We start from the raw sequence: 144,179 nt of genomic DNA on the forward strand, positions 1-144,179 counted from the left end.
TACATAAACAAAACAAGTTGCCTTGGCCATCTAACCATCTACGAGAGAAAAATGGAGAGATGTCTTCAGGAATTTGTTTCAATTGGGCAAGTTTGAATTGTTCTTTCATGTCAGCTAGTATTGGTCATGTTTCATGCTGTCCGGAGAAGAAGACAAGCATCCGCGTGTTATGGGAATACCCGAGAAGATTCCGACAGCAGAAACAGCTGATCAGTCATGCAAGTTAAATGTTCGCTACGTCAGAATTTATTCGACAGAGGCAAATACAAAAATGTGAATGGAAACACAGCTAATAAACCCCCAAGATAAAATGTGAACATAGCTTGATCTCTTTGATCTCTTTTGATTTTTGATCTAATAATCCGATTGAACATTTGCTGAGCGCACTCTTGTTCTCAAGGGGATAAACTACCTTCTCTTTATTCTCCTTCTCAAGCGTTACATTTTGAAGTATTGTACTGAACACTACTGTTCAGGCTCTATCTCAAACTCACCGGTATCATTTATATTTCATTGGAGATTTTCACATTAATCACTTATTAAAATTGTAATGAACAAATGAGGAGAAACATTCCCTGAAGTTTCCTTTAGTTTTCAGCTATGAGAGGAATCTTGAGGCATCACAGTAAAATGCAAGTGACTCACTACTGAGCCTGAATCATCACTGTCATTTCTGATTTTGCACACATGCACACACACACACACACACACACACACACACACACACACACACACACACACACACACACACACTCACACACTGAGTGTAAGCATCAAAGTTTTGGCTAGCTGTATGAGATCACGCTGTCAATCCAAGTCCTCCCTTTTCCAACTCTCCTCACATTCCTACATTCCACCATCACTGAGAGAGGAGGAGGAGGATTTGAAGATGGGAAAGGGGCAAGGACATGGAAGTGGAGGGAGAGAAAAGAAGGAGGGGAAGAGTGTTAAAGCAAGGAGAGAAGAGGGGGAGAAGAGAAGAGGTGAGAATATCTGAATAACAGAAGATGTAGAAGACCTGAAAGTTTATGATAAAAAACACATTTTATTTTTCGTCTCTCTCTCTCTCTCTCTCTCTCTCTCTCTCTCTCCTCTTTGGAATGCGTCCTTATCTGGAAAGCATGTTGTTGGTAATTACAGCCTCTTACATAATCATGTAGGGGTCCTGCCATGGTACACACACACACACACACACACACACACACACACACACACACACTGGCCCCAGTACGGGCTGGTACTGAAAATGATTAGGACGGGTTAGCACAGAGTATAAATCTGGAGGAGGAGGAGGGGAGGAGGAAAACCTGAGCAGGAGGAAGAAAAGAGAGAGGTCAAATAAAACAAACACAACTGAAACCGGTTCAGTCTTAAAACCATTTCCACACATCATCTTCACAACGGTTTCTAAAAGTGTGACCGCAGGTAATAGCAGTCTGACGTGTTTTGCTATCTGATGAAGATATTGCTTTATCAGTGTGATGGATTGAGATACAGGGACTGATTACATGTTTACCATGTCTGTAAACTATCTGTCAGATATAGAGAGAACAGTGGTGCATTGTTCGTCATTTCATATTTGGACTCGCAGAATAAAGCAGTGTTTGTCCCGAATGACAGTTTCGCATCTCTGTTATCACACTGATGAGATCTGAGGACAACATGAGCCAAAGGACACGGGCAATGACATGTAACACAACCAGTGGCGGCTGGTGACTCAAAAAAGTTATTTCTCTTATTTTTCACTTGCACCTCCATTTCATGTATGGACTCAGTGATGCTTGATGTATCTGCTCGCATGTTCCTCATTTGTATATGTCATATAGGGGGGCTTACATGGGATTCAGATTTTTTTTATTTTTACTCTGGAAATCTTTTAATCTGGAAAGAACACTTAAGTTTGACAAGTGCTATAAAAGTATCATTATTATTAGTATTACACTAGTTGCCTTGGTTACTTATGTCTACTTTAATATGTAAAACAAAAAAACTAAGCAGTAGAACAATGGCTTATGAGATTTCTTAAAAGCAATCACTGCAGCCTCAGGAGTGTTTTTTAATGTGTCACTAGCCTGTCTGTAACTGTGCGTACAGCAGTCCCTTGCCCACACCGGGTTCCTGTCCCGAGTGAGCGCACTGCACGTCTCCGTAGCTCCGCTTTGGATCCAGCCCGGACAGCTGACGGTGAGGCCCCGAGCTGCAAGCAGCGGATCTCTCTCCATTCACTCCCCAGCGGGGTCCGACTCCAACCGGATTCCTTGGTTTACTTCTGTGAACTGTAAAGGCTGCTGTGGGAATGATGTTTATTTCTGTTGGTAGTTGTCAAAAACAGCACCCAGGAAGTGAGGCAGATGTTTTGTTGCAGTCATATCTGGAGACAATCCTTGGGATTTGGTCAATAAATTTGCACAAAACACAGACATAGAGGCTAAATTCCTTGCCGAGCTGATCTTAGGTCTGCTGTCCGTCTGCTGTCTATGAGAGCCGGCTGTCAATCACTCGCGAACTCCGACCAAACGGTCAAACTAGGCAGCACTGATCAAATATGAATCAATATTCTGTTACGTTAATGTCTATTTCTCTCCTCGAATGTTTTCAGAATCATCTTGTAGTGCATGGTTTAGCTGTAAAATGAGAACGTTTGCGATGCGGCCGCCATTGTGAAATCTGGTAAAGTAACGCCAAGTTCCGGTCACATGACCGGAGCACAGCCAATAGGAACGCTCTCTCTGAAATGACCTGTGATTGGTCAAAGTCTCCTGGCTTTTTTAAAGCCTGTAAACAGAGCCATGAGGAGGTGCAGAAGTCTAGTTTTCTCTCAGAACACTTGAATTACAATATGCTGAAAGGTTATTATGGAATTCTTGCCCAATGATGCCAAAGATATACTGCCAACTGCCACTTTAAGTGCACTGGGCTGCTCTACTACCACAATGCACTGCAGTACAAGACAAGTTTATTTGCATAGTCAAATATTAAATATTGTCCCAACTGTGAAAGATCTTTCAACCCAGCAATAGCTCTCTGAGAAGACCAAAAAAAACCAAGCGTCATTAAGTTGAGGTTGTCAGGTAGCTGGGGAAGGGTCAGGGGAAAGGTCAAAGAGCAAGCAGCTCAGAAGCCAGAGGAGTCAGCAGCATCACAGGAGGTGGAGCACTGCACAAAGAAAATGGTGTCAGGAGGATCCATGTACATAATGGCTATAGTAGAGAACCATAATGCTAATAGTGCATGTGCACTTGAACTGCTTCACTATTCTTGTCCTGCTCAAGTGACCACCAGCACCTGAAACCAACTGCTGAAGTGCTGTAAGATGCAGGCTACAAAAAGGCTCATAGTGTGTTTGACAACTGTGGTTTCCATTCTCTAAATACAGTATCTGAACTGTGTTACAGGATTAAGTACCACAATGAGGGGCAGTGGAAGTGACACACACACACACACACCAGACAGGTACACAGTGCGAGTCAGACATGCGGAACAGGTGAATTTATGGATTTTGATGTGAGCTAATGAAATGAAGTCTTTGAGTAAGTTGCATATTTGTTAAAGTTATTTCAAGAAGTTGTTGCTACTTCATACTGTAAACAGCAGCGGTAGAAGCCACAAACTACATTTACTCTTGTTATTGTAACAAAGATGGGTTTTTTTGTGTGTTGTCAGTAATTTCACTTTTACTTTAAGCAGCAGTGGGTAGAAATGGAGCAAATATTATTAAAAAAAGTTATTTTTATAAAACGGTCACTATATCCTGAAAATAATAATATAATATAATCTGAAAAAAGACACGTTCCTCTGTGTCCTCCGGTGCTCCTAATGGCATCTGTAAGATTTCACAGACTGGGGAAAACAACCAATCAGAGCTGATCTGAGGTCTGCTGTCTCTGAGCCGGCTGTCAATCACTCACAAACTCCGACCAAGCGGTCAAACTAGGCAGCGATGATCAAATTTGAATCAATATTATGTTACTGTATTGCCTATTTCCCTCCTGTCTTCTCTCTCAAATGTTTTCAGAAACATCTTGTAGTGTACTGTTTAACTGTAAAATGAGAAGGTTTGTGACCCGGCAGCATGAATGTATTAAGAGAACTGGATACAGCATTGGAGGCGGGCCCCCGTTCATTCCTATGAGAGTTGCTCAGTGGCGCATGAAGCCAAAATGGCTTGACTTCCAACTGGAAAAGTACCTGGATCTTCTGTCGGTCTTCCGCATCAATTGGGCCCATAGAACATTCGCAGTAGCGTCCGCTCGGTCACGGGATCACAACCGCGACCCTGTCGTCACGGCTTGCTGACTCCGCCCCCTAGCCCTCGCTCCAGCCTCGGTCTGGGTCTCATTCACATGAACGGAGGAAGGGAGATAACTCTGGATTCAGCTATTAGTGCATTTTACAACTTTTAGGAACTAATGATTTAAATAAGGGCTATTAGAGTGTTCGCACTGGGAAGTTGATTCACCTCAAAAAAAATTTATCCGCTGAGTTACAGACGTCTCTTTCCCAATGTAAGTCTATGGGAAAAAGTATTTTTGGGCCCAATGGTATCACGTGACGGACACAGAAGTTGTAGTACCACCGTTTGGCCACTACAGAAATTGGGATCAACGACCGGCGCTCTTCCTGGGGACTTGCCCGGCAGCCATGTTGAGACCTGTTGAGGAAATGCCAAGCACCGCCCACCAACCGGAGCATAGCCAATAGGAACGCTCAATAGGAACGCTCTCTCTGAAATGACCTGTGATTGGTCAAAGTCTGGTCAAATGCACATTCTCAAAATTGTTGTGGTGCCGGGAGTAGATCCCCTTCAATATATACTTTTTCAAATAAAAAATGACTTGCTCCCATACAAACTTTTCTCTGCTGAAATGAATGAATCTGAAAAAGTTTGATTTTCTGCCTGTAAACAGAGCCATGAGGAGGTGCAGAAGTCTAGTTTTCTCTCAGAACAATTGAATTACAATATGCTGAAAAGTTATTATGGAATGTTTGCCCAATGATGCCAAAAATATACTGCCTACTGCCACTTTAAAGGTCCCATATCGTGCTCATTTTCAGGTTCTTACTTGTATTTTGTGTTTCTATTAGAACATGTTTACATGCTGTAATGTTCAAAAACACTTTATTTTCCTCATACTGTCTGCCTGAATATGCCTGTATTTACCCTCTGTCTAAAACGCTCTGTTTTAGCGCTTTTTGACGGAATTGTAACAGAATTGTGTTGCTAGGCAACAGCTTGGGTCCATGTGTACTTCCTGTCAGCTGATGACATTCACATACACTGCAACCAGGAATAAACTGGGCCACATTTAGAATGTTTACATTTAAAATTGTGTCATGGTTATAAATATTGTATATTCGTGACATCACAATTGGACAGAAATCCTGACAGCTTGTTTCAAATGCAGAGTTTCTGAATATGGGCTGTGTGTATTTCCCTGTGGATTGAGTGTTTCGATACTTTCACAGTATTTATATAGAACTTAAGCCTGCTTTTTAATAAAAAACATGAAAATCTCACTTTTTTATAATATGGGTCCTTTAAGTATTTTTTCAAGTATTGTACTTCACTACATTTCAATATGTCCTACCCTATATATCCATGTGAACAGGAAATATGAGAACAGAAATGGTGTGCTGTTTTGTTCAGTAATGTGGTTGGTTGCTTGTGACGGCTCAGGATGACCCTGCTAGAAGCAACATTAGCAATAGCAACACAACTATAAACAGTAGCAGGACGGAGGGGTAGCATGGTAGCATGTTGGCAGCAGCCTAGTAGTGGCACCGTCACTATAACGAGCATAGTATTAAGTAGCCTCCAGCGGTAGCAGCATCGGTGGTGGTGTCATGTCCCGCCCCTCTGCTGTGTCCTCCGGTGTGGTGTCGTCAGGTTAGAGGAGGAGGACGGGTTACTCTGGTTGGTACCTCACATCATCTCATACTGGATTTACCGGACTCCACCTGTCGCGAGCGCTGTGTTGTTGTTGTTTTTTTTATCTGTCCGTGTCGTAAGCAGGTGATAACAGCGCGCGCTCTGACACAGGACGGCACGAGACAGCAACACAGAGAGCGAGCCCGGCTGCTCTTTAAACCGAATAGAGGAAAACAAGAGCACTATCTATAGCAGACAGACAGACAGACAGGTGACATGACCGCCTCAGACCTCTCTCCTCTCTGCGCCTGCTGCATGTCGTGAATGATTGTTTTCGTTCAGCCGAGGACGGAGGAGGAAAACAACGAGCATAATTCCGGTGGATGTTTTTATCCGCAGTGCCTCAGCCAAGCAGCCAACCGGGGAGCAGGATGTCAAGACAGCAGCAGCAGCAGCAGCAGCACCGGACGCCGTTAAAACTCACCGACAGCGTGGTGGAGGTCAAGAGCAAAGTGAGTGGTGATGGGGCTAATAATGGGGGATGTGGGACTGGTCATGAGAGGGGTAATGAGAGAAAGACCCGGGTCTGCTTTCTGCTACTGTGCTCTGCTCCGGTGCACTGACAACACCGACCGACGTATACAACCTCCTGCTGTCGGTGTGATTAGACCGGCTACGTGATGTCTCTCCCGTTCGCTCTCCAACACACACACACACACCGACACACAGACGTTTCAACGTTCGACATCGTTAATTTAGGATTAAATGTTATATGTATAACGTTTAATTAAAGGGGTTCAGCTGTCAGCCGGCCTCGGTGCGTCTAATGTCGGCTACAGTGTCAGCAGGCTGCCCGCCGACCCGCCGCTCCGTTTAATTCCGCATTTCCTCTGTCTTTAAGCTCCGAGTCAAAACACCGACTCTGCCGTCACAGGCCAGCCTACCGCGACTCACCGTTCACCTCCGTCTGTCGCTTCAGGTCCATTCACCTACCGGTCCCGTTAGTGTTATATGTCTACTTTACTGTATAGTATTTACCAGCTGGCCACAGTGTGAAGTTTAGGATACCCTACTTTACTTTGTAACTACACAGTACTCAGTTACAGTTCTAGTTTTGAATTAACCTACTTTATTAGAATATTGAGACTCATTTTTTCCACTAATTGAGGAAGTCGGCGTGCCTGACTGACAGCTGTGACTGTGCTTAATGAGGTCGCCTACATTCATCACATTCTGAACATAGTTATAGCCAAGTTGTTCGAGTGTGACAGATACCTGTGTTGACATCAATAGAGTTTTAATTTTCATATAACATCAAGTTTTTTTTATATAGGCTACCTGCAACCTAAATGTTCAATATTATTTTTATTTTTTTGTATTTAAACACCCAGTGGTACAACAGTGGTACAAACAGAACAGAAGAATAAGAGAGAAAAATGAATAAATAGATAATACAGAAAAAAACATACAAACACATACACATAATCCATATGTATGTATGTATGTATGTATGTATATATATATATATATATATGCATTGGGCAAGTGCAATTGAGGACATTCTCCCCTCACACTTAAGTCACTTTTTTAAAAACTATTTTTGACTATTTATAACGTTTTTTTTATTTGTTATAGTTGATTTCTATTGCTTTTTAAATATGATTGTATATTAGTACTGTATTTCGTTCCCTGTCTGAAATGACAATAAAAACTTCCTTGATCCTTGATATATACATATGGACTATGTGTATGTACATACATACACATAGTCCGTATACACACAGTGTATATACACACATCAACACTCATCCATCCATACAAATACATTCCCACACAAAACAATTGAAAAAAGAATATCAAGTTATTGTACACTTAAATCACTATAGGCAAATATCATATGCAGTCAGTATTGAGAATCTTTATGTGAATCTAGTCTCTGTTAGTAATTGTATTTTCATTGATTGATTGCTGTTTCTTGGAGTCCCATAAAGTCTCAATCAGAGACAGCATAGGCATCCCCCCCCCTTGTAAAGACTTATATGCCAGCAAGAGTACTTGGAGCAGCTACAGCATTAACATACTTATCACATTAATAATGCAGCGCTGTGGGAAGAAGCATTCTCCACAACGAGCAGGCCTACTTTAACTTTTGAGTTGGACATTTCAATAACTTTTCCACTACTGTTGATGATCGAGAATAAGTATGGTCAGCAAGTATGCAGGATGTGTAGTTAGGGGAGCTAAAACTTGGTATTATATTTTTAGGATGAACCTTTACAGGCATTTAGAACATTTGAATCTGAATGTTACGTGTTGCTTAATAATTGTCATTTCTGTGGTGACAAATAAAGGATGAAAGAGGCTCCTCATTTAAGCCCATAGTAATGATCAAACAAACATCTCATGTTCTGTTTAGCTTTAGGGCACTTACGCAGCACTGCAATTGTATTGTTAACAATATCTTACACAGAGGAGCATGTAAATCTATATTTACCTGTAAGCTCTGTGTATAATAAGCAAGAACAGTCAACATCAAATACGGCTGTCAAGAGGCAACCTGCATGACTGTAGTTCTGCGTGAGAATGCTTTGTAGAGCGGTGCTGTGCTGAACTTCTTGTAAGAAGAGTGGATAATTTCTCTGTCATTGACATTAACTCAGTGTATTGTTCTTGACGTGCCGTATACATACTGAAACTGGAAGTGGTGGTAGGGCTGTGAAGGCCTCCTGAGCCCTGCTCGCTCTCTTCCAAAAGGATCACTGTTTAGTTTCAGCCAATGAAGTAATGAAGGTCTGCATTCACTTTGTCATACAGCTGTTATACTTATCTAAATCAATATGTACATTTTCAGAAATCATGCTGAAGACCATGATTATGAAATATATATATATATATTGTTACAGACTTAACTGTCCAACAACTGTCATCATAATCTTTGCTCGCCAGTAAATTATTGTATACCTGTATTTGTAGTTATATAAGGTTGAACACAGTGTCATATTTTTTCTCAAGTGGAGTTGAGAGGTGGCTGAATTAAATATTTTGAAATCAGGCACATTTGCGCAGCATCGTTTTCTTAGTACATCTCGCTGTGGCAGCAGTTTATAGCGCAGTTTTTCTAGCGTTTGATCAGTGGAATCCATCCACCATTTTCAAGTCAAGTCTCATACTGAAGTCAAGTCTGATTTGTGATGAAATGATGTGATTGAAGGCAGAGCCGGTCCTGCCTTCCTCCAGCACACAGTCGTAGTTACGCTGTTAAATAGTCTCATTATTTGGACAAAAACAAATAATAATATTGTATTATAAAGTGATTACAAAACTGAAGACATGTGCAGGGACACATTAAAAAAAAAAAAAGATATGATACAGAGAAAAACAAATAAAGAACAAAAACAAAACAAGGGGACAAAAGCAGGGTGAAGAATGTGTGTGTGTGTGTGTTTTTACAGCTTGAGGTTGCTGTGCAACATTGTTAATAAAAATCATCTATCCCGATATAGGTTAGGATAGGATTTTATATCTTGATAACAATATATATCACAATATAGCATGTTTTCTTGTAATTCAATAAAAATCCTATATGAAATAACCACATGGTAAAACCTACTTTTGTAGACTCCTGTGTGAATTGAATACTTGACAAATGAAAAGTACAAAGTATTTTCTCATTTTACTAAGAACTTTAGTGCAAAACGAACAGATCATTTTTATTATATAGAAATAAATAGATAAATACAGTCCTAGCCTATATCTTATCTAAACAAAGGAGACAGCAAATGTCATATGAATCAAAAACAGCTGATAAATGCATAGGACAGACTTTAAGGCCACCTGTCATTAATGATTTAATAATTAACAGTGTATAAATACACATCTTGATCTGAATCAACTGCATGTAAAGCCTCAATAGCCTCACAGATTATTATATCATTGGTGATAATAGCCGAGGTTAGCTGTAGACAATGGTTTTTCGTGCTCTTTTTTGACCTACTTTGTTTACATTTGGTGTCATTGCAATGTTCAAATAACGGACATGCAGTGTGTTATACATTTAATTATTACTTGTGTTATCTGGGGGTGTGCACAGCTTCTCTCCATAGATTACTTTATTTATCCGTTAACCGCTGACCGATGTCGTACAATGGAGATACTGTTCCTACATAAGTGACCACAAACAAAACACTGTTAACACATTCCTGTGTACCGTAGTCTGTAGTCCATTTAAAGGTGAAGAAGAAGAAAAAAGGCACATCCTGCTGGTTGAGGATAACGGATAGGCTGCTCTCCAAATATACCTGTAGTCGGGATCGGCGTGTGGCAAACTTTGCAGAAGATGGTTTTCTGGTCCTTGTCTGACTTTCTTAGAAGCTCTTCTTGTTTTGGTTGGGCTGAGAACGGTTCTGCATGTCGTGCTATCTCCGTGGAAGCAAAACAGCTGTTTGCTCCAGCTCCGCTCCCACATGCAAGGAACATAAAGCGTCGTTCATATGACCTAAACATTGCTGTAACACAGTTCGTCCGCTGGTTTTTCGACATCACGATGCAAAACGATATAGAAAACATATAAACAATAGACATTTTTTACATCGTTTGACGATATATATCGTCATATCGCCCAGCCTGATCAGCAGCGTATCGCACTAGTGATTCACACGTTTTCATCATAATCTGAATTACACAGGTTGCTACTGTTCTACAGTAGCATTAATAATGGCTCCATTTACTTGTGTAATGCGCACCAACACAGTGAGTTTAACCAATAGTCCTGTTAATCCATTTACATAATTAAATGAACCTGCCTTTCCCTATAATAATCCATTTGAGGAGACTAAAATATTTCCAGTGGTTTAATTAGTGTTATGCAGCTCCCCACCCAAAACAACATGTTTCTTGTGTGGTACAATCACACCTTGTCAAAACTATTATAAGCATGTCTCTGCACTAACATCACCAAACGCCTCTCTCTACTACAATTACTAAATGCAATGCCTGACTCTCCACTTTAAGGAAAAGTAACTAAACAATTACTGCGACTGATGCATCCCACCATCCAGGCATCTCTGGATGAGGACTGATGCCCAGAGAGAGTTCAGTGATTGAGGCCGAAGAAGTTGAATAAAGCTGTGTGAGTTACATGCCCAGAATATATACCTTAAAGAAGGCTATGTACCTATTTTTAAAGAGCATGGTGCACAAGAATGTGATGAGGCATGTGGAATTTCGAAACACTTTGAGAGTGCACACAGTGTCCTGTAAATTATAGGCTGTATGTGGAACGCACAGGCACTACCTGTCCTGCCAGCTCCAGAGAACAATAGATACATTTTATCACCTGAAGGGACGAACCAGCGTGTGTCCTGCTAACAGCTGTTGATGAAAGATGCTTTTTAGATTCACCAAGATGAGCAGGAGAACAGGTTCAGCTTGACCACAGTTCAAAAGGTCCGACTAATGCCAGGTTACACAATATTTGTTGTATATTAAAATGGTCACTGTGTCAGATTAGGTGATTATAGAGTCCTAAATTCTAGCCATGACTTGGCCGAAAGACATGACTATACACGTCGGTCCAATCCACCAATCGTTGCTTGTTGTCTTTCACAACCTGCGTGATGTTTTCTAGGAACAAGAATGTAAACAAACCAAGCTATCCGAAGCAGTGTGTATGATACTGGCTGTCTTGTGTTCGGAAAAGCCTAAAAGAAAGGAAAAAACAACCCTGACCTTTCCTCTGTTTCACAGTTTCACCTGCAGCACCAAAACAGCATTCCTCTTTCTTTCACTTTGCCATGTTTGGCGTCGTAAGACGGCCCAGATGCGCCGTTGGTTGCCATCTACTCTGATACACTACACTCGTCCCAGACACCCTTACGTCCGTCGGGCTATTATCCTGCTGATATCGTGTGGTCTGAAACTGGCATAAGGTGGATACCTGTACTGACTATTAACATACAATATGCAAACATTTGTGATGTGCGCATGAACATGAATTTAAGCTTTGGTGAAAGTGTGGCATAAGTATTGTTAAGCTACATAATCAGATATCCTAACAATTCTAATGGAATTAACAGCAGAATAAAGCATCGCTGAGGCCGACTACACTTAGATGTTTAAACAATATAAACCCCAAAGCTGCTGCTGCGGCCCACAAACATTAAAGAAAGCTGACTAGTGCCCATACAGAAAGCTATCCACTCGAGCACAGCCAGTGGTCCAGGATTAAGAGTAAAGATGCACCGATCGGTTGGCATAAAATGAGTATTGGGTGAAGGTAAATTATAACGCTATCATGATGCGTTCAAAGGTAATATTGTAAAATGTAGTATTTGATGAGGAACTTGAATAAATCCAGTTGTGTGAAGGAGATGTTTTCACAGCAATATAAAATAGATATTAGAGAGAGAAATATGACCTGTTTAACTTCCTAACACTAGCTTTAAGCAGCTTATAATACATAATTAAAACTACTAATACCAAGATTTATTTTAATCAAAGCAAATATTTGAATAAAAATACAACCATTTATTTCCTAATCATTTGAATTGTGTGTTTTTATGCAAATAACCACTATAGATGACAATAGCAAAGTAAAAGGATATTTTTTTTATTTAATTTTTTTATTTAAAAAAAAAAAGGTTAGTCTGGAACCTTACTGTCAATTATAGTTCTTATAAAGGAAAATGAATTGGCAGGTCAGACTTAAACAAATCGGAATCGGCCAAGAAAATTGCATTGCATTGCATTACTAATTATATTTTCAAACAAAGAAAATACCTGAGTTTTGCTAGCTTTATATAATTTACTACATCTGATAGTCTACTGCTGGCTGCACAGCTGGCATGCAGCTGGAAAGCTGGTCTTTTTAAACATAGCATTGCATTAGCTCACGCAGAGCATGGAAGTCATTCTTGCTTTAGCTGGTTAGCATCAGCTGTTTCAGTTACAGTAATGCTTCACCATCAGTGGCTCATTCATCAGCTGACTACTAACATCCAATCATATTTATACAGGTGTAGAGCATATAGCCATTTGAACTTGACACTTCTCACTATTACTCTGCTGACACCTTGTTGCCAAAACTGCTGCTACAGCTGCCTCCACCCACCCCTTACTGTAGGTGCCCAGCAAGGGTATTTTTGATTTAACTAAGCAGAACGTTCTCCTCCAAATGTAACTGTGTAAGTCAGTTCCTTGATTTACTGCAAGTGCCTTTGACTGAACCTGATGACAAGCACAGTGGCTTGGCCTCAGGATACACATCTATGATATATTCGAGTCTGGCCTAACTTTAAAATAACATGTTTTTTTTAACATTACAGCATGTAAACATGTTCTATTAGAAACATTAAATACAAGTATGAACCTGAAAATGAGCATAATATCACCCCTTTAACAAAAGTATGTCTTATATAAAGAACATAAACACTTCTTCAATGACAAATCTTTGGTCTTCTACAGTAATTAGTGCAAACAAAAAATGCAGCTTTGTTATTTTCGTATAAATATGATGTAATTATAGACTAAGGCCATCAACATAAATTGAAGCATAAGCTCAACCAGAACAAAACAAAAAAAGAACAGTATAACATGTCTCCATTCCCTGATTATCAGCTCTTAATTGAAAGATTAGTTTTTCCACTCAAAAAGTGCAGTATTTGGAAAGGAATACGGTTGGATTTCTGTGTCACTGTGTCTGTTCGGGAATTACTGTGTTGCCTAAGTGTATAGCGCGGCTCAAGTAACGTTGCGTTAATCATATGCTGAAATCCAGCGTCCTCCACGACTGTATAAGGCTGCATATATTTCACTATAAACCTCCCCAATGCTTTAGTTGTGATTTTTGCTCTGTCTGAATCTGCATGCTGTTCAATTGCTGCAGGTGGAGAAGGAGCTGCTCTTTTCTACCTGACTCTCTCCTCCTTGCGCCATCGACGGCCACACCGGGGTGATGTCTTTGTAAATGGTTCATCATATTTGTAGTATTGCCGCTAGCATAAGCCAGATGTGTTCCACAGTGCTCACACACAGTCGCTGTTTTATCCACCACTTTCGTTCCGTCATTGTCATAAGTAACACCAAATCCGTAATGCTCCCATACAGCAGAGCGTAACGATGCTGGTGGATCCTCTAACTGTACTTTATCGTGTCCACTCGTGTTTTTTCCTCCTCGATAACTTTATTTGAAGTTTTTTATTTATTCTGCGCATGCCCATTTGACTGAAAACTTTGAGGCTGTTCCCCATTTGTAGTGTGACAATAAATGGGAGCCAAACTCTACATGAAACAAAGCACAGATTGTGCCTCATAACCTACTTCAAATGAACCGAACAATTCATACACGGCCCCGGAACGTGACTAGAAGCGAACCGAACGGGTCGGATGTTTTACCTGAACTGTTCCATCCCTAGACCAGATACTTGCGTTTTCTTTGATCTGGTAGTTTCTGATTTAAATCTAAATTTTGACAAATTTGGGCTGGACAGCATTTAACATCATGTTTCTCAAAGTAATGAAAAGGCATTGAAAAAAAGTATTCAGGTAGGTTATCGTCAATACCATTGAAAATACCCTGCCCTACTCACCTGTAAAGTAACTGTCTATGAGACAGACTTTGATCATTTGGATCTAAACTATGTATTTGATTGTGGAAAGTTGTATTTTACTGTATTGGAAATTTGTTGTTTGGTATTTTATTGACTTTAATTGTAAAGTTATTTTAGGACCACTTTGTGCGTGATTTATCATCAGTGTTCTCTCAGAATGTTGTTGTAAAGAATTGTGCAACCACGTGCCCCTGGAGGCCTGGAAGTCAGCAGGGTTTCAATCCAGCCCAGTAACGCACCAGGTGGTTTCATGGAGTAGCACATGTTCAACCAGAGAGGGGAGACTAACCAGAGAGTTCACCTGGTGGAGTCTATGTAGACCCTCACAGTTGACTGTCCATCACTGTTTCCTAACAGTCCCTTGCACACAAGCATTCACAGTCAAACTGTTATAACTTTCTAAATAGAGCTGCACCGAAAAAAGAAAACAATAATCGTCAACTATTTTGATAATCGATTAATAAAAATGCCAAACAATCAATGGTTCAAGCTTTGCTAATGTCAGGATTTGATGCATCTCTTTGTCGTATATACAGTATGATAGTAAACTGAATACATTTGGGTTTTGGACTGTTGGCCAGATAAAACAAGCTATCTGAAAACATGACCTGGGCTGTGGGCAATTTTATCAGGCTTTTTTCACTATTTTCTGACATTTTATAGATAAAATGATTAATATAACCTGCAGATGAATCGATAATGTTGCAGCCCTGTTTTCCAATATGAGATGTTTTTTTTGTTTTTGACCTTATGAGTTAACATTTTGGCTGGAGTACCAAGGGATGGGATCTGATAACTTTAGCTTGATAGTAAAGATACCAAGGCTCTGAAGGGGACTCCAGATAAATACTGAATATTGGTGAAAGCTATTTCATTATTACAACATGTATATTTGGCAGACACTTTTGTCTAAAGCAACTTCTTTTTCCCTACGCATACATGCTGTGGTTTGAGGTTCAGTGCCTTGCTTGAGGACACTTGTGGACCAGAGATCACTGGGATTGGACCAGTTTATTATTCCAGGTTTTAGATATCCTTTATATCCCTCTCTGAGATTTCTTCAGACAGTTTTCATAGGGATTATTTCTTCAGTAGAAAATAGTCCCCATAAAAATAGACAGTGCAGCCTGCGGATTATCCATTTGCCTTGTATTGTATTTGGCACTGACTCTAGAAAGAGATGTTGCTGTTGAATTTTTAAAATGCTTTTTCAATACTGTGAGCAGTACAAATTGAATACTTCTATTCACCTCTATTATGTTGGGGAGGAGGAAGAAATCAGAAGACAGATAGACAAATTAAATCATAATAATGAAATCTGCAGGATGGATACCATCACAGATGAAATAAACTGACCCTTTAAACCTAAAGCTACATACCTCATCAAGGAGTGGCTTTGTGGCTTCCTCTTATTTGGCGTGAGGTGTGTTTGGGTAGCGTGAGACGGAGCCTGAAAGCAGGTGTATCACAGTAAACATGTGAGCGTTGTCTTTCTGCTCACAGAATGCTGCTCTGAGCCAGGATACATGATAAAACTGACACATGATATTACTGCAGCGTTCTATGATCGTATGTCTTTGATGTTAGTAGTGGCAGCCGCCAGACGCACATTTCGAATATTATGTTTAAATGATAAACTGTAAACAGTGATAGTAATCTAGTTTGTCTCAGCTGTCAGTGTATTCAATTACAAGTTGATCCCGTGCCGTCCTAAACTGAGAAACATCTGAGGGGAAGCACCACTTGACGTCTGTGTTTCATTGTCTTCTTCAGTTTGAGGCAGAATACCGACGCTTCGCTCTAAAGAGGAACGGACCGGGTGGCTTCCAGGAGTTCTACCGCCTCCTCCAAACCATCCATCGCATCCCTGGCGTGGACGTGCTGCTGGGATACGCCGACGTCCACGGAGACCTCCTTCCGATCAACAACGATGACAACTTCCACAAAGCTGTGTCATCAGCCAATCCGCTGCTCCGCATTATCATAAGCAAGAAAGGTAAGACGATTGGGAACGGACCGAGGGATGCAATGAGGAGAACAATGTACCATAACCCCCGCACCTCTTCCTCTTAACTACTCAATGGAACTAGAACAGCTTGGGATGAAAATAGACTTTCTCGATGCTACGCTGCTCTACCTGTTGGCTGTCCCTCTTTGCTTTCAAGCATTGTCTGCTGGTGTGTGTGTGTGTGTGTGTGTGTGTGTGTGTGTGTGTGTGTGTGTGTGTGTGTGTGTGTGTGTGTGTGTGTGTGTGTGTGTGTGTGTGTGAGAGAGAGCCAGGGGCTGTGCACAGCTGCAGGGTACATCCTTGTTCTCCACATCAAACATGTTTTATTCTTTATACACAACGCCACCTGATGATTGTCTGCTTGCCTGTTTTTTTTCTTGTTTTCATGCAGTTTTCCCTCTGGGTACGCTGTGTTGTGTGATTTTTTTTCTTTCTGGGACATCCCATGTCTACTTCATTAGACGCTGCTGTCTAGGAAGACAAAGAGAGATGGAATAGAGACCATATCTAGTATTGGAGAACACAGTCGGAGGGGTAAATCCTTATTCTGTCAGGCTTTATAAAATTAATTCTTAACCTTGGAAACAGCAGTTCAGAATCAGAATCATAAACACTTTATTGATCCCCGGGGGGAAATAGGGACATTACAGTTGCTCTTATATATAAGCTTAAATGAATATAAGAAAAATAGAAATAAAGAAGTATGTCAAATATAAATTATTTACATAATACTATAATATATAACACATTGTATGTAGAGAAATGTAAATACATTAAGAAATGAGATCTATAAGAAATATATACAAATATGTGCATGAAACAAATACAATATATGAACACAGTGTAAATAAGTAAATAGAAAATTAAAAGAAATGCTGAGAAGTGGGATCTATTAAGTGTGTTAAATATAAATGAAAGAATAGTATAAATAAGAATTAGATACGAATATTTCATGAAATGTACAGTATAAGTGCAGTATTTATGCTAGAGTATTGCACAGTTGAATTATTGCAAAAAATATTGTACACTTAAGTCAGTATTGTAAGTACAAATAATAAGAAATGACGAAGTTGTAGCTGCTGACGGATGAAATAAGTCGAGGTCCGGTCTATTGTCTCAGTGTGTGACACTCTGAGGGAGGAGTTGAAATGGTTGATGGCCACGGTCAGGAATTACTTCCTGTGGCGCTCTGCAGTGCATCTCGGTGGAATGAGTCTGGTACTGAATGTACTCCCGTGCCTTATCAGCACATCATGGAGTGGGTGGGAGACATTGTCCGAGATGACACGTAGCTTGGACGGCGTCCTCCTCTCCGACACCGCCGTCAGAGAGTCCAGCTCCACCAGGACAACGTCACCGGCCTCGCGGATCGGTTTGTTGAGTCTGTCAAATATCAACAAAAGGTCCACTCACTGGCTTATTACACAGCCTTCATCAGCAGATGGAGTTTGCTCAGTTGACACAGAACTGTAGATGTTGAAACTTTCTATTACTCTGAGAACATTTAGGACTTGTTGGCTTAAAACACGGTGCCTTAAGAATTGAGCTTGGCAGCTCATTCTTGACAGCCATCTGTCATGTCTTTGTTTTGTGTTGTTAAAGGGGACATATGATGCTCATTTTCAGGTTCATATTTGTATTTTTGGTTTCTACTAGAACATGTTTACATACTTTAATGTTTGAAAAACCTTTTATTTTGCCCATATTGTCTGCTTGAATATACTGCATTTACCCTCTGTCTGAAACGTTCCGTTTTAGTACATTTCAATGGAATTGCAACAGAATTGCGTTGCTAGGCAACAGCTTGGGTCCATGTTTACTTCCTGTCAGCTGATGTCATTCACATACACTGCAACAGGAAATAAACTGGGACCCATTTCGAATTTTTACGTTTAAAACTTTGAAATGGTCTAAATATTGTAGATTTGTGACATCACAAATCGACAGAAATCCTGACGGCTTGTTTCAAAAGCTCAGTTTCTGAATACGGACTGTGTGTATTTCTCTGTGGATTAAGCGTTGCGATACTTTCACAGTATTTATATAGAACTTAAACCTCCTTTATAATATAAAAGCCATGAAAATGTCACTTTTCACAATATGGGACCTTTAACTGATTTCTAATAATAAATATATACATACATTTGCATAAAGCAGCATATTTGCCCACTCCCATGTTGATAGTAGTATTAAATACTTGACGAATTTCCCTTTAAGGTTCTTTTTGAACTGATAAAAATTGTGCGATACATTTTTTGATTGATTGCGTTCAACTATGAATGATGATGCGATTAACCACGATTGGATATTTTATTCGATTGACAGCCTTAAAATGAATTATTTAAATTTGACCATATGGCCTTAGTGTGGTACATTCCAAAAAATATCACACTTGATACCATGCCCAACCCATCTTTTTAAAGAAGAATTTTGAAAGGACATAAAACCAATGATCTGTTGACCTGTACGAATCAAGACTCCCTAGTCTAACAATGGCATAGCTGTCAGGGCTAAATTATGGATTTGGAGAATCCTGACACTTCTAGTCTGGGCAAATAATTATGTTAGCTGGCCCTATGACTTACCACTCAGAAATACTGTGAGTTGAAAAATAATTCATATCTAGCAGAATCACCAATGAAGACGTTTCTTTTGGCCCGGATAAAACAAATAAACTTCTCTCCCTATCTTCTACTCATGGTTCCTTCCATCACATATTATTTGACTGATTATTGTATGATATACTGATATGATATACCGACACATTGTCGTCTCCCAGCTTCTCTTGCTGTGTGTCTGTAGCTTGCATAATTCATGATGTAATGATGCTAATCTGCTGCTTAGCAGGCTGCTATTGTTGCTACAGAATCGCAGACAGCTGCTAGTTTAATCAGATTAACTCAGTGGTCTGGGAGAGAGGAGAGGAGGAGAGCTAGGGGAAGCAAGATGTTTCAGACAAAGAGACCGAGGACAGAGAGAACAAGAGGAAATCAACGTATACACTTCTCTTTTAACATCCTGTTCAGAAGGGCCATTCGTTTTAATGCAACGAGCTCCACAGCCAAAACATAGAGAAATGTTTCACAAGTGCATCAAATCCAAAACAGTCAAATCTTACACGCACACACTCACACAAGTTGCATTAGGAATAATGGTGAAATTCAATCCCCATTGTGCTTGAAGCGAGCCTGCACCTCATTAGTAAGGATTAGCTCATGAGTTAGTCAACTAAAAATCTACTCACCCAATCACTTGTATCTTTCATCCCTGAAGTGTAATCCTGTTTGTTCACCACATCCACGTGAACGGAGAGACTCATACAGCTGAAGCCGCTAATAGAATTCATGCAGCCGGGTGTTCTCTCTAGGTCTTTCAGGGTCAGACTACATGGGGGGGGGATCGGGTCGAGGGGGCAGCATGGGGCAACATTTTCCAGCTCTTCCTGGGGAAGGCCAGAGGAGATATATAATCTCTCCAGCGTGTTCTGGGTCTACCCCGGGGGCTCTTACCAGTTGGACATGCCCGGAAAACCTCCAAAAGGAGGCGTCCAGGAGGATCCTGATCAGATGCTCGAACCACCTCAGCTGGCCCCTTTCGACACGAAGGAGCAGCGGCTCTACTCGGTCACTACCCAAAGCTCACGAACATAAGTTAGGGTCGGAACGTAGATGGACGGGTAAATCGAGAGCTTTCCCTCCTGTCTCGGCTCCCCCTGAACCGCAACGGTCCGCTACAGCGCCCACATAACTGTTGATACCGCACTGAACTGCCTATCCATCTACCCTCGCTTGTGAACAAGACCCAGAGATACTTGAACTACTAGGCTCGGGGCAGCGAATCACTCCCAACTGACTCTCATCCCGACCGCCTCACACGCGGCTGCAAACCGCCCCGGTGCGCGCCGGAGGTCACGGTCTGATGGAGCCAACAGAACCACATCATCTGCAAAGAGCAGAGACGCAATTCTGATGTCCCCAAACCGGACACTCCCCCCAGCTGTGACTCGATATCCTGTACATGAAAATCACAAACAGAGTCTGTGACAAGGGACAACGCTGGCAGACGCCAACACCCACCGGAAACATGTTTGACTTTTGCCAAGTATACGGACACAGCTCTCACTTTGGTTGTACAAGGACCGGACGGCTCGTAGCAATGACCGACTTCTCTCTACCACCTTAAATTATTCATAGAAGTCTTTGCAAAATATAGTGTCTGTGTTATATTATTATTAGGACTTCATACTGTAAAGTGTATGTGTAGCTCTATGAGCTTGTAAAAGCTTCCTGACTGCTTCAGAACATCATTATCTGTGCGTCTTTGTCAAGCTAGTTCAGTGGGTTCATTTTGAGCACAAATAGCATATTGCCCCTCTTTCTACGTGTGCCCCTTTCCCTCTGTCCGTCCTTGAATTCACATTACTTTCCTTCATTCTCTGCGACCTTTACGGTGGTTGTCTTTGATTGCACTCGTGTGTGTGTGTGTGTGTGTGTGTGTGTGTGTGTGTGTGTGTGTGTGTGTGTGTGTGTGTGTGTGAGAGAGAGAGATTGAGATAGAGTGAGAGAGAGTGGTAGCAACCCATCTGGTGTTGTAAGCCATTAGCCACTGAGTGGGATTATCTTACCCTAAAAGACTTCATCAATCATATCAGCTCCACTCACTGCCACACATTGTGTGTGTGTGTGTGTGTGTGTGTGTGTGTGTGTGTGTGTGTGTGTGTGTGTGTGTGTGTGTGTGTGTGTGTGGGTTCGATGTGCATAATGTAAAAAGGTCTGAAAGGATTACATGGAGGAGGTTGAGGTCTAATACAGTATGTGAATTACGTCCATCTGCATCAGTACTGCAGTGGTAGTCCGGGGTAACAGTCTCATCCTGCATTAGTATTACAGTGGTAGCCATGGTAACAGTTCAGCAGGAGTACTACAGTGGTAGTTTTGCATGGCACAAATGTTGTGCTAACGGTCCCATATAAATATTACAGCTGTAGTAGGCCTACTCTTGCAGAACTGGTATCATGGCTACCGCTGTAGAAGTACTACATTGGAAGTAACTGGTAACAATTCTGTTTTATCATCACAGCTGTAACCATGGTAACAGTCCAGCAGGAGTACTACAGTGGTGGTTTTGCAGGTAGAAATGCATGGCACAAATATCCAGAACCACAGCCATATATATATATATATATATATATATTTATATTTATATTTATATTTATATATATATATATTTATATTTATATTATATTATATTATATTGATGCAACTTTTAGGGATGCACCAATCTGACTTTTTCAGTCCAGATACTGATACCAGGGTTTTTGGTTATTGGCTGATACTGAGTACCGATTCGATACCAGTGTTTGATGTATATTCATCAGAATTAACAGGTATTACAATTCAAGCGTAAACCTTTCTAATGCTGCAACTAATTGGTGAAAAATTGAACAGGAATTAAAATTCCAATATAAAACAATACAACTTCATAAAATGACAACAAAATGTAAACATGAAATCACAATTAAGTCACAAACTCAGTAGTAAGTAGCAGGTGTGAAATACATGTTTGTTGTTAGCTCCCTCAGCTATGCGGTCTACCGGCGTGCTGCTGCTGACACATGACGTAGTATGTGCAATCAGACGTAACCATAGAATTGAATTGCTATAGCTATATATCAGCTGAATGAGTCAGTACTGGCTCAATAGGGCGTCAGTAGCTCAGTCCGATGGGACTTGGCTTGGGAATCGGCTCAAGTCTTCGGGTCAGTTCAACTCCCATACGGACTAGGTACGGAGTGTGGACTGGTAGCTGGAGAGATGCCAGTTCACCTCCTGGGCACTGCCGAGGTGCCATTGAGCAAAGCATCAAACCCCTATAGTAACTGCTAGGGGCGGACCCATCATTCTGACATCTCTCATACGCTTGTGTGTGTGTGTGTGTGTGTGTGTGTGTGTGTGTGTGTGTGTGTGTGTGTGTGTGTGTGTGTCAATCAAGAAAAAGTAACAACAGAATAAAAACCCAAGGAATTCCCCCAAAGGGGACAAATAAAGTACATTTTTATTATTATTATTAATATTATTATTATTATTATTATTATCCAATATCAGTATTAGATCGGTGCATAGAAAATTTCCTACTGATTGACTGAAAAAAATGGCTTGATGAATGAAAGCTAAATCTGCATATGCCTAACTAATGCAGTACTGTTTGCTGAAATAATCCATGACATAATGATTAATCTGCTGAAGTATTTTTAGTCAGTACATTTCTCAGCAGGTGAGCCAATGGCAGATTAATGTTGCATCCTGTTGGGGAAAGATACCGACTATGAGCTTTGTGATGCTGATAAAAGAGAAGCTGCAATACCTGTACCCCGAAGCTTGGTGTGTGTGTGTGTGTGTGTGTGTGTGTGTGTGTGTGTGTGTGTGTGTGTGTGTGTGTGTGTGTGTGTGTGTTAGTGTTTGTGTGTGAAGGAAATGAAAGATTGAGAAAGAGAAATTGGAGCGAGAAAAAGAGCAGGTGGAGGGAGAGAAGGAAAAAAAAGAGAAAGGGATGAAGGTGGGGGGGGGGGTGTTGTCTTCTTCCTGCCAGAGGGTGCCACAGAAATGACTTTCCAGAAATAACACCACACGCAGACATACGCAAATAAACACAGAGACTGAGCCGACACGCTTGTGTCTATAAATGTGTAGGAATGTATTTCTATAATGTTCCAGCTGTGAGTCGTGTGACTTAAATCTCTAAGTTGTAGATGGAGAGCCCGGCTGTAGACGGCTGAAAATATCTGTGTACGACATGATGAGAGGAGGAGGAGGAAATCAAATATTTATGCCGAAGCAGCGAGATGCAGGGATGGAGGGAAGGAGAGAGAGAAAGACGGAGAGAATCAGAGAGAGGTTTTCTGTCTGCAGCTGATTTTTCTCTGCCTTCTCTCTTGGTACTCTGCCATCACAGTAATTCATCTAATGAGATGAAACGAGTCCAATTGGAATGAATTGATACAGTAGGACTTGTGACATAAGGAAGACAGTAAATGTTGTTTGTGGTGCTTTGGCACTGCTGGCACAGATTATGCACATTGCTCTGAATGGAAAAGCAGGGAAGAAGAGGAGATGTAGTGGAGGAACTGATACAAAGATAAGAGAAATTCTACTTTAGTTAGTTACTAAACTTCACTGTTCGTGAAATGTGGGGGGAATAATCATGGTTGTAAGTACAATACATCCAACTAAAGCAGGGATGCACCGATTTATCGGCCAAACATCCGTATTGGCCGATATTCACCTTGTTCACTGCCATCAGCCTATCGGCACATGTCATGGCAGGGGCCGATGTTCATCTGTATCTGATGTGTATCTCTTGTGCTTGTTGATGATGCCTGTCAGTCCAACGAGGGGTGACATGGCAGCACCCAGAAAGCCTACATTACAGTGGGAACATCCTCCATGCCGTGCAGCCCGTGCAGCAGTCCGTCCCCCATCCAGTCCTGGGTGAGCAGAGTGCAGCAGCACGTCGGGCTGCCGCATCGTAGTTCCGCGGCTCCGCCGTTGCTCCGTCCAGCCCGGACAGCAGAGACAGTGAAGCCCGAGGCTGCACCAGCAGAGCAGAGCTCTCCATTCGCTACCCGGCAGCATTCTGCCGCTACTAGTCAACTAGTTAAAGTGCTAAAAAGGTCGACAAACATACTAGGGTGGCCGTTAATACTGTATATGGGAGGACGGCCGAGCAAAGTCAATGTGTGACGTCATTTTAACAGCAGAGTAACTGGATCCAACTGGTGCTCAGTAATGTAACGTTAGTTCTTCATGGTTTTCTACTGAAACTTGATTTGATGCTGTCGGATTGGTTCAAACCAAGTGGATCTGGGGAGTCGTGTGTAAGATAATCAAATGCAAATCCCCAAAACATTCACCAGAAATAAAGAATCCAGAGTTCAATAAAAAAAAACACCACTTTTCAGAGATTTTAGCAATAAGTAACAAAAGATAGAAATTCAGTTTGCTCAGTTCAGTTTTTTACCCCATGAGTGAATCCTCTTCTCGAACATAAAGGATCTCTGCATCTCTGGAGCTGTTGCTGCATGGCGCTGTTGTGTGTGTGTGTAAACTCCGACACAGAGAGCAGAGGACAGAAGCAGCCACAGTTGGCGATTGGCAGCTGTTAATTTCGGACCCTGCAGGCATCGTATGGTACCTTCAGTACTGTAGAAAACGAGTACCGTCACGTTTTTAGAATTTTGGCATCGACTTGGTACCGAAGTATCGGTTCTCGTGACATCCCTACATTGCACCTATACTTTATGAAGGTAATGAAATAATAACACGGAGGCTCCGTAGTCTGCACCAAGACAGCAACAACTTTATTGCTCCAAACTTGTCAACAACTGCGCATCACCGCTTCACCGCTTCACCGCTTCCGTTCCACCCTTCACAATAAACTCCCCGGACACGTACACTGGATCACTGCTTACTAGAGGGAACTAAAGTCATTCAGAAATCAATAAAATAACTTACACTTGTTTACAATTTGCTATACGCCGAGCTAGCGTGCTGTGCTTGTGTAAACATAGCGGCGGTGGTTGACAGACTGCGGACAGAGCAGACTGAAATATTGCTTTTCTACATGTTTAACAGTTACATCATGTTTATGCTTGTTGAACTGAAGTAACAAGTTGTCGTCAACTCGACTTCACCGTGGCCTCTCTGATCAGCTGTTTTCCGACTTTGCTGTGTGTGTGTGTGTGTGTGTGTGTGTGTGTGTGTGTAGAGCTCCAAAGCCCAGTCACAGAGCTGGGAGGGGCTTCAGCGTGATAATAAATACTACTACTACTTTAATAACTGGTTTCGGTAACCATCCCTAAATATAAAGATCTTTCTTATTTATTGCATTTCACGTATAGTCTTTTGTGACGTGTTTATCGTGCATGTTCATATCGCGATGATGATGAAAATGTGATTAATCAGACAGCACTAATGTAGATATAGTAGAAAATGCTTCTATAGGTAAAAGTACCATACCAAATCACAATCAATGTTAAAGATGGATTTTGAATTGATTAATGCGGTATTGTCTGTAGCCGTGACAGCAGCATTTTCATGTTCAGTGGACTCACTTGCCTAACGCCCATAACACACACACACACACACACACACACACACACTTGTCAGGTGCCATGCTCGAATCCAACCTGCCAAACTTTCAGTGCCATAGCAGCAGAAGAATTGTAATTCAGTTTACAGTAACAAGATAATGTTGTTTAAGGACCCGAATCATTGAAATAATTTTGTCTTTGACACCACTTTGTTCTTAATTAACTTCACAGTCAAGCTACAAATGAGAACTCTTATGTGGCTTGTTTATTGATGAAACACTCAAGAGTACAGTACAACAAGTTGAGTACAGTAAGGTACCACAGGCTTCATCAGTATGTTTAAGCTTGTGATTTGTGTAGAAGAACGGTGGGTTAATGATTAAATGGCACACAGTACTGTACATCCTTTACCCTTTCTATAGTCATGGTTTGGGATGGCTTGGTTTAAAATCACAATCAAATGGCATTTTAAGATCTACATTTGCTTAAAGGAACAGTGTGTAGCATTTCGGGGGATCTATTAGCAGAAATTGAATATAATATTGATATTTACGTTTTCTTTAGTGTATAATAATAATAGTAATATAATAATAATATAGTCTTGCAAAGGGAGGAGTGAGCAGAGGGGTTGCCACCAAATCCTACACACGGCACCTTTAATGTGTTACCTGTTTAACTGTTAAACTGTACTGTAGCACAATGAAACACAGTGAAGGGCCTTTATAGAAGTACGTGAACCAACGTGGAGAAAAATACAATTTGATCTGTTGAACGGAAGCGTTCTATTGTATTTTGCAGTTGTTGTGAGTCGGTGGTACAGTAGGGGTTAATACTCCACCCTCTCAGCGTGAAGTGTGTTCTTTGTCTCATGTCGTGCCCTCTCTGTCTCTTTCCATTGTACACCCGCCCATTGTAGACCTGTACTGGATTCAGCCATATGGCAGCCTATTGGGCTCCAGATGGTGGGTACTACAGAGTGAGGGCACTGTTACACACCAACACACACACACACACACACACACACACACACACACACAAACACACGCACATGCACAAGCTTATGACAGTTGCAGATCACAGACACATGATGCTTTTGGGACAGATATGGGACAGACAAACACAGAGGCAGATGATTACATGATAATATCCCAATCATATTTTGTGAATGATCATCTATTAGTTTGTCATCCATTGTTTCAGTCACTAAAGCACACATTTCAGATAGAGGTCAGACAGTCGGTGCTCAAACTCGTCAGTAAAGTGGTTAGGCAGTGCATAATCCAGCCGGTAGTTTCTACTTGACAGTTATTTATTGTTCTCAGTGTATGCAGGGAAGAATGGCCTTCAGATCAATAAACTGAGACCCAGCAGTTAAAACATAGAAGCATTTCATTATGTTTACTTTAATATTCTTTGAGCTTATGAAATACAGATCTTTATTGACATTATGAATATATATTATCAAAGCTTTTCGGGTCCTCAGTGCATAAATATACAACTGAATGTGGCTTTACACACACGCAAAAACATGCACCTTCTAACAGAATTACGCAGACACACACATGCCTACATGTATAAAATGGGATCTAATCGTATTTTACTATTTAAACATACAGTATCAAGTTTCACATAAAACACACCATGAACCAGCTTGTGTTGGCAGACTATAGGACCCATGGAAAGATGCATACAATAGATATGCTCTACCTTATAGGTCCATGGACTGAATGATGCTCATTTTATAGTCTGTACTAGGGATGCACCGATACCACTTTTTTCAGACCGAGTACAAGAACAAGTACTTACATTTGGGTACTCGCCGATACCGAGTACCGACACGAGTACTTCTCTGTGTCAAAACACCCTCGTTAACAGCCAGCTGGAGGGTGTGAGCGACACACGGCAGGCTGGGAAGTACCACATACAAGGCGGTGCGCCGCCACCGGCTCTAGTTCGGCTTGGAAAGGCTCGGGGCGAAGGTGCTTCCCGGGGCTGTAGCCAAAGTGCTCGCTGCGCCCTCTCTCCCCGCCGGGTAGATACGGGGCCCCCTGCTCCCGGTGCGACTGTCAACCGGGGTGGACTGTCCTTAGTGTTACCCCAACCGCGTCGTGCCCCCAGGGCGAGGCTCGGCCCACGTAAAAGGCGCCAGGGGTCTGCGGCGATGTCTGCAACCCACCCGACCCCTCTTGAAACACGGATCAAGGAGTCTAACGCACGCGCGAGTCAGAGGGTGCAAGCAAAACCCCGTGACGCAATGAAAGTGAGAGCCGGCCGGCGCGCGCCGGCTGAGGTGCAATCCCGGCACCGCGGGGTCGGGTGCACCACCGGCCCGTCTCGGGGAGGTTGAGCGTGCACCGTCGGGGAGGTGGAGCGTGAGCGCGTGCGATAGGACCTGAAATTGGTGACAAGAGGTTAACGTCATGCTGCCGTAAAGTGGTATCGGTGCCGTTGTATCGGAGCCGTTTTGCGAGTACAAGTGCGAATATATGAGCACAGTATCGGATACGATACCCAATACTGGTATCGGTATCGGTTCATCCCTAGTCTATACTCTCCATAACATAGTATAGCAATCATTGTATTCAATCAACCATTACTTGCAACATTTAAAGTAACAATCCATCCATTAGCTATATACCCGCTTATCCTTTTAGAGGGTCGCGGGTGGCTGGATCCGATCCTATTTGACAAGATAGACCTGAACAGGTCGCCAGTCAATCACAGGACTGACTCTCCACATGCGTCTGTCTCGAGTGACCACTTGTGATTGGATCTCACTTCCCCGCTCTATATGCAAATAAGTGGGTAGTATTACACACGGCTAATACAGCAGACGTTGCGACGTAATATTACATGAATGTCAGTAGTAATATCCTACATATTTGTGAATTCTGGTACCTTTGATTAACCTAAAAATGTAAGGTTACTGTGTAACGGCGGTCCCCGTGATCTCAGTACCCTCCGACACCACTGCACGGAGCACAAAACAGGGGGTTGAGGGCGGGCAGGCGGACGGGGCAGGTGTCAGATCTGTGCAGAGCACCAGAACAAAAACATGACACATCACCGACAGTATTATTATTAATATCCAAAACACACTCTCAGGGGTTTCTGTGACTTGAGAAATGCAGCAGCAGCAGCAGGCAGCAATGCACATCCCGTGCCTATAGTCTGATATAGATAAGATATATTTTAATATGTTGCTATTTCCTATATTGAAAATACATTTGTACGGCCAGGATACTGTAGTGCACAGAAGCTGCTGTGCATCATACGCGGACAGTTTACAGAATATTTTTGGTTTGGATGTCGCCTTCGTTTTGTATGATTCTGACTAGACCAGAAATTTAGGAACATAACAGTCAAACAATACGGTAGGATTTACATGAGATTATAATGTTAATCAGATTTTGTGTGTATCCACTGCATTAAAGGACAGGGTCTGTCTCACATTTTGGGGAGGGAGAAAGCCTGCAATATCGTTCTATCCATCTACAGTGTGTGTGTGTGTGTGTGTGGGTGTGTGTGTGTGTGTGTGCGTGAGTTTAGAGGGGCTTAGCTGTGTCTGTGCCTTCAGGCTTTAGTCTGGCCCTTTCTGCTGAGGTTCTGTCTCTGTTCTGTCTGCCTCGTCAGGAAACTCTCTCCATTTAGAGTGTGTGTGTGTGTGCATGTATGTGATGTGTGTGTATTAGTGTGTGTATTAGTGTGTTTACTCTTACATTCATGTTGCTCTCTGGTGGTCGATACTGCTTCTCAGAGAGTGACCTAATGAACACACATGCAGTGAGAGAAACGGTGTGTGTGACAGACGGAAAAGAAAGAATGTAGTATGAGGAATGCAGCAGGTCAGGTATTTGTCTCCAGCAGAGAGGCTGCCCTCACTTTGTTTTGCTCTCCTGCTTTTTCCAACTAAATAAAAAAGCCCAGTGTGTGAGTTGGCAATTCATTTGTGTGTGTGAATGCTTTTTCATGCTCTTTCTCATTTATCGTGTTCAACAAACTGTGGAGAGATGAGAAACAACCAGTTTGATTGGTGTGTCTGTATTTTGAGTGAGCATTACTGCCATGTCTGAGTGACAGTGAGGTGTTATTACCTGAACTACTGACACTGTTTGCTGTTACCTTTGTGTGCTAAGCTCTCTTATGACCTACAGTTAATTCAGCTGTGTGACTCCACTTCTAGACTACAACTCTGTGTATAAAAAAAGACACAGTTGGATATGTGCTCCTTTGATAATAATAATAATAATAATAAATTCAACTTATATAGCGCTTTTCAGGAACTCAAAGACGCTTAACAATATAAACGGGAAGAAGTATGAGACAAACGACACACACGGGGGCACACTCATACACATAGACAGACAAATGGGTAAGGGTGGGGGGGCTAGGAGTAGGCAGAGGAGAAGAGATGGGTCTTGAGGCAGGACTGAAATAGAGGGAATCAGAGTCTCTGATGTCTTGTGGGAGGGAGTTCCAAAGCCTGGGAGCTGCCCTGGAGGATGCTCTGTCCCCAAAGCTACAAAGGTTGGACTTGGGGGTGGAGAGGAGACCAGCTGAGGTGGATCTGAGGGACCGTGAGGGTTGGTCGGGGGAGAGGAGGTCAGAGACACCCCTAGATGCCCAGGATATATGTTGAAAACGGTACATAATTTAGAGGCGAGCTCGGAGGAATCCTGGATGTTCCCTGTCTCACAGCTTTCTGTTTAATTTAAAGGCTAAATGAACACTGACTCACAAGAGGCAACAGCTCCTTCAGTGCCCTTCGTGTGCTGAAACTAAGCATTCCTGCACTTTTGGTCACACCCCGATCAGTGACATCACGGCAGGTATCCTCCCTCAGCTGGCACAGGCAGATTTTATTCAAATAGTTTGCTAACAAGCTGACAAGGAGGCTGCCAGGTTGCTTTGTTGGGCTCAGGATTCATAGCAACTTAGGAAAACAACAGACAGATGTCTGAGAGGTAGAGGGCGCAGTTAACATTTCATTAGTACAATGATGATAGACACAAATAATTGAAAAATAGTTGAAGCCAATAAAATGTTGGCTTCAATCCGACACTATTTCAGTCAGAATCTTTCTGTATTTCATGTTGCAAGAGTTTTAAGGTATATGCTCCTTCCTGGCTGTCAAAGAAACAATCCCTATGTGTGGTTTGTCCACTCTTTGTAGGTTTCAACCAGTCTCCAGATGTGTCCCAAGCTTAAGTATGAACTTTGATGATGTGCTAACAAGTGGTGAGATGGTATGCACCGTGTCTGTTTGAATGGTCCGTGGCCTCCGATGTGTATACCTCCTTGATCTTTCTCGATTGATTTAGGAACATGTGGTGGTTGTGATCTTGCTGGCACTGCTTATAGGAAAAGATTAGAAGGATTGACCTTCGCAGAAACCAGTTCCAAAGCATGTGCAAAGATTGTTTTTCACAACAGCAACATAAAGTAAGGTGTGGTTAAGCCACGAGCCTCAGTTATAAAACATCAGCTATCTGGCACGGAGCTTCAGGAAGTTGCTAATCATACCAAGAGTATGATTGAAGACCTGTCACCCAGTCATGTGATGGGCATGGCTCATTGCCTACAGAGAAAGGGAAACATTTGTGATTTATAGCCATTTAATGGGTTTGTCCATTCTGCATATTTTCAGCAATTAGTGGGTATGGTCTTGATAGTCCCGTGTCCCCATAAAAATCAGCTTTTTAACCCGGTGTGAGTCAAATGTTATTACTTTTACTCAGGGTTTTTGTTGGTGGCCGTGGTGTCTGTCCATGTTTCCTGGAAGATTTGTACAGCTGGGTTTCCACCAAGAACTTCCTGATAATTTTAGTCCCGGAACTACTTTTCAATGAACTAAAAGGTTCCTTCAGCCTCTTGTTGTCTGCGTTTCTATGCGGTTCGTTTGGGCAGTTGTGAACACAGTAACTGTACTGGTGTGGACCAAAACAACCGGTCCAAGACTGCATGCAAGAGGTGGTCTCGGACCATTTCCAAGCACACCAAAACGCAGGCTTCCTGTGCCGGCATTTGTTGAGATGGACACAGGTAAAAGACCGATGTGTGCTTGATGTCTGGGCCAAGAGAACATAGAGAATATGCAAAATAAAGTCCACAAAAGTAGTGGCATTTATAAAGTCATTGGAGATAAACTGGAGGAGAAGGGATTCATGCACACAGTAGTTCAGTTCTGAGTCAAAGTGAAAAAACTTCAAAGTGTAACAATATATAAAAATCTGCGAGTCCCTGTTTAGAAGTGACAGCTCAAGACAAAAAAAAGATAAATTTGCTCCTTCCCTTGCTCCTGCAGACAGAGTGTTGTAACGCCTGGCAGACACACAGCTGACAACCTGCTAAACTAAACTAAATGTGCGGTGGAGACTTTTACTGGGAAAGTGGCTGCATGTCCGCGACACTACACGCAGCAGCGTGGATGCTAAGTTAACGCTACGGGACGGGTGAACTGAGTACTCCGTTGTCTGTTGTGCTCATACACTGCAGCTGGCGCGAGGCACAAATCTTGTCGGTTAATGACTAATAATCGGTTAACGAGGGTCAGTTATCGGTTAATAAAATTTTTCGAAATTAGCATCCCTATTATGAAGATATTGTGCCAGTAGAGATGGTTCCTGAGCCTCTGAGCAGGACTCAGTCCACAGTATAAATACAGACTGCAGCTGTTATTCATGTGCAGGTGTTTGTTAAACAGGTAACAGGCTACAGAGAGAAAACACTGCTGCTCCACCTGTGAGAAGAACTGTGTTCCTTTATTAGTCTCTACAGCTGTTAGAGCCGACTGACAGCTGATCCAGCTGTGATCAGCTGCCGCCGTCATCAGAAACGGACGTCGCTTCACGTGATGCTTCAGATTGAAAGGACGTCTCATTTCTCTAAAAACATATTTCCTCGTTTCCTCTGTCCTCGCATGATTTCCTTCACAAAGACGCAAGTGAGGGAAACGTGGATGCAATTAAGGGACTTGGGATGTACCCATCACATACCCAACCGTTGTTTTGCTTTTTTTTTTACGGAAATACAACCCATTTAGACGACGGATGTTACAAACTGAAAGAGAAAGAGTCTGCTCCGTACGGAGTCTCAGCTCAGAGAAGCAGGAGTCAGATTCCACACACGGGATGAGAGAGAGTTGACAGACAAGACAATGGCGAAGGATTTGGTTCCGAAGCAAAAATCAAAAGCGTCTATTCGGCAATAGTTTGGATTTAAACCCAAATCTATAAGAGAACCATAATGTTAATGAGGCACTCGCCGTGAGGAGGACGGAGCGTTCACAGCCGGAGTGTGCTGCGGAGCCGTGCCGGGTGGAAACCCTCGGCCCCACATTTACTATATACATGTACAGCCAGATATCAATGGATTATTGGATCACATCTGAGTCACATCTGGAATGGAATAAACCCTTTAAACCTTTCAATCTGACCCCTATCATCCCTTTCAGTTCATCACACAGCAGTGCTTAAAGATGCTCCCGGGGTACAGTAAAGGCTATCACTCATATGGTTCCCTGTTGGTAATAATCCACAGTGTGTCCGTGTCACACACTGATAGAGGCAGCTGATGCCTCATAGAAGGAGACCAAAAAGATTGAGATTAAATCTGCTAGTATTTAATCTTCTTCAGAGTCTAAACCCCTCCACAGCTTGCTCAGACACAAAGGTTTCTAGAAATCGTGTACAATCCTTTGGTATTAATCTTGAATCAATCAGGCAAGTTAGTGGGGCTGCAGTCTTAGTTAAAGTCTCAGCATGGGGAGGGCCGGCACATTCAGTAGGATACACACACTCAGACCGGACAATACAAAAATCATATTCTAATGTTGTTGTGAAAATATGATTAAATGGTTTTACGTGCATCAATTACTAACATACAAGAGTTTAATATGTTTTCCCCTGTCATATTATACATTGAATCCTTTGCCTGAACAAGGCCTTCATTTACCCCTCTAGAGAGGCTTTTATTTGAACCAGGCATCTCTAAGAGGCAAAGTTAACGCGATAATAACACGTTAACGCAAATATATTTCAACACCACTAATTTCTTTAACGCAACTTGCAACTTTTAGGTTGTAGCAGGCTCAGTTTTAAAGCTAGAAAACCTAAGGAATCCATCGGTACCAACCATGTCATACTAGCTTGTCGCGAAGGAGGCTAAATAATGCTCCAAACTTACGCTAAATTTTGGCGAGGAAAAACTGTCATGGCCATTTTTTCTAAGGGGTCCCTCGACCTCTGGCTTCCAGATATATGAATGTAAAATGGGTTCTATGGGTACCCACGAGTCTCCCCTTTACAGACACGCCCACTTTATGCTAATCACATGCAGTTTGGGGCAAGTCATAGTTAAGTCAGCACACTGACACACTGACAGCTGTTGTTGCCTGTTGGGCTGCAGTTTGCCATGTTATGATTTGAGCATATTGTTTTATGCTAAATGCAGTACCTGAGAGGGTTTCTGGACAATATCTGTCATTGTTTTGTGTTGTTAATTGATTTCCAATAATAAATATATATGTACATTTGGATAAAGCAGCATATACTTTAGGTCCACTCCCATGTTGTTAAGAGTATAAAATACTTCACAAATTATGATTAATTACGATTAACTATGGACAATCATGTAATTAATTGTGATTTAATATTTGAATCAATTGACCGCCCTACTAATTTCCCCTGTTTTATAAGCATATTTGATCACATTTTAGTAAGACCTGTTTTCTGATCTGCTCCTGTTTTGATTTGCTGTTGATGCAATCTCAATACTTCCATGATTACCTGTTGCCTTGATACAGTACAATGTACATTTCCACAGTACTAATTGCATCATAAATCAGTCTGCTATTTCGGAATTTCTCTTAACAGAAATACTTTCATACCAGGGCTGCACAGTGATGCAGTGGTTAGCACTATTGCCTCACAGCAGTCCCACAGTCCAAAGACATGCAGGTTAGGTTCATTGTTGACTCTAAATGTCCCGTAGATGTGTTATTGTCTGTCTCCATGTGTCAGTCCTGTGATAGTCTGATGACCTGTCCAGGGTGTACCCCGCCTTCATCCAATGTCAGCTGGGATCAGCTCCCTCAATAGGATAAGCGGTTACAGATAATGGATGGACTTTCGTACTACTACTTTAGTATATACTCACTATGAGTTTAGACTACTGTAACTCACTGTATTCTTGTCTCATCCAACACTACCTCTCCAAACTTCAACTAGTTCAAAATGCTGCAGCAAGATACTACCTGCTGGAGGAGATCAGGCAGGCTAGGCTAATAATAAGCCAACCACCTTACGGTACTGCCAGCTGTGAGCTGTGATCTGTTTTTAAAGTCACGCACCTTGGCGTGTATTATGTATTTGTAAAGCACTCTGTAACTTGTTTTTGAAAAGTGCTATATAAATAAAGGTATTATTATTATTATGATTATTATAAGTATGAGTTCTGGTAATTTTTGATGGGAATTTGTCCTGATTATGCTTATATCAGGACTGTAATAAGCCTTTGGCCTAGATGAAGTTGATCGGATGAGCGGTTCTCCAGATATACCAATAGCACACAGAGGGAGGGAGAGACAGAAATTCCTGGCTTCATAGTGAGATGTAGAATCACTTTTAATTATTGTTGTAGTTCAAGAAGTGTTAGCAGTTGAAGTTTTAGCAGTAATTGTACTTACTAGTGGTGATAAGTGTAGTTGTACTGATGATGAAGTTGTTGAGATTTTAGCAGTAGCCAGTAAAGTGCTTTTAGGAGTTGAAGTAGTGGAATGGAATTAGTAGGAAGAAGTCAGGAACATTCATTCATTCAATAATAATCCATCTTTCTGGTCATGTAATATGTTTTTGGAGAAGTCGTGCTGTCAGCTCATCTTTGATGAAAAATAAATAAAGAAAGAGGAAAGAAGTGTGAAGTGTGAAATTAGAGAATTATGTGGATATATAAATATCCCTTTGCACATACGCCCAGAGTCACGGATCCAGATATGAAATTCGACACAGAGAATAATGTTTTTGGACTGAATTGTGTTAATGTTTCTCCAAACAAAAATGAAGAAAAACAGTGAAATGTTCTGTTCCACTTGATTAGATTATATAGACAAACCTGTGATGGAGCTCTGAAGTATGTGAATAAGCCAGTGGTCCTTTACTCCTCCTCCTCCTCTTCCTCTGTTCTCTCCCACACCGCTCTGTGACTGACTGCCAGGGGTCACCCTGGCAGTGCTGTAGCTTCCCACAACCTCCTGATTCTGATCAGTTCTGTCAAATCTGGATTTCAGTGAAGGTTTTGAAAGTCCACTGCCAGTGTTTCTTTATTTGAATTATTACTGCAACATCTGCATGTTTCAACTACTAAATACTACTTAATTGATTTCCAATAATAAATATATACGTACATTTGCATAAAGCAGCATATTTGCCCACAAATCTCCCTTTAAGGTACATTTTGAACGGATAAAAAATTTGCAATTAATTTGCCATTGATCGCGATTAACTATGGACAATCATGCGATTAATCACGATTAAATATTTTAATCGATTGACATCCCTAATATTTATTATTGGAAATCAATTAACAACACAAAACAATGAGAAATATTGTCCAGAAACCCTCACAGGTACTGCATTTAGCATAAAACAATATGCTCAAATCATAACATGGCAAACTGCAGCCCAACAGACAACAACAGCTGTCAGTGTGTCAGTGTGCTGACTTGACTATGACTTGCCCCAAAACTGCATGTGATTATCATAAAGTGGGCGTGTCTGTAAAGGGGAGACTCGTAGGTACCCATAGAACCCATTTACATTCATATATCTTGGGGTCAGGGGTCAAGGGACCCCTTTGAAAGTGGCCATGCCAGTTTTTAACATTATTTAACTCCCTTTGCGGCAAGCTAGTATGACATAGTTGGTACCAATGGATTCATTAGTTTTTTCTAGTTTCATATGATATCAATATCTTCTTTTAGTTTGGATACTGAGCCTGCTACAACCTCTGAAATATTGATTGGGTTAATGCGTTAAAGAAATTAGTGGCATTAAAGCGATTTAGCGTTAACGTGTTATTATCACGTTAACATTGACAGCCCTAGTAATAATGTATTACATTCTGCACAAAATTGTTATTATGTTAAGCGCTGATTATTACATTTTGAGCTTTTATTACATTTAAATATTACATTATGCACAGTTATTACATTATGACTTGCTACACGTGATCTACCAGGTACACAAGGATGATTTGTATGCCCAAGTTTCTATCACTTGACAGCTAAGTCAGTCATCAGGCCAGATTCCCAGACTGTTATAAACAAACATTCCTTTAAATTGAAAGTAAAATTGGAAATGTTGATTTATTTATTTTTTTAAAGGGTCACAATTTAAATAATGAACTGTTCTCTCCATCCTTATGTGTTTCTTCTTTCAGAGGATGAACCTGTAGTTTTCGCCACCAACTCCCTCCAGAGGCGTAAAAAGGGGCTGGGCTTGACCGGACTGCGCACCACCGGCTCAGGCTCCACCCACTCAAAGAGCAAACCGGGCCTTATGATTGGCCTGCCACAGAACTTCAGACAGATTTCATCCATCATCGATGTGGACATCTTACCTGAGACACACCGGCGTGTACGACTCCACAAGCACGGTACCCACAAACCGCTGGGCTTCTACATCCGTGACGGGGTGAGCGTGCGGGTGACACCGCAGGGCGTAGAGAAGGTGAGAGAAATTATATTATTTCATTCATCTTTGGAAATATTACGTGACATTTAAATGAGGAGGATTAAACATTTGGGGGCACTTTATTTTATGGATCTAATTGGAGAAAAAGTTCTACACATTTTTGGGTTGTCCGTCCCCGTCCCTAATGTCAGAACTGAATTACTGAACTTATTAAAAACTAATGTATAAAAGATCACACCAAAGGGCAGGCACTTAACTATATATACTATAATACTTGGCAGGTGATTGGATGAACCATCTGTCAATCAAACTAACGAACAGTTGCTTCTCTGTGTCGTCTCACACACCTACTGTAAGTCACGCCTGTAGCTGCCAGTAGCTCCTCACAGGACGCTGATTGGTCCGTGTTCTGTCTTGCTGGACACAAACGTGTTACTTGAAGCCTGACAAGATGGATTTTTAGGTGATATGTGATCCCGCGATTCTCGCGTGTCATCAAGGTAATCTCTGAGCAGTGGAAGGGTATAAACTCTCACAGTCGGCACCGTCATTGTGAAATGGAAGCTCAAAAAAGATTCGACGTAGAGCAGGCCATCCAGACAAAAATAATAACTGGGTAAGAAGGTCAGGGTGACCAAGAAATGATCCATCTCTCAAACAGAGTTCCACTGCCTTTGCTGCCTTTACTGGGTACAATCTCAATCAATAATCAATAATGATCAGTAAGGCCAGCCAGGCCAAGTTATTGCTGCACCTCTCAGTAAGCAGAATTCTCTGTAGAGGTTCCCACCATACCTGACCAAGTATCATAGTGAGGGTGGCCCAGTGTCATTACTGTTACCGTTAACTCTAACAGTAACGCTAATGGCCCAGTGTCATTACTGTTACCGTTAACTCTAACAGTAACGCTAATGGCCCAGTGTCATTACTGTTACCGTTAACGCTAACAGTAATGGTAATGATTGTGAGGGTGGCCCAGTGTCATTACTGTTACCGTTAACGCTAAGAGTAACGCTAATGGCCCAGTGTCATTACTGTTATCAGTAACGCTAACAGTAAAGCTAATGATTATGAGGGTGGCCCAGTGTCATTACTGCTCATTTAATTTAGAGGAATAATGTGTTTATTCTTCTCCACACAGTGTATGTTCATATAATATATTAATTTCTAAGTAATGAGTCCGTAACAATACTTTTGATAGAATTTTAGTGGCATGATAATTGATTATTTAATTTTGACTTGAAGTCTTTAAAAGAGACTCGACTGATGTGAAAATGCTAAATCCACTAGCCTGTTTGGTTTATTGGACAGTGCATACAGTATTAGTTATTTATTAAATATCAACAAAGAATACAGTATTTAAATGAATATGTAATACAAGTTATCAGAATTTGGTGTAGATGTATAGATGTAATATTAATTTTTCCTTCTCCGTCCTCCACTCTGTAGGTCCCCGGGGTTTTCATATCTCGTCTGGTACGTGGTGGGCTAGCAGAAAGCACGGGGCTGCTGGGAGTTAATGACGAGATCCTCGAGGTCAACGGCATCGATGTAGCAGGAAAATCTTTGGATCAGGTAAATTCAGTGTCCAAAGTTAACCCTCTTGGAGACCTGCCCAGGATTTAAGAGGATTCTTTTTTCTTTTTTTTTCGCAGGGTTACAAAAAGCTGATCTTTTATTGTGAAACCAGCCCAGCATTATATACAGTAATACGGTGTTTTTAATTCTGGGCTTTTTCTCACTGTTATTAATTACTTTAAACTCAAACTAAAACACGTTTTGTTCCATCTCAATTCAACAGATCAATCTGCAGCATTGATCCAAAACTGATTTGATGATGACCCCAATAAAGGGATACAGACGTAGGCAAAGTTGTTGGTAACGTTCCGTTAAAGAGAGAAAAACCCACAATGGTCACTGAAATAACTTGAAACTGACAAAAGTAATAATAAATAAAAATGTACTGAAAATGAACTAATGAAAATCAGCTGTTGCTTTTGAATTGTGGTTCAACAGAATCATTTTAAAAAACAAACTGATGAAACTGGCCTAGACAAAAATGATGGTACCCCTAGAAAAGATGTAAAATAATGTGACCATAGGGACATGTTAAACTAAGGTGTGTCCTGTAATTAGCATCACAGGTGTCTTCAAACTTGTAATCAGTCAGTCTGCCTATTTAAAGGGTGAAAAGTAGTCACTGTGCTGTTTGGTATCATGGTGTGTACCACACTGAACATGGACCACAGAAAGCTAAGGAGAGAGTTGTCTCAGGAGATCAGAAAGAACATTATAGACCTTCATGTTAAAGGTAAAGGCTATAAGACCATCTCCAAGCAGCTTGACGTTCCTGTGACTACAGCTGCACATATTATTCAGAAGTTTAAGGTCCATGGGACTGTAGCCAACCTCCCTGGACGTGGCCGCAAGAGGAAAATTGATGACATATTGAAGAGACGGATAATACGAATGGTAACCAAAGAGCCCAGAACAACTTCCAAAGAGATTAGAGGTGAACTCCAAGGTCAAGGTACATCAGTGTCAGATCGCACCATCCGTCACTGTTTGAGCCAAAGTGGACTTAATGGAAGATGACCGAGGAGGACACCAAATCATAAAAAAGCGAGACTGGAATTTTCCAAAATGCATATTGACAAGCCACAAAGCTTCTGGGAGAATGTCCTTTGGACAGATGAGACAAAACTGGAGCTTTTTGGCAAGTCACATCAGCTCTAGGTTCACAGACGCAAAAATGAAGCATCCAAAGAAAAGAACACTGTACCTAATGTGAAACATGGAGGAGGCTCGGTTATGTTATGGGGCTGCTTTGTTGCATCTGGCACAGGGTGTCTTGAATCTGTGCAGGTGCAATGAAATCTCAAGACTATCAAGGCATTCTGGAGCGAAATGTGCTGCCCAGTGTCAGAAAGCTTGGTCTCAGTTGCAGGTCATGGGTCCTCAAACAGGATAATGACCCAAAACACAGCTAAAAACACCCAAGAATGGCTAAGAACAAAACATTGGACTATTCTGAAGTGGCCTTCTATGAGCCCGGATCTAAATCCTATTGAACATCTGTGGAAGGAGCTGAAACATGCAGTCTGGAGAAGGCACCCTTCAAACCTGAGACAGCTGGAGCAGTTTGCTCACGAGGAGTGGGCCAACATACCTGTCGACAGGTGCAGAAGTCTCATTGAGAGTTACAGAAATCACTCGATTGCAGTGATTGCCTCAAAAGGTTGTGCAACAAAATATTAAGTTAATGTTACCATCATTTTTGTCTAGGCCAGTTTCATTAGTTTGTTTTTTTAAATGATTCTGCTGAACCATAATTCAAAAACAATATCTGATTTTCATTAGTTAATTTTCAGTGAATTTTTATTTATTATTACTTTTGTCAGTTTCAAGTTATTTCAGTGACCATTGTGGGTTTTTCTCTCTTTAACGGAACGTTACCAACAACTTTGCCTATGTCTGTATATATTGTATAACACAGCTAAGACCACATGTATTTTACCTGTAATTTACAAAATGTAATTTTACTGGATTGATGTGCAAATCTTAGATTTTTTACATAAAATGATTGAAGGTGCAGTAATGTTTACCTTGAGACAGACAAACTAATATAAATACCTTTTGTAGGGCCTTTTGCCTCGGAGCTTTGGAGCCATGTCTGATTTTTCATATCAGTTACAGCAGTCTGATGAAATAAATGAAACGGGTGGAAACTAGTGAAGATCCAACACGGCATAAAATTATGCAGTTACAAGCACACTTTGATCGCAATGATATCTGAATATTAGTGTGCTGTGATCTCGATGGAGTATCAAACGAGGAGAAAAGAGCAGCAGGAAGTAAAAGATGTCGTTCTAATTTCAGATTTAAAAGAGAAGGAACTGTGAGTCATGTGACTTTGTTGGGGCAATAAACAAATCCTTGAAGTGTTTTTTTGTTTTACTCATCCTTCAGAGCTAAGACCGTCTATCTGTCATTTCAGGTTACAGACATGATGGTGGCCAACAGCCACAACCTCATAGTGACCGTCAAACCGGCTAACCAGAGGAACAACGTGGTGCATCGTGGGAGTAAAATGTCAATGGGCAACTCTGGCTCTGTGGGCTCAGCCGGATCTACCGGCTCCGCTCTGTCACATGACTCCCCAAGCCCCGCCTCTCAGAGCAACCCCATTACTGCGAGGTAAGACATGGACAGGACCCCTGAAGCTACTGAGTAAAAAAGTACTCTAAGCTGTATGTCTAACATTTTAATGAACGTTCCGTGGGCGGGGTTTAGACGGAGCTCCTGAGGCGATGCTACTTTCAAATTATGCTAGCTTTCTAACATCGGCGACCCTATCTTTAAGAGACACATACTGTATTTCCCAAGTAGAGCAAAGACTGAGTGAATATTAGACTTATATACAACAGGTGTTCAAGTAATAAACAAACTGTTCTATAATCATTACATGCCCTGTCTGTTTGTCGTTACCACAGCAACAGCATTGCCGAAGGCGACAGCGATGACGACGACGACGACGGCGACCTCATTCTGGAGAACGACTGCCTGACGCCCTACGAATCCCACCGGGTAACCAACAGTAACGACACTAACCTCAACAGAGACTCACCTAGCAACAGGCCGCACAACTCCACTGTGGTTAGGCCCCTCCCGCAGAGCGTCTCGTTGCCCAATAGCGTCGGAGCGTCCCTGAGCGACAGCTCCATGATGATGATGTCCAATCACAACGGAAACCCCGCCCACACATCAAGTAGCAGTCAAGAGAGCATGAGAGAGGACGGAAACATAATATCACTGTAACCACGACAACACTGTAATAGTCAGGACTATGGGAGGTTACAACCACAGAGTGCTGTAACCACGACAACTACAGATGGCTGTGCTCTCCGTCAGCCAGACAACAGACTCAGCAGCACCCTTTCTTTGAAAGGTTGATCCACTGCTCGTTTCTCTGACAGCACCGCAGAGATGCAGCTTCTTGCCCCCTGGCCAGCCCAGACGGATCATGGGTTTTCACAATCTATAGGCAGAACAACACTGACTTTTTATATGTCTGCCACATGTGGCTGAGGTAATGTATAGAGCTGTCAGGTTCAAAACAACAATTTAAAGTCGCCCACGGGAAATGATTTAAATGCCATAATGTATTAACGGATCGATGTAGACTTATAGAGAGCAGCAAGATTGAGAGATGCTTGTGAATGCCTCTGTAAAAGCCATAAGTCAGTTTGATGTCAACATGTTAAAGACATCATCTCTTTTTCCAAAATTTGCTTGTGAGGTACTACAAAACCTTCAGTTGCATCAATCAGAAGCATCACTACTAACTGCAGGATGACTGACTTTGCTCACTACAACAAGACGGTGAAAGAACAATATGAAGTAAAACATTAAGGGCTCTATTTTCTTGGCAGCACAACGACCAGCGCAAGCAGCAGTCTTGACAGTTTGCCGTTTTCCTGACTTTGCCCCGCGTCTGTTTCTAAAGCAAACTCACTCCGCTGCCAATCTGGGGATTTCCATCAATGAGAGCAAAGTAAATACTTGAAGCAAATGCACAGCATTAATGGAATCTTTTAAAATATGTAACTAACTACTACTTGCTTTTCAACCAGTAGATGCCGATAAATTCAATTGTAAAAATTAAAGCTGCAAGCAGCGATGAACGCAAATCTTCACGCACGCCGGTCCACGTGGCCAGGCACAATGAAACAGGAACGCTGCTCGGTGCAGTGATGCCTCCCACAAGTGTCTGTGACAAACGGTTCATGGGTTTTTTTCACGATTTATGGTAAATTTTCACACCTTTTTTTTCCCTTTTCGTTATATCAGCCTGTTTCTGTACAATAGAGCTACCCCGACTGTCGCTTCCCGGCGGAAGAGAGCGGTCTGTGCTCGCGACACAGCGCAGTTTGAGCTCGTGTTTAAGCTGCGCTCGCCACAGCGTGCGGCGCCCAAAGTTGGGCTTTGCTCGATGCAGCGAAAAGCCGTCGTGGCGTAGCGCTAGCCGTTAGAAATAACGTGTTTCAGAGCGCAGTGGTGGCGTTGTGTCTGAAAGGACCTTGGGTGAGTGAGAGAAGGAGAGAGAAATGGAGAGAACTAAGAGAAAGAAATACTCAAGCAGGAGCAAAAATAAATAAAAACAGTCAAATCTTTAAAAGTTTAACATGAAAGTGCTGTTGCAGTGTACTAATTATTTTATTTTCACTCTTTTAAAGTCACCAGAATGCAGGAAACAAAGTCTCTGAAACTCTAATTTTCGCTTTGGTTTAGAAATCCTCCCTTTTTTTAAGGTCTCAAGGTTGGCAAGTATGAGTGTAGGGGCGGGGCTATGAATCTATATTAGCTTGTAAATGTCCCTCTAAAGCCCTGCAGACAAGGCATTAGGACACACGTTGATAAATCTGCACTTTGAGAAGCGTCACAGCTGTTTCAGAGCTACGAGAGCAGTGACGTGATTGGCCGAGAGCGTATTTATTCATCGCCACACCCTCTAGTCTATATTCCACTTCAGCCAGCCCGTTAACTCTTTGCGTCGCCGCACACACGTGAACCAAAACAAGCAGGTGAAGACGCCAACGCAGTCTGCGTGCCCAAGACCTACTACAGCTTTGCTCTGGTTGTTGCACTAGCGACATGAAAATAGTGCCCTTATTGTATTATAAATCACACAACCACCAGAATCTATTCAAGACAGATTAAACTGACAGAAGTGAGACGAAAGGGATTCAGTGATATTTGCAATACTTTTTAAAAATTTTCTGTTTCAATTTAGATTTTTTTTTTTTTTTCACTAAATCAGTTATCATACAATAATCATGATTCATCTCATTGGTTTGATTCATTTTTATATAGGTATTTTTTAAAGTGTATAAATAAAAGAAATGGGACGTAACACATTACTTTAAAAAGGGTGGTCAGTTCTACAATATTGTTAGGCTAAGATATATATATTTTCCTGTCTGGCATTACAAATATGGAAACACAATTACTGTGAATCACATATATCATTATTCTGATTTTTGTTTAATTATTTTATCAATTTAGAAAATAGGATGGGGAGGAGATGGAAAGGTGTGTTGAATGGGTGACATAGTGACTTATTTTTCATGATTTTCACACTAAATTTGAAGAATTAAAGAAGCAGAGACGTCAGCCAAACAAACTCGAATCACACACACATGCACACAAAAACACTATCAACCGTCAGGGAGCAGGGGTCAAAAAAAGGAAGTTCCTGTCATGTTTGAACAGACTGTGCAGCACGAGTGTTATTATACTCTTATCTGGGTCATATGAACGTGTGTGTGTGTGTGTGTGTGTGTGTGTGTGTGTGAGGCCATGTCTATGTAGTAGGAGCTCTGGGGGTATTGCCTTACAGTCAGAAATGCTGGCCGACTCAGTCACACACTGCACTCTTTCTTTACTGTCCTCCCTGTCTCACGTTCTGCTTCCAATTACTCCAGAATATTTTCCCTCCGACTGTCAAACTGAATCAATGTCACAATTTAATGTTTACAAAATAATATCAGCTATATGATGTACAAATGATCATAAATCTTCTCTGTCAACAACTTGGCCGTGGGTTATGTCAGCTTGCTTACAACTACAGTTGTATGCTTTTGGTATATTCATTCAGAAATCAGAAATAAAAGGCATAATAATACCCTGATAGAAATATTACACAGAGCTCCGTAGTCTGCTTGTGTTTAGTGGAGATGCTCTTTCAGTGCCATGTTGGTCTCACCCTGCTCAGAGCAGTACCTGCAGTGCCCTGGGGGAAGGTAGAAGACTGTTTTGTTTCTGTCTTGAGAGTGAGTCAAGCCGTGTTTCCATTCACATATCTTATATATTTAAGTATCACATTTGAGAAGCTGTATGGTAACGGCAAAATTCAATAAAAATGTCCTCAATTGCGCAAAAAAAGTTTTTACCGTCGCCTGAGGTGTCTTTGTCAAAAAAGAGTTGATGCACTAAATGGGATACGGGAACACCTCTGTTGAATAATTTCTGACGTAGCGAACATTTGACTCACGTGACTGATCAGCTGTTTCTGCTGTCGGCGTCTTCTCGGGTATTCCCATAACACGCGGATGCTTGTCTTCGTCTCCAGACAGCATGAAACATGACCAATACTAGCTGACATGAAAGAACAATTCAAACTTGTCCAATTGAAACAAATTCCTGAAACCCTCTCCATTTTTTTTTTTGGTTAGATGGCCAAATCGACTTTTTGTTTCCGGTTTGCAACCTCTACTTCTTTTTCTACTCGGTTTACTGGCGGATTACAGCCATGCATAGCCTGTAGCGCCAACTTCTGACCAAACCAGTTGATGGAAATGCTCCTGATTCACATTTATTTTTTGCAACATTTCCAAAAGTTCGCTTAAAAGTTGCGTGACAATTGAATGGAAACACGGCTACTGAAGCCAATTAATAAAGACCTGAGACTTTTCACTGGTTAAAAACAACTGTTACGGTAACTTGTTGTCATTTCAGAGTAGCATTTTCACTTTCAAGTACACACTAACTAACCAGTTATTCAAACAGGTCTGGTGTCGTGCTCTCTGGCGGTTTCTTCTAGTTCGAGAAACAATTGACCACTCAGAGGTTTGTAGGAGGGATTACAATTGTGTACATCTATGAAACATACTGACAGGAAAATGGCAACAAAAATGATGACAAGCATCGAAGAGATGAGGACTAGTCCAACTCCTGTTGGACCCATTCGTCTCAAATGAGGCATCTGTCACAGTTTAATTCCTGGTTGAGGTACATTCCCCCTTATTTCACAGCTAAACCATAAAATAGACGTCGATCACCAAATTAAAGGTTTGGTTGGGCAGTGTATTTTCCTGTAGCAGACATTGTTTCCAGTCCTATACCCCACTAATGGCCCTGATCAGAAGGTAATACTCTCTGTCTGTCTGGCTGAACATGATGCTTGTTAAGATGCTAACTAGCAAACAGATGGAGGCATTTTGAGGAAAGCATGAGGAGTGCTTGATTTATCAGCCTGGATATATTTTGTCAAAGTTTGATGTTGACAACTCTGCACACACACACACACAGTTAAATTTTTTTTTTTTCATTTAATGTATGTTACTGTAAAATATAAATGTAAGATTATGAAACAAGATTTTCATTACCTGGGAGAAGATTTTATGTAAGAGAACATTTTATAATATGTGTAAAATATGGAGAGTATTTTTCTTATTCTTGTACTGTTAAATAGTGTATATGAGAGGAGACGGGGGGACTGAGATGGACAGTGTGTGTGGCAGGTCGCTGCTGAATGTGTTAACATGCACACAGTGTTCTGTTTGTGTGTAGCAGATGTGGTTCTACTAGCATAATTAAAGATGAACGATGTCTTTTTCTTCAGAGACAGGTATATTTCCAAGTTTAGGTTCAACCTGATTTGTATTGAATGAACGCATGCCCTAAATGTCCCATGTGAATGATGGAAATCCTGGAATATACCCAAAATGGAGTATCATTGGCGTGCATGTCTGCACACAGTCATTCCGAGGTTCACGTAGTACGTGCTTATCATGGCTTATAACTTTATCCATAACTGTGTGGATCATTTATCCTTGCTGTTGTATGATTGACATTTTGTGTCCCTACCAACAATCACAGGGTTTGAAATAATGGAGCTGAGCTACTGATGGTCATTTTAAGGCAAATACTGAGCAACCTAAACAAAAATCAAGTGGATAACCAACTAGGCAAACTGGTAATGTGCACCACTAATTTACAATATCAACTGAAATGATCAGGCGTCATCTTTACCTACAATATTTCAGTTGATATGTTGCTCAAATGGGACACATTCTGCATTAGATCTGTGTGTAGATGATGATCACATGCTATCTTAGGGTTAGGGTTTGGCCTCGGGATCCCCAGTATAGGTTAATTTGGCCCTGAGTATACACCAGCATTAAAGAAGCAGTCCAATATTGTGACCCAGAGTCAGGTGAAAACATCAAAGTATCAGATCCAGGACATGTTTATCCTAGCTTAGCACAAAGAATAGAAGCAGGGGGAAACTGTTAGCCTAGCTCCTACTCCGTCTCACTCCAAAAACTCAGTCATATTTATACATATTTAGTTTACTGAATGAAAATAGGATGGTAAAAACAAGAGATGATTTGTTCAGGAGCCGTTAGTTATAGGAGCTATTTCCAACCACAGTCAGGTGTTGCCATGTGCACAATAATGATGATATTTGTGCTGAAAAATAAAATATATGTTCATTATGACAGCTTCAGCTTGATTTCCATAAATGATCTAATCACATCTCTTTCACAATTTTCATTCGGTTATACAGTATGTGTCAAACTGCCGTGTTCGGTTAAGTTCATGGTACAGAACTTGTACCTTATTTGCTCACACACCTGGATGCACAGGGTGTCCTGGACTGTGGCAGAGACTTCTGACACAGATTGAGTTTTGGGGTGGCCTGCAGTCTGGATTTAAAGTATAGTTTGTCCAGAATTGCCTGGTGCCTTTGATAGCTGGGTTTGGTAAGTAGCTGCCAAGCTATTTACATTGTGTAGGCCCTGAATCAGACTCTCAGCAGCTCTGGAGTTTTTGGGAAGTGTATTTATTTACCTTTTTGACAGAGGTAGGCATGCGGTTTCCCCCCTCTGCTTCCAGTCTTTGTGCTAAGCTGGGCTAAACATATCTTGGACCTATCTCTGTAGCCCGCTGGACGAGCAGAGACTCATCTGATTCTGGATAAGAGCACTAGCGAGCATATAGACCTTTTCCACTGCCATTCTGTTGCTAGAGCAACAGCTTTGGTCCGAGATTACTTCCTGTCAGCTACTGCATTAACAAACATTGCAACAGGAAATACAAAACATGTTTATGTTGTCAAGTTTGAAAAGGTCTATATCTCATCATCAGACTGTTCCTTTAATTAAAGGTCATGAAGGTCCCTGCGCTCATGTGATGAGCGCAATACATCCTCACTGCCAACTCGTCAAATACCGACGCTCGGTCAGTGGCCCTACGCTTCAAACTCTTTGGACGTGTCAGGGACGGCGTGTCAGTTTCCGCTTATAACATGCATAGTGTCTTTTCAAAATAAACTTCCATTGTAGGTTTACTTAGTTTTTAGGTTCACTTGGTTTAGGCAACAAAACTACTTGGTTAGGTTTAGTAAAAGATCATGGTTTGGGTTCAAATAAGTATGCTTACGTTAAAAAAAAAAGTATGCAGCGCTAGTTAAGTACGTAAGTTACGTAACAAAAGTAAGGTCAAATAAGTCAACGTAGACATGCAGACGCTAAAGTGTGCCTCAGCGCATCGGTATCAGTGACCAGGCGTCGGTGTTTGACGAGTTGGGAGCAACTGCGAGGATCGGTGTGAAACTAGTTACTGTGATGAAGTACATGTAGCCTTTCTTGGGATGCAAAATGGCATTTGTGGAAGAATGATCCAAGTATGGAGCTCAAGTCAATACGAGCTCTCCCCTCTAAACTGCTGATGTCTGACTCGACTTGACAGAAAACCGCCAATCTGTGGTTGTGATGCTCATGTTGCCAAACCCCTCAATGTCACATCACTGCTTAACTCCGTGTGTAGCCCGTTTACATGATGATGATGATGATGATGATGATGATGATGATGATGATGGATGGTCATGTGGTTAAGCAAAAACTGAGGATGTCCTCCCCTGACTGTACAAGCTTTTAGAAAACAAAGGAAGTGCCTTTTGAAGTATAAGGATACTTGTGTTTCATAGGAAGCGGTGTTCTGCGTGATGTTCTGCGTGATGTTCTGCGTGATGTTCAGCTGAAGCACCTCGGTGGTGCAGCAGCTGGTGTCAGAGGACGGAGGACAGCAGGACTTGTCTGCCTGATAAAAAGAGTCCGTTGGAGGTTTCTCATTAGACATGAACACACAGCTGGTTTCTATAGGAGTCTGTAACTAAACTGTGAATGTCATTTGCAGATCAAAAATATGATGATTATCAAAAATAAAGTATTATTAAAAGACATTGTGTGTTTTGCGTTTCATTTAACTTCAACGTCTTTGTTTCTTTCCTTTTCCCTTATCTCTCCTTCCTTTCTTTCATCCAGTCTCATTTCTTTCCTTACATCTTTCTTTCTTTTGTTTTTTTCTTTCTCTCTCATTCCTGTCTTCTTTATTCCTGCCCTCCTTTTTAATTGTTACCTCCGCCGAGGCTTTGTTTGTTGGTTTGTTTGTTTGTTTGTTTGTCTGTTAGCAGGATTACTCCAAAAGTCCACGATGGATTTGAATGACATTTTTTGGAGGGGTGGGGTGCAGCACAATGAACAATCCATTCGATTTTGGTGGCGATCCAGATCATGATCCCGATTCAGGAATCCTTCTAAGAATTCCGATCAGCCTGAGCATTAAGACCACAGGGTTTAACACATGCGCAGTGTAACTGATGACGCGTGCCCCCGCCTCTTTCCTTCTTCGAGCTGAGAGATACGTGTGTGGATGTGTGTGCGGGAGCTGCTGTCCGTCCGCGGTGAGAAAGAAAAAAGCGGTAGATGACGGGATGAGAGACAACGTAGTGTAACGTTATAACCGCATAACAAGGCTGCTGAATGAGAGAGGCATCCGCCGATACGTTACACAGAAACACACCGTGTTAACAATAATAAGCCGACCACCTCACGGTACCGCCAGCTGTGATCTGTGATGTTTTTAAAGTCACGCACCTTAGCGGAGGTCTGCGCTCTCCGAGTGCCATTCTAGTTTCCTTTCTTTTCTCTATTCTGTTACTTCTCTCTTCTCTTCCCTCCATCGATCCCTTGATTATTTATGACCTCTGCTTAAATTCCTCTTTTGTTTTTTTTGTTTCTTTCCTTTTGACCGCTTCCATTTCTTTCCTACCATCCTACCTTGTTTTCCCCCCCTCCTTTTCTCTCATTCCTATTGTCTTTAATTCTTATAATTTCTCACTTTTTTCTTCCATTCCCTCCATGAATCTTTTCTCTCTTTTCTTTCTTTCTTTCCTTCATTCCCTCCTTTGTTTTTAACTTTCTTTCCTTCAGACCAGTCTCATTTCGTTCCTGCCATCCATTCTTCCTTTGTTTTTCTCTCCTTTCTTCTATTTGTTTCACTTCTCATTTCTTTCATACTTCCTTTCCATTCTTTTAATGGTAATATTTTCTTTGCTTTGGTTCTTTCTTTCTTCTCTTTGCATGTCTTTCCTCCGTTTCTTGTTTGTTTCCATTCTTTCCTGCCTCCCTGTGTTTTAATCATGTGAATGTCTCTCTTCGTTGAAGTTTTACAGAGGAAGCGTACACACTTGTGCTCCTTATAACACTACCATAGCATCATATTTGGGTGTGGTCAGACATCCATCAGAGGGCAAAGAGCCCAGAGAGATGTTCATGTAAAGTGAGTCCCTCTAACCAGCACAGAGCAGCACAGCAGCTCCTCGTGTCTCTCAGGGCCTACACTCGTTCTCAGACCTCCTTCACAGAGAACGCAGGGTTAAGTCCCCCCCCCCCCCCACCTCGCTCTCTCTCTCCCAGCCTTTCTGCTAATGAAAAAAGGAAGAAATGTCTAAAGTGATTCCAGCAGCAGCAGCAGCAGCAGCGTGATGAAACAAGCCGGGTCGGGCTGCTCAGAAATGTGATCAGTTTAAACAGAGGTGATATCCATTACTGGATTAGCTAAACCAAGCACTGCTGCTGTTTGTTTAACTGAGGCTAATAGAGGCTGTTTATATGGCCGGAAGAAATGGGGCTTTGAGTGGTGGAGGTTGTGAAGAGGACAGAGAGAGAGAGAGAGAGAAACAGGGAGGTCACAGTGTTTCAGATGGAGCTTCTCTGGCTCCACAGCAGCTTACGGAGCTCCAGCTGTGCAGAATGCCTTCATTCATACAGCAGTGGATTCACAACCTGCTGTTCATACGACACTGAGTCTCCAGGGACCACTACGACCTGCACAGCGTGACCGATGGGGGGTAACCCATAATACATCCATGGATAGCGTGACCATATTTTCAAACCCCCCAAACCGGGATCCTACAGGGTGGGATCAGTGGCGGCTGGTGACTCAAAAGATTGGAGAGGACGGGAGGAGAACCAACCCACGGTGTTGTGTTATTTAACACTAGTTGGCTACTTATCGCTACGTTTTTCTTTCTTTATTGAACAAAAGAACATAATACACATCAGTATACAGGGGATGGTAGCCAAATAGAACAACAACAAAACAGCCAGGGGTATATCACACTAGGCAAAAATATTATAAAACATACAGATATTAAAGCTGAAGTAGGCGAGACTGGAGCAAATATGATTAAAAAGTTATTTTTATAAAACGGTCGCTATATCGTGACAATAGTACATGAAACAGGTAACCTGAAAAAAATATCATGTGCGTTGACCAATCAGGTGCTCTCTCCAGCGGCAGGCGCAGTCAGGTCACTTAGTAATAAAGAAACATGGAGAAAAGGAGGAGGGATGCCGATATGTGTATAAGCAGGTTGATAAAGGTAAACTGTTTTCCTCACAAATGTCTTTCATCAGAATAAAAACACCTCTGGAGTAAAATACTGTGTGACCTACTGGCCCACATGAAATCCAACAAATCAGGTTTTCTACTATCAACCGCTGCCCTCTGGTGGTCAAGAGGACACACTGCAGCCAGAAAGATCAAGACAAAAAAAGATCTAAAGACCATCTTCCATCATTTATTCAGAGCATTCTGTCTTTTATCTGTTGCTTTATACACAGCAAGCATAAGTCTGTACATACATATTATTCATGCATGAAAAATATTACTATTTACTGAGGAAAAAACTGAATGACATATTGAAATATTTATACACTGTAACAACATAACCAGAGCTTTCATGATAACTTGACGATGGTCTGGTTGGGTTGTAGCACCACTTTGTGTCTCTGCCCGTCACACTCAATAGAAACCGGTCTGCTGTTATATAAACTGTTTTATTGTGGACATGTTCTCAGTGGATTGTTAGATTAGCTCTCGTGTAGACAGTCTCAGTATGTCTCATCTCTCCTGGAGGTATTGGATGCGGACTTTCTCTGAGCTCACGATGTGACTGGGTTTACTGGAGTCCCGGGACTGCAGCCTCTGGATGCCTGCACACACACACACACACACACACACACACACACACACACAAGAGGAGGTCCAATATCAAAAATAATAAATCACAAACATCACATTATATATAAATGACTCTCCACAAAAATATTTTTCAATGCACACAAAAATAGTTATCGTTGCATATAAATAAAGAAATAAGGTTTACAAATATATTTCTGATGCACGCACAAATATTTCTTATTTTAAATACATGTAATAGAAATCTACAAATAAAGTGTATTTAAAAGTATTTGTAAGTTTCATCAAAAACATATTTGGATGTTGTTACATTTATATACAAACTGTTGAACTTGCATTTACAATCTGCCGGTCATGTGTGAACTTCACTGCATTTGTGTGTGGGGTTTTTGGACATCCTCCTGACGTTGCCTGATCCACAAATTTCAACAGGGAATTATTGTTCTTTTCATCATTAAATTTACTTCTGGGAATGTTTTGAGGCGATAAATTAACAGTGTAGATTTCGATGTCAGTTTTACAAAAATTGATGGCGAATCGAAAACTTTCTCCAACGTTTTCAGAATTTAGCAGCTCCAGAAGACTGGTTCTCTGGCTGAAAATGTTGGAGCAAATTTTCGATTCACCATAAATTTTCCTAAACCTGCCAATATTCGAAATCTACACAACTGATACAAAAATTCCCAGAAGTGACTTTAAAGATGGAAAAAACAAACGGGAACAAAAGCGTTCCTCCCGGGCCTGTCTAGTTCGAAGCTCCGGGTAGCATCATAGCTAGGCTACCTACCGTTAGCCTTTAGAAGCCAGTAGCCAATCAGAGGCAGAGTAGGGGCGGGTCTTCCCGTAAGTCATACATACCCTCGTGGGGGAACGCTCATGTGATTGGCTGAAAAGATGGGAGACATCTGATTGGCTACAGATAATTCCCTGTTGAAAAGTCAGTCACAAAAACCCCACACACACAAATGAGAGCGCTGAGACTGAGCCGGACAGTAAATGTGCTGTAAAGTCAGAGAATGAGCTAAAAGAGGCTAAAAAGCCCAGTAGAGCTGTAGTTTGATACTGACTCCCTGTAGGGTTTGTCACTGAGTGCCACTAGTAATTTGATTGATTGGTAACATATAAAAACAAAGTAATGCAGCTTTAAGGAAACAGTTCCAGTCAGTGAAATGCCAGACTGAGATGAAGTGAAGTGGTGCTGTACCTCTGAGCACCGCGTACCAGCCCCGTGGACTCTGCTTCAAAACACTGTCGTCATCCTCCGACACAAACCTCCTGCCATCTGAAGTCAACGAGAGAGAAACAGGGTTGAACTGATGTGTTGCTGTGCTGATATTGTACTTTTTCTGTAGGATAATTCTATTAGTGCGGTCCATTCTAATGCTAAAGATTTGTTACCATCTGACTGATGATTCATTACAGATTAGTGGTGCAACAGATCAGTTCTTCTGGTGTCAACGACACATTGGAATCGGATTTCACACATGTGTTAAGGGTTTAAATGTTCCACAGAGCATGTCTTTCAGATCTTAACATCTGCTTTGTGGACAACCAGTGTGTCTTGTTAGATTTTCTGCAAAACTGGACAGTTTTAACAGCTGCTACAACAGTATGACTACGATGGCATACTAGAGCCATTGTGTAGGTAACAAAAGAGGAGTGGGTTTTCAGAGAAAAAACTCAGAATAAAAAAGATTAAAGTTGTAAATTTACGAGAAAAACTAAATCTAATTTTCTCTCAAATGATGAAGTCATAAATCTGCAAGAAAAAAACTAAGAAATACTGTGGGATTAAAGTCACAGATTTAGCCGCCGTCTGAATTTCATTGCGCATAAAGTAGTGTTCTTATGGACAGGATGGCCTCTGAGTGAGGCGAAGGTCCTGAAAGATCCATTTTTTCTTTCATGTTCTTTCTGTGTTCTTTTAAGAACATTAAATAAATTATAATATAATGAATATATTTCAGTGTTTACTGGCGGCGTCTGTGGTGTGTGAGGCTCATTCAGCCTTGCAAATGAAGCAAAACATTTTTTTTTAAATCTGTAAATTTGTGACTTTATAATCTCAGAGAATATCAGAGTTTTTTTCTCGTAAATTCTGAGTTTTTTCTTGGAATATTACCCCTTTCCCCTGGCTTCGTAATTTTTTTTTTTTTTTTTTTTCCCCTACAATGGCCCTAAGATGATGTAGTGTGACAGACGAAGTGAATCATTCTGTAACGTGCAGGAAACACGTGGAACACTGTAACGTAAATTAAAACTACGTTACTGAAGAAACCCCTCACGCAGAAACAAACTACAGTTCCTGCAAAATAAGCTAATCATCATGTCTAACTACCGAGATTTTCGCCTTTTCAAACAAACAATTACAGTAGCTGGTATTACTGTTGATTTCATTTGATGTTTGATTATAAAGAACATTAAATAAGCCAGATGTCGGTGGCTTGTAAGGTAGGGTTATAATACTATCAGTGAAATGTCTACTGTGTGAGACTGTGTTTTAATTTGTGACTGATGTTTACTCTTTGTACCTGAAGGCTGCTGCTGAATACAAGAAACACATTTCATCTCTCTAACCCCTTATTAAACTTTTGTTCAAGTTCACAGAACATCTTGTGGAGATTACAAAGTTTAACAAATGTACAAAATATGTCAGGGTCGAATGCTGGGAAGATGTGTATGAAATGATTCCCGAGACAAGCTACAGCAATAGAAAACACCGGACAGATATTTGACTCAGTTTAAGCATCGAAGACCTTTAACGGATCTGCAATGAAGAGTTGAAACAAGCACATTCAAAATATATGTACATTCAGTGTGGAAAACAAACCCGTGTGGTTCTGTCACCTGATGACAACTGAGCTTCAGTTCACGTCAGTACAATCAAAGTGACAGCAGAGTGTGCTGCTTTGTGGTTAAACTCACGTTTGCCCTTCAAGTACATCATGGACTGAGGACCCCAGTGGATGTTCAGCTGAGGGGAAAGAGATGACAACAGTTTGTTTGGGTAGGAGGGTGTGATACAGCAAACCAATGGAAGATATGGGTGAGTTTTTACCTTCTGCGCCTGACAGGACTCTACGAACAGGGAGATGACTAAAGTACATGTCCAGACAACCGTGGCTGTTATCTTCTGGAACAAGAACATACAAACACAAATCATGTGGGTCAGTCAGACTCTTCTCTGTTCTGGCTCCACAGTGATGGAATGAGAGGGCAGCAGAGTAACTACACATCTACACATCCTCTGCCATTTCTAAACCTTTTCACGCATAGTGGTCACTACAGTGGACAGCTGTTCAAAAGACAGTTTCTTGTACAGAATATGTATTTGTTTTGATGATATAGTTGCACATCAACCACTACCGCGGATGCTAGTGCATCATCCCATATATTACCACCCGCTGGCCAGCTGTTGTGCTAAAGTACAAGGCACATTTCCGGCCGACGGATGGCCGGAAATGCTGAGCAGCTCAGGAATATCTTGCCAATCCTTCTATAGCATGGATGTATTAAGAGAACTGGATACAGCGTTGGAGGCGGGGCCCCGTTCATTCCTATGAAAGTCGCTCAGTGGCGCATGAAGACAAAATGGCTCGACTTCTGCCTGGAAAAGTAACCGGATCTTGGGCACACGGAACACGCCCAGTAGCTCGGTCCGCTCGGTCACATGACTCGGTCACGGGGTCCCAACGTCACGCCGTCGTCACGGATTGCGCTCCAGCCTCGGTCTGGGTCTCATTCACATGAACGGAGGAAGGGAAATAACTCTGGATTCAGCTATTAGTGCGTTTTACAACTTTTAAAACCTAATGATTTAAATAAGGGCTATTAGAGTGTTCATACGGGGGAGTTTATTTTTATTAAAAAAATATATATATCCGCTGAGTTACAGACGTCTCTTTCCCAATGTAAGTCTATGGGGAAAAGTCTTTTTGGGTCAAATGGCATCACGTGACGGACACGGAAGTTGCAGTACTGCCGTTTGGCCACTACGAAAGTCGGGATCAACGACCGGCGCTCTTCCTGGGGGCTTGTTCTATAGTAGGAGACCCTTAAATAAAAGTAAAAGGTAAATAAAAGTTGGTTTCTTCAAGGAACAACTAAGGAATAATATGATTGTTAGAATTTCCAAGTATTGATTTTATGTTGAGAGAAAATGACGACTAAATTGGACATCATGCACTGCTGCAGTTATATTTCAACTACAATTAATACTATTATTGCAACTTTTCTGTTCTTGAAAATACTTCATCTGCAGCAACCTTTTGATTCATTGATTTGTGTTATTAGAATGTAACTTCCAGTTTTTGTAACAAAAACACAATTTTGACAATATTTTTCCGTTAGTTTTGTAGAAAATGTTAATTAAAAAAAATATACAGTTCAACAGGGGGAGGGAATTGAACAGTATTAGAATAAGTTAAAATATGTGAACACACTACTTTAACAGCATTAAAAAATATATTTTATAGTTTCTTTCTTCAGTTGAAGACTCAAACGTATTCTGTAAGATGCTTTGGACAAAAGTGTCTGTCAAATGAATGTAATGTCATGAAATATACAGTAGTACTGCATTTAATAATGCCAGACATCTAGTACATTCATACAGACAAACATACTGTACATGTGGACAACCTGTATGTGTACATAGACATACATGTCACCTTTGTATCCTGAACATGATGTGTGTCAACATGGTTATAGTTATAGTGCAATATGTTAGCCCTCATATCCTTTGTGTTACATATTCATACTTCAGACTGGAAGCAGAAATGAGCTGCACACTGCAACCCATGTATGTATATTTACTGCAAGTACAAAAAATATTAGTATAATGCAATACTATTCAACAGCAGCACAAACTACAATATATATATACAGTATATATACCAATCAGCCATAACATCAGGACCGGTCTGCAGCTACACAGCCCCATACGCAACAAACTGCTCCTCACTGTGTGTTCTGACAACTTTCTATCAGAACCAGCATTAAGTTTTAACATCAGCAGTTTGAGCTCCAGTAGCTCTTCTATTGGATCAGACAACACGGGCCAGCCTTCGCTTCCCACGTGCATCAATGAGCCTCGGGTCTGACCCTGTCGGCGGTTCACCGGTTTTCCTTCCTTGGACCATTTTTGGTCGGTCCTGACCACTGCAGACCGGGAACATCCCACAAGAGCTGCAGCTCTGGAGATGCTCTGACCTGGTCGTCTAGCCAGCACTATTTGGCCCTTGTCAGAGTCACTCACATCCTTACCCTGGCCCATTTTTTATGCTTCAAACACAAAGTTCAAAATGTTCACTTGCTGTCTAATATATCCCCCCCACTGCCAGCTGCCACTGTAACGAGATAATCAATGTTATTCAACCCACCTGTCAGTGGTCTTAATGTTATGGCTGATCGGTGTGCCCCTCTATATATATATATATATATATATATATATATATATATATATATATATCTCTAAATTATAGAGTATGGTCTAGACCTGCTCTATATGAAAAGTGTCTTGAGATAACTTCTGTTATGATGATGCTATATATAAAAATAAATTGAATTGCATTCAAAGCATTTAAAGCTGTGGCCATTTATATAATACAAATGATGAATCAATAAAGAAATTGATAGATTCATTACTAAATGACTTGAGTAATTGTGTGAAATAGCAAAACATTTTTTAAATTCATAATTCTTTTTTTTCTTCTTTTTACATCAAAGTGGTCAATTTTACGCAGATGATATTAGACAAATTCATCCAAAAACATAAGTAAAAAGTTGTTTCCACTCACCATATCTGCTGCAGTGGGAGCCGCTGGTCCAGTCGCAGCATGTGTGTGTGGTTCAGACCGATGTTCCAGGCTGCTTATATCCCCCATCAGCGGCAGCAGCAGCAGTAACAGGTTCGATCCTGCTCCCTGTGAGGCCTGGCAGGACTCCTGTTTACTAGAGGTTAGAAAACAAGCACAAAAACACAGGCTGACGTCACGACCGTGATCGGCAGTGAGGAACATCAATAGCACGGACCTGCTGTGTGACTCCTTCCAGTGCCGAGCTTTGTGTTTGTGTGAGTGATGTTGTCCCAGTGAGAAACAGACAGGGCATTTCATGTTGCTGCTGTTTTTATTTCCATTAGAGGTTTCCCAGTATCAGGAATTGACCTTATTTCTGAAAGCTCTTACAGCTGAGCATCGCTGATTATCTTCACAACAGCCAGAGTCCGCAGCCTTCACCATCCCCTCCATCTATTTTAATAAACTGGACTTGGTACATACCTGGACTATATTTAGATACGAAGCAAAACAAACAGATCTGAACAACTTCATATGGCTGGATTAACCTGTCAGTGGGCCTCGGGGCAAACATTTGCAGCTGGGCACCTATTAAAGGACCTATTAAAGGACCTATTAAAGGACCTATTAAAGGGGAACAACGGACATTTTTTTAAAAACTGATATTATTCTGGAGGCTATAAAACATGATGGAAAAAATACTGCAAACCTGCTCCTGTACACGCACATTGCGAGGGCGCGCCGGGAACCGCGTGCCAGTGGTGATATAAATGGATATAAATTTGCAATATAAACTAGAATGGCACTCGGAGAGCGCAGACCTCCGCCAAGGTGCGTGACTTTAAAAACAGATCACAGCTCACATCTGGCGGTACCGTGAGGTGGTCGGCTTGTTATTAACACGGTGTGTTTCCATGTAATGTATCGGCAGAAGTCTCTCTCATTCAGCAGCTCCCGCACACATCCACATATGTATCTCTCTGCTCTCAGAAGGGGGCGTCATCAACAAGTCCTCAGATATCCTGCGCATGTGTTATACCCTGTGGTCTTAATGCTCAGGCTGATCGGAATCCTTAAAAAAATTCCTGAATCCGGATCGCCACCAAAAAATTTCATTCAAATCCATCTCGGACTTTTGGAGTAATCCTGCTAACAGAAGGACAGACAGACAGACAGACAAACCACCATATGGCTTTAATATTCATTTTTTATTTCGGAACCTGTTCAGCCTATAAATTAAATTATTCTCAAGGCTAATCCAAAAGTAAATAAATTAATAAATATACTTTAACAATCCAAACTGGGACAACAAGTAACAACGAAACTGAATACAGGAGAATATATAAATTAAATAATTTAAATGTGCTACAAAAGGCAGTGACTTATAACAATGTTATAATATAACCCACTGGAACTTTCCATCCACACTCTCTCAGTGTTGAATGCTCAACTGTTTTAGATCAGAGCCAGAACAGCAACAATGCTCGGTCTCATACAGACACTAAAACTTATCAGCACAAACAATACTATATTAAAAATAATATATGTTAAAGGTAGTAGTAATCTGTAATGGATGAATTCATGTTAGTCCAGCTGAAAACGCTGGTTTTCTTGGATCGTAACCGGGTGAGGTTTTGAAGTGTGACCCAGAGATAATTCCAAAGTGTCAGTATGTATTGTACTTGAACATGGCCTTGACGATCTGTGTGAGACAGTGTCCGAACTCTTCCAGCACCATGTACTCGGCCTGGGCGTGGTTCTGGGCCTCCCTCTCAGCCTCCTCGGCCTGGGCCAGCAGACAGCCACACGCAGCCTCCACCACAGCGGGAGTTATCACTGATACAGGCCACCTGAACACACACACACACACACACGTTTACGTGACCGGTAAGCCCACCACATCACACTACACATATTGTACATCGGTGAAGCAGAGGAAGCGGGACGTCACCACTTGAAGAAAAAAAAAAAGGAAACAGATAATAGATTTTTCTGTGAGGTTCGCTCGTTCAAAGTCAGATCACCAGACTCTCTTAAAGGGACTATTTGTAACTTTCAGAAATACTTGTTAACAGCGACACCTGTGGCTGTGAAATCAACGAAAGTCAGCGTCGGGCTTGCACTTGCTCGCTCTAAATATACCTGAACGAGCATCGCTCAAAACAGTGAGGCGACACACGTCAGCTAAAACCACAATATCACTCTATATTTCAGCTGCTTGGCAGTAATGTTAGCTGACCAGACGAAGGTCTCTCCATGAATCAATGCTGATCCTAGTGTTGGCTTTTCCTGCCTCAGCGCAGGCTGAGGCAGCGGGGCTCCGCAGCTAAACGTCTCATCTCCGCCCCGCAGCCGGAGAGAGCAGGAAGACTCCGGCACCCGGTCGGTAACGAGACAACGTTTCACTTCACAAGACACGGGAAATCTCTGTTGGTCTGGAGGAGCTGCAGAAGTTATTAGATATTCTCAGAGCTAAACTAACTCTTCTGCAGTGTGTAGTGAGCGCGCGTTCACGTCTAGAGGTGGAGCGAGTACGCGAGAACGCGCGCTGTCTGAGTGAAGGCAAGCAGGCAGAGGAAGAGAGTACAGCGGCCAAACGCGAGCGCGCATATGCGAGCGTGCATGTGTCCCGACCCGGTACATTTATACGCTTACAAAGTTACAAACTGTCCCTTTAACTGAAATATCTTGTTGTAAATTTCTCGCTTTGACTCAATGAATACCACCCATATATCACTAGCAGAAAACAGAAAAGCTTTACAGGAAACAGCAAATTTCCTCAAATATTTAAACAAGCAATTATAACTCTTTTTTTTTTAAGTTTGGAGAACCTGACCAGGCTTGTAATTATAGACTGATTTCAGTTCTTCCTAAAATATCTTCAGTGATTGAAAAAATTGTTGCAGAGCAGCTGGGAGCAGTATTAAGCCGTTTTCACATAGGAACTCCAGAATCAGCTCTGCATATTGTCCGGAGTTTCCCTTTCACACATGTAGCACACAACAGGAGATTGTCCGTGTCAGACGCGTTAGCACCTACTGGAAATACTCTGTTTGATTTAGGCGACGGGTGGCGCCTGAGTAGAGCATGCAGGAGGTAGGACATGACGCGGATTACACCGCAGTCACGTTGCCAGTTGGTAATTTGGTCATAAACAACCGAGTCTCTGCCGTTCCTTGAACTTGTCTGAGGATTTTGGTGTTAGACATTTTCGACCCTTCCTCTTCACCCTTGGATGTTTGTTTTCTTCCGGTTTTGTACCAGTCGCATGGAAACTTCATCAACATGCATCAACTCGCTCGCTGTGAATTCTCCTGAATTCTCTATTCACACATGGGCCCCAATCAGACATTAGAGTAAAGTCTGTTTAATGTTCCGGTCCAAATGATTCGGACAATTGTGTTCTCGCATACAGCTCCTCCGGGTAATGTCTACATAAGTTCAGGGTTGCAGTACATGTGTAAAAGCAGATTCAGACTTAAAAAAAGGCCTTTGATACTGTCAATCATGAGATAATTAGACATGGTTCTCGCACGAGGCCGTTTATTTCTACCTCAGATATCTGCAGTGAGACGTTTTCCCTTAGTATTACAGCCGACTGTGGTACTAAAGCAGCCGTGTCAAAGTTGACTGACTCACTTGTTCTTGACAGTCTTCTCTTTGAGGCCCATCTCTGAGCCGTCGTCGTAGTTTCTACAGCCAACACATTTACAGCTGGAGGTACACATGATGTTGGCCTGCAAACAGACACAAGAGTTATAACTCACTCTGGAAAAAAAACTGCCTTACATGGTTCATTTTGTACAAACAACTGCATGTGTCAGTCTTTAGTATTCTAGTGTACATTTCAAAAGAAATGTAATTAGCCAAAATGAGTGTGTTTTGACCTTACACTGACTAAAGAAAGAAAATACATAAGTGAATACAAGCATGTGTAAAAAAGTATTGAAATGAATTAAACTGCTTTTTATTTGTAGTAACTAAAAACCTCATCACATTACCAGGATATATACTGTATATATAAAACAGATATGAAAAAGCCGAGATAAGAATGATGGATAAGTAGTTTCTGCCTATATGCTTCCATATGAATCAATTTGTATTTCAAATCATGCATGGATTCTCTGCTGGGCAAGAAAGTGGCAAGTGCTGAAGCCTGAGAGACCTGTCAGAAGGGACGGGTTAGGATTTAGTATATACTATTACTCTTATTGATACTCCTTATCGGTTTGGTTTGGTTCGGTTCTTTATCATTACTCTTATCAGTTCTTTTTCATTACCAAATAATTGCTTTTTAATACATTATTTAAAAAAAAAGAATAAATTCAAAACAGGATTTAGAATTTATTTATGTTTCAAATATAACTAAATGTTTTAGAGCAGCAACAGAAATGTTTACAACAGCAAAGTCACTATGTAAACTCAATAATATCTTACTGCAAACAAATCTAAACTGTAGATAAAATAAATCCTGAGTGAAGTTTGGAAAGAATGAAGAACACAGACATGAGTTAGCATCAGCTCTTCATCCGCAGGTACCGCTGGTAGAGAGGAGGAGGGGCTGCTTCATCTCAGCCAGCAGATCAGTTTACAAGACTGAAATATCGCTTTTCTATATGTTTACATCATGGTTATGCTGGTTCAGGGGTCAGCAACCTGCGGCTCAGGAGCCAAATGCGGCCCTTTAGCCCCTCAGTGGCTCTGTGTGGATTTTCTTTTAAAAAATAGTGGAAATTAATAACTGTTTTTTGTTTACATTTTCATTTGTATTTATCATTGTTGTAGGTCTATGGTACTAGGGAGTATTAGGGCCACATTGAGGAAAAAAAATAAATCTGAGATTTCGAGAATAAAGTCATAATATTACAAGAATAAAGTCATAGATTTACAAGAAAAAAAGTCGTAATATTATGAGAATGAAGTCATAATATTATAAAGTAGTAATTTTACGTGTTATTTTCTTTTTTGCTTGTAAAGTTATTACTTTATTCTCTTTATATTAAGATATGTTTTCTTGTAAAGTTATGACGTTATTCTCGTAATATTACAACTTTTTTTCTCATAAAGTTATGACTTTATTCTCGTAATATTACAACTTTTTTTCTCGTTAAGTTATGACTTTATTCTCGTAATATTACAACTTTTTTTCTCATAAAGTTATGACTTTATTCTCGTAATATTACCACTTTTTTTCTCGTTAAGTTATGACTTTATTCTCGTAATATTACCACTTTTTTTCTCGTTAAGTTATGACTTTATTCTCGTAATATTACCACTTTTTTTCTCGTAAAGTTATGACTTTATTCTCGTAATATTACAACTTTTTTTCTCGTAATATTAGGATTCTGGAAATCTGATGTTTTTCCCTCAATGTGGCCCTAATACTCCATAGTACATTTGCACTTTGGCCCACACTGCATTAGACTTACAGTATATACTATATACTTAGACTATAAGCTGTGTTACCTTCATCACAATGCTCGAATGTTTTGTGGCTCAAGACAGATTTTTAATTTTTTGTCTTTTGACAGTAAAGGTTGCTGATCCCTGTGCTGGTTGAATAGGTGTATTGATAAATGATTAGCTTTTTACTCGCGAAGGTTTTATAGCACTTCAAGTAATGAGTGTAGTTGTCGTCAATTCGAGTAATCTTTGAGTTCACTTCACTGTCTCCGCCGCGGCCTCTCTGCTCTGCTGTTCGCTGACTTCGCTCCATGTGTGTTTTTGTGTGTGAAGGAGCTCAGCTCCGACACAAAGAGCAGAGGAGATGCTGCAGTGTGACCAAAACGTTAAAAAGTACCGATAAATGAACCAACAACGTTGGAGCTTATCAATATAACAAGTCTTTCATAATTTAGCACCGGTGCCGGTTTAATACCGGGGTTTCGGTACCCATCCCCGTCTGTCAGTCAAGGTGAAGTTAGCTTATAGTTAATGTGAAATGTGTTTATTTTCTTCTTAGTAAGAGAAGCTTAGTTTGTTCACAAAATTCATTAGGCCTAGGTTTTAGTTAGTGGGAGCCAGCAACAACAGGAGCATCCTCCTCATTTACTTCAAAGTCTGGAAAAAAAGGTTGATCGTGGCTCAACTTTTGCTGCAGTGCAGTGCAGTGCAGACACTGTTGTCCAGTCAAATACAAGCAAGAATTCACAAAAAAAACACCTTCGACCTGGACTTCCAGGCTTGTATATCATGTTCTCACCAACACCCCCCCAACATGCCCAATCCAATGCCAGTCAAGCTACCTCCACACTGGCTTCAGCACTTGTGGTTGCCCCATGATTTCTTGAACATCAGACTAGGGTCACTTTATGTGCGTGCGTGCGTGCGTGCGTGCGTGCGTGCGTGCGTGCGTGCGTGCGTGCGTGCGTGCGTGCGTGCGTGCGTGCGTGCGTGCGTGCGTGCGTGCATGTAGGCGTATGTGTGCGTGCATGTAAACCTCATAGCACTCGCAGTAGTTCTTAAGGCAGCCAGAGCGCTTGCAGTTGCAGCCTTTGTTGTGCCAACCTTTGACCTCTCCTGACTTCCCACCAGCAATCTTAGACCTGAAGGCATCTGGGTTACGACCTAAACATGACTACATAAAGACAATACCAGTAATGATTACATTAAGAGGAACAGGGGAATGACCTATTAAAACTGTTAATATTCCTCAACCGGCCATATACAGTACATGTATGTAGCTAGTCAAATGAAAAATACAGAAGAAGAATCGTTTTAAATCACATCTTGGCAAATGCCAAGAAAGTAAAACAAAACATCAAGGCATTCAATTTCCAAGGGGGGGAAATACACATAGAAAAGCAATACTAGGTCTTATGGCATGTTTTGGTTAAAAGCATGCTCATTAGGGATGTTAATAATTAACTGTTTAACCGATAACCGACATTAAGCATCTTAACCGATTAACACTATCGGTTAAAACGGTTAAAAGAAATGTTAATAATTAATTAAAAAGCTGAGGTAAACTTTAAGGAGAAAAGCTGGTCCACCTTTAGAGCCCACCTTAAGAAAGTCTGAGCCGGCGTTACAGATACAGGAAGTTGGCTCCCGTCTAAAGCTCGCTTGTGCACAGGAGTTGTAGCCACAGCTACGTTCACAGCTATAACGCCACCGACAACACACATACACACACGGTCTGTCGGACACTTGCTGAAGTTACGCCGCGCTGACAGACTGTATGTGTGTGACAATGGTGAGCACGAAGCTACCAGCAGAGCTACTGATGCTAACGTAGCACAAACACACACACTGTCGGACAATCGCTATCCTTAATCCGGGCAGACACACAGCTCACAACCTGCTAAACTAAACTAAATGTGCAGTGGAGACTTTTACTGGGAAAGTGGCTGCATGTCCGCGACACTACACGAAGCACTGTGGCTGCTAAGTTAACGCTCCTGGATGGGTGAACTGGGGACTCAGTTGTCTGTTGTGCTCATACACTGCAGCTGGTACGCAAAAATCGTGTCAGTTAACGGTTAATAATCGATTAACGAGGGTTGGTTAATCAAAATTAGCATCCCTAATGCTCATTTAATTGAATTGTAACCATGCTCTGCATTCAGCAGCACTCTTCCATCACTTCTACAAATCATTTGCCAGCATCCCATTAAATAGGAATTCAGTGCATTCTCCCATCCCATGTGCAGCCCACAAGGGCTACATGCTTTCAGGAACGTTTTGATTACATTACTGGAGTGAATATATCTTATATTCTTTTCAGTTAACCAATAGATAGTAGCCTAAAGCAAAGTACACAGTTTATAACTTGTTAACACCTGGTAGGTTTTGCTAGCTAGCTGCTACCATGTGGGATGTAGCTTGATTGAACAGGCTAATGCTAATTGAGGAGTTTTAGTTAATCTATTTCCATTCATTCTTTATTGTAAATATTTCTTTTATAAATTAGCTCATCTTAGTGGAGCTCATGTTCTCTGGTCACGATGTCTTTGTAGTGTCGGCAATGCAATTACGAATATAAGTGGGCAAAATGAACTTCCTTCGCAGGGTCTCTGGGCTCACCCCTCAGGTATCTGTAAGGTGCGGCTCCTTCACATTGAAAGGAGCCAGCTGAGGTGGTTCAGCCTCTGATCAAGATATCTTCTAGATGCCTCCATCTGGGAGGGATTATATACAGTATTCTATCTGGCCAGAGGAAGAGCTGGAGGACATGGCTGGGGAGAAGGGCTACAATGCTCAGCTAACTGGAAAATAGATGGATGGATTTTTTGACACCTTCAGGGTACTTTCACAAGCCGTCGTCCATTTGGCTCGTTCGAATCAGAGTGATACTTTTGGTTTGTTTCCTATTTAGTCTGGTTTGGTTTCACAGTGCACAAATTAAAGCGGAGAGCTGGCAGTTCTTTACAGGGAATCACAGACTTTGAAATATTGCTGTTGAAGTTTTTTCACTTTGACTCGGCTCTGATCTACTGTGCGCATGAATCCCTTCTCCTCCAGTTTATGTCAAGCAAATATCGGACTTCTGTAGAAGTCCAGGTCAGTCCACTCACACTCATGTTAACCTGTCGTTTACCTGATTTTATCTCAACAAATGCCCACACAGGCAGCCTGCGTTTTGGTTCACTTGAAAACTGTTGTTGTGGTCCATACCAGAGTACAATTACTGCGTTCATAAATGCCCAATTGAACTGCTCAAGTTCAATTAAAATGGACTATACCCTTAGGGTTTTTTACCTGAGACTTGAAACATTGTAAATAGGAATAAAGTAAAAAGTATTATCCTCTCTAAGTTTAGGTTAATTTAATTTTTGGGTTGAGACTTCTGTTAAGGTTAGATTAGATCAGATTAAGGTTAGGGTTAAAGGGTAACATCGGTATTTTTCAACCTGGACCCTATTTTCCCATGTTTTTGTGTCGAAGTGACTAATGGGGACAACATTTTACAGAGATAAAGCTGTAACCGGTTTCAACCGGAGTCAAGGTGCAGTTCCATGTCTGTCCAAAATGTCATCATTTTATCCTCTTAGACATTTGTGCAAAATTGGCATAATTAGCAAAGTTATGGCCAAAAAACGTTTTTATGAGGTCACAGTAACCTTTGACCGACAAAATCGAATCAGTTCATCCTTCAATCCAAGTGGACGTTTGTGCCAAATTTGAAGAAATTCCCTCAAGGCATTCCTGAGATATCACAAGAATGGCACGAACACAGCCCGAAAACATAACATTAACAAACTAAAAAACAGAGCCCGTCATGGCGAAAACAAGCACTCTTAGTGGATGTAAATGACGGTCCCAGCTTGCCTGAATAGCACCATATTGCAGCCTGTGAGCAGCTGACGTCTACAACGCTCTCCCTTAATACTGGACCAATTTCAGAAATTGTTGTCTTTATTAGTCAGTGAGACACAAAAACATGGGAAAATAGGGTCCAGGTTGAAAAATACCAAAGTTACCCGTAAGCCTCTATGAAGATAACGTAAGTCAATACACTGTCCTCACAAAAACAAACAAGTGTGTGTTTGAGACACAGCAGAGAGTGAGAGAGAACATGTCTCCAGTAACAGTGCTGATGAATCAGATCCGCTGAAAGTGTGACACACCTCGTCCTGGCTGAAACACCAATTAGACTCAATCAATTCCGTCAGCCCTACTCAACACGTCTTACTGTTTACTGCAACCTCAAACACCAGCAAACACTGGATAGTGATTCAGCTGCTACTGTCTGATAAACAGTCAGCTCACATACACCAGTCTACCATTCTGTACCACCTCACATCAATATCTCTTCATCTTTATATCTGATACTTACTGCGTAATCGAAAAACATATTATTACAAATGTTTTAAAAGGAGCTCTATATGTAATTCAGAGCAAATCTGTGATTGAAGGATTGCCTCCACGCTGCTCACGACATGGCGAAGGTTGAGCCAGGGGCTAGCAACTGACGGTGCCAACAGCGTGAACATTGCAAAACAACGGCAGCAGTGCCGATAGGGCTAACAGTGTTAACCTGAGGGGGGAACCAGAGAGTGGGTGCTACGCTTCGCAACAACGCTGTCGGTGGGGACGGCGTTATCAGCTGTAACCGCTGTATTGAGCACATTGAGAGTGGCGGCCGTGAGCCGTGGGGCACAAGAACAGGGACTTGCATACACTAACAAGCAACTGCGGCCGGACCGGCAACATAAACAAAGCAGAGGGAAGCTCTGATTACAACACACACAAGAGGGAGAGAGATTTGATTCTCTGCTCAGGTAGACATTACTCCTCTATATCTTTGCATAGACAATAGTTGTTGATGAGATATTAATGCTCTGAAGGTCGTATAGAGAACTTTTAACTTCTAAAATTTATAGTAGCAGTATTATCACACGGCCTATTTCATTTTGTGAAAGACTATTTTCAAATACAACAACAGTTTTTGATGATTTGTGTCCTGTTGAGTCATTCATTCATATCACCATTCACTGACTGTGTAAATTCACTTGATTCATTTCTGATTTGTTCAATAAAGATGTGTATTGATTATCATTTTTCTATTATTAGTTATTGTGTAGTATTACTTTAACAGTAGCTGTTCAACAAACTGGTGACAGTAGTTTTTTAAACTTATGGTATTCTACATTGAAATAGTTGGAGGAGATACAAAATAATTATTTTAAAAAGTACACACATTTTCAGTATAATCATTTGATAAAGGTGCACTCCACTCCACAGTGAATAGACCTAGGTTCCTTGATTGTCTGGTCTTAATGATGGGCATGCTTATCTCTTTTCTTTGATTTTCAAATGGTTCGACTGCCATATATTTACATTCATATAAAACAAAACTATACTTAGGATTAAGGGAGAATTTCTGATAGATCTGAGTCATAAAGGGGACCTAAACCTGCCTAATTTCCAATGATAAGATTGGCCATATTGTATATAAATGTTTTCTGCTTGCTGTTTTATTCATGTATCTCTTTCCATTCATTAGTGGCCTCATTTATTATTTTTAGATGTTTTCTGACATTTTAAAGGCTTACTGTGAAGGAGCACTTCAGTAGACGGGCATACAAATACATTAGTTAAGTGTGTGACGTGACCATGTTTACCAAAAAAGCATTTACACACCTTAATGGCCTTGTGACGCTTCATTTCATGCTCTGCGTTGTTGTGGCAGTTAGAGCAGTCGCAGTTGCTGCACATCACTCCGTTGGCAAAACACTCGCAGTAGCTGAAAGATACAAACACACAAAAATACATATTAAACTACAATCAAATCACATAAAGGATGTAGTATGTGTGTGTGGGTGGGTGTGCTTGTCTTCTGCTTCTCTTGTGGGTTTATGAAAAATAACAGAGAGAAAGAGAGCCATAACATTTTGCAACTTCTCCACAGTATTTAAAAAGACTAAAGATGTGCAAAATGAGCAAAACTGAGCAAAACTCGGAGGAGTGGCTTTTCACTAAAAGGACAAAAATTGTTCCACCTTTAGAGCCTGAGACCAAAGTTGTGGCTAACTTTGGGGCTATCCCCATTCACTTTAATCAGCAGCAGGTGGCAAGCACGACACAGGAGTTGTAGCATTTATTCACTGACAAATAGCCTAACACCATCACAGGTCGCCACAGGGCTGACACATAGAGACAGACAACCATTCATGCTCACATTCACACCTACAGGCAATTTAGAGTCAACAATGAACCTAACCTGCATGTCTTTGGACTGTGGGAGGAAACCTGAGCACCCGGAGAAAACCCACACTAACACGGGGAAGAACATGTAAACTCAGAATGGCCCCAAGCCGAGTTTGAACCTGCGACTTTCTTGCTGTGAGGCAACAGTGCTAACCCCTGCACTTTGCTTTAAACTATTAAATTGTGTCTAAATATCCATCTATTATTAGGACTACGCCAGTCTTGCTACTGTTTATTTTCTTATAGCTTTTCTGATCAATCACTTGAAAAGTATAAATACTGTCGAGTTGAGTCCAGATGCAATTTGACTAAAATCCCCCTCTGTATAAAAGGTATATAAGTGGTATTAACATTCAATAACATTGCAAATGTATCCGCTGTCGGACTAATAAAGGATTATCTCATCTGATCTTATCTGATCTTAACATCATACAAATTGAAATGTGTTTCTGTTTATCACTTTGAGACAGGTCTGAAGGTTTAAAACTTTTAGAATACAAATAGTTCCAATGGCATCTAAGAGTACAAATGGTAGTAAACATATGCTGAATCGCTGTTACGATTAAGAGCGGTCCTTGGAAAATGTTCTCCCCTGTAAGGGGTCCCTGCCCCCAAAATGTTTGAAAACCTGTACACACTCTGCACTGCGTTCTACGTTCAGTTATAACGTTACTGATAACTTCATACACCTCTCTCTCTCGCTCACACTGCGGGTACCGACGTTACCGACACATCAGTGGGCTGAATGGAGATGATATAATGCCGGTGGTGGTGGCGGACTGGCAGCTGAACAAAAATCATGTGGTAAACTGCTTTTGTAGTTTGAAGAAGACTAAACCCCAAAACACTCAGTCGCCATCTTTCCCAGCTCAGCTGCCTACTTCACATCAATACAGTACCATAGAAAACGGAGCGTCCGTATTTATGACGGTATTCAGAATAATACCGTCAGGATTTCTACATTACCTGATGTACCCCAATACCTCCCAAGCCTACTGTTTAGTGGCTAAAAAGGGTTGCTTTAGTTGGTAGTTTGTAGTTATATGTTTTATGATTATCTTTTACAGTGTTAGAGACAAATGAACTGCAAACATCACAGGTCATTAGCATGACATGTCAGAAGCATGTTGACAAGCCATACTGCTATAAAGAAAGTCATAATAAGACAGCATTCAGCACTCACAGTTTGAGGCACTGGGATCTGGTGCAGTGGCAGGGTTTCCTGGACTTTGATTCACAAACAGTTCCAGTAGTTCTGCAGGGGGTAAAAGGAGAGGATATTAAATAAATAAAGCTCAATGTATAACCCAGGTAATCAGCTTCTGACATGTTCATACTCTGCTGAACATATTCTGTACTTCATAAAACCATAGTGTGGCCTGCAGGTGCATTGTTTTCTAATATGTAGGACAATGTACCTACGTGCTGCCGGATCCATTACATTACTGATGACTACCGAGTTAGTTTTCTACGTATTTCAGGAAATATTTGTGGGATGATTCTCATCAGCAGAGACAGTACAGCAACAAATACCGACAAACATTTCACAAATCAATGTAATTTGGAACCAACATGAATTGTTACAAAATCAGGAAAAAATGCCTAAAGAAGGTCTTTGACCCAAAACATTGTATTTTTTTCACTAAAAAGAACTTCCCTTGCCCCTTCTTCCTGGAATAATGTCAAGAAAATTGCACTCAAATTGTTTTAGAATTGACCTGTTATATGTATTACAACTGGTTTTTTGTAATTCATATTAACGGGATATTGAGCTCATTCACCTGTAGTGTGTGACAGTTGTATTTGTATTGTCTGCTTGTATTGTTTGTATTTAGTATTACAACAATGTTTCTGATGCTGCCCTCTTGGCCAGATCACTCTTGTACTTGGAAATGAAGTTGGTTTTGAAAAGTTAGCCAAGTGTTCATCTCTTTTGTTCACTCTGTCTCAGACTTAAGTCGGATATTTGGCAAAAATATGATTGAAATAGACTGACCATATGAAGTAAGTTAGTAAATGATCCTTCAGGAGCGGTTTGTGAAGTTTATAAGGATGTTATAATACATATATACAAAACTTGTCATTATTGGAATCTATTGCAACTGTCATATATCAAGGCTGACCAGATGCTTAGCAATGCTTAAAGCATTGGGTCGGTAATCTTAGTAAACCAGCAAGAGTACGCTAGATTTAAAAAAATTATCCAACCTAAAAACCCAGCCCAGTGTTTTACAACTCTTTTCCAATAAAAGTAGCTAGCAGCACTAGCTCCAAAAGTCCCTAAATCTAGAGAGAAAGTCACCAAGTCATCAACACTGACAGTCCGTCCGTTCAGGCCTCCCTCCAAAGACACTCTCCCAAAATTATCATTATGAACATAAACAATGAACATGGCTATTGTTAGCACTCACAGCTGTCAAGCTAGCAGCTTGCGGAAGACTCTGGTGACGCACAATATGTGCGATCAAGCACGCAGGTAGGTAGACAGGCAGGTAGGTAGACGGGCAGGTAGCCCGTCCAATCATTACATTCAGGCAGAATGAAATAATCGGACGGGTTTATTACGGTCCTGCGCCAACCACAGATACCAGATTTTTTTATTTTATTTTTCTCAGAGCATTTGATTCCTTAATTGCTGTCGGGATGTAAAGAGAATTTCACCAAATATAACACAAAATGTTTTTGAAGAAGATTACCAACTCTGCATATAGATTTTTTTTTTTGTCTTACTATGTTTGTGTGGTGGAGGAAACAATCCCATTTTGTCTTCAGTTCCACAGTTCTTACCGTGCTGGAAGGGCCTGAGGCTGCATGTTGGTTGTCAGATCTCTGGACTCATACAGGGGACATGCTGTCTGGTGGTACTGGGGAATCTACATACAAATGATTGATTGGATACATGAATAACAATCAATCAGTAGATTAATGAAGTCTACAAATGTCCCACAGAGAAAGTTGTCTTAGATAGAAATGGAACAAACTTTGTTTTCCTACCTGGCTGGGAGTCCCCAACACGCTCACATCTGGTAAACACAAAGGAAGAGAGGATTACTACAGTACCTCAATTCTATGAACGAATGCAAAGACGTTCAAAGGGGGAACAATTTGGGAGCCATTTATGGGCTACAGTTGTGTCGTCAAGGGCTGACACCTTCTGGTCGGTTGGATGGTTGATATGGTCTTGTCCGACCAAATTCGCATTGGTCTGACAATCGCTGGTGTTACTTTCATAAGGAGAAAAGCGGCATTGATCCATTATCAGAGAGAGAGAGAGAGAGAGAGAAAGAGAGAGACGTAGCGCTCCCTCGGAGAGCACATACACACAGTACACACACACACCGTCTTTGTCTCAGTCCTCAGTCCTGACAATTGTGCTACTATAATGCATAAAGTTGGTGGTTTGTGGATCGGGTTCGGGTGGTTGGTAGCACATATTTTTGCAGGCTGGGCCAATGCAGATTGGCTCTCATGACAGGTCGGGTGGGTATGGGTTAAAAAAAAAAAACCTGACCCACGCATCACTACTTGATAGGCTTTGAGTATTAACATATCAGAATTGCCATATTTCAGTATGTTTGGTCTAATAAATCGTTTTGTTTTATAAAATAACTAGAGGCACAGACCCCTTGTGACAACTTCGACGGCTCATTCTGTTTTCGAAAATCATATGAATATGGGCAGCTTTAAGTCCGTTGTTATCGTTTAAGTATAAAATAATTGGCTTAAAAATAATTTAATATGCTTTAAATAGCTATTATATAATATATTCAAATATAAATGAACTTCATCTATATGTGTATGTTAATTATTACACACTTCTCTTATTCATAAACAGTACATTTCTTTTCTTAATTTCAGGCCAAGCAAGGTATAACTATGCATTACACATCTTCCTGTACTCACTTGTTGTGATCATTTAATCTCAGGTAAGGATTTCTCCTCTGTGATGTTTCTGTTTATTGGAAGGTCTCAGGGAAGAGACACAAAACCATGTTCTTTATTCTTTTGTCACCTGTTTCTTGATGCGTCTGACTTCATTTCATACCTGGCACAAAACTAAACATTTGTAACATGTAAATGAACATGTAGCCTATGTAAACTTGTCCTCACCTTTCCATTGAGCTGAGCCATCATCTCCGTGTGTCGGTGCAGATTGTAGGGTGAGGAACACAGGTCCTGGCTCGCAGGGGTTGACCAGCACAACATCTCCATCCCCACTTACATTACACATCACCTACATAGATAAGGGGGAAGACGATCGGTTGATTATCGATTAGTCGACGAGTTTATCTGAAAATCAAGCAGCGGCTATTTTGTTAATAGATTAACTAAATCAATTCAAGCAGAAATACCAAACATTACCAGGTTCCAGCTTATCAAATATGAGAATTTGCCATTTCTTTGTCTTATGTATGATAGAAAACTGACTAATGGATTTTGGACTGTAGGTTGGACAAAACAAGACATTTGAAAAGGTCACCTTGGACAATGGGAAAAGAAATAATCTACAAATGAACTGATAATGAAATATCTGTAAGGTCAGTACTTATATTTATTTATATACTGCTGCATAGTTTAATCTTTAACACTCCATCTTATTTTGTTGATCATATATTTTGTGTGTAAAAACTGAATCTGCAAAGTAACAAGCTATCAGACAAATGTAGTGGAATAACAAATATCTCTGAAACAGAAGCAACTGAATTCTCATAGTTGAAATGGAATAGACTATATCATTCAATTGAAATAACAAGTAATGTACAAGTACCTCATAACTGTAATTAAGCATAATACTTGAGTAAATCTACTTAGTTACTTTGTACAGTACCACTGGTAGGAAGTTGTTCAATTATCGTATATCTTGTTTTTCATGTGCTTCCCTGACACGGACCGCTCACTGGAGCAGCCAGTGAAAAGTCCACTCGGTGGTGACTAGTCTCCATGTCGTACATTATCTTTTGATAACCTTACGGCTTGCTGTGCTTTATACTTTACATATAGTAGTAATATTATGGTGTGCAATATGACGCTTGTATACAGTTGTATACATAGACTTGTATACATACTACAGCACTGACATAGAAGGTATCCTGACAACACTCAAAACAGGTTCGATGTTGCTGCTAAGTGGGGACAAAAAGTGTTGCTCACTCTGGCTCCATATAAATTTCTCTTATTCTCAGGCATATGGAGCCATATGGAGTGTGCAACACTTTTTTCCTGCTTTCGAGTCTACTTCCAGTGATCACCACCTCCTCACAACAAACCCTTTGTGGGGTTACTTTTCTAGTATTTTATAGATGTTACTGCTAAACACAACAAAGATCAGCGGGGTGAAATTCGGTGGCAAGTAGTGTTGCACAGTATACCGATACTAGCAAGGTATCGCAATACCCTGCCGTACAAAACGGTATAATACCCCATTTTATCAGTGCCGGTAATTTAATAAAAACCGTATTAATGAGCTGCGTTGATGTGCGACAGCGGGGCAGTGTGTGTGTGTGCAGCGCTCTGCTCTCCCTGCAGGCATAGTGGACGTGCCACCCACGTTTTTTTCTCTCATATGCACTCTGCAAATACTAGTGCTCTTGCCGACCGTCCACGGCTTGTCGACGAAGCAGATGCACAAAGCGAAATATGGCACTAATGTTTAATAGCCGAGGGTTATGAATTGCACATATACTTATGAAGGCAATAAAATAACAACATGGAGGCATTTAACCTTTTCTGAGCAGCAGTGTGACATGTAAAGGTGGAGAGATATGAACGTGTAAAGAGCGGATCTTAATTCAGAGTTTCTTTTTTTATTATTAAAAAAACAACAAAGAATTTTAAGTTCCATGTTCTGTCATCTGTTATTCCATTACTTTTCTTGATGTTTTAGGTTTTTTGCCATGGTATCATTTCAGTATCGGTATTGAGATATTTCAGCAGGTATTGTATCAAAGTCATAATTTTGGTATCGTGACAACACTAGTTTCTATTACATTTTAGAAATGCATACATACCTGGGCTGGGTCTATTTCCCTTTCAGTCTTTTCAGTCTAATTAGGAAACCAATTTCCCTCACATTCCCTCTAGTTCACATACTAGGAGACAGGCATAAATTATATTTCCCTATTGAAATAAATGGAATCAGAATAAAACTCAACTTCATGAGATCTATTCTTTTTCATGTTGAATGGATTGAAAGGAAAATCTGTTTTCCCTTTTGCTGACGATAGAACTTACAGGGTGTGTGATGTGGGATGTAAAGTCAGTCAGTCCCTCCTGAAACTGCTGATGGTCCATGGCCTGTGGTACACAGATGCTGGCTAAAGGGGCATGTAAGTCTCCCTAAAACACACACAAGACACACTCGCACACATAAAAACAAATAAGCAATTAAGCATTAATTCTGTATTAATCCATGAAAATGGTAAAATGGTTCTTAATACTCACCGGCATCATGCTGCAGAGAATGGGTTCATTAGTAAACCAAGGAGCAGAAACTGAGCTGTGATGGCTGCTGCCTGGTGGACCAGGCACAAGGCTGAGGAAACCAACACTGCCTCAAGTCACTTTACCATCCTACATCCTCAGGCATGGGTCATTAAATATTACATTGTTGCTGCCCCTGCAACCCTGGTATAACTCTAATAAGGAAATATATAAGAGTCTGTTCATTGACTTGATTTTGACTACATTTATAGAAGTTATCCAAATTAAATGGACTAAGTGTAGGACTTTTATGTGATAATAGCATCTTTCATATTATTCCAATGGCAAATGAAACAATCTCAGGGAAAGTGGTGCATTTTATGATGCCTTCAGCCCGCTCATCTCCATGCCTCTGTGTCATTCTTAGTACCGCCACCAGATGGAGCAAAAGTACAGATAGTTGCGGCTCAAAAGTTCCTGATTGGCACACTTGATCATTTGTTGGAGGCCACATGTTTACTGGTACCTGCCATTTTGTGTAACTTATTCAGTTAAAGGACTCCAACGTGCTACAGTGGAACACAAACCTATACACTGTAAAGTGAATGAAGACTTACCCAGTGAGGAGGTGATACTGACTTGACTGGGGCTCCAGGAGGTAGTCTGGGTAAGGCAGCTGACACTGAGTGGACTGACACGGACAGTGGAACCTGCAATCGAGACCTTAATCATAGTCCAGGTAAAATGTACATCCACTGTTTACATTTGTGTTCACAATGTAAAAGCATGTGAAACAATAGATACAGTACAGTTAAGGTTGCTGTTGTTTTGTTCAAACACATGATGAGGTCAGGAGAGGTGTACAACAGTATAGCATGCGAGTCATTTTTGTTATGAATTTGATTTTTAATTGTTTGGTGACATTATACCTTAAGGTGAGAGGGTCCATCCTTCCTGGCTGAATAGTGTGCTGGTGATGAGGAACTAGCCCAGGCAGACTGACATCTAAAGGGGACCCTGCCCATACAGAAGGATCCCATCCAGGGCCAGGGTGGACATTACCATCCTTGTCAGAGCTGCAGTCTTTTGAAGAATCGGTGTCAATATGTTCCCGTTGGTTTTGTGTTTTCTTCTCCTGCTCTGTCATAGAACTATTCATCCTGTCATGGAAGGCACCTGTTTGAATCATTAGTGAAATATTGTTAGTCAGAGATTTTGACAAATAGTAACCTCATCTGTCTGGCATGAAGTTAATAAAACTGAACTTTTCACTGGGTTTAACTCTCATTTCCGGATCACTGCACCACCTTTGATTTTACATGGTTTGTATTGACTTAAATGGAAGATACCTTTCTTGGTCTCAGTCTACACTGTGTGCACAATTATTAGGCAAGTTGTATTTTTTAGGATTAATTTAATTATTGAACAACTACAGTGCTCTCGGTCAATCCAAAATGTTAATAAACCTCAAACCTGAATATTTAAGAAAGTAAAAGTGAGATTTTGGCTTTCTTAGGAGAATATCTATGTGTGCACAATTATTGGGCAACAATTAGTGTGCACAATTATTATGCAACTAAATGAAAAACGAAAGTTTTCCCATCTGACTTGATTATTTTCATCTGTTAAAGTGAGAATAATAAACAAACAACTCAAAATTTACAAATAAACATTTCTGACATTTAAAAAAAAAAAATCAGTGTCCAATATAGCCACGCTTCTTTTGAATAACAGTCATAAGCCTTCCATTCATGGAGTCTGTCAGTTTCTTGATCCGTTGACGATCAACTTTTTGTGCAGCAGCCACCACAGCCTCCCAGACACTGTTCAGAGATGTGTACTGTTTTCCTTCACCGTAAATCTCCCGTTTAAGAAGGGCCCACAAGTTCTCAATAGGGTTTAGGTCAGGTGAGGAAGGGGGCCATGTCATTATTCTTTCATCTTTAAGGCCTTTACTGGCTAGCCATGCAGTGGAGTACTTCGATGCATGCGATGGAGATTGTCCTGCATAAAAATCATGGTCTTCTTGAAAGATGCAGACTTTTTCCTGTACCACTGCTTGAAGAAAGTGTCTTCTAAAAACTGGCAGTAGGTTTGGGAGTTGATTTTGAGTCAATCTTCAACCCAAAAAGGTCCAACTAGCTCATCTTTAATAATACCAGCCCATACCAGTACCCCACCTCCACCTTGCTGGCTTCTGATTCGAAGTGGAGCTCTGTGCCCGTTACTGATCAAGCCACGGGCCCATCGATCTGGTCCGTCAAGAGTCACTCTCATCTCATCAGTCCATACAACCTTTGAAAAATCTGTCTTCAGATATGTCTTGGCCCAGTCTTGACGTTTCAACTTATGTGTCTTGTTCAGTGGTGGTCGGGTTTCAGCCTTCCTTACCTTGGCCACATCTCTGAGCACTGAACACCTTGTACTTCTGGGCACTCCAGGTAGGTTGCAGTCCTGGAATATGACAGCACTGGAGGATAATGGGTTCCTGGTAGCTTCACGTTTGATTCTTCTCAAATCTTTGGCAGTTAATTTGCGTCTTTTTTTCTCAACATGTTTCTTGTGACCCTGTTGACTATTTGCAACAAAACGTTTGATGGTTCTGTGATCACGCCCCAATATCTTAGCAATTTCAAGATTGCTGCATCCCTCTGAACGACTTTTTACAATCTTTGACTTTTCAGAGTCAGTTAAATCTCTTTTTTGGCCCATTTTGCCTGAGGAAAAGAAGCTGCCTAATAATTATGCACACCTCGATATAGGGTGTTGATCTCCTTAGGCCACACCCTCCCTCATTACACAAATACACATCACCTGATATGCTTGAATCCAATAAGCATTCAAGTTAATACAGCTTGGAGCTGGAAAATATGCATAAAAATGATGATGGGGTCAAAATACTCACTTGCCTAATAATTGTGCACACAGTGTAATGAAATCATACAGTATGTAAAGTTACCACAACAGCCTGTTGACCATCCTGTCCTCTGGTAGGAGATACAGGACCCACAGGAGGACTCTCTCCAGCAGACTGAGGAACAGGTTTTCCCCCAGGCCATCACACTTTTAAATAGATAATTCATACGACACCTTCTCACACAGATATATCTTATACTGTATCTACTGTATATGTTCTTAATATATATGTTCTTAATGTATATGTTCTTAATATGCCCTTGTACAAAGTATTACCTTTATACTTGTAGTGTAAATGTAACATAACTTATTATTTTAATGGAGCTTCCCAGCAAAAAGTATTTCACAGGATTGTACCTGTATAACTGGCGTGACAATAAACATCTTCAATCTTGAATCTAATAAATTATACTGTAATTTCAGATCCTCCAAATCCCTCATTGTTTAACTAATGTTAAGCATAATTAAAGCCACAATCCTACATCTTTATTTTCTCTAACACATATTGTGATTTTTCTCTTGAAGTGGCCGCTAACTATATCAGCTAACTAACTAGCTAGCATTTCGCTATTAGCCGACTATCTAGTTAACTAGTGTAATTAAGTTCACATTTAGGTTAGCTAACGTAAACTAAAGTATTAACGTGAGTCACATGTCTCAGCTGACACAGACTGGCTCATTGATGAATTACTGAATCAATTCAAACGTATTACCTGTAACTAAGAGACGGTCTCATTACGTCACCAGCAGTAACCGTTAACGGTAGCTAACGTTAGTTGATATAACGGTAGCTAACAGATGAGACGTTCTAATAACCGGTTAACAATAACTGCGGTTTCACCTTTTTCAGTTATGCCGCGCTCGCTTTGGTTCACATGTAAAATAAGAGGACGTAGCAGTGAGAAGTCCTTTCAGAAGTCTAATAAACTAAAACATTAACGTTTCACTAGCTAACCAGCTAACTGACCTGTGTGCACGTCACTGGTCTTGTCTCGCGCTGCTTGCCAGCGGTGAAGGACAGACGGACCAACGGACGGTGCCTTCATGGACTCATCAGAATTGTCGAAATTACCAGACCTACTTATTAGTGAAGCGAGAAGGTTAAAATAGGCATTGGCCTTGAAGTTTTATGTCTACAGGCTAGCAGTGTGGGTGAAATGGTGATGGCATTTATAGTGGTTTTGTGTGGCTGGTGTTTATTTATGTAACTAAGTAGCAAAGGCCTATATATTAGGCATTTGTGTCCATAGGTAATTACTGTATGTAAATATGCTGTATTTGCATGAAATAAAAGTTTTCAATTTGTAGGCATTTTATGTGGTTGTTGGTTGTCTGGTGGTGGTTCATTTTGAGTGTGTGTATATTTGGGAAGTTAAAGTGGCAGTAGGCAGTATATTTTTGGCATCATTGGGCTAAAATTCCATAATAACCTTTCAGCATATTGTAATTCAAGTGTTCTGAGAGAGAACTAGACTTCTGCTCCTCCTCATGGCTCTGTTTTCAGGCTTTAGAAAATCTAGCCTATGACGGGAGACTTTGACCAATCACAGGTCATTTCATTGAGAGAGTGTGTTCCTATTGGCTGTGCTCCGGTCATGTGACCAGAACTTGGCATTCCTTCACCAGATTTCACAATGGCAGCGGCGTCACAAACGTTCTCATTTTACAGCTAAACCGTGCACTACAAGATGATTCTGAAAACATTTGAGGAGAGAAATAGGCAGTAACGTAACAGAATATTGATTCATATTTGATCAGCGTTTGATCCTCTTACTGCTTGTTTTCCTCCGGTCTGTGAAATCTTGCAGACGCCGTTAGGAGCACCGGAGGACACAGAGGCACATGATTTTTTTCAGGTTACCTGTTTCATGTACTACTGTCACCATATAGCGACTATTTTATAAAAACAACTTTTTTTAATCATATTTGCTCCAATCTCGCCTACTGATGCTTTAAGGGAGGGAAAATGATAGTTTTTGCACACTTAAAATATTGTAAATAAGAGATTGATTTCTTCCCAAAGCCAGCATCATATGTCCAGAACTCCTCAAACCTCAAACATGAGATTGTTTTTGTACATCTTCAGAAATTTCAGCAAATATACAGTAGCCTAGTGCTTTTGGCTGCAAGAGTCAGACAGTTGCACAGAAAACACAGCATACAAGCAGTCAGAAATTGTGACCACATCATGTATTTTTGCCTCCATGTATCTTGAGTTAATACAACAGTCACTCTGTCAGTTTGGTACAACAGTCAGATGTGTCATGTTGGCTTTAATTTTGTTAGAAATGTAATCCATGGACCACGTTTATGAGCACCTACACACATTTTGCTAGTTCAAGTTGAATTTTTGAGTGTGTGATGAGTATGCATTAAGAACATTTGTTGTTAGCTATAAAATCAAGAAGTATTTGGTTTGAATTTAGCAGTCATGACCATAATAAGCTTATCAATGTTTAAAAGTAACCTTATTCCATTGAGACCAGTGTTTAAAGATGACACATTTCATTAAAAAAAAACATTCAGAACACAACAAAAATGCAAGCAGGAAATATTATGATATGCATACCAAACGCTGTTGTGCAGACATAGCCAATGTGATTTTGTCAGGAGGATGATTAGCATTTTGGTCATTATGGATATTTTGAAACTGCAAGTATGTTTAAATAAAGGCTGATCCAAAATACAGGTCAGTAGAGAAGGAAGAAGTGAATAAAGTCTTGGTGCCTATTAAATAATGTGGATACCTATACAACATGAGGTATATTTGTATCTTTTAATTTAATATTTTCAACAATGTAATCATGCTTTTAAGACTTGTTTGATTATATGTAGTCTGCGATATCTTCTTGGTGTACATTTGTAAGCTTAAGTATTTGTAGTGTGTGTAATGTTGTTCCAAGGCCGAGGTTAGCTTTCTAGTTTTATTACAAGCCGCAACAGCGACGCTGGCATTGTTTTCACCTTGTGAGTCTGTGTGTGCGCGTTTATTTTGATCTTATTTTTTTACGTATTTGTTTTCACCTTGAGTGTTCATATTTCTGTCTGTGGACAGATTCAATGGATGGGCAGATCAGCAGGTAAAGCAATGTATGATGTTGGTTTTTCAGTGTATAGACTAAGCTGTGATATCAAGACAATCTCTCAGCTACAGGAACTCGGCTGGCTGTGAAGAACTCTGGCTCCTGACTCGCACTGCTGAAGCAGTATGTGGTCAGGAGGAACGGGAGCAGCAGCAGTCTGACGCCAACGCCTCCTCAGCTGCCGTCTCCATCCCTGCAGCCGCATGGTTCCGGGGGGATCACAAGGACTCATCCCCTCGGACTACATGGAAATCAGAGAGCTCTTTGAGCTAAATCAGAGGACCCTGTCCCAGTGGGAAGAGTTTAACATGAAGCTGTGCCGATGTGTTGTAATCTGTACTGTGATTTATCTTTTGATGAAAGCTCAAGAGCCTAAAAACAGCCTGCGTTTGTCTTCCAGGTTCTCTCAGCGTCAGAAAGAGGGGGCTGCTGCTGCAGGGAACTGGTGTTGTCCCTGCTCCAGCTGCTGTCCAGGCCCTCCTTCCAGCAAAAGGACTGTCCTCTGTACATTTGGGAAAATAAATTCTTTTGCATATATTGTTAAATAGGTGCACACTATGACTGGGGATGTGATCTAAAAGGATTAAACAGGCATTTTTTTAAAAAACTTGACTTTAAAGGTCCCATACCATGCTCATTTTCAGGTTCACAGTAGTATTTTGTGTTTCTACTAAAAAAAGTTTTTAATTTGTATTTATTTGCACATATATAAAACTACACAAAATCCAATCAATGAAAAAAACACAAGAAATGTATCAGGAGAGGTCAAGAAGCCACATGCTTATACAAAGGACCTCCCCCCCAACCCCAGGAGAAAAAAAAACAATAACAAAAAAGCTGCATGCTGTAATGTAAAAAAAAACCTTTATTTTCCTCATACTGTCTGCTTGAATATACCTGTATTTACCCTCTGCCTGAAACGCTCCGTTTTAGTGCATTTCAACGGAATTGCAACAGAATTGCGTTGCTAATCAACAGCTTGGGTCCATGTGTACTTCCTGCCAGCTGATGTCATTCACATACACTGTAACAGTAAATTAACTGGGACACATTTAGAATGGTTACTTTTAAAACCGTGAAATGGTCTAAATATTGTATATTTGTGACATCACAAATGGACAGAAATCCTAACGGCTTGTTTCAAACACACAATTTCTGAATACGGGCTGTGTGTATTTTTCCGTATATTGAGCGTTTTGATAGTTTAACAGTATTTTATATAATACTTAAACCTACTTTATAATATAAAAGAAATGAAAATCACACTTTTTACAATATGGGACCTTTAACTAAGAGGCAGCAGAGCAGAAAAGACTTGTGTCATTTTGGAAGACTCCGAATGACGGTCTGTGTTGTCATTTAGTTTGAAGGACTTATTTTCCACATTAGGTCCTGTGACTGTCAACAAGCTGATGTATCTCTGTTTTTTTTCTCATCTGTAGAAAACCTCATCTTATCTGCGGAGGATGAGAGCAAGAGAGGCGGTAAGAGAGAGAAGAAGAGGACGCCAGACCTGGACCTGACAGAGACCAAGGACGACAAACTGTGCACCCCACAAAATTTGCCTGCACACGTTCAAAGAGGTCAGTAGATAGTGATACATGTCGGGTTTGGCTTTATGTTAAGTGTAAGCACTAATTCAGAGTTAATACCTTGAAATAAATAAAACAAAATTACAATTAAAATTTGTTCCACTGTGTTTTTCTAATTCTTAGAGCTCCCTAGCACGTCAGAACTAAGTTCAGCGCCTACAATGGATAGGACTAGGTCGACTAGGAGGCTTAAAAGGAGGACCTGTCCTTACACCTCTCAGGACGATGTCCGTGTGAGGCTATTGAAGAGGAGAGCCAGAGAAGACGAAGCAGCACTGTCCTCTTCAGTGGACGTTCACAGAGGTAAGTTGATCATGTGAAACTGCTGCTAGGAGTGTATACCATCATCATCTACTGAACACCAGGTTCAGACAGAGGTGGAAGTTGATAGATAGATAGATAGATAGATAGATAGATAGATAGATAGATAGATAGATAGATAGATAGAATATGTTAGAATACACTATAAATATGCCAGACTACTACAACTAGCTTAGAAAAAATTAAATACAAACATAGAATAACAATATCATACTATATACAATAGCAAAGTGTGAAAAGAAATGACGAGCTATTCCTTTAAAGGTCCCATATCGTGCTCATTTTCAGGTTCATACTTTTGTGTTTCTACTAGAACATGTTTACATGCTGTAATGTTCAAAACACCCTTTATTTTCCTCATACTGTCGGCCTGAATATGCCTGTATTTACCCTCTGTCTGAAACGCTCCGTTTTAGTGCTTTTCAACGGAATTGCAACAGAATTGCGTTGCTAGTCAACAGCTTGGGTCCATGTGTACTTCCTGCCAGCTGATGTCATTCACATACACTGTAACAGTAAATTAACTGGGACACATTTAGAATGGTTACTTTTAAAACCGTGAAATGGTCTAAATATTGTATATTTGTGACATCACAAATGGACAGAAATCCTAACGGCTTGTTTCAAACACACAATTTCTGAATACGGGCTGTGTGTATTTTTCCGTATATTGAGCGTTTTGATAGTTTAACAGTATTTTATATAATACTTAAACCTACTTTATAATATAAAAGAAATGAAAATCACACTTTTTACAATATGGGACCTTTAACTAAGAGGCAGCAGAGCAGAAAAGACTTGTGTCATTTTGGAAGACTCCGAATGACGGTCTGTGTTGTCATTTAGTTTGGAGGACTTATTTTCCACATTAGGTCCTGTGACTGTCAACAAGCTGATGTATCTCTGTTTTTTTTCTCATCTGTAGAAAACCTCATCTTATCTGCGGAGGATGAGAGCAAGAGAGGCGGTAAGAGAAAGAAGAAGAGGAGGCCAGACCTGGACCTGACAGAGACCAAGGACGACAAACTGTGCACCCCACAAAATTTGCCCGCACACGTTCAAAGAGGTCAGTAGATAGTGATACATGTCGGGTTTGGCTTTATGTTAAGTGTAAGCACTAATTCAGAGTTAATACCTTGAAATAAATAAAACAAAATTACAATTCAAATTTGTTCCACTGTGTTTTTCTAATTCTTAGAGCTCCCTAGCACGTCAGAACTAAGTTCAGCGCCTACAATGGATAGGACTAGGTCGACTAGGAGGCTTAAAAGGAGGACCTGTTCTTGCACAAAGACCGTCTTGCAGCACAGGACAATGGTCTCCGAAGGTGAACACCCAGACACCTCTGAAGAGGAGCTCCGTGTGAGACTGTTGAAGAGGAAAACCAGAGAAGACGAAGAAGGACCGTCCTCTTCATTGGACGTTCACAGAGGTAAGCTGATCATGTGAAACTGCTGTTGGGAGTGTTTACCATCATCATTTACTGAACACCAGGTTCAGACAGAGGTGGAAGTTGTACTCAGATCTTTCACAGAAATACCCATCAATTGTGTTTTTGGTATATTGATCTAAATAGACTTCAGTTACAAAGAAAAACAAATCCTCACTTCCCTTTAGTGATTGATAGACAGATATACAGATAGATATACAGACAGATGGAAAGATAGATAAATGGATGGATGGATAGATAGATATAAAGAATATGTTGGAATACACTACAAATATGCCACACTACTACAACAAGCTTAGAAAATATTAAATATGAACATAGAAAAACAATATTTTACTATATACAATAGCAAAGTGTGAAAATAAATGATGAGTTATTCCTTTAACTGAGAGGCAGCATAGGCGAAATTGGAGCAGCAGAAAAGACTCATATGTGTCATTTTGGAAGTCACAGAGTGACGGTCTGTGTTGTCATTTAGTTTGGAGGACTAAAAGCCACGTTAGTGCCTGTGACTGTCAAAAAGCTGATGTTCCTCTGTTTTTTTCTTCTCATCTGTAGAAAACCTGACGGAGACCAAGGACAGGACCAAACTCTACTCTGCACAAAAGTTGCCCGTCCACATGCGAAGAGGTCAGTAGATAGTGATACATGTCGGGTTTGGCTTTATGTTAAGTGTAAAATTCATATCAGAGCTTAAGCATTGGCGGATTAAAGTGGTCAGGGGCCCTTGGGCTACTCTTTGTATGGGCCCCCGCAACCTTACTCATCATGCTTTAAACTTACCAAAAAAAAGTCATTTAGTGTCATGCATAAAAGCGTTCTAGGAATATTACACGTACACAGTCGGGGAACACTTACGTTTACAAACACATTGAGACAGCCTTTAATCTAAACCTTGAGATATCTAGTCAATTCAGGGGTTTTCTTTAGTAGATCCGGGTCACGGTGTTCTTTCAGACGTTGTGCTGTTCGTTTTTGTGGCTCCGTGATCATATTTTCTTTTTGACATTTTGTCACTATTCTGTCCAGTGAGTGACGTGTTACTTGAAAAAAAAATTGACCTCATGAACCTGGTCACATCATCGGGCCAGGCTCATAAGGTCAGCTGATTGGGTAGATGTGTCCCTCTTCATTTTTTTTTATGTTTCTTGTGGGCCAACAGGGGTAACGTTTTTTTTTTTCCCTCTGAAGTACATTTAAGTAATTAAAGATAATCTGGCCAATATGGGGCCCCTGAAAATAGGCCGCAGCCTATAGGCCAGTCTGTGCATTAATCCACCCCAGAGCTTAAGTAAAATGTAATTAGTGCTCCTCACAACTGTATTAAATCTAAATGTTGTTTGTCTTTTTAGCTGCATTCGAGGCCAAATACAAACAACAGAAGAAGCTCGGCGAAGGAGGGTGTGGATCTGTGTTTGCTGGCTATCGCAAAGCAGATCATTTGCCTGTAAGTATTACACACACATTTTTGCACACACACATGCATACACACACACACGCATATACACACACACAGTACGGACAGGAAGTGCTAACAAAGTTTGTGTCTCGTAGGTTGCCATCAAACACGTTCCAAGCGAGACTCAGTTCATCAAACACGTGGTGAGTTAAGATCTGCTGTATTCAACACGGCACTCTCTTATTGGATGTATTATGGATGAATCCTGCTTCTCTTCTTTGGAGCTTCTCTCACTCGTCCTCCACTTTGTTGTGATGTTTCAGTACAAGAACGGGAATACGGTCTCCGTGGAGGTCGCCGCCATGTTGAAACTCGCCGCCAATACAAGTGGCTCAGCGGCCTCCTCGGCACCTGTGTCCCTACTGGACTGGTATGATCTGGAACAGGAGCTGATCCTGGTGCTGGAGAGACCAGTCCCCTGCGTGGACTTGGCCACATACATCTGCTCAAAGGGAGGCTCCTTAAAAGAGGAAGAGGCCAAGGTGAGCTACTGGAGGCTATTATTTTTTGCAATTTAGGGCTTATTTTGACCATCATTTCTATTCATTATTTTACATTGTACTCACCAAAGTAATTACACTTCCACGTTGGCGTCACTTCTCAGACCCGGAGGTAGCCCACTGAGTAACAGCCATGAAGAAATGTCAAAGCACCCTCCTCTCCGATCCCTCATCTCTCTCTTATTGTTTGTCAGATCATCCTGAAACAGCTGCTTGATGCAGCAATTGAGCTTCAGGATAAGAGCATCTTTCACCGGGACATCAAGGTGCAAAATATCTTGATCGAGACTGGCTCGGACGTCCCGCGAGTTCGCCTCATTGACTTTGGTCTGAGCTGCTTCGTCAAGAGCTGCTCCACTTACCAACACTTCTACGGTAAGATGTCTAGCTTCTACTCCTGCTCTTCACTAACTTACTCATCTGTGACTTTTACGTTTAAAGAAAGCTCCTCCTCCTCCTCCTCACCGTCTTATCATTATGTCTGTATATTCTAGGTACCGCTAATCACATCCCTCCGGAGTTGTACGTTAATCAACGCTATAGGGCCGGCCCCACCACAGCGTGGCAGATGGGAGTGGTCCTGTTTGAAGCGCTCCACAAGAACACATCTTTTGAGACCCTCGCGTTCCTCCAAAACAGTCTGAGAATCAGGAAGACGCTGTCCAAAGGTAACAAAAACATACACAAACATGTCAACAGACACTAATCTGTTCATTTCAGTTCACGTTCTGATGGATCTCTGTAGTCATCACCTTCATCTTTCCTCTCCTTCTTTCGCTCCAGATTGCAAGGATTTCTTGCAAAGGTGTCTGACTGAAGACCCCAAACAGCGCCTGACCCTGGAGCAGCTCAAGCATCACCCATGGCTCAGATAAATCAACCCGGAACACATACGTCCCCGCCATACTATACTGAAGTCATCCAAGTACTAATGCTGCTCTCTCTTTACGCTCTTTCTTTCTCTCTTTGACAGGAAAAACTTGAGGAACCGGGGTGGCCAGCTTGTGATAGGCTGGCGGAAGAAGAATGTGATGAACCGAGGCGACCAACCTGTGACCTGGCCTGGCGACCCGGTCACCACCCTGTGATGGCCTGGCGACCCGGTCACCACCCTGTGATGGCCTGGCGACCCGGTCACCACCCTGTGATGGCCTGGCGACCCGGTTGCCAGCCTGTGATGGCCTGGCGACCCGGTCACTACCCTGTGATGGCCTGGCGACCCGGTTGCCAGCCTGTGATGGCCTGGCGACCCGGTCACTACCCTGTGATGACCTGGCGACCCGGTCACCACCCTGTGATGGCCTGGCGACCCGGTTGCCAGCCTGTGATGGCCTGGCGACCCGGTCACTACCCTGTGATGGCCTGGCGACCCGGTTGCCAGCCTGTGATGGCCTGGCGACCCGGTCACTACCCTGTGATGACCTGGCGACCCGGTCGCCACCCTGTGATGGCCTGGCGACCCGGTTGCCAGCCTGTGATGGCCTGGCGACCCGGTCGCCACCCTCTGATGGCCTGGCGACCCGGTTGCCAGCCTGTGATGGCCTGGCGACCCGGTCGCCACCCTGTGATGGCCTGGCGACCCGGTCACTACCCTGTGATGGCCTGGCGACCCGGTCGCCAGCCTGTGATGGCCTGGCGACCCGGTCGCCACCCTGTGATTGCCTGGCGACCCGGTCGCCACCCTGTGATGGCCTGGCGACCCTGAACAGGTCACCAGCGTGTGTGCCCCGCATTTGCCCTATGTCAGCAGGGATTGGCTCCAGCCCCCCCCTGTGATAGGATAAGCGGTTACAGATGATGGATGTATAATATTCATTGTTTGCCCTTTTTTTTGCAGATCCTGTAGCAACCCCAGCCGTTCAAGGAGAGGGGATCTCTCTTTGAATTGCCTTTCCCGAGGTTTCTTCCCATTTTCCATCTGGCCTCAGGATATTGGAGGAGTTTTTCCTTGCCTTCTTAGAGAGCTTGGGCTGGGCAGGTTCTGCTCATATTCCAATTAGCCGTTATTTAATGTGATATTTAATACTGAGCCATGAAAATAAACTTGAATTAAAGTTAAACCCAATTAATTCCTCTTTTCTTTAGCCCACAGAGAATCTGTTTTTTTCTAAATGCATTTTGAGTTAAATAAATATATGTCAAAAAAGTCAAAGTGTAGTATGTCATGAAAAACTCATAGTCATAATATGTAGTAGCATAGTATGTCATAACAAATGTCATGGAAAAGTCATAGTATAGTATGCCATAAAAGGTCATGGACAGACTGGTTATGCCTGTATACAGGAGTCCAATAGATTACATTTATGGTCAGAGACAAGGTCTATCAATGAGAGGGAGTTTATATTCAGGCCCAGAGTAAATACGAGGTCAAGGGCGTGGCCTCGGTTATGAGTTGAACCAGAGACGTGCTGCACCAGGTTGAAAGAATCAGTAATGTTTAGTAATTCAGTGGCATAATGGTTTGACGGGTCATCAACATGGATATTAGAATCCCCTATAATAAAAATGATATCATGATTGAGGACAATGGAAGAAAGAAATTCAGAAAATTCAGATAAAAAGGTGTTGTTTGGTTTCGGGGGGGCTGTAAATTGAGATACAGCGGACAACGTTTTGATCTCAAAACTCTGAAAGTTGTCAATAGTGATTTGTTTACAGTTAAATGGTTGCTGTAGGCAACAGCAAGGCCTCCACCACGGTCCGTGCACCTCGGGGCACGGCTGGTTTAAGGCATATAGGCCTTATAGGCGGGTGCCTAGGGTACCACCTTCTGGGGGGCGCTGGTCACCCTCTAAAAAACAAAATGAAATAAAAAAAATCATATCATATATCATACAAAGGTAATTAATAATACATAGAGTATGTATTGAAGGGGTTGATAATCCTAACTATTGTTTTTTCTGAGGATTTACAGTACACAAAACACAAAATTTATCAAAAACTGTGTGGGTTTTCGCCGAAATGGCATGTGAATATCATAAAGTGGGCATGACAGTAAAGGGGAGAGTCGTGGGTACCCTTAGAACCCATTTTCATTCACATGAAGGTCAAGGGATCCCTTTGAAGATGGCCATGCCAGTTTTTTGTCGCCAAAATTTTGCCTAACTTTGGAAAGTTTTTTAGCCTCCTTCCCTCCTTCCTCCCCTTTCCTCACACTGTCTGCTCGAATATACCTGTATTTACCCTCTGTCTGAAATGCTCCGTTTTAGTGCATTTCAATGGAATTGCAACGGAATTGCGTTGCCTGGCAACAGTTTAGGTCCATGTTTACTTCCTGTCAGCGGATGTTATTAACATACACTGCAACCAGGAATAAACTGGGACACATTTAGAATGTTTACGTTTATAACCATGTAATGGTCTAAATATTGTATAGTTGTGACATCACAAATGGACAGAAATCCTAACGGCTTGTTTCAAACACACAATTTCTGAATACGGGCTGTGTGTGTTTCTCTGTATATTGAGCGCTTCGATTCTTTCACAGTATTTATAAAGCACTTAAACCTGCTTTATAATATAAAAGACTCTCACTTTTTACAATATGGGACCTTTAAGGGAGGGGAAATGATAGAGAGGGAGGGTGAAAGAGTGTGTGCAAAAACTAAGTATTATAAATAATAAAAATATATCAGATTTATAGTATACTGCGCTTTTCAAAGTTCTCAAGGACGCTTTACATACTGTCGGATAAAATAACAAATTAAAAAATAACTGGCAGTAAGCTGTAAACTCTTTAATATAGACAGAAAAAAATATATGAATAAAATGAAAGAAAAGATCAGAATAAAATGGTGTTGACTAGTTTTGTCCATTCTGAGCTACTGTAGAAACATGGTGAAACATGGGGATCTGCTCAATATGGCTCATTCTAAGGTAACGAAAACACAATGATTCTAATTTGCAGGTGATTATATACTAAAGAAAACATACTTATTAAAAATGATATTCCATTTCTGCCAATAGATCTCCCTGGGTTACACACTGGTCCTTTATTTCGTACGTTTACATCAGACACACTGATTAGTCATGGAAAATGAAAACTGCGCGAGTTTTCCTTTAGTATCAAGCAGCAAAGAAGTTGTAGCATGACATGTTTGAATTAATTTGCCTTACTTGACATCACACGTCCTGCAATGCGACTATAGCACATTCGCACATCGCAATGTCGATGCTGAAACGATATATCGTGCAGCCCTGCAGAGGGACTGAGAGACATAGTATTTTTCATTTATTCATAACATTTGACTGTGGCTGATGGAAAGAAATAAATTCAAGTTGTCCATTGAGTCCAGTGCCATTTGTTTATTTATCTCACTCCATTCTCATACATCAGATGATGGTATTTTAAGATGATAATACAGCGTTGGGTTGTGAACAGAGGTCCCTATTACCTAGATCAACCTACAGTCAGCAGACACTCACTGACCTTCAGTGGATATAAAGTTTTATTTACACAGGAGCAGAAAGATCTGATATTTGTATTTGGGGGGGGGGCAATCAATCAAGAGTTAAGGTATCAGCTCTCTGGTACCAGGACTAATCAGAGTGTGAATGGAGCTACAGGAAGGTGACAGTTAGGGCAGTGGGAGCCCACACAGCAGAAACATAGACTTGGGGAGATGGAGATGAGCTGCAGAGAGGCAGACACGTTATGGATTGGCCAGTTCGTCTGATGTCACAGAGGAAGACAGGCTGTCCAACGCTCCCATATCTGTAACACACACACACACACACACAAACACACGGATTTGTTAGTGTTCAGAAACATTACTATAAACTACGTGTCAGACAAGAGGTTTGTCAGTACAACCAATCAAAATCATCAAAGCAATTCTTTACTTCCAAACCCATCGATATCTTCCAAATATGACAATATATATTTATTTGATCATTGTGAAATCATTAAAGGTCCCATATCGTGCTCATTTTCAGGTTCATACTTGTATTTTATGTTTCTACTAGAACATGTTTAGATGCTGTAATGTTCAAAAAAACTTGTATTTCCCTCATACTGTCTGCCTGAATATGCCTGTATTTAGGTTTAGGCAACAACACCACTTGGTTAAGGATAGAAAAAAAGCACAAAGTCAACATTTACTTCTGAAAACACGAACGGCGGTCTCCTGGGTTTAATGGACTCTCTCGCTAATACTTATTATTATAATACCACGCAACTTTCAATAACAGTTGCTCCATATACTACGTCACTTAATCAGACCGAATGCAAAAACGTCGACATTCAACGTATCTGTAGTTTGCTGAAACGTACAACGGCAAAAAAAAAAAAAGATTCTCGGCGACTGGGCTGGGTATTTTTGCATATTTAATATAATTTAAACATAGTGATTATAGCAATTGACACTATTAATAACTCTAAACCTTTATAGTGAATTGGGTGTTTAGTTTGTTTTGTTATGTGGTAGTGGGGTTAGTCTGTGTGGTAAATGCAGTTGAAAGTGTAAAAAAAAAAGTCCCCTTCTAAATATCCTATTTAATTAATTATTAATTATTTCCACAACATCCATCTCTGCTTGTTGTCTGTTTTTAGAGTTTGATTTTGCATCAACATACTGTAGCTTTCGGCAGCAAACTCTTTGGTCTTGAACAGTCCCACAGACTTCTGACAACAATCCTCACGTTGAGGTTAGTTAAAACAGAAATGATGAGAATACCTTTGAGCTTTAGGTACGACAGGAAGTCAATGACAGTGTGGATGATATCTCCATCTGCTATTCTCAGGGAACCTGCGGAGGCAAAGCAACAAAATGCAGCCAGCTATCATGTCGTCTGAAGTTCATAGTATACGCTGTAAGGTTCGACAGGAGCTCAGGTAACAACAACATATGGGAAAATAATTATCACCAGATACCAAGATATCTTGACACAAGAAGGAATCTTAATGCATCCTTTAAAAATTATTCAACATGACAGAAATGAGAATTACAGAGAAAAACTGAACCAAACACTTTTACATGCACAAAAATATTCAGTTTTTTGCCTTTATTCTGAAAAAGACAATATTCCTACTAAGCTGTTTACATGGCTAATGAAAATAAATATTCCCGTTTATGCAGCCGTGCATGCTCCTATTAACGTAAATCACCACCATGATGTACGCCCTATGGCTATACCCTTTAAATAACTTAAATTTCCCTCCTTTTCCAACTGCAGTCATGTTGCTCCGCAAACTGCGGTAAAAACCCCAATTGAGACGCGGATGTGCTGTATTGTGTCCAAACAATGCTCCCAAACCTGTTTATCGGCATATCCCACATGTCCTAATCGTAGAATGATACATTTGGAATAAGGCCTAATTCGGAATACCCAAATAGAATATCGTCTCTGTCGGGCGGAAACCTTGTATCTCCATTTTTCGCCATTTTAATGTTTTTTTTGTCATAAATCAATGCTATAGGTCACCCTTTATGTCTGTCTGTGTGTTTTACAAATATTTAACCAATGAAAAGCATTAAAAAGAGCTCTAAGTCGGCTTGGAAAGGCCCGGGGTAAATGTGGCTCGCGGATCAGACCGTGAGCTTTACAGCACCCATCGCCCGAACATCACTGCTCAGTTCAAATCCAGTTTACACGATACCAACTTTGACAACGCAGTGTTCAATTATTTTAAAAACACAGGTTTTGTTTTTTTTCCTTTCCTGAAAAGTAACGGTTTTGGACATACAAGTTTTCCGCACGACACCATCGATATGCTGGATACATGACCCGTTTCAAATTCAGAATATTGTCATATTCAGAATAATTAGTGTATATGGAAACGTAGTAAATGATATAAAGTAAACCAGCGTTCTGGGAAAGTCCAGGGAACTATAACTTTAAGCAGAATGAAACATGAAAGCTTATGAAGATGGCTTGCCATCATTGCTAAGGTTGCTAGGGTGTCACTAAGGGGTTGCACAAGAAAATCAAAAAGTTTATCTTCAAAGTAGATCCTTTTTCTTTGTGTGTGTGTGTGTGTGTGTGTGTGTGTGTGTGTGTGTGTGTGTGTGTGTGTGAGAGAGACAGACAGACAGACCTGTTCTGAAGTCCTCCTCCTGGCCCATGTCCCTCTTGCCAGCCAGACCCGGCTTGTCCCCTAGTGTCCTGTGTCCATCTATTCCATCTGGACAATGAGGAGTGATCACAATCGACACAGTCATACAAACAGCAGAAGGGTCAGCAACTTGATAAAAGTATTACAGTGATTTAGTTCAAGCTGTTTTTACAGCTGCTCTACAGTAGGTTTCTCTGTATTTTAACTGTGAATGAAATTCTTTTGTATTTGTATCTTCTAAAAACTGGCAGTAGGTTTGGGAGTTGATTTTGAGTCAATCTTCAACCCGAAAAGGTCCAACTAGCTCATCTTTAAAACCCTTGTGTGGTGTTCGGGGTCAGTGGGACCCGTTTTCAATGTTTACTAAAAGAAAAATGATGTGATTCATTATTTTGTTCAACCTCAGACTCATTGGCCTTGGCTCATTTTCTATGAAGAACATTCAAAAGAACACATGTTTCAATGACTGCACACTGTACACCCCCCTACACAATTATATTACATATTTGATGTTCGGGTCCTCTGGACTCCCGAGGGAGATAAATGTGTGGAAATTGCAGGTGCTGTGTACAGTACAGTGTATGTGTGTGTGTGTGTGTGTGTGTGTGTGTGTGTGTGTGTGTGTGCGTGCATGTGTTTGTTTCTATTTGTGTGTGAGTTTTGTCTTTCTGCTCCTGCTGTTCCCGCATGAGGTTGTTACATTTCAAGCACCGACACCTGTCTGCTCCCACTTTCCCGCACATTTTACCCTCTGTCTTACGGGAACTAGTCTATATTTTCTCACACTATATCCCAGCTGCGAATTGGCTGTGTGGCTCCTTATCACAATCGATCAAGATGGTGAAAAGACTCTCTGCTCAGAAGGCTTTAGACATGATTTTAGAAGAGAAAGAACTTTTGGAAGATGAAGAGGAAGAGTTTTCAGAATATTAGGATCACTTTTTTTTGTCAATTCAGAGTCTGACAATGAGTATGAAGAAGAGGATGAGACTGACCATCAGGCAGCTCCAAAAACGAGCCCCTCAGCAGCCAGCAAGTGGAGAAATATGGATGTCAAAAAATGCAACACACACACAGTAAAACTCTGCCCCTCATATATCGTATAAGCTGGCATGAATAGGCTATGTGTTCAATGGGGTTCGTGTTGTGTAGACCAGGGGTTCTCAACCTTTTGCAACTGAAGGCACACTTGTGATTGTCAAAACATTTCCGAGGCACACCTTTCGTGTTGACAGAGAGGGATATTGGTTCTCAACCAATGTTGAGAACCAGTGAATTTCTAATTAAGTTCAAAGAAATAAACATCAATAAAAACATTGTTTCATTTATATTTGTTCAAGATAAAGTTTTTTTTCACCCATATCTTCATTATAATTGATTTTTATTTTTTATTACATTTTATCACAAAAAACAAATAGCACTTTTGTTCATAAATAATATCCTACAGAAGTAAATGGCATATATTAACCATGTGCTGTCTATATTGCTTGTAATTGGGATAAAGTAAAGTAAACATCTGTTAAGTATTTTTACATAAATTGTTATGGCTGTATTGATTTGAAACCCCAATAATGGGGTGGGTCCAACCGACCGGCGGACATTGGCTGAGTAACAAAAACATGAACCCCACACAAGGGTTAATATTACCAGCCCATACCAGTACCCCACTGTTATATCTCTGCCTTACTCCTGAATTAAGCAGGGATATTCGAATTGAATCCAATAACAGGGACCACACGTCTGCTGCTTAGCGCGTTCTCTTTATTTTCCTTTCTTCTCCTCGTCTACCCATAATGCATTTCAACATTCTAACAGTGGCCTGTTAACCCTAGACATGACATCCCCCCTTTCCTTGGAATTAAACTCTTAGTTACAGAAAACAAAATCTAGGATTATATTAAGATCAATTTAGCTGCCACATCTTAAATCATATTTCAACAATATCCATTTTGCACTGTTCTGAAATTATCCCTTATAAAACATATTTTCCTTTTAAAGAAATCATTAATCACTACAGTATCTTCAAAAAACTTGAACTGTAACAAATTATTTTCTTTCTAGAAATTAAACAGTTCTATAACCTTCACTGGTTATAAACCACGAACAGTGTGAAATTCTTTTTTTTCTCTTTTCAGAATCAGGAACAATACGAAACTCTTTCTATTATGAAAACTCTTGAACAAGTTATTTACAACTTATTTACGAACATAATCAGACAATCTACTGGGTGTTCGCCTGACTCTTTGCGGCCTAGAGGGCATCTCGGTGTGCGCGTATGTGTCAGAGTCATTTTCTGCATTTGGAGTCTGAGCTACTGCAGTGTGTATATCTTCCTCTAACACTTTATCCATTTCTGTGTTCTCAGCCCCTTGTGTTTCCTCCTCTTCACGAAATGTCCCTTGTCCCAGTTCAACTCCTTTATATTTCTTAACAAAGGTAGTGTTTCTTGCATATCGTGCTCCTGTTGGTGATTCCACTACGACCTTGTTTCCTGTCCTGCTGATGATTTTGTGTGGAGTCGCATTAAACGTTGTGGAAAACTTGTCGGTTTTGTCTTGCCTCAAGAGTACAGTGTCACCGACACTGACTTCTGACTGCTGCGCTCCTCTGCGTGTGTCTGCATACAGTTTACTCTTAGCTTTTTGCTCTGTATCACGATCACACACTTCTTGATCAGTGTGCATCTCAATGAGTTCTGGCAACTTTCCTCTGATCTTTCTGTTGAACAGCAATTCAGCAGGGCTTTTACCTGTTGTTGCATGGTTGATGCTTCTGTATACAGTCACATATTTTCTCAGTTCTTTTTTCCAATCCAGTCCCTCTGACTGTGCAATCCTGATTCTCCGTCAGTGATGCATTCTGGCGCTCAACTTCTCCGTTGGCCTGAGCATATTTTGGTGTGGTTTTGATGTGAGTGATCCCACTGTCCTCACAGTATCGACTGAACTGTTCAGATCTGAACTGAGGTCCATTGTCAGACTTGCATGTGACTGGCAGTCCATGTCTGCTGAAGATTGACTCAAGACTGTCTATAATCTTGTCTGTCGTGGTGGTGGTGGTCATGATGTCATATTCATAGTACCGGCTGAAATAATCCACTACCACTAGAATGGAATGACCTGACGGGAGAGGTCCCAGTATGTCAACAGCTACATCCCGCCAGGGTCCATCAGGTAGCGGTGTGGGTCTCAGCGGCTCGGGTGGGTCAGGTCTAGCCACTATTTGACATCCGTGGCAAGCTTTACAATGTCTCTCAGCTGCACTGTCCATGCCAGGCCACCACACTTTTGTCCTGAGATGCTGCTTCGTTCCCACTATACCCAAGTGTCCCTCATGGGCTAGTGCAAGTGCCCGTGTTCGTAGGACCTGTGGCAACACTATGCGTGTACCTCTCAGAACAAGATATCCTATTGTGCATAGCTCATTTGCGATGATTGCATACTGTTTGCAATTCTCAAAATGTCCAGTTGCTATGGCTTTGCGTACCTCTCGCAGCTCTGGATCAGCTGCTGATGCTTCTTCCACTTCTCTGGTGGTGAGTGCTTTTGGCGTTGCATTCACTGCCACAAATCTCACATACTCATCAGCTCCATGCTTGTGTTCAACCTGTTTCACTGTGTTTGTCAGGAGTCGTGACAGTGGATCAGCAATGTTGTTCTTCCCCGCTATGTGGACTACTTTGTACTCATACGGCTGTAGCCGAAGAACCCACCGCTCTATCCGTGCGCATGGTTTAGAGCGGGGACCATAGATCACTTCCAATGGTTTATGATCTGTGACTAGGTCAAACTGTCTCCCATAAATGTATGGATGTAGTCTCTCGCAGGCCCAAACTAGACCTAGAGCTTCTTTCTCTGTTTGAGAGTATTTACGCTCACAGTCGGTTAGGCTACGGCTCACATAGCATATCGGAACTTTAATACCTTTTTGGTTTTGCACTAGAACTGCGCCTAACCCCACAGGACTTGCATCCGCTATTACCTGTGTTGGCGCTTCTTTGTCAAAGTAGGCGAGGGTGGAAGCTCTAGCTAGCTCCGCCTTAAGGGCACTGAAAGCTTGTTTCTGTTCTGGCCCAAACCTGAAAGGCGTGTCCTTCCTTGTCAGGCTTCTCAGTGGTTCTGACAGGGTTGCAAACTGTGGGATAAATCTGCTGCTGTATCCAACCAGCCCAAGGAAACTCCGCACCTCTGTGTCGTTTTCTGGCTCCCTTGCTTCTGTCACAGCTCGCACTCTCTCCTCTGTCGGCCCGATACCTTTCTCCGACAGCAGAATCCCCATGAAAATCAGTTTATTCATGTTGAATTGGCACTTTTCTGGATTCAGTGTTAGTCCTGTCTCTCTGAGCCTGTCCATGACTGCGTGTAGCCGTCCGTCATGTGTCTGTTGGTCATGTGCGTGTATGATCACGTCATCAGAGATGTTCTCAACTCCTTCGATTCCAGCTAGGGCGTTGGCTATCTCGTGCTGATATTGTTCACTGGCCGATGATACACCAAAGAGCAGCCTCTTGTATCTGTACAATCCGTTGTGCACTGCAAATGTGGTGATCTCTCGTGAATCAGGGGTCAGCTCAAGCTGGTGATAGCCCCATTCCAGGTCTAACTTGCTGAATATGGTTGAGCCATTCATGCCCTGGAGCACCTCGTCCACAGTGGGGATTGGAAAGCGTTCCCTCACTATAGCCTCATTAGCACGTCTCATGTCCAGGCAAAGTCTAACATCACTTTTTGGTTTTGGGGCGACCACAACTGGATTCACCCACGGGGTCGGCCCATTTACAGGTTCAATAATGTCCAAGTCCATTAATTCCTTTATTCTGGATTCTACTGCCCCCCTGAGGTTGAATGGTATGCGCCTGATGGGCTGGGCTACTGGCCTCACCTCTGGGTTAATGTGCAGCTTTACCTGTCTTGTTTTCAGCTTTCCTACTCCGCTGAATACTTCTGGGTACTGCTGTTGGAGTGTTTGTTTAATGTCAGTTACAGCAGAAATGTTCTCACCTATTCTCAGAACCCCCAGTCATGTCGCTGTCTTTTTTCCCAGCAGTGGTTCGCCGTTTCCCTTGATAACAATGAACTCGGCATGTTCAGTTTTGTTTCCTATTAAAACGTCACATGTAAATGCACCCTTGACTGTTAATGGCTGGGTGGAGGAATATGCATACAGTTCCCTCTCAGTCTTAGGGATATATGAGTGACACTTTATGCGTTCTGATTTCAGTTTTTCCCATGCATTTTCTCCCATTACATTTCTTGTTGCACCAGAATCAATCAGCATTCTCATATTCACTCCCCCCACACAGAAGGTAAGTCTCTCTGGCATGTTGTCATCATTAATGGCAAAAGCAAAGTCATCATGTGTATCAACATTGTTTACTTTCTGTTTTGTTTTCGAACCTTTCGTGCGGCACATTTTTCCATAATGATCTTTTCCTTGGCACTTGTGACATGTCTGTCCGCGTGCTGGGCATTTCGGATCTCGGCCAAGATGATCAGTATTCCCACATCTGTAGCACTTTCCATCATTTTTATTTTCTCTGTTTGGTTTTCCTTTTGTATTCCAATTTCCGTACTTTCCCTTCATTTCTTTTTGAAGGACTCGATTCACTGTCTCTGTAGTCGCTTTCACAGATGTGCATGTCATGCTCTCCATTTGCTCCTCGATGCTCTCACAGCGCGAAGCTATCTCCAGTGCACGTGCTAGCGTCAGTCTGCGACCCTCTTCTAAAAGTTTTCTGCGTACATATTCAAATGTCCCTTTACTCAAAATGGCATCTCTGATCTGATTATCAGAATCTCCTCCATAATCACAGTCTCTTACAGCTTGTCGCAGGCGTGTTGCAAACTGCTGCACCGTCTCCTCTGGCTTCTGTTGCAACTTTAGAAATGCGTGCCTTGCTAATGCTGTGTTGACTTGAGGCACGAAGTAATCGTTCAGAGCGTCGACTGCCTCGTGGTAGTCCGTCGGCTCACCCGTGTCCGGTAATGTTGAGAAAACATCTTGTACGTCTGGTCCAGCTAGATGCAGTAGTAGTGCACGTCTCCTTTGCTTTGTAGCTGCTGTTGAATCTTCGGTTAGAATAAGTCCTTTACCGTCAGCATACAGCTCAAATGACGTTAGCCACCTCTTCCATCTGGAACCTAGCGTAGCCGGCTCGGCGTAGCATGCAAAGTTCTGAATTCCGGATTTCTCCATACTAACTACCTAAACTTGTACGTTTAACTAGCTAAATAGCGTCCATCCTCGTCGCCAATGTTATATCTCTGCCTTACTCCTGAATTAAGCAGGGATATTCGAATTGAATCCAATAACAGGGACCACACGTCTGCTGCTTAGCGCGTTCTCTTTATTTTCCTTTCTTCTCCTCGTCTACCCATAATGCATTTCAACATTCTAACAGTGGCCTGTTAACCCTAGACATGACACCCACCTCCACCTTGCTGGCTTCTGATTCGAAGTGGAGCTCTGTGCCCGTTACTGATCAAGCCACGGGCCCATCGATCTGGTCCGTCAAGAGTCACTCTCATCTCATCAGTCCATACAACCTTTGAAAAATCTGTCTTCAGATATTTCTTGGCCCAGTCTTGACGTTTCAACTTATGTGTCTTGTTCAGTGGTGGTCGGGTTTCAGCCTTCCTTACCTTGGCCACATCTCTGAGCACTGAACACCTTGTACTTCTGGGCACTCCAGGTAGGTTGCAGTCCTGGAATATGACAGCACTGGAGGATAATGGGTTCCTGGTAGCTTCACGTTTGATTCTTCTCAAATCTTTGGCAGTTAATTTGCGTCTTTTTTTCTCAACATGTTTCTTGTGACCCTGTTGACTATTTGCAACAAAACGTTTGATGGTTCTGTGATCACGCCCCAATATCTTAGCAATTTCAAGATTGCTGCATCCCTCTGAACGACTTTTTACAATCTTTGACTTTTCAGAGTCAGTTAAATCTCTTTTTTGGCCCATTTTGCCTGAGGAAAAGAAGCTGCCTAATAATTATGCACACCTCGATATAGGGTGTTGATCTCCTTAGGCCACACCCTCCCTCATTACACATCACCTGATATGCTTGAATCCAATAAGCATTCAAGTTAATACAGCTTGGAGTTGGAAAATATGCATAAAAATGATGATAGGGTCAAAATACTCACTTGCCTAATAATTGTGCACACAGTGTAATGAAATCATACAGTATGTAAAGTTACCACAACAGCCTGTTGTCCCTCCTGTCCTCTGGTAGGAGATACAGGACCCCCAGGAGGACTCTCTCCAGCAGACTGAGGAACAGGTTTTCCCCCAGGCCATCACACTTTTAAATAGATAATTCATACGACACCTTCTCACACAGATATATCTTATACTGTATCTACTGTATATGTTCTTAATATATATGTTCTTAATGTATATGTTCTTAATATGCCCTTGTACAAAGTATTACCTTTATACTTGTAGTGTAAATGTAACATAACTTATTATTTTAATGGAGCTTCCCAGCAAAAAGTATTTCACAGGATTGTACCTGTATAACTGGCGTGACAATAAACATCTTCAATCTTGAATCTAATAAATTATACTGTAATTTCAGATCCTCCAAATCCCTCATTGTTTAACTAATGTTAAGCATAATTAAAGCCACAATCCTACATCTTTATTTTCTCTAACACATATTGTGATTTTTCTCTTGAAGTGGCCGCTAACTATATCAGCTAACTAACTAGCTAGCATTTCGCTATTAGCCGACTATCTAGTTAACTAGTGTAATTAAGTTCACATTTAGGTTAGCTAACGTAAACTAAAGTATTAACGTGAGTCACATGTCTCAGCTGACAGACTGGCTCATTGATGAATTACTGAATCAATTCAAACGTATTACCTGTAACTAAGAGACGGTCTCATTACGTCACCAGCAGTAACCGTTAACGGTAGCTAACGTTAGTTGATATAACGGTAGCTAACAGATGAGACGTTCTAATAACCGGTTAACAATAACTGCGGTTTCACCTTTTTCAGTTATGCCGCGCTCGCTTTGGTTCACATGTAAAATAAGAGGACGTAGCAGTGAGAAGTCCTTTCAGAAGTCTAATAAACTAAAACATTAACGTTTCACTAGCTAACCAGCTAACTGACCTGTGTGCACGTCACTGGTCTTGTCTCGCGCTACTTGCCAGCGGTGAAGGACAGACGGACCAACGGACGGTGCCTTCATGGACTCATCAGAATTGTCGAAATTACCAGACCTACTTATTAGTGAAGCGAGAAGGTTAAAATAGGCATTGGCCTTGAAGTTGTATGTCTACAGGCTAGCAGTGTGGGTGAAATGGTGATGGCATTTATAGTGGTTTTGTGTGGCTGGTGTTTATTTATGTAACTAAGTAGCAAAGGCCTATATATTAGGCATTTGTGTCCATAGGTAATTACTGTATGTAAATATGCTGTATTTGCATGAAATAAAAGTTTTCAATTTGTAGGCATTTTATGTGGTTGTTGGTTGTCTGGTGGTGGTTCATTTTGAGTGTGTGTCTATTTGGGAAGTTAAAGTGGCAGTAGTCAGTATATTTTTGGCATCATTGGGCTAAAATTCCATAATAACCTTTCAGCATATTGTAATTCAAGTGTTCTGAGAGAGAACTAGACTTCTGCTCCTCCTCATGGCTCTGTTTTCAGGCTTTAGAAAATCTAGCCTATGACGGGAGACTTTGACCAATCACAGGTCATTTCATTGAGAGAGTGTGTTCCTATTGGCTGTGCTCCGGTCATGTGACCAGAACTTGGCATTCCTTCACCAGATTTCACAATGGCAGCGGCGTCACAAACTTTCTCATTTTACAGCTAAACCGTGCACTACAAGATGATTCTGAGAACATGTGAGGAGAGAAATGGGCAGTAACGTAACAGAATATTGATTCATATTTGATCAGCGTTTGATCCTCTTACTGCTTGTTTTCCTCCGGTCTGTGAAATCTTGCAGACGCCGTTAGGAGCACCGGAGGACACAGAGGCACATGATTTTTTTCAGGTTACCTGTTTCATGTACTACTGTCACCATATAGCGACTATTTTATAAAAACAACTTTTTTTAATCATATTTGCTCCAATCTCGCCTACTGATGCTTTAAGGGAGGGAAAATGATAGTTTTTGCACACTTAAAATATTGTAAATAAGAGATTGATTTCCAATATGGGACCTTTAACTAAGAGGCAGCAGAGCAGAAAAGACTTGTGTCATTTTGGAAGACTCCGAATGACGGTCTGTGTTGTCATTTAGTTTGGAGGACTTATTTTCCACATTAGGTCCTATGACTGTCAACAAGCTGATGTATCTCTGTTTTTTTTCTCATCTGTAGAAAACCTCATCTTATCTGCGGAGGATGAGAGCAAGAGAGGCGGTAAGAGAGAGAAGAAGAGGAGGCCAGACCTGGACCTGACAGAGACCAAGGACGACAAACTGTGCACCCCACAAAATTTGCCCGCACACGTTCAAAGAGGTCAGTAGATAGTGATACATGTCGGTTTGGCTTTATGTTAAGTGTAAGCACTAATTCAGAGTTAATACCTTGAAATAAATAAAACAAAATTACAATTCAAATTTGTTCCACTGTGTTTTTCTAATTCTTAGAGCTCCCTAGCACGTCTGAACTAAGTTCAGCGCCTGCAATGGATAGGACTAGGTCGACTAGGAGGCTTAAAAGGAGGACCTGTCCTTGCACAGAGACCGTCTTGCAGCACAGGACAATGGTCTCCGAAGGTGAACACTCAGACACCTCTGAAGAGGAGCTCCGTGTGAAACTGTTGAAGAGGAAAGCCAGAGAAGACGGAGAAGGACCGTCCTCTTCAGTGGACGTTCACAGAGGTAAGCTGATCATGTGAAACTGCTGTTGGGAGTGTTTACCATCATCATTTACTGAACACCAGGTTCAGACAGAGGTGGAAGTTGTACTCAGATCTTTCACAGAAATACCCATCAATTGTGTTTTTGGTATATTGATCTAAATAGACTTCAGTTACAAAGAAAAACAAATCCTCACTTCCCTTTAGTGATTGATAGACAGATATACAGATAGATATACAGACAGATGGAAAGATAGATAAATGGATGGATGGATAGATAGATATAAAGAATATGTTGGAATACACTACAAATATGCCACACTACTACAACTAGCTTAGAAAATATTAAATATGAACATAGAAAAACAATATTTTACTATATACAATAGCAAAGTGTGGAAATAAATGATGAGTTATTCCTTTAACTGAGAGGCAGCATAGGCGAAATTGGAGCAGCAGAAAAGACTCATATGTGTCATTTTGGAAGTCACAGAGTGACGGTCTGTGTTGTCATTTAGTTTGGAGGACTTATTGTCCACGTTAGTGCCTGTGACTGTCAAAAAGCTGATGTTCCTCTGGGTTTTTTTTCTCATCTGTAGAAAACCTGACGGAGACCAAGGACAGGATCAAACTCTACTCTGCACAAAAGTTGCCCGTCCACATGCGAAGAGGTCAGTAGATAGTGATACATGTCGGGTTTGGCTTTATGTTAAGTGTAAAATTCATATCAGAGCTTAAGCATTGGCGGATTAAAGTGGTCAGGGGCCCCTGGGCTACTCTTTGTATGGGCCCCCGCAACCTTACTCATCATGCTTTAAACTTACCAAAAAAAAGTCATTTAGTGTCATGCATAAAAGCGTTCTAGGAATATTACACGTACACAGTCGGGGAACACTTACGTTTACAAACACATTGAGACAGCCTTTAATCTAAACCTTGAGATATCTAGTCAATTTAGGGGTTTTCTTTAGAAGCGTCACTTCTCAGACCCGGAGGTAGTCATTTTTTTACAGTAAAAATCAGCATCCGGACAGTTTGTACGAGTTTTAATCACACCATTAGGCTTTTAAATAGTTTTTATATGTTAGGGTCCGAGCACGAAATTTATTTTTATAAAAATAATATATTTTATTAGGTAGTACTCATTGAGATTAAGAGTTTCTTTTGCAAGACTGATTCCAAATATTTAAATGCCGCCTTCCAGCAGCATTTAAATATTTGGAATCAGTCACGGTTACCTGAAGGTCTCCATGGTGCATCTGTCAAACTCTGACAAAACAGCTTGTAGCAGTCAGTTCAATTTCATCAACACAAGGTAAGAACAGATAATTTGTCTGTAGTTGATAAATATATTTTTATTCTTTAATTTTATACTGTACAAAACTGCATAACATTTTTAGCATTCAAAATAACTTTAGAAATCAGCTGATTTATAAGTTTGCTCTGTAAATTGTAAACGGTGCTAACAGAGCTAATAGAGCTAACAGAGCTAACAGAGCTAATAGAGCTAATAGAGCTAATTGCGGGGCACACAGTAAAAACAAGGCCGACGGACGCTCACCTACAGCCCTAAACTGTCCGTCGGTCAACCATCGGCCTGGTGTGTCAGTGCCTCTGAGGCAATAGTGCTGACAGCTAATAGTGTTGTAAGAGCCAAAACATGATGCTGACATACTGAGGTTGGGATGTAATTCACTTTTACGAACACTAGGTGGCACTGTATTAATTGATTGACCCAGCCACGGGTATATAGGTAAGGAGGTGTGTTGTTGGCGTCAGGGTTTAGCCCGGAAGGGCAAATGGTTTTTGACCGCAGGGACGCTGAATTGTTTGCCGTGTTATTATTGTTTACTCGTTGCTATGGTAACTGGACTTGCTTCCTTAATACCATATTAGGAATAAATGAACTATTATTGTAAAACCAACGAGCGGACTCAGGATCACTTTTGTACAGCACAACAGACAACTAAAGGTACCATCTACAGCGAAAAGCGCGTCAGTCCAGGGCTAATCACCTCAGTAGCTAAAGTAGTAGATTTTAGCTCCTACAATTAGTCAAAAACCTGGCTGTTGGAACTCCGTTGAAACTGCGGCACGTTTGGAACTCAACGGAGGCGACGCGGGAGGACGAGGAGAGCTGCCGGTGTGGATTTCGGCTTTGTTTGGAGGACGTCTGCAGCCATCCATGGGCGGTAGGACGGAGGAGCTACGGAGCTAATGCTAACGCCGGCTGTGGAGCATCGGACCACGGCATCACTACAAGGCGCCCGACGCGGAGGTATCGTAGCGCTACACTGTAGCTGCATCCCATTTCAGCATTTTTCGCCTCCTCGACTCCTCGCTCCTCGATCCTCCGGCTGTGACCCGGAAATCGATCTCAGTCCTCCATCTTGAAGGACGTCCCAATTCATCTGTGACTGAATGTTTTAATGTTTGTTTTTCACTGCAAAGAGCTGCTAAACTGTTTTTCGTTGTTTTCAATGACAATGACAATAAAGTATCTATCTATCTATCCCTTGTGTTGACTCGCAACCTACAGTTTGTGTCCACAAGTGACAGATATGAGTATTATGAACTCACTTAAGGGATTTGACGCCAACTTAATGTCTGATTTGCTGGACTGACTTATATTTTTGACTCAAATGTTAATAACTTGTATTTCAAAGTCTTAACAACTTGAAACGCTTTGTCATGCCAACAAATACGATTTAGAGTTTTTACAGTGTAGGACACTTGTTTATTCATGTTTTTTCTCTTTGTTTTAAGATATCGGAAGAAATGGAGATATCGGAAGAAATGGAGATATCGGAAGAAATGGAGATATCGGAGGACGTAAATATTTTTTTTTTATTAAGTCGTTTTCGATAAAAGCCGCAACCTGGAATGCTGTAGAACAGGAACCCGAAATGACACACACAAACCATCATATGAATAGACATTTATAAGAACCAGTTGAACACTGATGTGCTCAATGTAAAACACTATGATGAATGGAAAACACTTCTTCTCCATTCATCATAATGACTTAGGCCCTTTTTTTGTTCAGTGTTACACTTACTACAGACAGTACATACATAAGTGTGTTGTAAAATATTTTAGAATATTGTTTTTATACTCAGAACACACAAATACACGGTAACAAATATATTTTATTTTCCCCACAAAAACAATGTACACAGTGTACATCCCAACCAACACAAAGTTGCACATACAGTGGTCTACATACAAAACAGAAGAATTTACTGTATACAGTTACAGTAAAAAAAACGAAAAAAAAAACTATTTTGCATCCTCTCTTCTGTTTCGGTCTGGCCACAGCACCTCATCCACATCACAAGCAATGTTTTCCCTGGCCAAGCAGCGGGGGAAATATCGCTTAGCATGTCGAATCCAGCCATGAAAAGCATCAACTGATTGCTAATTGTAACACTGTGTGACAGGTGTTTGCCCATGTGATGAGTCAGTGTGCATAGTAGGGCAATTGACTTTAGAATTTTGAATGACAGTGTGTTCCTTGTGAAAACGAGATTTTCTTCATGAAAATTGTGCCAAATGCAGAGAATTGTGAACCTTTAGAAAACGAAAATTATTATTAAATATCTTTAAAAAAATTAAATAACACCTCTAAAAGAAAGAACAATAAAGTTAGGTGGTGTTTGTTGAGAGAGAGAGAGAGAGAGAGAGAGAGAGAGAGAGAGAGAGAGACAGAGAGAGAGAGAGAGAGACAGAGACAGAGAGAGAGAGAGACAGAGAGACAGAGAGAGACACAGACAGAGCACGTCTTAGTACCTCTAATGCAGGGGTCTCAAACTCGCGGCCCGCGGGCCAATTGCGGCCCGCGAGACGATATTTTGTGGCCCCCACCTTGATATGAAAGTTTAATGTTAGTGCGGCCCGCGAGCCGGATTCGAACCCGGGCCGCCACGGTCAGGACCAAGCCGTGTTACATGGGCGCCCGCTCTACCAACTGAGCTAACCAGGCGCCCACGGCCCACGAGTTTTATGTGAATGGCACTTTGCCGCGTTGTGTGTGGAAGGTCCCTTTGTTGCGCGAGCCCGAGCTGAACGAACCTACCAATCACAGTGGGGTATATGGCTCCCGGGGACGGGCAATCGGCCGGGCTTGATGCAAGCATCAAAGCATCTGCGTTGAATCGACGCCGTAGCCTGACGTGCACCTCTCCAGAAATGTAACTACACGTCGCGGCGACGCAGACCGCAACAGCTGTGATTGGTCCAGTCTCTCAGCGATGCTGAACGGCCAGGACCCCGGACAACCACATAAAGTTCAACTTCTCTCTGCCTCGATCTTTTCAATGTTTGTTCACACAAATCCACTCAGATATATTTTCTCTTTTCGGCGTTCCAGTAATGTCAGTAAAAGTTCTGTGGTTCAACAGTTATTAGCTCCAACTCCGCTCAGTTTCTGTTTGTAGTACAAGAAGAAGAAGAAGAAGAAGGAAACTCATAGAGACGCCGCCGCCAACTAGCGGTTTGGTGGTGTAATTGCAGAGCAACACAAACACAGCAGGCACAACTTTATTGCGGAGTGACACCAAGTGGAATGAATATATAGTGTAACGACTGGGTGATGTGGGGTCCACTTTTAAGTTACAAGTTCTGTTACTGTAGTTAGTCAGGTTTACATGATGTCAGCGAACGCAGCATTGACATTGACTTGTGAAGATAGCCACCTGTGATTGGCAGAGGCTTGAGGAGGGAGTGACGCGGAGGGCTCGCGCAGGAGACGAGAAGCGGGAGAGGATAAGGAGTTGTAATGCAGATAGCTAGTAAACTAGTTGGTTTTGTTGTTTTTGTGAGCCCCAATCATGTCTTTTTCCAAGCCTGCAGTGAAGAGAAAGGCTGGTGACGAGCACAGACAATTTCAGGAGAAGTGGGAGACGCAATATTTCTTTGTTGAGCACAGGGGCACCCCGACGTGTCTTATTTGCACAGAGAAAGTTGCGGTGCACAAGGAATACAACCTGAAACGTCATTACTCAACTAGGCATGCTGAGGAGTATGCAAAATAACAGGGAGATGATAGAGCCAACCGGGTTGCCAATCTTAAAACATGTCTACTGAGGCAACAAGATTTCTTCAAGAAAGCAACCAAAGAGAATGATGCAGCAGTCGAAGCTAGCTACGTGGTTAGTGAGATGATTGCTAAGGCGGGAAAGCCATTCACAGAAGGCGAGTTTGTCAAAAAGTGCATATTACAGGCTGCAAGTATAGTCTGTCCGGAAAAGAAGGGTCAGTTTAGCAACATCAGCCTTTCTGCCAACACCGTGGCAGAGCGCATTTCTGACCTGTCAAGTAACATTTATGATCAACTGCGTGAGAAAGCCAAATGTTTCCATGCATACTCAGTCGCTCTTGATGAGAGCACAGACATCACTGACACTGCCCAGCTCGCAATGTATGTCCGTGGTGTTGATGACAATTTTGAAGTGATGGAGGAGTTGCTCACAGTAATTCCAATGCATGGCCAGACCACCGCTCAGGAGATATTTCGCCAGCTGTGTGATGCCATTGTGGATGCCGGTTTGCCATGGAAGAGGTTTGTTGGAATAACAACCGACGGAGCGCCATCAATGACAGGGAGGAAAAATGGACTGGTGGCACTTGTTCAAAGAAAACTGGAAGAGGAGGGTGTGGAGGAGGCCATTGCTCTGCACTGCATTATCCATCAGCAGGCCCTTTGCAACAAATGCCTGAAGTTTGACAATGTGATGTCTGTCGTTGTGAAATGCATCAACCAAATCAGATCCAGGGGCTTAAAGCACCGGCAGTTCCGTGCTTTTTTACAGGAAATGGAGTCGGAATATGAGGATGTGCTCTACTTCACCGAGGTACGTTGGCTCAGCAGGGGAAACGTCTTGAAGAGATTGTTTGAGTTGAGAGCAGAAGTGAAAGCCTTCATGGAGAAGGATGGGGTGGCTGTTCCTGTGCTAAGTGATCCCAAATGGCTCATGGACTTAGCTTTTCTTGTTGACATCACGCATGAGCTGAATGTACTGAACAAGAAGTTACAAGGCCAGGGGCAGCTCGTCAGTGCTGCCTATGACAACTTGAGAGCATTCTCCACAAAACTTGTGTTATGGAAAGCCCAGCTCTCTCAGACAAACCTTTGCCATTTCCCAGCATGCAAGGCACTCGTGGATGCAGGCACACCATTCAGTGGTGAGAAGTATGTTGATGCCATTGTGAAGCTACAGGAGGAATTTGATCACAGATTTGCAGACTTCAAGACGCACAGAGCCACTTTTCAAATTTTTGCGGACCCCTTCTCCTTCGATGTGCAAGATGCCCCTCCTGTGCTTCAAATGGAGCTCATTGACCTGCAGTGCAACTCTGACCTCAAAGCCAAGTTCAGGGAGGTGAGTGGAAAAGCAGACAAGCTTGGGCAATTTTTGAGAGAATTGCCCCCCAGCTTCCCTGAGCTTTCCCGAATGTTCAGGCGGACCATGTGCCTTTTTGGGAGCACATATCTGTGCGAAAAGCTCTTCTCCACCATGAACTTCATTAAGTCCAAGTACAGGTCCAGACTTACTGATGATCATCTTCAAGCCATACTGAGGGTCTCAACTGCTTCCTCCCTCAAGCCAAATGTGGCTCAGCTATGTGAGAGGAAACGCTGCCAGATCTCTGGCAGCAAGGAGTAGGCAAGAGAAGCCATGTTCAGAAGAACCGTTCATGTTCTTCAATGTTCCATTCATGTTCAGGACAGTTCATGTTTTTTTAACAAAGCTTTTTGTGGAATACCTGATGCGGCCCAGCCTCACCCAGACTCTGCCTCCAGCGGCCCCCAGGTAAATTGAGTTTGAGACCACTGCTCTAATGTTTTAATATGGAAAACTAGTTATTGAGAGTTCACCTCTTCTTATATTATTAGTGAGCTCCACCAATTAATATCCTCTTATGCTCTGTCTACATATTTTTTCTTCAAAGGATCCTCAGTGCAGCTACACTGTAAAAAATCCCAACACCTGCCACCTGTGTAGGAAACTCTTCAAAGCCTCTGGATCTTTAAAGGCTCATCAGCGGATCCACACTGGAGAGAAGCCCTACTCCTGCAAGGTGTGTGACAAGCGTTTCAACCAGGCGGGAAATTGTCGCCGTCATACGCGTATCCACACTGGAGAGAAGCCCTACACCTGTCAGCAGTGCAGGAAGAGTTACACTCGACGTGAAAATTTAAAGATTCATCAGTCGAGTCATCACCCAAATGTATTAATTGTGTACCTGAATCGTCTGAACCTGAAAAACTGAAAACTGACATGATCTGTAAAAGTTAAAAAAATATTTGAATTATATTGATACTGCATACAACTTGAGTCGTCACCTGTTATTATTGCTTTAATTCTTCCATCAAAGCACACACACACACAGTGGTGCTAGAAGTATTCAGATCTTGTAAAAGTACTAATACCACAGCAAAAGTATTGCTTTCAAAATGTTACTTAAGTAAAAGTACAAAAGTATTAACATCAAAATAAAGTACCAAATGTAAAAGTACTCATCATGCAGAATGGTCAATTTCAGATTCATATATATTATATTATTGTATTATAATTAGGGCGGTTGATCGATTCAACTATTTAATCACGATTAATCCCATGATTGTCCATAGTTAATCTCGATTAATTGCAAATTAATCACACGTTTTTTATCTGTTCAAAATGTACCTTAAAGGGAGATTTGTCAAGTATTTAATACTCTTATCAACATGGGAGTGGGCAAATATGCTGCTTTATGCAGTCGGATGGCAGGTTTTTGACTAAACCATTTGACATAGCCAATTATTTTAATGATTACTTTGTGAATAAGGTCGATGCACTAAGGAAGAATATGAGCAGCATGGATTCCAATACTCTCAACCTTATAAGTAACAATATAATGATTAACAAAAGTTGTTCATTTCAGTTTAACAGTGTGGATGAGAGTGAAGTAAGGAAGTTGTTAAAAGCCCTTCCTGATTATGGCTCCGTAGGCACTGATATGCTGGACAGTAAGGTACTTTGTCTCTCAGCCGATTACATTTCTGGTCCCATATGTCACATATTAAATAAATGTCTAATGGAAGGTATATATCCTAGTATTTGGAAAGAAGGTAAAATAATTCCCTTACCTAAAGATGGCAGATTAACATTTACTGGGCAGAACAGCAGACCCATCAGTATTCTCCCTGTACTGAGCAAACTGATGGAGAGAATAGTCCATTCACAAATACAAGATTACTTTGACTGTAATGGCCTGTACACTAGATTTCAACATGCTTACAGACATCACTACTCCACTTGTTCTGCACTAACGCAAATGACAGACGACTGGCTAAAAGAGATAGATAATTCTAGGATAACAGGTGCAGTGTTACTGGATTTCAGCGCGGCATTTGATGTCATAGATCATGACCTTTTAATTAATAAACTACAACGTTATGGATTTAGATCAAGTGCAATCACATTTATGAAGAATTATCTTTTATGCAGAACACAAAGGGTGTATTACAATGGTGGGAGCCTGAAGGCAGCATTGTGCCTTGTTTTGCGCTCGCCACCGTCCGGATGCTCTGAGTGTTTTTCCACATAAATGAGCAGAGTGAAGAGCTGAGTCATTATGTGACGGGACTGATGTGAATCACTGATTCTAACGAAGTAAAAGATTTAGAGCTGAATGCAACTTTTCTAGAAGCAACTAGAATATGAATGAATAGAAAAGAAACAAGAATGTGCTTCATGGGAGAAATATATATACAGTATATTCAAGATTCAAGATTCAAAAGTCAAAGTTACTGTCGATCACGCTATGTTTTTATCTTTAACTAGATTGTAAGCTGCATCCCACGCTCTGAGGGTCTTACCGCTGGCCCCGTGCATTCGGGCCACGGACCCCTCCATCAAGATAATTTCTAACATCGAGTTAGTCCACTGTTGTCTAGTCAAGGAGTGCGGTGGTTGCCATCTTAAGGCCAGCATTTTCTTGGCTGCAGTGAGACCAGCCCATAAAATACGTTTCTGTTGCAAAGACAGATTTAAAGAGGAGTCATCAGTTAATAAAAATAAAATAGGTGAGAGTGGAATCCTAACTTCAAGAATGTCGCTTAAGGTGAGAGATATTTGCTTCCAGAATTGAGACACAGCGTGGCATTTCCAGTACATATGCAAGAATGAACCCAGAGCACCAGATGGACACAGATCGCAGTTGGGAGATGTAATGATCTTCATAGAGTGACGCTTTCTAGGGGTGAGGTACATCCTGTGGGCAAATTTATAGTGTATTAATTGATGATCTGGATTTTTAGATGTACCACACAAATTTTTCCACACCGTGTCCCAGGAAACCTCTTCGTCATTTATATCGGTTAAGTCCCTACGCCATGCAGTTTCTACTGGTAAATGTTTACATGGTACAGAAATAAATGTGTAAAGTTTAGAGACCATTCCTCGTGTTAATCCCACTGAAGCCAATATTTTATGAAGAGGGTGTGTAAGGAGCGTTAATCCCCATGGTACACCATATGTCCGCATGGCTGACCTCAACTGCAAGTAGAAAAAAAACGATGAGCCCGGGAGATCATATTCAGCGCGTAAATCGTTAAAGGCTCGTAAGCCACTATCGCCATACAGGTCCTTTAATATATTTACTCCCCTGATCTTCCATTGTGGAAATGAGAAAGGTATGTTGCCGGAAAGAAGGGAGAAATTATTGAAAATTGGTGAATGATTGTGCCATTTAAGACCTGCATGCGTCTGCTTCATTACAGTACGGTAGGTTACAAGTAGAAATGAAATTATAGGGCCTAAACGTAATTTGGCTTTTTTCAATGGTATGTTGGAATACACTAGGTCTTGTAGTCTATGAGGCGACGATAAATTTTCCTCAATTGGTCTCCAAGAGGCTGAAGAACTTGGGTTGAGCCATGTAGAGAGAGGACGTAACACAAAGGACCAGAAGTACACCTTAAAGTTTGGTAGACCCAGCCCTCCCTGTGTCCTGTCTCGTTGGAGGGTTGTGAATTTTAAACGAGGCCTCTTTCCTTTCCATATGAATTTGGAGATTGACGTATGAAGTTTTTCCCAAAACCCAATAGGAGGAGCAAGAGGTATCATAGAAGAATAAAAATTAACACGAGGGAGTACATCCATTTTAACTATTGCTATTCGGGCTTGGAGTGAATTTGGGAGATTTGCCCAGCGTTCGAAATCCTTCTCTAAGCAATTGTATATATTTTGAAAGTTTCGTAGTGCAATGGCTGATATAGAGGGGAAAATATCAACACCAAGATATCTGAAACACTTAACTATTGGTATATGGGAGGGCATGGGAGTTTGAGAAATAACTGAATTTAAATGCATCAATGCTGATTTTGTCCAATTGATTTTATATCCTGATAGCAAGCTGAACGAATCGAAAGTAGAAAGCAAATGTGGTAAAGAAGGACCTGTGTTACCTAAATAAAGAAGGATATCATCAGCATACAATGATATCCGGTGATCGGTGTTACAAAAAGTGATGGGATGTACTAATGGATGTTGTCTGATTTTATGCGCCAAGGGTTCAAGGGACAGAGCGAATAGTAGCGGCGAAAGGGGGCAGCCCTGGCGAGTTCCCCTAGAAATTGGAAACTGAGCGGAGCAAGTATTGCCAGTGATGACCATTGCCGAAGGATTTGTATATAAAACTTTGATCATGTTAATGAATTGTGTACCTAGTCCAAATTTATCTAAAGTAGCCCAAAGATAGTCCCATTCTAGCCTATCAAACGCTTTCTCAGCATCCAACGATAGGACCGAACAGGGAGAGTCAATACTACCCGTTGCATGAATAATGTGCAACAGACGACGTACATTATCAGATGCATGACGAGTTTTAATAAAACCAGTTTGGTCATTGTGTATCAGTTTCGTAAGATGTACCTCTAATCGGGTTGCAAGTACTTTAGCATATCATTTAATATCTCCATTCAGAAGGGAGAGGGGTCTGAAGTTACCGCATTGAGTCAAATCTTTATTTGGTTTGGGAAGCACTGTGATTATGGCTGTGTTGGCACTTATGTTAAATTTACCCTTGTCAATTGCTGTATTAATCATATCCAATAGCAGTGGGCCTAGTTTATCCCAAAAAGTAAGATATAGTTCCGGTGGAATTCCGTCCAAACCTGGGGATTTGCCTTTCTTCATATTACTCAAAGCCATCCTTACCTCTTCTAGGGAAATGGGGGTATTGAGCACTTCATTGTCATTGTCAGATACAGAAGGCAGATTAAGTCCTTGAAAAAAACCTGTACATGTACTTGTATCAAGTGAGATTTCAGATTTATAAAGGGTGGAATAAAAGTTCTTAAATTCAGTGTTGATATCCCGAGGGTCAATCAAAGTACGGTGAGGTGTTTTTATGGCCGTAATAATTGAATATTTTTCATGTTTTTTCAATCTTAAAGCTAAAAGATGGCTCGGTCTGGCTCCATTAAAATAGTATGTTCTTCTGGTCCTGTGCATCAAAAACTCTGCTCTACGTCTCAACAAAGAGTTGAGTTCAGCTCTTGTCACCACTATACTCCCCTGTAACACCTCTGAATGTGTAACTTGTTGTTGAGCCTCAAGCTGAGCGAGAAGATTCTCCAGTTCAGCTATCTTGCTAAGTTTACTTTTATGAAGGTGAGAGGAGAATGCAATTGAGGAGTCCCTAATACAGCCCTTTATGGCATCCCATAAGAATCTCGGGTCGTCTACTGAGCCAACATTAAAACCTATAAAAGGTATTTAGTTTTTCCCTAAGAGAGACACAAAATTCTTCATTTTTGAGAAGCGAGACATTAAAACGCCATCGTGATGCCCTGGGAGGCGTGCCCTGGAGTGTGAACTGCGCTGAGACAATACTGTGATCTGATAGAGAGCAGGGCTTGATTACAACACTATGTATTTCAGAGAAAGATGCAGGTGAAGCTAGTATATAATCTATTCTAGAGAAACTTTGATGTCTTGCTGAGTAAAAAGTATATTGTTTAGATGTAGGATTGATCGTTCGATATAAATCTGTTAGATTAAGTGCTGATATGAAGTTCTGAAAATCTTTAGATGTATGTAACTGGGTGGACGTGATACGCTGAGCAGATTTATCCAATGTGAAATTTAGAAAAGAATTCATGTCTGCACCAATAACAAGTGAGAAATCCTGAAGATGTAGTAAGGTTGCTGTTAAATTTGGAAAAAACTCTGGTTCATATTGGGATGGAGCGTAAACAGAAATAAAAGCGAATTTACGCCCAGATACACTAGTCTTGATATAAGAGATCCTACCGTCCTCACTACCAAATTGTCCTATTATATTAATTGAGAGATTACGTTTCAGTACTACTAATGAGCCCCTGGTTTTGGTATCTACCGATGCAGATGCAGCCACATAGTAGTGTTTATTCGAAAAACGACGAACATCTGCCGTTCTTAAATGAGATTCCTGTATGAAGGCAACATCCACTCGTAATCTACGTAGGAAGTCTAAACAGGCCGTGCGCTTAATTTGACCATTCAACCCGTTTACATTCCAGCTGACTACATGTATATTACTCATGTTGACTAAAAATAACTAATATATGTTACAGTATATTTGAAATCAGAGAGGAAAAAATAGCATATTCCCCAAGTAATGCAGTGATCCGACCACAGTATGAATTTAGAGAAATGAAAGAGATCAGTCCCATCCCGAAAACCCCAGTCGCCATAAACCCGCCACTCTCCAAACAACATGAGAGCATAACAAATAAAAATAATAACAAAAGAAAAAAGAACCCCACACACATACATAATAATAATGATGTTAATAAATAAAGTAAAATTATAAAAAACACACAAACAAACAAACAACTCCCTGACTCCTCCTAGGGAGTCGGAGTTTTCCCCATCAGCTGGACCCGTGATCCTCGAGTGGCATGTTGTGGCGTTCTTGCCACCATCGCGTACAGCAGCCCCCCCTCCCTCCCCATAATAGAAACAATTGTATCATACCTTAGTCGTTTTAATTACACAGTAGATTTAAACTAAATTAATCAAGTGTACTGTATAAGTATTGAGTTTTAAGAACAAAAAGAGTGCAAGCTTAGGGCTTGTAGCTTATAGCACAATTAGCATCGTGTCAGATATCTAGTGCTGCAAAAGTCCAAAGCCAGCCTGTCCTAGTTAAGAGACACAGCATACAGAACAGAACGGAGCACAACATTGAAGTTGGCTTTCCTTATTAAGAAACAAAGAAAAACTGATACTTAAATAAAAGAGATGCAAACCAGTAATGAGTTTGCATATGCCATATCTTATATCTTACAGTCCACTTCTTATAGTTCACACTGAGCTATCCAGCCAAGTTACCTGAATGAGTGGAGGCTCTATTCTTTTAAGGAGTGCACGAAGTTATTCGCCTCTTGTGGAGTGTTGAAGAGATGGGTCACTCCTCCACCTGTTGCCTTAAGTTTCGCTGGATAGATGAGAAAAGTACGAAAATCCAGTTTCTGCAGAGCGTCCATTGCGTTGGAGAAGGCCAATCTGCGCTTGAAAGTATGCGGGCTGTAGTCAGGGGTGAAGCGGATGGTCTTCCCTCCTATTTCCACGGCGGTGCTCCGAGCGGCTTTAAGTATCATGTCTCTGTCGGTAAAACGCAGCAGCTTTAAGATGAATGAGCGAGAGAAAGGCTTGCCATTTGCGTCTTCCTTGGGAGCTCCTACGCGGTGTGCGCGCATGATTTCAACTTGACCCAACGCTGGAAACCACTGTGGGATGGCATCCGACAGGTAAGCAAGAGCATGGGATGTCTCTGCGTTTTCGGGCACACCGTGCACACGGATGTTATCTCTGCGTGACCTGTCCTCCATGTCAGCTATCTTGTCCTCCAACCGGGCGCGACATACAGCGAGCCGGCTGTCCCACTCCGCCGAGCGATTTTCGCTCTCCTCTATATAATCCACACACTTTGAGATATCAGCTTTCATGACAACCATCTCGCCACGAAATACAGCAGCTTGCGCATCCACCAAAGCCTGCGTCTTACTTGTCAGTTGAGCGACAACGTCCTCCACAAGTCCAGGGATAGCTTCCTTGATAGCTTCTGAAACTGCTAGCTTAACTAGCTCAGCCAACTCCTCGTTGTCAGCTGAACGAGAAGCTACCGACGTTTTACCAGCCATCTTCCTTGTGTTCGCCGCCATCAGCGTGTGTGAAATGCGTTTAGAAATCGATTGAGGCGACCAAAACTTTTAAAAAGTTTGCTAAAGTATGAAGATATCATTAAACTCTGCGGGGGTTCTGCGGAGCGATGGTCTATGCCTACTACATCTCCTCGCAACGGTCACGTGACTTTTTTTTTTTTTTTTGTTTTGGGGGAAAGAGATCAGGGGTGGGGGGGTATTTAGGGGTCGCCTTGGGAAGGGAGGGGGGACATAGGGTTGTGCATTAGACCTGGAATGAGGGCTTTGTATATGTACCTGTGTATGGGGGGAGGGGGATGTATAAAAGGGATAAAATGAATGATATGTAACATCTTTCTCTATACCTTTTCAATAAAAAAGAATTGATCACAAAAAAAAAGATTCAAGATTCAAGATGTTTATTGTCACGCCGGTTATACAAGTACAATCGTGTGAAATGCTTTTTGCTGGGAAGCTCCATTAAAATAATAAGTTATATTACAATTATAAAAGGAAATACTTTGTACAAGGGCATATTAAGAACATATACATATCAGGAAGTATGAATGTACATATATAAGAAATACTTTGTACAGGGCATATTAAGAACATATACATTAAGAACATATACAGTATATACAGTATAAGATATATGATTGAGGTACTTTTTGTGTGAGAAGGTGTCGTATGAATTATCTATTTAAAAGTCTGATTGCCTGGGGAAAAAACTGCATACTGTATATAATATATGTAGCCTATATTGTTAATGTCAATGTCTTGTTTAGTAGCCTAGGTCATATTGACCTTATACACCGAGCTTTGAGCCGGTTTTGTTGTGTAGACAAGTTGTGTTCAAACAGAGCTTTATTCTGAATTAAAAATAAGATCACACTCTCTCCAAAGATACAAAATTACACAGAAAAGTAAATGACACGTGTAAAAATGTCCACTCTATGTAGTATAATACAATAAATCTTTATTGTCCACCAGTGTGGAAATTTTGTCTTCGGCTCGACAAACACAATAAACAACAAGAACAAAAAACAGACATTTAAAACCAGACAGCAATTAGTGAAAAACAGATACATAGACAGGTTATGTTACACATTAAAACAGTTCATGTCAGTGTCTGTCAGTTCATGTCAGCTTAGATCTGCTCAGTCACTTTGTTGAGTTAAGAAAATTGATGGCATTATCACAATACAGTTTGGGTGACCGAACCAGGCAGGAAGGTGAAAGGTTAAAACACTCTCAACAATAGTTTTGTACACTAATTCTAAAATCTGCTGACTGACACCGAGGCCACTAAGTTTCCTTAGAAGATAAAGTCGCTGTGAGCATCTCTTGAAAATATACTCTGTATTTTCAGAGAAGCTCCCCTGAGTCCAGAGCTGTACTGAGGTATTTAAAGTTTTCTACAGTTTCAACATGTTGGCCATCAAGTGAAACTGTCTCTGTGTTCGGATGTTGTTTGACATGAGTCATTGTTTGTCTTAGCCACATTGATTTCTAGCTGGCTAGTGTGACATCATGTTTGAAGAGCTTTAGTGTTGGCCAGATAGGCAGCTTCACCTAGTGGGCCAGTTGCCTGTACCCGTTTACTACGGACAGTGGCACCTGACACTCTCACCCTCTAGTCTACGGCAACACGTCCATGGTTCAGAAACAACGGCGTTGATTAACAATGCACATGCATGTGAGGTGATAGGTCAGAGTCAAATTGCATCACAGCAATCAGTGGACTGGGTGACAGTGACGAATATCATTTGGCTTGATTAAAGTACACATTTTGAGAAAAAAAAAATACAAATCAGGCTTTTATTCATAAAAAATATGATATCTGAGTCCAAAAGTTAAAAGAGCCACGGCCCCCCTATCCACCCCGCTGAGATTTTTTTTAACTTGTGACCATAAACAGTTACAAAACTCACTCAACTCTCACCAATGGGTTGCAGGCAGATGGACAACAAAACTGTTTGCAGCTAAAGGAAGGAACAGATTACTACCATTATGTAGCAGATATGTGGTTGAAGTGACACTCTGACACCCTACGCTGCTCTACCTGGTATATACCACAGCTTCTACCAACAGTGAAGGGCACAGACCCTCCCACAATTAGTATCAATTAACTTGATATACCGTATGTACAACATAACCTTAAAGGGACTCTACGTAAGAAGAGTGAGAACGAGCGCCGTGTGTGACTGAAGGCAAGCAGGCAGGCAGAGGAGCAGAGTACAGCAGAGACTCCGGTCCTGGAGACCAAAGCTACGGTCTCCCCCGCGTCCTCCGACCGCGGCAAACACTGTTTAACAGACGGGCTTAGATACAACCAAGAGGTTTTGGTGCTTCCGTGTAGTTTGTGTTGGAGTCTTGTCTGAACAGCGTAGCCACACGCGAGCACGCATGGGACACCGACCCGCAATGATTTCTACATGTAAGAAGTTACAAACAGTCCCTTTAATATTTACATATATAAAATACAAATGAACATTACATGATACAGTTTAAATACAATGCACAATAACCTGAAGAAATACCAAACAAAAGACAACTTTACCAAGTTGTAGCCATTTAATTGTGTCAACGATGTGAGGAACTTCTACAGTATCTGTGAGTCCCAAAACCATCAAGAAAGCATCTGAAGTTTGCCTTTTTCATAGGTAAGGATAACCTCGACAAATAAAGCAAATATGCTGAAATACTTCTAAATTTGAACACCGTGCAAAAATAAAGATAAGTGTAAATAGAGCTTCATGCATCTTTAATGCTTTTCAAACCGGAGTTAAAAGCTGCTTTAGAGAGTAATAGAATGTTTAGTTATTGTTGTCAGGTCTTCATTCGCTCCTGAAAAGCAGAGACAAACACAGCAGTGAAGTATGTAAGATCCCAAACACAGAATAAGTGTTGTTCGATTAAATATGCTCCCAGAACAGTTTGGGATCAGGAGGGTAACTGCATTCAAAATATTGGTCGCCAGGAAGAAAAAAAATACTTAAAATCTAAAAATATGACTTGATATTAGCTTAATTGTTGCCTTTATGTTCACTCCAAACATTGCATTACAGATCAAAGTGAAACACTGAGAGCAGGCTCATTTCGATGTTCTAGTTTATGGGGCGAACGCAGTCCCCTTGATGTTTTGTGCAAATTGGCACTTTGACATGAAGCGCAAGCACAATGTTGCATAAATCATGTAAAAGCTCAGAGCCCACCAAATCTCTCGCTGCCTCTGGAGTAGTGACTCTATAAGTTCAGCCTGACAAGGTTCTGGACAAAAGCTCTGGGGGTCAGCTGAGATGATCCTACGGGGACAATATAGTTTCTCTAAGGAATGTTGCTATGAAGTGTTGGACAACCTCATCAACTTTCAATGCAGCCGCTGACAACACAGATAAAAAAAAAAAGATGTACTTCTGGGCTTATTTCTTGGTGGTATCTAAAGAAATATGTTTTTGTGGTGTGAAGTTTTATGAGAATGACTTCTGTGGAGTTTACACTCTGAGTGAACTGCCTGCAACAAGCAACACAACTGTGGAACTGAGGGAAAAATCTGGAGATCAATATGAACCAAAACTAAACTGGACTTACCACACGCACCTTTTTGCATTTGCATCTAATACCATCACTGACCATTTGAAATAAATGAAAGGTGAAGAAGGTGATGAGGTCATTAGTTATAATTTAGGTTCTTTTTTGGCCTTTCCTAGCCAGCCCGATGCTAATTCTAACTCCACAAACCAACGTTTAAATAAACTGCTCGTTGTGTCAACGATTCATTGAATGACCCATCTTTATGGTCTTATTCTGGGTTCTGATTTTGGTGGCGATTTGGATCATGATCCGGATTCAGGAATTTTTTTAAGGATTCCGATCGGCCAGAACATTAAAGGCTCCATATCGTGCTCATTTCAGGTTCATACTTGTATTTTGTGTTTCTAATAGAACATGTTTACATGCTGTAATGTTAAAAAAAGAACTTTACTTTCCTCATACTGTCTGCCTGAATATACCTGTATTTACTCTCTGTCTGAAATGCTCCGTTTTAGTGCATTTCAATGGAATTGCAATGGAATTGCGTTGCTAGGCAACAGTTTGGGTCCATGTTTACTTCCTGTCAGCTGATGTTATTCACATACACTGCAACAGGAAATAAACTGGGACACATTTATAATGTTTACATTAAAAACCGTGTAATGGTCTAAATATTGTATATTTGTGACATCACAAATGGGGGGGGGGGCAACTGTAGATTCTGCGTTTTTTCACATTAAACTCTGTGAAATAAAGTTGAGTTTGACTTACTTACTTACTTTGACTTTATTGTCCACCTTAGTGGAAATTGCTGATCTCAACATAAACAAAAATACACGTGGATGATGGCGCAAGCTGAACGGAGAGGGGGGGGGGGGCAATCGTACTCGGGCAGCTTGGCGGAGGTCTGCGCTCTCAGAGTTCCATTCTAGTTACCGTTTGCGTTTATATTTGTAGACTACTGTACATGTGTCAGCTGTTAAATGAAACAGAATTGGCCCTTCTCTGTACCGGTGATCTCTCCAGGCCTTTAAAATGTCAGCTTATCAGTATGATGGCTTTAAGACACCTGCCGCAGGGAGGCTTAAACAGAATGAATGACAACTGTCATCGCTTCATTATTTACCATCGAGGACACTTTACTTTTTGTGCGATGTACCGTAAGGCTGGAGAAAGGCAAGGCAAGGCAAGGCAGCTTTATTTGTATAGCACATTTCAACAACAGGGCAATTCAAAGTGCTTTACAGAAACATTCAAGAAATAATTAAAACAGTTATAAAAACATTAAAGATTAGAAAATAAAAACAAGCTAAAAATAAAAGCTAGGATAGAAGCTAAAATTGCATAAAACTCAAAAGAGTAAAAGTTATAGTGCAGTGTCAGAATAAAAGGCACCCGCAAACAGGAAAGTTTTAAGCTTTGTTTTAAAAGAAGTGAGAGTTGGAGCGGTCCTGCAGGTTTCTGGGAGCTTGTTCCAGATATTTGGTGCATAAAAACTGAACGCTGCTTCTGCATGTTTAGTTCTGACTCTGGGGACACTAAGCAGACCTGATCCAGATGACCTGAGAGGTCTGGATGGTTCATAACACAGCAGAAGATCAGAAATGTATTTTGGCCCTAAACCATTTAGTGCTTTGTAAACCAGCAGCAGTATTTTGAAATCAATTCTCTGAGAGACAGGCAGCCAGTGTAGAGACTTCAGAACTGGACTGATGTGATCCACTTTCTTGGTCTTAGTGAGGACTCTAGCAGCAGCGTTCTGAATCAGCTGCAGCTGTCTGATCGATTTTTTAGGAAGACCGGTAAAGACGCCGTTACAGTAGTCAAGTCGGCTGAAGATAAATGCATGGACTAGTTTTTCCAAATCCTGCTGAGACATCAGTCCTCTAATTCTTCTTATATTCTTCAGGTGATAGAAGGCTGTCTTTGTAATTGTCTTAATATGGCTGTTAAAGCTCAGGTCTGAGTCCATGACTACACCAAGGTTTCTGGCTTGGTCTGAGCTTTTTAACATCACAGATTGTAGGTGAGCACTAACCTTTAATCTTTCTTTTTTGGCTCCAAAAACTACGACCTCAGTTTTGTCTTTGTTCAGCTGAAGAAAATTCTGGCACATCCAATTATTGACTTGTTCAATGCACTCACTCAGTGCTTGTATTGGACTGTAGTCTCCTGGTGATAGAGTTATATAAATTTGTGTGTCGTCTGCATAGTTATGGTAATTTATTTTGTTGTTCTCAAAAATCTGACCCAGTGGGAGCATGTAGATGTTAAACAAAAGAGGCCCCAAGATGGAGCCTTGGGGAACTCCGCATGTGATTTTGTTCAGCTCAGATTTGCAATTACCTATAGACACAAAGAAGTCCCTGTCTTTTAGGTAGGATTTAAACCAGCTGAGTGCTATGCCAGAAATACCCACCCAGAGAAAGGAGAATGTGTTGAGGGTGTTTCTAACCAGGACAGCTGGAGGAACCTCTGTCCTGAAGCAGAAGTCCAGACATGTTTAGACTAAGTTATAAACTTGGATCTGGGCAGACTTGAAGGAAAGGTGATGCCTAGATGCAATGCTGCATGAGAAAGTACCAATACTGAAATAATAAAGGTGATTATAGTATGCAAAAATGCCTTTTTGCCCATTGTTGCTTAGGATAAGTCAACAGCTGGCTCTCAGTATAAAAACAAATGTTCAGACAGAGGTAATCCGCTACACACCACCTCCATTCATAACGCTGTTAAATGTCACAAAGCTTTTACTGTACATTGTTTCTCTTTGCTGTGTTAGCTGCCCACGTGGTGGTAGTGTAGTCACAGTCACAGTTACATGCTTATCATTGGAATACAATATCACAGCATACAGTGGTGCGCTTTCAGTCATAGAGTTTCCGTTCATGAGCTGTCTGTCTAAAGATAGAGCTATCAAAGTCTATCTATAGAGATATATACACGTTGTCTCAACTACTCACACATACACAGCATAGTCAGAGCAAGAGCATTCATATTGAACAATAATGTCGTGCCCCAGGCAAGCACTTTTATGCATTTGCTTTCATTATAATGTTCCCTGTTTCAATTATGTTGCATGTATTTGCACACGTGTGGGTTTTGCATTATAATTATGTTTATATTTCAGTTCCATACCATTTGATCTTCAACTCATTCAGTACACCTACAACTTTCATGGACTGTTCCCTCTGATATTTGACATGCACGCACAGGGTCACACTAGGACAGGGGTCAGCAACCTGCAGCTCTGGAGCCACATGCGGCTCTTCAGCTCCTCTCCAGTAACTCCCTGTGGATTTATAAAAATGGAAATGAATAACTGTTTTTTGTTTACATATTTTCATTATTATTGATCATTGTTGTAGGTCTATGGTACGATGGAGTATTAGGGACACATTGAGGAAAAAAAATAAATCTAAGATTTCGAGAAAAAAGTCATATTACAAGAATAAAGTCAAAAGTTTATGAGAAAAAAAGTTGTAATATTATGAGAATAAAGTCATAATATTATAAAGTAGTAATTTTACGTGTTATTTTATTTTTTTCTCGTAAGAGTTATGACTTTATTCTCATAATATTACGACATTTTTTCTCGTAAAGTTATGACTTTATTCTCTTAATATTACGACTTTTTTTCTCGTAAAGTTATGACTTTATTCTCGTAATATTACGACTTTTTTTCCCTCAATGTGGCCCTAATACTCCGTAGTACATTGTCTCTTTGGCCCTCACTGCATTAGACTTATATACTATATACTTAGACTATGAACTGTGTTACCTTCATCACAATGATCAAATGTTTTGCGGCTCCAGACAGATCTTTTTTTTTTTTTTGTCTAAAATGGCTCTTTTGATAGTAAAGGTTGCTGACCCCTGCACTAAGACAACAGTGATATTTCATAACGATTTCACTTCACTCAAATGCAACTGACACAATCTGTGACTTCGCTGCAGGTGCAAATGAAATTGGCACAAGGCTTTTGCATCGGTTTAACTTTGGCGAAGCTACAATGACTTCACTGACAGCTGAAGGGGTGTAGAGTCTTCAGGAGTAAGAGATTGACATATGCGTGACCCCCCCACCCCCCAGCAATAAACACTAGCCTGAGTCCCGTTTCCCCCCAGACTCCACAACAGAGCTGGTCACTGACAATCACTTGGTTATGGAATGACGGTGGTCATGGAAACCAACGTTGACTGTCAGTAGGAAACGAAAAGCTGTGCCCCGTGCTCAAATCTGACATTTTGTTGACCCGTAAACCCACGTTTGGGGCATTTTCTGAAATGACAGATATGCTGTCGTTTTCCTGCGTCCAGTCTTGAATCTTCATCTGCCAATTACTGGTGTGACCAGACCCCTAATGTTGATGAGAGACCAAAGGATATGTACAGTATTATTCATATTTTTTTATATCACCCCACGTACCAAAGCTCCAGTGTCAACCACAAACCAAATTATGAGAACCTGATATACAGCGTACGCAAAGTGGATCAGGATTCGCTGCCCTGACCTTGGCAAAGATAAGTGCTGAGTTAAACTTCATACACATGAAGAAGGATTTAATATCAGCCTCTGCTCAGCTAGTTTGTGTTTGATACATAGAGATACTGTTATACATAGACTACTAACAACATGTGCCATATAGGCTTCGGTTTTGCTGCTATCCGCCTACTCAGCATGTCGTCAAATCGAGCAGGTTGCATCTTAATGTCGGCCCGGACTACATAATCAAATTTAATACCGATGTTGCTCCAAGATGTTTATTTTGCTGTTGAGGAGGTGTATAATCCAGGGAACTCATTAACCCCTAAACAATCCAACGGACCCGGCCCCTATTCTGTCTTTTAGAGGTCGCACCGGGCTCAGTTTTCAAGCTAGAAAACTAAGTAGAAAAACCAAGAATCCATTATTACCTACCATGCCATGCTAGCTAAATAATGCTACAAAGTTACACTCAATGTTGGTGAGGAAAAACTGGCATGGCCATATTCAAAGGGGTTCCTTAAAGGGACTGTTTGTAACTTCTTACACGTATGAATCATTGTGGGTCGGTGTCCCATGCGCGCTCGCGTGTGGCTACGCTGTTCAGACTCAGACTCCAACACAAACTACACGGAAGCACCAAAACCTCTTGGTTGTATCTAGTGAAGCCCGTCTGTTAGACAGTGTTGGCCGCGGTCGGAGGACGCGGGGGAGACCGTAGCTTTGGTCTCCAGGGCCGGAGTCTCTGCTGTCCTCTGCTCCTCTGCCTGCCTTCACTTAGCTCGCTCCACCTCACGTGCATACCTGCCGACTACACACTGCAGAAGAGTTAGTTTAGCTCTGAAAATTTCTAGTGAATGTTCAGTGGACGTTTGTGCAGAAATAACTGCTGCAGCTCCTCCAGACCAACAGAGGTTTCCGTGTCTTGTGAAGTGACGGGGCTCCGCAGAGAGAAACGTTATCGTCTCCGACCAAAACTCCGGTGTCTCCCCTGTTCCCTCCGGCCGCGGTCGGGAGGCTGAGGCAGGAAAAGCCAACACTAGGATCAGCATTGATTCATGGAGAGACCTTCATCTGGTCAGCTAACATTACTGCCAAGCAGCTGAAATATAGAGTGATATTGTGCTTTTAGCTGACGTGTGTCGCCTCACTGTGTTGAGCGATGCTCGTTCATGTCTATGTAGAGCGAGCACAAGCGTGAGCAACAGGACGCTGACTTTCGTTGACTTAACGGCCACAGGTGTCGCTGTTAACAAAACATTTCTGATTCTTACAAACAGTCCCTTTAACCTCTGACCTCAAGATATCTGAATGAAAATGGGTTCTATGGGTACCCACAAGTCTCCCCTTTACAGAGATAAACACATTATCCTAATCCCATGCAGGTTTGGTATAAAACCATGCAGATGTTTGCATGCAGTATAAATGTGTTATTTTGGCCTGTTCGAAAATAATGTATTTGAATATTTCTGCATACTGGGGTCCCAAAACAGTCTTCGAATTGAATAAATGGGGTATGACTGGTATAGTTAGACCATTTTTTGAAACTTGACCTCACTGTATAAAATGACCTGTGGTGACCTCTAGGATAATCACAGCCTCATGAAACTTTATAGCCACAAACTAAAGACCTAGAGCATTCAGAGGATGGATGGCTTTCCTAGCTAGATTGACAATAAGGGGGTTTCTGAGCAGTGTACACAACACAAGTGCTCGCCATCTAATCGCCGAAAAATGCAATTCTTGCAGAAATCTTCAAAAGTCAAAAGGTTTTGATACCAAATCACAGCATGGCTTTTTCTATGGTGTTCCTCAAGGTCTTGGTGTCTTAATGTGGTATTTTGGAGGGATTATTGATCATTTTGATCAATTCTCGAGTGGTAAAAAAAATTGTTAAATTTAGCACCAAATCTGTGTAACAAATGGTATCAACCCAAAAATTGCTGCAACAACTTATGATACATAATAGAGCATGGGAATGGACATCATATACAGTACGACTATAATAATGTTCTAAGCCCCTATTCACATACACAATTTATTTAAATTTATTATCAATTAATTTGTATTTCTTATTTTTGACTAGAACATTTGACACAGGTTTAATTCAACCAATTACTATTTTTTCATATTTTGATCACCGTCTTGCCACTCAAAAAATAAAAGAGGAGCAACCTCCTCTGCCTCTATGGACCGATATATTTATATTTTTATTTATTTTTTTCACCCAATAACAATGATTAATTTTCGTCAAAATAGTCTAAAACACAACTAGTAAAGGGTTAACTAATGTAGGGGGGACCCACCTGGACTCTAAGAGACTGGCTGTTTTCGAAACCGCATACTGCATACTACTGAGGAGCGCAGTATGCAGTATACAGTACAGACTGTATACTGCGTTCCTCAGTAGTATGCAGTATGTGACAGTTAAAGTGATGTATTTAGCAGTATGCTAGACGAGGCTTAAGCCTTCAAACCAGCTCTTAAAGCACAGGACAAAAAAACTAACTTGTACCACTATTACAATATTATCAAAAAATACAACTTTGATTTTGTTGTTTATGTTATGCTTGTTTACTTTATAAGATACTGCAGGTTTAAACTATTTATTCTGACAGCTCATAAAGAAGTCCGACAAACAGGATCATCAACGAGGAGAGACGGGAAATATAAAACATTCATCCACAACGTTTACTTTACTCAAACTGCTTTTTCAGTTACAGCAAAAGGACTGATCTCCCTCCAGATATTAGAGAAATGTTAAAAAAGTGTCATGTTGTCTCAGCAGGAATCTCTCTGCCCCGTCAGAAGCTGCTCTTTCCCTCTCCTCTTCTCTCTCCTCTTCCTCTCCTCTCATCTTCTCTCGCCACTCTGCTGCTCTGCAGCCGCTCTGTGAGCGTCACTGGCCGGCTCTCCAGCGAGCTACGCCCGCGGGCGATTGTGGAGCTTTTCAACTCCAAAAAGGCAAATAAACACAGGTTCCTGTTAATTTATAATGGACATCTGTGTTGTGATATTTAAACAAACTATCCGTCAACAAGGAAATCAAAGCCTCTCGTCTACAGACCGGTCTCTAGAGAGCTCCAGCAGCTCATAGCGGTCTCTGAGCGTGACTACCCGGCTTGCTGGCAGCGACCCGGGCAGGCGCTCGCTGGCTGTCACGGTATTCTGTGGAGCTTCTAAACTCCGACAACGGTGGAACAAATGTTCGATTCGCCATCTAACTTCGTAAAACTGCCGATATTAATAATCTACACAGTTGATTTCTCGCCTCAAAAACTTTCAGAAGTGAATTTAGTGTTGAAATAGCTACAGAAAACGTAAAAAAAGAGCAGCTTTTGGCTGCTGTTTTTATACCCGTAGCCTGTGCTGTTCCGCCGCTTTGCATTGTGGGATACAGTAGGCGAGATAGACTGGTCCGATGCAGACTGGAGAATTTTTCCAAATCAGTACGTCATCCGGGTATTTCTGGCATACTGGAGATTTTGCTTTTGTTCGCATACTGCATACTACATACTACATTTTGGCCAAATCAGTACGTACTACTAGTATAGTATGCGGTTTCGAAAACAGCCAAAGTTTACAAATGAGCCGCGATCTCATTGTATTAAACCCAGCAAGCTTGTCTTGCTTTCTTGCAGGGATAGCGGGAGGCATTGTCACGGCTTTAATACTGTCCAAGAAGTTCTGAGCATCAAACACGTAATTTCCTGCATTCTGGTGAATTTTTATGAACGAATTTATAACAGAATAATTTTCTGTTGTTTTTTTACTTTTTCAAAACCAAACACATTGACAAACAACACATACACATACCCATTAAATGACAAATGACAGTACAAAGTCTACAAGACAACAAACAATATACAAATCAAAATTCAAATTCAAATTAAATAGACAACAAAATAATGTAACTAAACAAAAACATTGAGAGACACAGGACAACATTTCACCTTAAAGTGGCAATCTCAAAGACTTTCATCTAAACAATGACTGTTAAGTCACTATCCACAGCCAAATAAGGCAACACAATGGTGACCAAGCCCATGGCCCACCGATGAAAGTACCGCAGTACCCACACACCTACAACATTACAAATTTTCCCCTTTATATACATGTAAGGCAGTAGCCTAAATCGGTAACCAGGTGTCGCTGTTGCGCTGTCGGAATGGAGCAATCATCCATGTTTGTCCCTTACAGGACACCGTAGTTCTGAAATCCAGTTACCTGTGGGACGCCATTTTTTTCTTAAGTTTGCTTTCCCCGCTTCCTAAGGTAAGCATGGCGGCCCACATCATTGTAAAATGTATTAGTTAAAAGCACTCTTCCAGTTAATCTGTTCAACTAAAGTGTTAATTAAGATGTTGACTTTCACTTTGGCGTGAGTTGGAAAAGTCAGAAGTTATGTTTTGTATGTAAATAGGGGCCGTAAGGCAACTGGCCGGCTTACTGTGTACGAGCAGAGCACGTATTTTCTTCTCAGTGGAGAAGAAAATAGTGCAGGCTGGAGAATTAGCCTTTTCAGTTATTGTCTGCTATCTGTCTTGTTGTTTCATTTAAATTATTTTCACGTTAGATCTTATGTTAAGAGTGCCTTGTTTAATTGTATGTGTAGCACGTTATTTTCAGTGTTAGATTATTATTTTACTCTGGTTACTTTTGCACTAGAATATATTTCCTCATGGAAGTTTACTTTGCTTTCACTGCTTCGTAAGGTTGTGGACCAGCGGCAGAGATGACAGCCGATGTTGTGGGCGAATAAAGTGTTACCGGTCTCAACCACAATCCAGAACTCCTGTGCCTTGATGTTTCCTTTTCTCTGCACCACACCCCATCACACATTAAGAAACACAACGCAGAGTCCCAGGGGCGTGCAGAGAGGCTCCAGCACGCGGGTTACATACACACTCAAAAAAAAAGAAGTGGAACCATGCACACACAACTCCGAAAACCCGAAGCTTGCGTCAGCAAAGACACTCCAGACTACTAAACTCTCAGCACAACTCCACTGTTTTCAATCAAAATAGATATTCTAAATCAACCAGGACTGAAATCTTAAGGATTGCCACTTCAAAGGTCCCACATTGTAAAAAATAAGATCTTCATGTCCCCCTTATTATAAAGCAGATTTGAGTGCCGCACAAATACTGTGAAAGTATCAGGCACACTCACACAGACAGCACAAGGAAAGGCAAAGGGTTCTTCAAGCATTACAAACATCCAAACATGTTCCAGCAGAAACACAAAACACAAGCATGAACCCGAGAATGGGCACATTATGTGACCATTGAAGGTCTTATATTGTAAAAAGTGAGATTGTCATGTCTTTTATATTATAAAGCAGGTTTAAGTGCTTTATAAATACTGTTAAATTATCAAAACGCTCAATATACGGAGAAATACACACAGCTCGTATTCAAAAATTGTGCGTTTGAAACAAGCCGTTAGGATTTCTGTACATTTGTGATGTCACAAATATACAATTATATTGATCATTACACTGTTTTAAACATAAACATTCTAAATGTGTCCCAGTTTATTTCCTGTTGCAGTGTATGTGAATAACATCAGCTGACAGGATGTAAACATGGACCCAAACTGTTGCCTAGCAACGCAATTCCGTCGAAATGCACTAAAACGGAGCGTTTCAGACAGACGCTGAATACAGGTATATTCAGGCGGACAGTATGAGGAAAATAAAGTTTTTTTTGATTTTCAGTTGGAAGTCTCACATGGAAATCTCTCCAGATGTTGAACTGACAAGATACAAGTTTGTCCCTACTCTGATGCATGATGCTTCTGTCATGTTAATCAATGGCCAGTGAGACGAGTCAATATGTGGAGTTAATCAAGATAGTGAGACTCTACTGATGAGCTCCAGTGGCGCAATCGGTCAGCGCACGGTACTTATAAGACAGTGGCCTGCAGAGCGATGCCGAGGTTGTGAGTTCAAGCCTCACCTGGAGCAGAGAAGTTTTAGACAGAGTAACTCCCTTTGCCGCAGGCTTTGTAACTTTGCAGAACATGCACAAAAAATTATATAAGACACTAAAGGAAAGGGGAAAATGCAAAAATAGGTCCTCTTTAATATGAATCCACTAAGCACCACACTGTCATCTGTTTGGTCTCCCTCAACAATGACATGTTCCGTCTGCTCAGAGAGTGATTCATTCACACAGATGATCAGCATGTCAGAGTATCTCCTGTGATTGACAGCTCAGGTTAACACTTCTCTGCTCCAGGTGAGGCTCGAATTCACAACCTCGGCATCACTCTGCAGGTTACTGTCTTATAAGTACCGCGCGCTGACCGATTGCGCCACTGGAGCCTCTGCAGACAGAACTTGTCATTGTCATCAAATCTCAGTTTGGTGCTCATTACATACAATTCCACCCTGCATTGATATTAAATTAAGATTTATATCTAGCTAAATTTCAAATTATCGACTTTTTCCAATCAAGGCATCTTTGTTAAGACACAACACCTGGCTGTGTTCACTGAACAAATAAGCTGTTGTTCAAAACATTATTACTGCCTTGTGATGCAGGGTTATTTAGAGAAGATCCCGAGGACGGCTGGCAGACTAGTAGCTTTAAACATTTGGATGAAGCAGTTTGTTTATTCAGGCATTTTGCCTCCACACTGGATCTGTCTGAGCCCCACACCATGGGGACACGTGGATTACTGTCGCACTGTAATTACTCAACAAAGCTGGTCAGTTTTTGGCTTTTGAAGGCTGGAATACTTTTGCCCGTCATGATGTGTCTGCGATTTTGACTTGTTGTCCTACAAACCCACTTCCTGTGTGTGTGTGTTGTCCAGCTGGCAGGCGTAGGGGGAGCTAGCGAGCATGGATGAGCCAGGCAGGAGGAACAGCAGCCTGCAGAGGAAAAAGCCGCCATGGCTCAAACTGGACATCCCCACCATCCAGCTGACGCTGGACGACACGCCGCCCGCGCTCACCCAGGTAAAAAAAACAACAGAAGAGTCAAATACAAGTCAGAATAGTAAAACTGTATTCAGAGTATTTTTGTGTGCATGCATGAAAGTTAATTCTTAATGTTTGAAAAAAAGCTTTTACTTGTTTATTTCTCAGACTTTTCAGAATTCACATAACAAGGCATCATCTCTCTGTGTGTGTGTGTGTGTGTGTGTGTGTGTGTGTGTGTGTGTGTGTGTGTGTGCGCTGCAGCCAGTAAAGCGCCTGCGCAGTGTCAGCATGCCAGGTGAAAACCCCCAGACCTGCATCGCTGCCTTGGAAACTTCCAACAACTACCTCAGACCTCCTCCTCTGGAGAGATTGCCCTCCTTCACACAGTCCATTAAAAGGTTAGACACACACACTAACACACACACACACACACACACACACACACACACACACACATACACACACACACACACACACACACACACATTAGAGGCTCTTTTCTTTCCTCTCTGCTGATTTCTTCCAGCTGCTAATTTCCTGCGACCTGAGTCTGTTGTATACTTTCTAATCCTAATAATTCTTCTCCACTAATAAATCTTTTCAAAAACTAATTTAAACTGCCGCCTCCTTTCTGATTTAACACAAATTAATCTTGCTCTCTTTTCTTCTCTCTTGTCCTCCCTTTTTTCTTTGATTTTTTGCCTTCTTCTTCCTTCATACTTTGGCTTTCCCCCCACTGCCTCCCTGTCCTCTTCTCTACACGCTGCGATGTGCGTTAAATGAGAAAAGGGTGCGCTTCGAGCGGGTCAACACAGTTCCTCCAAAGGGCCCGAGGGAGCCCAGGAGGGTGACAAGCGTCCGAAGGCGCTCCTACATCCCCAAAATACTGACCCGACGGCGTTCATCTATACCAGGGGTGTCAAACTCATTTTAGCTCAGGGGCCACATGGAGAAAAATCTATTCTCAAGTGGGCCGGACCGGTAAAATCATGGCATAATAACTTAAAAATAACGACAACTTCAGATTGTTTTCTTTGTTTTACTTTGGTCCAAAATAGTACAAGCACATTCTGAAAATGTACACATCACAAATAATCCTCTTGACAAAACACTTCAAGTTAGTTGAAAATTCTGAGGAAAAAATTGGTGCAATTTCAAGAACACAATGCCTCAGTGATTGGAACTTAAACTTCGTCTCAGTGTATCTACAAAGCCATTAAACTTTAAGTCACAGCCTATCTGGGATTGAACAAAATACGAAATAAATAATAAATAAATAAAACAACTCTTCTAGGTATCAAATACCTCATTTGTCATTTCCACATATTAATCCTGTGCTAACTCAACAAACCATACAAACTGAGGTAGAAACTATTCAAGAGGGTTGAGTTACTCCCTGCCTTGTAGGCTAAACTATTTATTGATAGAAAAATAAAAGCTGTGCAATGCATGAACAATTTCAACAAACCAAACTTATGAATTGAAGTGACTGACATTATTACAGTAAATCACACACTGTTCACTTTCTTTAAATTTCCACAGAAGACAATCATTTTCACAGAACTATATCAGGGTGCAGTGTCTCATGCAGCATTTTAAGTGGGATTACCCATTGTTTATTTCACTCCTGAAACCTGGCATCTTTTAGCTTTCACAAGTGCATCAATATCAGGCGTCACATCCTGAGTGGCAGCCAATTTCAGGATGTTATTCAAGTGCTTGTTCGTGAGCCTTGAGCGCAGATTTGTTTTATTGATGCTCATTACAGAGAAAACTTGCTCACAAAGATATGTGGTTCCAAACATGCACAACACTTTTGCAGCAAGGGCTGTCAAGTTGGGGTAACGTGGCAAGAGATACTGATAAAATGTGTCCAAGCCAGCTGCAGCAAATTTGCCCTTCAAATCCGAGTCACACTGCAAGTCTATTATTTCAAGTTGGATGTTGACGGGCAGATCAGAGGCATTCGCGGTGAATGGCGAGCAAAAAACTTTGAAGTCTTTCTCCAGTTCACCAAAAATCTGAAAACGTTGCTCAAACTCCCGCAATAGTCCCGTTATTTTATCTTTGAACCGCTTCATGTCTGCGGCATGTTGGGTCGCGCACACATCTTTCAGACAAGGAAAGTGAGCTGCATCACCACCTGCGAGTTGCGTCTCCCACAATGACAGCTTCAACTTGAACGCACATATGCTGTCATAATACTGCGTGACAACTTTGTTGCGCCCTTGCAGCATTTTGTTCAAGTTATTCAAGTGCTCTGTAACATCCACCATAAATGCAAGGTCCTGCATCCATTCTGTGGACTGAAATTCTAACACTGGTTTGCCCTTTTTTTCCATGAACTGTTCAATTTCCTCTCGTAATTCAAAGAAACGCCTCAGCACAGCACCTCGGCTTAACCATCTTACCTCGGTGTGGTATGGCAGCCCATAGTTGTGGCCTTTCTCTCTGAAAAGGCTGTCAAACTGACGGTAATTCAGGCCTCTGGATCGGATGAAATTAACAGTTTGGACGACCACCTTCATGACGTTATCCATCTTTAATGACTTGCAACACAAAGCCTCCAGATGCAAAATACAGTGAAAAGTCCAAAAATCACATTCTCCATTTGCAGTCTGCACTTTCTCTCTGAACTTTGTCACAACACCTGCTTTTTTCCCGATCATTGAGGGCGCACCATCTGTACCAAGGCTGACAGCGCGGGATCAGTCCACTCCGACCCTGTCCAGGGCGCCGACGAGTGCGGTGAAAATATCAGCTGCTGTTGTGGTATCCGTCATTGGCACCAACTCCACGAACTCCTCTGTGACGGTCAAAGTGTCATCAACTCCGCGGATGAATATGGCCAGTTGCGCAACATCTGTAATGTCAGTGCTTTCGTCAATTGCAACTGAAAACGCAATAAATGACTTTACTTTGCGCTTCAATTGGCTGTCCAAATCCGCCGAAAGATCAGAAATCCTGTCTGCAACTGTGTTTCTTGTCAGGCTGATATTTGAAAAAGCCTGGCGCTTTTCAGGGCACACAATCTCTGCAGCCTTCAGCATGCATGTTTTCACAAATTCCCCCTCACTAAATGGCTTTGAAGCCACTGCAATTTCATTAGCAATAAGGTAGCTGGCTTTCACTGCAGCGTCACTGATTTCTCGGCTATGAGTAAACACAGACTGCTGTTTCTTCAGACCCGCCAACAATTCATTCACCTTCTCTCTTCTCTGTTGTCCTTGAAAGTTGTTGTATTTGTCGGCATGAAGAGTCTCATAGTGGCGACGAACGTTCTATTCTTTCAGCACTGAAACTTGCTGTAAACACAACAAACACACAGCTTTCCCATTCACTTCCGTGAAGAAATAGAAGGATGACCATTTTTCTTGGAACAGTCTGCACTCTGCGTCCACTTTTCTCTTTTTTGACAGAGACATTTTGGGGCAATGAGGGTGCCAAAGCACGTAATGTTCAAATTTGGGCAGGCAGAATGACAAGCTAGCTCCGGACTCGCTGTAGCCTACTTCCTTAGCCCCGGTATAAACAGTTTGCTTGCTTAACAGAATTGGGATAAAATTGGTTATTTGTCCCCCATAAAAAATTAACAAAAATCAAAATTAAAAGCTGTATTTATTCTTAATCAACTGAATTAAATCATAAAATGCATTTTTTTTAACTCTTTTTGAAATTAAATTCATCAATATATTCATCAACAAAATCGCTTATATTGGTTCCTCTACGCTTGGTCCATTTTTCAAGACATTCCATGTGCTTTCAATACTTTGTGTATGTACTTCTGGGTTGTTTGGATCTACAAAGTTTTTAGAGTGATTTATTGTCCTGTGTATGTACCCCATTTTTTTTAATATTGAAGTAAGATTTCCAGCAATCAGAAATGATTATTGAACCAGGAGCAATATGTTTCTCAATTAAATCCAACAAAGTTTGTTCTTTTCTATCAGGTACATGGACTAAAAATCTCTTTTTTGTTTCCCTGCAAACCCCACCAAACATCCACACTTTATCCTCTGTTATACTTTCTACGCGATATAACAGTTTCATCGATCTCGATCCTTGCTGCAGCGGCCCAGGGTTCGAATCCGACCTGTGGCCCTTTCTGCATTGTCATCCCCTCTATCCCCCCTTTCACCACTATCACTGTCAAAATGAAAAAGACCAAAAAAAATAATCTTAAAAAAAAAAAAAATTTTTTTTTTTTTTTTCCTTTTTATGCTTTGCAAAATCATCTCGCGGGCCGGATTAAACCCGTTCGCGGGCCTGATCCGGCCCGCGGGCCGTACGTTTGACACCCCTGGTCTAAATATTGTATATTTGTGACATCACAAATGGACAGAAATCCTAACGGCTTGTTTCAAACGCACAATTTCTGAATACGGTCTATGTGTGTTTTTCTCCATATATTGAGCGTTTTGATAGTTTAACAGTAATTATATAGCACTTAAACCTGCTTTATAACATAAAAGACATGAAAATCTCACTTTTTACAATATGGGACCTTTAACAAAAAGTCCAAGGACCTCTGGGAACAGAGCCAGACCGTGACAATATCAACATAAAAGTTGCTTATTTCCACATCCAGCAGTTATAGAGCAACATGATGATTCATTAGGAGTCTTTGTGTTTGTGTCCACCTGATGAATGTAAGTCCAATTTTCTCTTTTTTTTAGCTCTGTTTTTGGTCTCCATCTCCAACTCCTAAGAAAAATATGTCTCTTTAGATGTTAAATGCTCCACTTTCTGCAGGTGTTTAGACAGCAGACATTACAGCACAACTCAGATCACCTCCCTCTGCTTGTTTTCCTCCGGTAAGTGACATCTTGCAGATGCCAGATTTTTTTCAGGTTACCTGTTTCATGTACTACTGTCACGATATAGCGACCATTTTATAAAAATAACTTTTTTAAAATCATATTTGCTCCAATCTTGCCTACTTCAGCTTTGACTTTGACAGCCCTAATAATAAACAATAAATACATGTTCTTGCTGACCTCCCTCTTTTAAACTGTTTCCAGTATGTGTGTGAGTGCACCAACACAAGATTCTAAAATACATTATAAATACATTACAGACATCGTATCAGTAACCTGGATGAGATGTTAGAAACGTGATTACACCCGTTGGGACACCTGGGACACATCCAGAAATATAAATGGTTTAATCTGTAGAGGAATGACGGAGACTGGCAGGTTGTCAAAGATCCGCCTACGTTGTGGAAATGATGCATCATGACAGATAATGACACCTATCACATCCTCTCCTCCTGTCAGTTCATATTGATGTATGCCAACTGTGCAGTGTGTGTGTGTGTGTGTGCAGTGTTAAGTGTAGGAAATACTGTTACACCTCAGCAGAAAAAAAGACAGATTTGGCCTCATCTCACCGGACTACAGATGCATCATTTTGGGGCATGAGGTTTTACAACAGTGAAACATGTATGTCACAACACAGTCTCACGGCAGTTTGTGAAATAGTCAGAATATGTAATCTGTTTGATTCGTGTACATAGACACGAATTTCCCCTTTTTTTCGTGACGCTCAGCACGACTTTCAACAACGTATTTTTCATGCATTTTCCTACGAATGTCCAGCAACACGTGACACACGTGTCAATTTCCGCTCCAGTCTTTTTAAAAGAAATAGACAATGCTGGCAAGAAAAGCAATGCCGTTCACCGGCTTCATTCCTTGTTATATCTTTTTTTTATTCCTCCTGGTAGCTCCTGCTGTTGTTGCAATATGCAGATATATCCAGGATTTCTGTTTGTTGTGCAATTTGACAGTATTTTCAAGGCCTCGTGACCAACTCCGCCAACTGTCTCTCAGCGTAAGAGGAGTTGTTATACGTGTTCAAATTACACTCGATATTCAACACAGTCTCACGGCATTTTGTGAAATTGTATTAATTTATTTTTTATTAATTTATAGTCAAATTTAATCTATTTGATTTGTGTACATTAGACGCAAATTTCCCTTTTTCTTTTCATGACACTCAGCACGACTTTCAACAACGTATTTCTGGCGTGCTTTCCTACAAATGTCCAGCAACACGTGACGCACGTGTCACTTTCCGCTCCAGTCTTTTCAAAATAAAACTACTTAGTTAGGTTTAGGAAAAGATTGCGGTTTGGGTTTAAATAACTCCGGATGTTATGGGACAAATAAATCAATGTGAACTTCTGGTTTCATACGGGACACAAACAGTGATCTCCTAAGTGAAAGTACTGTAAAATGTAGGTATGTAAAATCTGTATGTAAAAATAAAATCTTGGATTCTGGCTGTCTTGATCATCTTGATTTTTTGCAACCAGAAGTGATACGAGAGGGTGGAGCTATATTAACTTTGATGAGCTGTAAACACTGTGAAAGGGTTAAAGTTGTACGACGAAAACACGGACAACTCTCAGACCGGACAACGCCGTGGTAGCGACCTGTCAATCACAAGGTAGCCCCGCCCTAAAGCATTTCCTGCTTTATGGTCTATTTGACTCTAAAGGGGACCATAATTTACTAAATGAACATCATGCTGTATTGAATAAGACTTGAAACTAGCGATTGAGACCATAATATTTAGAATGTTTACTGAGGTAATAAATCAAGTGAGAAGTAGGCTCATTTTCTCATAGACTTCTATACATTCAGACTTCTTTTTGCAACCAGAGGAGTCGCCCCCTGCTGGCTGTTAGAGAGAATGCAAGTTTAAGGCACTTCTGCATTGGCTTCACTTCTGAGACCCGGACGTTGCCGCATGTTTGACACTGGCTGAGTCATTGCAGAACCTGTCAGTGAAATGCCTCAAAGGTCAAATATTTTCTGTATTTTGCTGTCTCCTCTATGTTTTTATTAATGGCTGTTAAAGAAACTGCAGTAAAGACTCAGTTTCCCCCTTCTGGAGGACTCTGGTTTCCACGCACAGCAACCAGCAGGAGGAGGAGGAGGAGGAGGAGGAGGAGGAGGAGGAGGAGGAGGAGGAGGAAGAAAAATTAGGGAAAATGAAGAAGTTATAAGACTCAATGTCAAGTTTTTTTAATTTTTTTTTTTAAATTGTGTGTTCCATCTCTGTTGCCGAGTGTTGCTCAGTCAGACAGTTTGAATGTGACATCTTTTTCTTTGGATTTTCTGTCAAATTTGAGTGAAGCTCTTTCCTTCATCTCTTTTGACTTGACATCCATATTAACTAATTACCGTCCTTCGGTTCACTTCAGACTATTCAGAAAAATTAACAACTTTCTATTTGCCACGTGCAACCAGACTGAGTGTTTAGTTCATTGAATATTACAGCTTTCATGGACTAATTATGTTATATTACTAATATGCTTCTGTTAACTGCTATTTATGGTCATCAAACAGGTCTTTTTATTCGTCCTAGATACACTCACATCGTCCTCAGTACAGCTGGATTTCTGCAGAGAGATCAGAGTGAGGAGTGTTCGGCAGCTGTAATGGTGCAGTGTTTGGCTCATCATTAGCAGGTATCATACTTGAGAATATCTACTACCCTATTTATTTTTATAGCCACTTCTGGAGTGGTATATGTGTCTTTTTTTCTTGAGGAAATACCTACTATATACATATCTGTTATTTTAAAACACTCTCTTATTTATTTATGAAATACAATTGGCCACAAAGTCTGACTATTATTCCTATAACTATAGGCAGATTCTGGATCCATACGTCACCTTCGGGAACAGAAATGGGTAATTTAGTGTATCCTTAAAACACACTTTCATACAATCTCAATTGTATTAAAAATATCAAAAAGTCCCCATTCATTTCAAAACATTTTTTTTTATTGTCATAAAGAGTTTCTAAAGTTGGAGCTGTATTTTTTTGGTTACTTGATTAACATTTCCGCCTCTGAATGCTTTCAATCTTTTTATTGAATCAGAAAACATGTCATATTTGTTCTATAGTCTCCCCATAAGCCTTATATGAAATGTATTTTTACTTTTTTTGTACCTTATTTCAGGTAGCAGCTGCTTGTTATGTACCATACTTTATCTGATCTGTCATAATGTAAATCATTGTGCCAAGTTCATTTAGTTAATAAGTCAGTTAATTTGAAAATAAAGAATTTCAAAGAAAGATGAGTTATGGGCCCTTAAATATTTATTCATTTTATCGATAAATATTATCAATGTTTGTTTAACTGGCCCTTGGCCTCCAAGTTGCAGAGCAAATTGTAATATAACTGCAGTAAAGCGTTGTTTTCCAACTTAAATTCAGTGTATTGAGTTTTTCTCAGAACAGGTCAGAAGGTAAACAAAACCCAAAACAGATATTTAAATCAAAATTCTAGCTCGCTGTTGCCATGGTAACACAGCTAAAACCCTGTTCCACTCTGTACACCTTAGTGTTGTTCCTTCCCTTTGAGTGATGTCATCACATTCTAATTGTGTTGTCATTAGAATGTGAATCGGAATTTCCATTCAGTGATGTCATCACTGACATCTAAGCCACTGTCAGTGATGTCAGTGATAACATCGAGTCTTTTTTACAATACAATACAGAGACTCTCTACAGTCTTCTACGCACATCTCAAGTCTGCTACAGACAGAGTCGAGAAGATGACACCTTCCCAGAAACTGAGGATGCATGCCCAGATGGAGAAGCAGATCCAGCAGCAGAAAGCTCAAATTATGGATCTCATTGGAGAGAAGCAGCATCTCGCTGAAAAGCTCAAAGAGCAAGAGGAGTGGGGGCAGAGGCTTTTTGAATACGCCGACAAAGAGGACAAGAACCTCCGTCAGAACCTCAGTGAGACGATCATCATGCTGAAAAACAAACAGGTTGAACTCCTGCAGAGCTACAGTTCTTGGGAGGAAAGATACACGGCTATGGAGAAAAAGTGCACACAGGCCTTGAACAAACAGGGATTGAAGACGGAAGTCACACCGGGAGACACTACCGCAAGACAGTTCGAGGATGAAAAACAGGAACTTGTGACCCACTACAGCAAGATCGTGGCCGACCGAGAACAGTGGGCATCGCATATGTACCATCGCCTGCACGGGAAAATAAAGGAACTCACTCAGAAGCTCTTTGAGGCCGACAACCTGCTGACCAAAGCTGTACAGCCACAGAGTGACACTCTTTGCCATGAAAAGTGCACTGCTCAAATTCAACTAATGGAGACCAAACTAAATCAAATGGAGGGTGAGAAGAAGGAGCTCAAGGACAAGTTTGCTAAAGACCTGTCAGCAAATGACCAGAGATGGGAGTCAAAAATTCAGCTCATGGAGACAAAAGTCCAACAAGCTGAGGTTGAAAAGATTGAACTTGAAGACAAGTTTGCTAAAGACCTGTCAGCAAATGACCAGGGCTGGGAGTCAAAAATTCAGCTCGTGGAGACAAAAGTCAAACAAGCTAAGGGTGAAAAGATTGAACTTGAGGACAAGTTTGCTAAACACCTGGCAGCAAATGACCAAACCTGGGAGAAGCTGCTGATGAAATACCAGCAGGATTTGTTTCAGTTAGAGGAACAGGTTGACCAGAAGAAAACCGAGGTCCTGAATCTCAGCAACGAAAAGGAAGGTCTCTTTCAGGAACTCAGAGAGACCACGAGCCAGCTGACCAGCAAGGGAGGTGAACTCCTACTGACTGAGGCAGCTTGGCAGAAAAGATTCAACGAGCTGAAGGACAACGAAGAACAACAGCGGATGGAATCCCACGAGCAGGTCAATCAGCTGAAGCAGGAGATGCATCTCAGAGACTCTGAGATCTTGGATCTCAGCAAGAAGAATGACAGCCTTTCTCTTACGCTGATGGAGACAACAAGTCAGCTACAGAGCAAAGAAGCCGAACTCTCACAGTCAGACCGAGCCTGGCGGGACAAGCACGACGCTCTTGAGGACAGGATGACAAGAGCCCTGGCCGAAAAAGACCAGAGCTTGGATTCGCTGACGCTTAAGATGCATTTCAGAGACTCTGAGATCTTAGATCTCAGCAAGAAGAATGACAGCCTTTCTCTTACGCTGACGGAGACAACAAGTCAGCTACAGAGCAAAGAAGCCGAACTTTCACAGTCGGACCGAGCCTGGCGGGACAAGCACGACGCTCTTGAGGACAGGATGACAAGAGCCCTGGCCGAAAAAGACCAGAGCTTGGATTCGCTGACGCTTAAGATGCATTTCAGAGACTCTGAGATCTTGGATCTCAGCAAGAAGAATGACAGCCTTTCTCTTACGCTGACGGAGACAACAAGTCAGCTACAGAGCAAAGAAGCCGAACTTTCACAGTCGGACCGAGCCTGGCAGGACAAGCACGACGCTCTTGAGGACAGGATGACAAGATCTCTGGCCGAAAAAGACCAGAGCTTGGATTCGCTGACGCTTAAGATGCATTTCAGAGACTCTGAGATCTTGGATCTCAGCAAGAAGAATGACAGCCTTTCTCTTACGCTGACGGAGACAACAAGTCAGCTACAGAGCAAAGAAGCCGAACTCTCACAGTCGGACCGAGCCTGGCGGGACAAGCACGACGCTCTTGAGGACAGGATGACAAGAGCTCTGGCCGAAAAAGAGCAGAGCTTGGATTCGCTGACGCTTAATAACCAGGAGTCAGCGTCAATGGTGGAGGAGCTCTTGCAGATCTGCAAAGAGAAGGACAG

At 41.3% G+C, this 144,179-nt stretch overlaps 6 protein-coding genes, 1 long non-coding RNA gene and 2 other non-coding genes across 16 annotated transcripts; 5 read left to right on the top strand and 4 right to left on the bottom strand.

Moving 5' to 3' along the window:
• The first annotated feature begins 5,716 nt into the window (after nucleotides 1–5,716).
• Nucleotides 5,717–42,915, top strand: pard6a (par-6 family cell polarity regulator alpha). Of its 2 annotated transcripts, XM_074631566.1 has the most exons (7): nucleotides 5,717–6,140; nucleotides 6,269–6,381; nucleotides 16,249–16,471; nucleotides 37,008–37,297; nucleotides 38,711–38,836; nucleotides 41,259–41,458; nucleotides 41,755–42,915. In XM_074631566.1, the coding sequence occupies exons 2-7, from the start codon at nucleotides 6,301–6,303 to the stop codon at nucleotides 42,077–42,079; spliced, it is 1,245 nt and encodes a 414-aa protein (XP_074487667.1). In that variant the 5' UTR covers nucleotides 5,717–6,140; nucleotides 6,269–6,300; the 3' UTR covers nucleotides 42,080–42,915. The 2 variants fall into 2 exon arrangements, with proteins under 2 accessions (XP_074487667.1, XP_074487666.1); XM_074631565.1 differs by having other exon boundaries at nucleotides 5,718–6,381.
• A 36-nt stretch (nucleotides 42,916–42,951) lies between these two features.
• On the top strand, nucleotides 42,952–45,208 carry LOC141765532 (uncharacterized). The gene is made up of 2 exons (XR_012593526.1): nucleotides 42,952–43,043; nucleotides 43,384–45,208. It is a non-coding gene; the product is annotated as an uncharacterized LOC141765532 (long non-coding RNA).
• A 6,749-nt stretch (nucleotides 45,209–51,957) lies between these two features.
• LOC141767046 (uncharacterized) lies at nucleotides 51,958–58,757 on the bottom strand. 3 transcript variants are annotated; one of them, XR_012593759.1, is made up of 6 exons: nucleotides 58,168–58,757; nucleotides 55,431–55,505; nucleotides 55,298–55,346; nucleotides 53,577–53,654; nucleotides 53,160–53,258; nucleotides 51,958–52,386 (listed from the first exon to the last, which is right to left on the bottom strand). XR_012593759.1 is itself a non-coding variant. In XM_074634299.1 (5 exons), exons 1-5 carry the CDS (start codon nucleotides 58,483–58,485, stop codon nucleotides 52,295–52,297), a joined length of 609 nt encoding a protein of 202 aa, XP_074490400.1. In that variant the 5' UTR covers nucleotides 58,486–58,757; the 3' UTR covers nucleotides 51,958–52,294. The 3 variants fall into 3 exon arrangements, 2 of the variants coding, with proteins under 2 accessions (XP_074490400.1, XP_074490399.1); XM_074634299.1 differs by lacking the exon at nucleotides 53,160–53,258 and having other exon boundaries at nucleotides 55,431–55,502; XM_074634298.1 differs by lacking the exon at nucleotides 53,160–53,258.
• Nucleotides 58,758–59,356: 599 nt separating this feature from the next.
• Nucleotides 59,357–80,281, bottom strand: tesmin (testis expressed metallothionein like protein). 5 transcript variants are annotated; one of them, XM_074631568.1, is made up of 13 exons: nucleotides 80,123–80,281; nucleotides 77,169–77,415; nucleotides 76,857–76,949; nucleotides 76,261–76,351; nucleotides 76,051–76,155; nucleotides 73,930–74,053; nucleotides 72,814–72,842; nucleotides 72,607–72,692; nucleotides 71,003–71,074; nucleotides 69,253–69,355; nucleotides 64,607–64,744; nucleotides 61,807–61,904; nucleotides 59,357–60,017 (listed from the first exon to the last, which is right to left on the bottom strand). In XM_074631568.1, exons 1-13 carry the CDS (start codon nucleotides 80,199–80,201, stop codon nucleotides 59,834–59,836), a joined length of 1,449 nt encoding a protein of 482 aa, XP_074487669.1. In that variant the 5' UTR covers nucleotides 80,202–80,281; the 3' UTR covers nucleotides 59,357–59,833. The 5 variants fall into 5 exon arrangements, with proteins under 5 accessions (XP_074487669.1, XP_074487668.1, XP_074487670.1 ...); XM_074631567.1 differs by having other exon boundaries at nucleotides 76,261–76,366; XM_074631569.1 differs by having other exon boundaries at nucleotides 76,261–76,366; nucleotides 79,997–80,133.
• Nucleotides 80,282–83,682: 3,401 nt separating this feature from the next.
• On the top strand, nucleotides 83,683–89,607 carry LOC141765544 (serine/threonine-protein kinase pim-1-like). Its single transcript, XM_074631597.1, has 11 exons — nucleotides 83,683–83,821; nucleotides 83,954–84,133; nucleotides 85,077–85,217; nucleotides 85,350–85,583; nucleotides 86,160–86,231; nucleotides 86,954–87,048; nucleotides 87,156–87,203; nucleotides 87,324–87,542; nucleotides 87,755–87,935; nucleotides 88,055–88,228; nucleotides 88,344–89,607. The coding sequence occupies exons 2-11, from the start codon at nucleotides 83,992–83,994 to the stop codon at nucleotides 88,433–88,435; spliced, it is 1,398 nt and encodes a 465-aa protein (XP_074487698.1). The 5' UTR covers nucleotides 83,683–83,821; nucleotides 83,954–83,991; the 3' UTR covers nucleotides 88,436–89,607.
• Nucleotides 89,608–91,850: 2,243 nt separating this feature from the next.
• Nucleotides 91,851–94,751, bottom strand: LOC141767047 (galanin peptides-like). Its single transcript, XM_074634300.1, has 3 exons — nucleotides 94,597–94,751; nucleotides 93,236–93,307; nucleotides 91,851–92,274 (listed from the first exon to the last, which is right to left on the bottom strand). Exons 1-3 carry the CDS (start codon nucleotides 94,718–94,720, stop codon nucleotides 92,213–92,215), a joined length of 258 nt encoding a protein of 85 aa, XP_074490401.1. The 5' UTR covers nucleotides 94,721–94,751; the 3' UTR covers nucleotides 91,851–92,212.
• Nucleotides 94,752–132,508: 37,757 nt separating this feature from the next.
• trnai-uau (transfer RNA isoleucine (anticodon UAU)) lies at nucleotides 132,509–132,602 on the top strand. Its single transcript has 2 exons — nucleotides 132,509–132,546; nucleotides 132,567–132,602. It is a non-coding gene; the product is annotated as a tRNA-Ile (tRNA).
• A 266-nt stretch (nucleotides 132,603–132,868) lies between these two features.
• trnai-uau (transfer RNA isoleucine (anticodon UAU)) lies at nucleotides 132,869–132,962 on the bottom strand. The gene is made up of 2 exons: nucleotides 132,925–132,962; nucleotides 132,869–132,904 (listed from the first exon to the last, which is right to left on the bottom strand). It is a non-coding gene; the product is annotated as a tRNA-Ile (tRNA).
• Nucleotides 132,963–133,459: 497 nt separating this feature from the next.
• On the top strand, nucleotides 133,460–134,499 carry LOC141766872 (inactive rhomboid protein 1-like). Its single transcript, XM_074634047.1, has 3 exons — nucleotides 133,460–133,601; nucleotides 133,827–133,963; nucleotides 134,355–134,499. The coding sequence occupies exons 1-3, from the start codon at nucleotides 133,485–133,487 to the stop codon at nucleotides 134,497–134,499; spliced, it is 399 nt and encodes a 132-aa protein (XP_074490148.1). The 5' UTR covers nucleotides 133,460–133,484.
• Nucleotides 134,500–144,179: the final 9,680 nt, after the last annotated feature.

This window comes from Sebastes fasciatus, chromosome 4 (assembly GCF_043250625.1).
Source record: "Sebastes fasciatus isolate fSebFas1 chromosome 4, fSebFas1.pri, whole genome shotgun sequence".
Lineage (NCBI taxonomy): Eukaryota > Metazoa > Chordata > Actinopteri > Perciformes > Sebastidae > Sebastes > Sebastes fasciatus.

Coding starts and splice junctions, on each gene's coding strand:
- LOC141766872 (XM_074634047.1), top strand. CDS start 133,485: ATGGATGAGCCAGGCAGGAGGAACAGCAGCCTGCAGAGGAAAAAGCCG. Junction 133,602..133,826: donor CGCCGCCCGCGCTCACCCAG/GTAAAAAAAACA, acceptor TGTGCGCTGCAG/CCAGTAAAGCGCCTGCGCAG. Junction 133,964..134,354: donor TTCACACAGTCCATTAAAAG/GTTAGACACACA, acceptor AAATGAGAAAAG/GGTGCGCTTCGAGCGGGTCA.
- tesmin (XM_074631567.1), bottom strand. CDS start 80,201: ATGAAGGCACCGTCCGTTGGTCCGTCTGTCCTTCACCGCTGGCAAGCA. Junction 74,054..76,050: donor CATCCCACATCACACACCCT/GTAAGTTCTATC, acceptor TTATCTATGTAG/GTGATGTGTAATGTAAGTGG. Junction 69,356..71,002: donor AGATCCCAGTGCCTCAAACT/GTGAGTGCTGAA, acceptor TGTATCTTTCAG/CTACTGCGAGTGTTTTGCCA.
- LOC141767047 (XM_074634300.1), bottom strand. CDS start 94,720: ATGACTGTGTCGATTGTGATCACTCCTCATTGTCCAGATGGAATAGAT. Junction 93,308..94,596: donor GGAGGAGGACTTCAGAACAG/GTCTGTCTGTCT, acceptor TTGCCTCCGCAG/GTTCCCTGAGAATAGCAGAT. Junction 92,275..93,235: donor GTCGTACCTAAAGCTCAAAG/GTATTCTCATCA, acceptor TGTGTGTTACAG/ATATGGGAGCGTTGGACAGC.
- LOC141767046 (XM_074634298.1), bottom strand. CDS start 58,485: ATGAAATGCCCTGTCTGTTTCTCACTGGGACAACATCACTCACACAAA. Junction 55,506..58,167: donor CTCCCACTGCAGCAGATATG/GTGAGTGGAAAC, acceptor TTCTTGTTCCAG/AAGATAACAGCCACGGTTGT. Junction 52,387..53,576: donor CTGGTACGCGGTGCTCAGAG/GTACAGCACCAC, acceptor GTGTGTGTGCAG/GCATCCAGAGGCTGCAGTCC.
- pard6a (XM_074631565.1), top strand. CDS start 6,253: ATGTTTTTATCCGCAGTGCCTCAGCCAAGCAGCCAACCGGGGAGCAGG. Junction 16,472..37,007: donor CATTATCATAAGCAAGAAAG/GTAAGACGATTG, acceptor TTCTTCTTTCAG/AGGATGAACCTGTAGTTTTC. Junction 38,837..41,258: donor CAGGAAAATCTTTGGATCAG/GTAAATTCAGTG, acceptor CTGTCATTTCAG/GTTACAGACATGATGGTGGC.
- LOC141765544 (XM_074631597.1), top strand. CDS start 83,992: ATGGATAGGACTAGGTCGACTAGGAGGCTTAAAAGGAGGACCTGTCCT. Junction 87,204..87,323: donor CTCAGTTCATCAAACACGTG/GTGAGTTAAGAT, acceptor GTGATGTTTCAG/TACAAGAACGGGAATACGGT. Junction 87,543..87,754: donor TAAAAGAGGAAGAGGCCAAG/GTGAGCTACTGG, acceptor ATTGTTTGTCAG/ATCATCCTGAAACAGCTGCT.